Genomic DNA, 118,001 nt, shown 5'->3' on the forward strand with positions numbered 1-118,001 from the left:
AATCTCAAGCAGACTCCACGCTGAGCATGGAGCCCAATACGGAACTTGATCTCACAACCCTGATATCATGACCTGAGCTGAAACCAAGAGTTAGACACTTAACCAACTGAGCCTCCCACGAGTCCCTCTCTCTGCATTTTTAAAGATGTCATGCATTGGCTTTTCATAGTTTCTACTGAAATGTCATTTCTCCATCTTTTTGTTCTTCTTCTGAAGGTAATATGTCTTTTTTTCCTCCAAGTACTTTGAAGATTTTACCTTCATCACTGGTTTTCCACAGTTTGGCTAGGATAAACCTAAGGTTTTTATGTGCGTTTATCTTGTTTGGAGTTTGCGGAGTGTTACCAGTCTGCGAAATGAGGCCTTTCATCATATCTGGAATGAAAGAAATAATATTCATACATTATTTTAAACTGAAGTCTGTATTTTATTCAGATTCCTCAGTTTTAAAGAAATCTAGTGTCCTTTTTTAATTTCAGGGTCTCATCCAGGAAGTTATGATACATTTAGCCATCATGTTTCCTTAGGCTCCTAAAGACTGGTATTTTGTAGAACGTCCCTTGATTGAGGTTTCTACTGGTGTCCTTATTTTACCATTCTGGGTGAAGTGTAGAATTCTCACCTCTTTTTATGTCTTATTTCCCTCCCCTTTCTATAATATATTTGTCTTTTTAAAAAGAATGAGAGACACACACAGAGAGGCAGAGACATAGGCAGAGGGAGAAGCAGGACTTGTTCCCAGGACCCCGGGATCACGCCCTGAGCCAAAGGCAGACACTCAACCTCTGAGCCACCCAGGCATCCCTAATTTTTTTATTTTTTTAAAGCTTTATTTATTTGAGACAGAGAGAGCATGAATGGGGAGAGGGGCAGAGGGAGAGAGAGAGAATCTCAAGCAGACTCCCCACTGAGCATGGAGCCTGACATGAGGCTCATCTGAGGTTCAATCTCAGGACCCTGAGATCATGACCTGAGTCAAAATCAAAAGTCTGATTTAACCAACTGAGTCACCCAGGTGCCCCAACAAGATTTTTTAGATGGATAGCTGTATCACATTGATGGATATATTAAGAATTATCAACATTTCAATTCTCTTGAATTTGGTCTAGATTCAGTCCAACCCTGTTCAAAACTCCATTAATAATTTTTGTGGTACTTGATGAGTTACTTCTGGCATGTGCTTTGGGACATATGCAAGTCTATGAAGGAAAGACTAATGATAGCTAAGACATATTTGAAAAAAAGGAATAAGATGTAAAACATGGTCTATTATATGCCAGTACTTACTTTAAAAAATTGCACAGTGCAAAGAAATAAAACACTAGAACAGATTAGAGAAGCCAGAGATAAAAAATGTATGTATCTTTACTATATGGCAGAGATATTTGTATTATAGGTGTCTGGGTGAAGGAGAAACTATTCAACAAATTATGTTATAATAATTGGTTTTCCATATGAAAACAAGAAATTGGATCCTTACATCATTCACAAAAATCAGTTTCAAATGGACTAATGACTCAAATGTGAATGCCAACATTTAAAAATATTTAGAAGAAAATATAGGGGAATAAATTTCTCGACTAAAGATAGGGAAAGATTTTTAAATAAGAAACAACCTGCTGATCATTTTCAAAAATGATAAACTTGGTTACTATAAGTAAGAACATCAGTATATTTTGTTACATCAATTTAATTCTTTTATTTATCAAATTATATCATAAAATGAATGAAGAAACAAGTCACTACCTGGGAACGGATATATGCTACATAGATTAATCAAAATGATTATTATTATTAATATATTTATAATATGTAAAACTCAAGAACATAAAAAAGAAAGAACAACACAATGGAAAACAAGGAAAGATATTAGCAAGCATTTTTAAAAAGATTTTATACATTTATTCATGAGAGACCCAGAGAGAGAGAGGCAGAGGCATAGGCAGAAGGAGAAGCAGGCTGCCTGAGGAGAGCCTGAAGTGGGACTTGATCCCAGGACTCCGAGATCACAACCTGAGCTGAAGGCAGGTGCTCAACCACTGAGCCACCTAGGCACCCAGCCTGCATTTTTATAAAGAAACAAAATGAAGGCAGCCCAGTGGCTCAGCAGTTTAGCACCGCCTTCAGCCCAGGGCCTGATCCTGGAGACCCAGGATCGAGTCCCACGTCGGGCTCCCTGCATGGAGCCTGCTTCTCCCTCTGCCTGTGTCTCTGCTTCTCTCTCTCTCTCTCTGTCTCTCATGAATAAATAAATAAAATCTTTAAAAAATAATAATAATAAATACAAATTAAGACCATTACACCCACTAGACTGGTAAAAATTTAAAGAAATTGTAGTAAATACCCACTGCTGGCAGTATTTTAAGCAACGTGTACTACTTTATAAAGCTACTTCAGAGCCAATCTATTCATTTGCATGTACATACTTTGGAGAAATTCTTACACTTGTGCATCTGAAGATATGTACAATAATGCTTCTAACACCCCTGTTCACAGAAGCAAACAATGAAAACCTAGACTAACCTTGATATCTATTAACAATAGACTAGACAAATAAATTGTAGCATATTAATAATTAAGTGCTGTACAGCAGGAAAAAATAAATGAAGAACTACTATACACAAACACCTAGATGGAACTTTGAAATATAATAATGAAAAAAAAGAAGACAAAGCACAATACTATTTCTAAAGCTGAAATACATGCAAAACTAGATATTTGGCAACATGAATGCAAAGTGAGCAAGATAATATTAATTAAAGATCCAGGATCATGGTTATTTCTTATGGAAGAAGCAGAGGATTAAGGTAGAGGAGGAATCGTAGGTGGACATAATGTTGATAATATTCTAGTTCTTGAGTTGAGGACTCTGGGTTCTCATTTTATTGTGCTTTACAACTTACATATGTTTATATATTTTGTATGAAGTGCTATATCAAAATAATAATTTAAAAATCAAGGCCTTGAAAAAAAACAACCTGTAGATACTTATACATTAGAATATGGGCTTTGTTAATAGCTAAGAAAAAGATCTTTGTTGGAATGAAGCATAGGACATAATATAGAGAAAGCTAATTAGCTGATAAAGGGGTTCATAATAGGCCTTCCCAAGATACAACTCTTTGATATGGGGACTAGTTTGAGCTGAAGGCAATCAAGACCCTGTGTGCTTAAGAGAAATCTTATCCTTTCTTTAGCTACCTAGAAGAATGCAAAGTGGAGTCTTTCCCCAAATAAAGGTTATTACTGGAGGTAAATTTTATCTCACTGACCCAACTGTGTGGTATGGCAAATATTTAAGTACCAAACATTTTGCTGTTTAGTGCCCTTTATTCTCCTGTTAATCTGTCTCATTTCGATGTAATGCTTAAGCCAGCCAGAAGAACTTTTGAAAGATACAGGTGAATCTTTCCTCCCCAACACTAGATAGATCGGTAGATAGAGATATAGATGATAGATGGGAGAGAAAGAAGAAGAAGAAAAAATAATAATAGACAAATAAAAAGCATTGAATAAAGAATTTTAAAAGTACCAAAGCCAACTTGCCTCCCATTCCTACCTCCATTCAGAGTATTATAATTAATTTTAATTACAATTAATAATTCCACAATTATTAATGGCAAATGAGAATCAGTGAGGTACCAGTGAAGTAGATGCATTGTTCAAGAATAATTAGAAAGAGCCTAATTTAAGAAGATAGAGGAAGACAGTAATGTATAGATGCCTTGAATTTTCAATCTGTTGAAATTTCTGAAAATGTGCTAAAGCTCCAAATGACTTTAATTAGTGAAATGCCAAACTCGATTAGCCTGAAATGAATAGAGTTAAACAGCAGAGTGTCTTCTAAACTAGACAGAAATCTGTTTTACAAAACTCATTTCTTAATCAGAAGTTCTTAAAAATCAATCCTGCTGAGTTTTCAGAGCTTCTCAAGATTTTGAAATTCTGTCTTCAAATGTATTTGGGCTTATTTTAGGACAGGCAGCACACCCACATACAGATTGCTTTGCGCTATCACACAGCTCTGCTATAGGGCGATAGAACAAGAATGTTCCAGTGACAATCAAAATCCATCTCTCTCTCTTTCTCTCTCTCAATCTCTGTGTGTATGTGTGCATGCACACATGAGTGCACACACACGCACATATGTACACTTCCCTCTGCTGATGTACCATAGGGTTTTTAAAATTTGACTATAATTAGTAAGGGAGCTGTGGGGAGAATTGAATCTACCTGAACAATCAATGCTGGTTTAGCCTCCCATCATTCACAATGCCCTGTTAATAGTAGCATGTATTAATCCAAGACAAGATAACGGGTCTATCTATATTTCTATATTACCTGAAGACTTAAGAGTGTGAAGGGAAAACTGCTTAGTTAAATATTCAAAGTACAAAGGGCACCTATTGGTTAACTACTGTCCTTTGAACAATCCAAAAATCACTGGTTTCTCCAGCAGTATTTGTCACAATCAGCACTTGTTCAACCTTGAAATAGAGCAGAATTTGCCAGCCCAAAATATGACTCTTCGGCATAAGGATTATTTTAGGCTGATTACTTTTAAGAAATCGTAGACAAAGTAAAAACTCCAAAATATGAGTAGAAGTTACCCTTTTGTAGGAGACATTTACACTTATAAGGGAGATCTTCATTTGTAAGTTTGTCTGTCATTCTGGTTGTACCAGGAAGAGGAGGATGACTCTAAATCTCTAGAAACTCTTATCAGTGGAGAAGGTAATTGACTTAAGTCTGCATAACAACCCTACCCATACTTACTGGGCTTTTCCTGGTAACCTCTCATAATTGGCCCCCACGCACAATGTCTTTTGCCTTACCTGGAGATGGTGTAGAAAGAGATGACTTGCACCGTTTGGGAGAATTACTCAGTTTTCCTAAGTATGTCCTATATATACGGGAGGTATACATGTTATTGAACTTCTGTTTGTTTTTCTCCTGTTAATCTGTCTTTTTATTATAGAGGGCTCTCAGCCAAGAACATGGAAGGGTGGAGGGAAAATTATTTTTCCTCCCTTACACAACACAGGCAGATTTCTGGGATCTGGTTCTTGTCAAGTCACTAATGTGAAAAGGTGGTGTTGTCACTATGCAGAAAGAGGCCAGACTGCATCATTTTGGGCTACACTGTGTTTTCCTCTTTCCTTTTGCAGGATCTGTTTCCAGCTCTGGATTCAGTTTTCTGCTGTGGGGAGTCTCAGCTCACTCCCATAGAACTTCAAGGCAAATCAATAAAATGTCATATACACAGAAAAAAAAAGCCTTACTATGCAAACAGATTATAAATGACTTATACTTTCTGGAGAAATGGTATGAGAAAAATTGCTATTCTCAATGCATAACAATATTTTGCCTTTATTGCCTTTAATCATATACAGCTTGAACATACAGCATCTGCAAGGGCTTTTTCCTTCTCTTTCAACATTGGAAAATTAGTAAACCCAGTCTGACTCATTCTTTTCTCCTTTTCATTTATTTTGAGGCTATCAATTTTATATCTATTACAAAGTAACAGCCGTTAAATCTCTGTGTGCATTTGCTACAAAGAAACTAAGTCATGCGTATGTACTGTAAATATTACACATGGGAAGATTAATTGGATAATTTGGCTCTTTTCTCCATTTGAGGTCAGAAGCTACCAACGCTATATAGAAAGGAAACCAACTGCACTTATGCATCCCTAGTGCTCTGCTGTAATTAGAGATAAGCCATTAGAAGTGTGTTCCCTGTCTCCATCCAATTTTTTTTCAGTTTCTGGTTCTCCACTGGTTCCTTACACTTTCAAACACAGCTAAGATTCCCCATTCTGTAATTTGTGTAGTTGACCCTGATCTTCTATCGAGGAATTGTTCCAGTCTTTTACCATATCCTAGTCTCAGAATGATTAAACTTGCAATATATGGCTCTTTCCCCATTTCCTCAGGATCTACTCCTTTTGTAAAAATTGAGATGTAGGGCTCCTGGGTGGCTCAGTGGTTTGAGTCCCACATCAGTCTCCCTGCAGGGAGCCTGCTTCTCCCTTGGCCTATGTCTCTGTGTCTGTGTCACTCATGAATAAATGAATAAAATCTTTTAAAAATTGAGATGTAACTTATTATAATATTTGCCTTTTTAAAGTGTACCATTCAATGATTTTGGTATATTCATAACCATCACCACTATCCAGTCTTGGGATGTTACCCCAGAAAGGAACCCCACACCCATGAACAGTTACTACCCAATCTCCCCTTTGACCCAAGCCCAGCAACCACTAATTGTCCATTCTGGACATTTTGAATAAATATAATCATACAATATGTGGCCTTCTGCATTTGGCTTCTTTCACTTAGCATAATGTTTTCAACGTTCATCCATGTTATAATACAAGTCAATACTTCATTCCTTTTACAGTTGAATAATATTCCATTTTATGCATATACAATATTTTGTTTATATGTTCATCAATTGATGAAATTGATATTGTTTCTACATTTTGGCTATTGTGAATAATGCTACTATGAGTATTTGTGTGCATGTTTTTGTGTGGACATATTTTTGGTTCTCTTGGGTATATACTCAAGAGTGGAATTGCTGTGTCATATGGTAACCATGTTTAAAATTTGAGGAACTGCCAAACTGTTTTCCAAAGTATTTGCACATTACGACATCCCCATCAGCTATATATATGAGACTTCCAACTTCTCCACATCCTTGCCAGTGTTTGTTATTTGTCATTTTGACAGACACACCTGGTAGGTGTGAAATGTATCCCATTGTGGTTTTGAATTGCGTTTTTCTGATGATTAATGATATTGAGCATCTTCTCATGTGCTTATTGGATATTTGCATAATCTGCTTTGGAGAAATGTCTACTTAGATCCTATGTTCCTTTTAAAATTAGGTTTTTTATTTGTCTTTTCATTATTGAGTTGTAAGAGTTCTTTATATACTCTGGATACTAGATTCTTATTGAGTATATGATTTGCAAATATTTTCTACCATTCTATGGGTTGCCTTTTTGCTTTTTTAATAGTGTCTTTTGAAGCACAAAAGTTTTAATTTTGATAAATTCCAATTTCTCTATTTTTTCTTTTGTTATTTGTGTGTTTGGTATCATATCTAAGAATATATTGCCAAAAAAATATATTGCCAAATTCAAGTTCATGAAAATTTACACTTAATTCTTTCTGTGAACAGCTTTACATTTTTAACTCTTACATTTTGATCTTTGATGAAATTTGAGTTAATTTTTGTATAATATATGGTAAGGTTCTCAATTCATCCTGTTGTATGTGGATATCCAGTTGTCCAAGCATTATTTGTTGAAAACATTCTTCTTTCCCCATTGTAATGTCTTGGTATCTTTATTGAAAATCAAATGTATGTAAATGTATAGGTTTATTTCTATATTTTCAATTCTATTCATTTATCACCATGTTTATGCCACTACGAAATAATCTTGTAATATTAGAGGAGCTTAAGCTTTAATGTTGGGAAGTGTTAATCCTCCAACCTGGTTCTTTTTCAAAATAGTTTTAGCTATTCCAGGTCCCTTATGATTCATTATGAACTTTAGGATCAGCTTGTCCATTTCAACAACAACAAAAAATACAGCTGAGATTTCAATAGGATTTGCTGTAAATCTGTGAGTAAATTTTGAGAGTATTGCAATTTTAACAATATTATTCTTTTAGTACATGAACACAAGCTGTCTTTACATTTACATATGTCTTTAACTTATTTCAACCATGTCTTTACTGTGTAAGTTTTGCACCTTCTTAGTTTATTCCCAACTATTTCATGCTTTTTGATATTTTTTAATGGAACTGTTTCCTTAATTTGCTTTTCCGATTATTCATTATATAGGAATTTCATTGGAATACAATATCAAAGTATACAATGTATGTAGTTGTATAATTTATTTGTGTATATTGATCTCATACCCTGAAACTTTGCTGAGTTTGTTTATTAGTTCTAATAGTTTTTGTGTGGATTTCTTATGTTGGCTTTCTTTCTTTCTTTCTTTCTTTCTTTCTTTCTTTCTTTCTTTCTTTCTCTTTCTTTTTTGTATACAGGGTCATGTAATCTGTGAATAGAGATAGTTTTACTTCTATCTTTGAAATTTGGATGCTCTTTCTTTCTTTTTATTCCCTAATGCTCTGGCTAGAAGCTCCAGCACAATGTTGAATAGAATTGGGAAGAATGGGCATCCTTGTCTTTTTTCTGATCTTAAGGGGAAAGCTTTTGGTCTTTCAGCATTAACTGTGTTGATATCTCTGGGTTTTCCTAGATGCCCCTTATCAGGTTGAAGAAGTTTCTTTTTATTCCTAGTTTGTTGAATGCTTTTATGATGAAAGGTGATGAAAGATGTTAAATGCTTTTTCTATGTCTAGTGAGAATACTGTTCTCCATGCTACTTGTATGGTATATTGCATTGATTGATTTATATGTGTTGAGTCAACCTTGCATCACTGGGGTAAATTCTACCTGGCTGTGGTACATACTCCTTTTTTGCACGTTGCATAATTTATTTTGGTTTTCTAGAATTTTGTTTAGGATTTGTCATGTCTTTATTCATAAAGGATATTGGTCTGTAGTTTACTTTTTTTCTCTTGTGATGTCTTTGGATTGGGTACATTCAATCCCTTTTAACCTTCCACTGATAGGTATCAAAGTTCACCCTTGCATCGAAACTGCTCTAGCAAAGATGATCAAATCCAGTGTCCACATCCTTTATCACTGTCTCTGAAGCATCTGTCATTATTAACCATTATTCGTTTTTACCTCCTCAGGACCTACTCTTTCATCAGCATTTACCTTCTGGAGAGCTTAGTGCAGGGATACTTCTTGTTTCTTGTCACAAGAATGGAGGGTGGGGGGAGTTGGTATTTATAGTTAGAAAGGCTTTTTGCAGATCTGTGGACCAAGTAAAAAAAATCTCTGCAACTCTTCTGACCATCATAACAAAACAAAAGAAACAAAACAAAAGACGTTTTTATTAAACAACAAATTCTGCTTCTTTAACACCATGTTCTGGAATTAAACTGCCTGGAGTCACCCTGCTTCTGTACTATCTGTGCCCTTTATCAAGTTATTTAACCTTTGAGTTTTCATTTCTTATTTGTAGAATGGGAATCATAACAGTGCATGTGCTACAGTGCTGTGAATGTCATATAAGACAACACACACAAAGTTTCTGACCCACACCAAAGACTTCATAAATGATGACCATCATTGTTGTAAACACAATCTAAGAGAGATGTGCGTGCATGTGCTATGCAAATGATGTGATTCTAATGTGAAGCCTCTGCTTCTGTTGCTTCTCCAGCCTTGATTCTCTTCCAATCTTCTGGTTCAGGCTTCGTGACATAGGTGCCTGAAAAATGTGGGATCACTGTCATCTGCCAGCATGGAGAGAAAGACTTAATGCCACAACATGCTCAGGGTAACATTCATTCACTCATTCACTCAGCTAATATTTACTGAGCATCAATTTTGTGCCAGACATCGTGTCAGGGGAAGGGAATACAGTAATAGGGGAGATATATATAGTCCAGGCTGCCATGCAACTTACTTTCCGGAAGGGTGGGGTAGGGGTATTATCACATAGTGTGGGAGTCAGGAAAAGAAAATATTTTCAGTTTTGCAGGCCAGATGATGATGATCTCTGTCACAACTACTAAAAACCATGCAGTTGTGATGCAAAAGCAACCATAGAGAATACATAAATGAGTGGCCTGGCTGTGTTTCAATTAAACTTTATCTACATAAACAGGTGGTGGGCTGGATTTTGCCTGGGCTGTAGTTTGCCAATCTTGGCCTAAATACATAATCATAAGTAAAGGGAATGGAATGGAAACAAAATGGGACTTTTTTTTTTCCTCCATATGAAAGCAGGTTCGTGTTTACCCCAGCCTTCACTCTCTATTTCAAAACCAGAATAGGCCTGCAAAGCCTAGTTTCCTTCGGGGCCCTGAATTCTGCACAGTGGTCATGAATATAAAACCACACACTCAAAGGAATTAGGGAATTATTTGTGAAGGAGGTATGGAAGGTTGGTCACAGAAGACACTTACTTTTATATTGCTATTACCAAGCAAATTGATCTCAAACTTTTTATATTCTGGGTCACAATATTAGTGGCTTTTCATGTTGACCTCTATGTAGCACAGCATTATAATGTCTACTTCCGACCCTAAAACCTGGCTTCTGATGTTTTGTTCTTGTGTGGGCTCAAGTAGAAAAAAAAACAACCACATGTTACATCCAGGGTTAGCTTCAAGAGTAGATAAAGTTCAGACTTGCTTTTATTTTTTTCATTGGTTATAAAACACATTATTTGAGGGAGGTCAGGAACAAATGAGCTGCTTGACATTCCTGAGACAGTGCTGAAACACTAGAAGTTGCTCTTCACCCAGAACTGTTGCAGGAGGTGTGGAACCTCTGAAAAGGGATCATTTTAAGTAGGGGACTGCAATAACCATTTTAAGATAATTTCTTCTTAAGAACTCTGTTTCAGATGTTGTTCTTTTGAAGCAACATGCTTTGTTCCCTGGTAGCTCCTTTTGGCACACAGGTCCTATTAGCATGCAGAAGTTTCGAAGCATTTTAGTTCATTCTTTGAGAAAGCGTGAAAGTCTTTAAGACATGCTCATCTTTGTTGATGTGTTCTGATTCTCATTGAAGTTTCAGTATGCAGCTCTATGAGATTTCTTTTTTCTCTCATTTTCTCTTTCTGTTGTCATCTTTGAGATGTGCATAAAGTACCCAAATTTTCTTGTTTAGTATATTCTGTGATGTAGGGCGGTTTTCTGTAGTGGTTTGACCTTTTCAGTGTTAAATGTTCTGTTGGCAAGGTGGGAGTGCCTACCTTTTAGGGTCTTGAGAAATTAGTTTGTGGAAAGGGTGCCACCTGCAGGTAATGGTAGGGAACAGAAAGTAAGCCTTCATATAATAGCACACCAGAGGAGCTTTGGATCTGCAGCCAAGTTCCATTTGAATTAAGTTTTTGTCTTAAATAATTTTTGTGACCCTAGATTCCCCATCCTCCAGGCTGGGATTGAAACTTTTTTATTACTAAGGAAATAATAATCTTCCAGTTAATAAGTATTTGTGTCTGTGCTTTACACTAAATGCAAATTGAGAAGAGCATAGACAGTTACACCCACGTCCACACCTACATACGTATGAATAATGAACCACTGAATTTTCTACTATATCTTCTTCACTAACTACATATTAAGAGAGGAAGAATTCAGAAAGTGATTTCAAATACTCCCCTCCACCTTTAATATTTACCCTCAAAAAGATCCTATTTTAAATTTCTTATTTGAGACCAGGAATCAGTAGAGAGATTTCTAGGAAGGCATACATGATCAAGTTGATTAATGAGAAAAAAGGTCATGTTGCATAAAAAGGACGACAGAAAAAAAAAGGACGACAGATAAAATATTAGACAGATGCTTGGAAAAATAATGGTGGGAACAGTGACTCTCATCTCTAAGCAAACATTTCTATTACTGACTAATTGCTAAGTAGCCACAGATAGTGGATGAACTGAGAAGGCAGATGAATGGGTCTGGGAGGGACCAGAAATGGAAGATGGATAGAGTGTGGGCCGTGGAGCCCACCCCGCAGCCTTTGGAGCACAGTGAAAAGTCCTGTGTGTATAAAGAAAAGCAGGAAGAATTTCGCTTCCACTATAGGTTTCACTCTAAACAGTTGCCAATCCAAACGGAATTTCCTTCTAAACAACCTGTCCATATATTCTCTTGCTAAATCAGAAGGAAAGAAGAAGTAGAGAAATAATCCTCTTCTGGGTCAAACTGGTCCAAATATGAAATGTGTTCCTTCTCAAATTGCTTAAACTTCCTGTTGCTATTGAGTCCAGCTGTAGGTCAATCAGAAGCCACTTGGGGGTAGTAAGAACACATGGCCCAATCAGGCTCACCTCTAGTCTCAGCTAGAAAGTAAGGGAGAAGCAACAAAGAGGCTACAATAAGAAAGTGGTAGAAAGAACATATTTTCTTAATAGAAATAGGCACTGAATAGATTTAAGACATGAATTATGTTGGTCAGTCCCAAATACTTTCCTTATCTCCTTTAAGATAAGGGATCCTTAAAAACAAAGGGAAAAAAAGTATCCTGCCACATATAGATTCAGTCTCCTCCTCTGTTAAAAATGAATTTGATTTACAAAACAAAACCGTTTTTAACATAAATTCACAATAATATCTAATGCATTTTACAGTTCAAAATTCTAAAAGTAAAGAAATTGATCCTGCTTTTTATTTAGATAACATAAATGAAGAGATCTTACCATCAACAGACCAATATAATTAGGAATGTAGGACGAAAAATAGGATGTTTTCTGATGATCTCACATGGTATCTCTGATAAGGTTTGGTCTCTACACAAGGAATTTCAAAATGCAATAAAAACAGAAAGATATGATGCATTTCCTTCTAAACAACCTGCATTTTTTTATATATTTTTTTTAATTTTTATTTATTTATGATAGTTACAGAGAGAGAGAGAGGCAGAGACACAGGCAGAGGGAGAAGCAGGCTCCATGCACCGGGAGCCCGATGTGGGATTCGATCCCGGGTCTCCAGGATCGCGCCCTGGGCCAAAGGCAGGCGCCAAACCGCTGCGCCACCCAGGGATCCCAACAACCTGCATTTTTATTTTATTTTATTTTATTTTATTTTATTTTATTTTATTTTATTTATTTTATTTTATTTTTCGAGTATTTTCCAGATAGCTTTTCACTCATGGTTGCTGACAATAAATATCATACATTGTAAAAATTTTGTTCTGTTTACACGAAAAGACATTTCTCCAGAACAGATATGCAAATGGCCAAGAAACACATGAAAAGATGCTCAACATCACTAGTCATCAGGGAAATGCCAATCGAAGCTATAATGACATACAACTTCACATACACTAGGATGGCTAGAATTTTTATTTTTTATTTTTTTTTAATTTTTTTTTATTTATTTATGGTAGTCACAGAGAGAGAGAGAGAGAGAGAGGCAGAGGGAGAAGCAGGCTCCATGCACCGGGAGCCCGACGTGGGATTCGATCCCGGGTCTCCAGGATCACGCCCTGGGCCAAAGGCAGGCGCCAAACCGCTGCGCCACCCAGGGATCCCTAGAATTTTTTAAAAAAAGAAAGAAAGAAAAACAAAATAACAAATGTTGGTGAGAAAAAAACAAATGTTGGTGAGGATGTGGAGAAATTGGTACCCTCTGACATTGCTGGGGGGTTGTAAATTAGTGAATCCACTGTGAAAAATAGTTTGGCAGTTCCCCAAAGTTAAACATAAAGTTACTGTATGATCCAGCAATTCCATTCCTAGGTATGTACACAAAAAAAATATGTCTAAAATATATGAATTTTCATAGCGGCATTATCCATAATAGTTCAAAAGTGGAAATGACCCAAATGTTCACAAACTGATGCATATTTTATATCCATACGATGGAACATTATTTGGTAGTAAAAAGAAATGATTTACTGATTCATGCTACTATAGGAATGAATCTTGAAAATATTAGGCTAAATGAAAGAATCCAGACACAAAAAAACATGTATTGTGTGATTCAATTTATATGAAATGTCCAGAACAGGCAAATCCACAGGGATGGAAAGTAGGTTAATGGTTGCCAGGAGCTTGGGTTGGGGGTTAGGAGTAAACAGGAAGTGATTGTTAATGGGTACAGGGTTTCTTTCTTGGGGTGATGAAATGTTCTGGAATTGGATAATGGTGATGGTTGCACAACTCTCTAAACAGCTAAAAATTAATTGTAGAATTTAAATGGGTGGATTTCATGTAATGTAAATTATATCTTCATGAAGCTATATAAAAATTATACTCTATTTTCTCCCCAAAAGATATTTAAAATGCCTAATGATTATTTAATTATTCTACCCACTTCCATAAGATGAAAAGATTTCTTTCACAGTCAGGGAAAAAAGATCGACAATTGATCATAATTTTAAGATTATAATGGCTTTTGGCCAGCAAATTCCGAATCAGCTGCTCTCAATCTCCCACCAAAATACCTATAAGGATGCCCCAAAAGATATAAGCTAAAATAAAACCTTGAACTGTCAGTATTACCAGAAACTTAGCTTTAAAAAAATCAAGGGATGAGTTACAAGCAACAATTAGCTGAAGTATGCCAACCTGTAAAGAGGTGGGAAGTGCTTTATGTCTTCATGGTTATATGTGCCCTAGATGTGAGACTCAAGGATCAGACCAGTCAAAGAACAGGATAGGCTTCTCTCTGTTTCAAGGGAGCTGCTTTTTGGGACAAGGCAAGGGCTATTCACTATCTCAACCTCTCCACTCTTCTTGATTCCATACAGGAATTGCAATTGCCAGAATACAGCATGTCAAGAAGCCTACAGTAGATACTATATCCTGAGAGGTAGAACTCTAGAAGTAAAGTCTGTGGGTGGGAACAGAAATGAGAAGAGCCCTGATGTATCTGAAAAGGCGATTGGGTCATCATTCTTCTGGACAAAGCAGGGACAAGTATAATGTAGATACTTTATTTAATGGCTATCACCAAGTCTGGATAGATCTTGCTTTGTTTGTTTATATTTATAAATGTTATTTATATAACATATAAATATATATTGTTGCTGTGTTCAATATATCTGTGTGTGTGTATACATATATGTACACACACTGATCCTGTATATTTTATATATATAAACATACTGTGTACTAACCCATATATATATACATATACATGTATAAATAAATATATTCATATATATAAATATAAATATGTATAGGAGCACCTGGATGGCTCAGTGGTTGAGCATCTATCTGCCTTCTGCTTAGGTTGTAAATCTGGGGTCCTGAGATTGAGTCCTGTATCAGACTCCTTTTGGGGGGCCTGCTTCTTTCTCTGCCTATGTCTCTGCCTCTCTCTCTGTCTTTCATGAATAAATAAATAAAATCTTAAAATATATATATATATGTAGTGATTAAAATGAATGAAATACATATATATACTTGCTTTGTTTATATATGTATAAATTCATAATTCTTATGAAAAATATTGGACAGAAAAATGAAGCATTATCCTTTAAATTCCATTGAATTTATGCCCATTGGAACTTCTGAGTCAAAGTTTTCATAGTTAAATATTTTAAAGGCTTTTTGCATATATTATTTAACTTCCTTACCTAAAGTTTCTGGTAAATTACAATCTCACCAGCAAAGTATGAAAATTTTCAATTTCTTGCCAATACTGGATACCTAATCATAAAGAAACGTGTGTCATTTTGATAGAGAAGCTAGAGAAGCAACGTTATCAGAGTTCTTTTAGCTTAAATTTGACTACTAAGAATATGGAATTGATTTTTTGTAGGTTTACCATTTGTATTCCTTCTTTTGTGAATTCCATGTCTTGTCCTACAAACATTTTTTTCTGTTAGGATAGTCTCAGCTGTGCTCATTTATTTGTTAGAACTCAACATGGTAAGGTACTTACCCTTATCCTCTCAAGTGTTGCAAATGTTTCAATATCCTTTGGGTTTTTTAGTATAATTATTTGTGAGCTTTTTACATACAGAATTTTTTTAATGGTCAATTCTTAGGGTTTAAAATTGTTTTTATTTGAATTCATTTTAGTTAACATATAGTGTATTATTAGTTCCAGGGGTAGAATTTAGTGATTATCAGTTGCATACAATGCCTAGTGCTCATTTGATCAGGTGCCCTCCTTAGTGCCTGTCACCTAGTTACCCCATCCCCCCACCCTTCTCCCCTCCAGCAACCCTCAGTTTGTTTCCTAGAGTTAAGATTCTCTTATGGTTGGGACACCTAGGTGGCTCAGCAGTTGAGCATCTGCCTTTGGCTCAGGTCGTGCGTGATCTCAGGGTCCTGGGATCAAGTCCCACATCGGGCTCCCTGTGGGAAGTCTACTTCTCCCTCTGCCTATGTCTCTGTGTGTCTCATGAATAAATAAATAAAAATCTTTTATTTTTTTTTTATTTATTTTTATTTATTTTTTTTTATTTTTTTTTATTTTTTTTTATTTTTTTTTTAAATCTTTTAAAAAATGGGAGGTTTCTTAGGGTTTGCCTTCCTCTCTATTTGCCTCTAGTTTTATTTGTCCTTCCCTTTCCCTATGTTCATCTGCTTTGTTTCTTAAATTCTACATATGAGTTCAATTCTTAGTTTTATTTTGTAAAGTTTTTTCAACTTTTCCTGCTATGATTAGGATTAACAAGTGTTAACAAATTGCTCATCATTATTTTCTAATGTGGAATAAACCACCTTTATAATAAAGTTCATAGACATTGATAAAGACACAGATTATATAGATAAGAATTTTTGTTCTCTTGTATCAATTACACCTTGACTTATTTTAGCTTTGCAATACATAAATATTTGCAATCTGGTAGTGCAAGATCCCTTCATTATTAAGTTCAAAATTATCTTAGTGACACCACTAAATTAGCACTAGAGATGATAGTTATTATCTGTTCATCAAATTCTCCTCCTGTCAAATTATGTAGTACATATTTTATTTACTAGTAATTTTCTCTCTTATTTGCCAAAATAAAATTCTATGATTTCCGGAGATCCTACACATTTCCGAAAGTTATTCTGAGGTATTTTATAATTTTTCGCTATAGTAGAAGTTTTTTTTTTAAATCTCCTTTTCTGTTGATATTTAGTATTTGAACAGATAATGTGTTTTCTGGTACTATACTGTATATTTTAGAACAAGATGATTAAATGAATTATCTAAATGCACAAAAATATTATGCATTTTTGGTTACCTTGATGATTTCAATTCTGAGGAAAAAAATCCACCCCCTGAGGTAGATTTTTCTGCTGTTTCTTCTTGCACATTCACCAGTATTCCCTTTATGATCTGAAGTATATTTTCCATCAAGAATGTCTGTTTATGAACATGAAATATTGCTTTTTGTCCAGTTTACTCTTCAACCTTTTTGGATGTGAACATCACATTCATTGTATTGTCACTTAATTTGTACTTTATTTTTAAACGTTTTCATCTATCATGATTTAAGTATTTCTCCTTTATTAAATAAGAGAGAGATTCTCTGTGTCAGTAGAGGGAAGGATATCAATAAAAATGACTTTTGATTTTTAGGCCAACAACTAACATTGATACCATTTACCAGACTAAGGGACACTTAGAGGAAAATAGGTTTTGGAGGGCTGAAAAAACACTGTCCAAAAGAATTTCCTGCAGTGATGGAAATATTCTAGATCTGTGCTGTCTGACCCATGTACAACCAGCCACAAGTGGCTATTGTTCTCTTGAAATTGGCTACCATGACTGAAAAACTGAGTTGCTTTTAACGGCCAAATGTGGATAGTGGCTACTATATTATACGATGCACTTTGAGTCATGGAGAAAGATGAAGACAACAAAGTGGCCATTTGGTTCATCAGTTTCATTGGGATGATGGAAAGTTGGAGCAGGCTGAAGTGTGACTAAGACGGAAAAAGCAAATTCAATATCACGTGAAGGAAAAAAAAAAACAAGATGCAAAAAGTATGTGTGGAGAAAGCTGTTTTTCAAGAGTGTAGAAAAAGTACAGAAAACCTGAAAAAGATATATACTAAAAATAACAATGGGTTATCTCTAAGTAGTGAGGTACTACTTGATTTTTATTTTCTTCTTCACACAATTTTTATATTTTCTGAGTTTTTACAATAGTTATATTTGTGCAATTCTAAAAATGCAATAAATAGTATTTGAAATGCAAGTCTCAGGCATTGAACAATTTGAATGGATTATTCCACCTTTGATGAAATTCAAGTATTTGAATATGATTATCTCAATGATATTAAATGTATTAGACCAATACATCATGCTTTTAAAAAATAGGACTAGAATTTGAGAAATTCAAAGAAATGATAAGATCTTTCACCTGCTATTAAATCATTAGCTGAACATAATATGAATCTTTCTGAAACTAAAAGGCTGTTAATGGACATTTTTAGTACATTGGTTCAGTGTCATTGAATTGTACAGTTCTCCCAACAATTTATACTCTAGATCTAAGTTGGTTTTTTTTATAGGCATGGTGGTTTAGGGATTGGTCCCATATTTAAATTATTTAAATAAATTATGCCTTTAAATTTCTGAGAATTCTTGGACATTCTCAAATATTAAATAAGATTCATATTTCCATACATTATGGAAGCTCCTTTTATTTTTATTTTATTTATTTATTTTTAAGTATTTTATTTATTTATTCATGAGAGACACAGAGAAAGAGAGAGAGAGAGAGAGAGAGAGACAGGCAGAGGGAGAAGCAGGCTCCATGCAGGGAGCCCAATGCAGGACTCAATCCTGGGTCTCCAGGATCAGGCCCTGGGCTGAAGGCGGCGCTAAACCGCTGAGCCACCCAGGATGCCCCTGGAAGCTCTTTTTTAAACAAAACTGCAGCTGATTAGTAGCTATCACCAGATACCAAAAATGTCTAAATACCATAACATTAGTATTCTATACACATATATCATTGTTGATTAAACTCTAGTCTTTTCCTACTGGGTATTTTCAGTTTCGTATTTATCTCCATTTCCCTGAGCACTGGTATACTTTTATATGAAGTGTACTATTGCTTTATTGCCTATTATATGAAAAGAAAACAATTAATATTTGATTAATTTTGTGTTCCTTTATTCTATGAATCTGCCATATGAGTTTATTCTGAGATTGTGGGCAAAGGGAAGAAGATGTTTGGCTTCTGAATATTCCAGATGATTTTGCTTACAAAGCCATTGAATTTACTTTCTGTTTATAATAATTTTAAGCAGAAATGAGTGAATGGTATCAATTTGGACCCAATAAAGGAAAAATTTAGACCACTTCATTGGGCTTTGCACAGCATTGCAAACATGTTAACTTTGTTTCCCCCCATTCTTCAAACTCCAGAATTCCCACTACTATTCTGGCAAAAAGCATAGACCCAAGACCCAGCTTGATCCCAAAATGCACAGGAAAGAGAATTGCTATCCAGGTCTTCTCAAGATATTCTCCTAACCTATTGTTAGATGTGGCATAGAAGTAAGAGCATTAGACTACGGGTAAGAATACCTGGATTGTCTTCATCTTCCTGAGCTTCTGCTTACTTCCAGTGTATGTGCCATTGAGTACATTATTAAACCTCTTTGCACTTTGGTTTCCTTATAGAAATACATGTAGTTATGAAATGGAGGCCATAATGGTTCTTTCTCCCTGAAGTATGGTGATGATTAGGTTTTGTTTTTAAAAAAAGATTTATTTATTTATTTGAAAGAGAGAGAGATTGTGAGAGAGAGCATGAGTAGGAAGGGCAGGGGGAGAAGGAGAGAGAGAATCTCAAGCAAAATCTCTGCTGAGCACAGAGCCTGACATGGGGCTCCATCTCCCAACCCTGAGATCACCATAAGAGCCAAAAGCAAGAGTTGAACACTTAACTGACAGTGCCACCCAGGTGCCTATGGTAATGATAAGTGTTGAGAATTTTATAACGCACCTAACACTTAAATAAGTGTTAAATAAACATGATCTCCCTCCTTCAAGAAAGACCAATAGAGTTCATCAAGTCAGGTTCCACTCCCACTCTGCCTGTTTCAGGTCAGGTGATTAGGAGCAAGCTATTTAACTTCTCTAGCCTCAAGTCTTCTGTTAAAAGAAGATAATACTATTACTTATCCATTGAGACTCTCATGAGGATTTTAGCATAGTGTGGTATAGCATATATGAAGTTTCTCACAAGATAAGTACAAAATTATTATAAAAATTATAAAAATTATAAAATTATTATTATATACATAATATAAAATTATTATAAAAATTATAAAAATTATTATAAAATATTATAAATAAGTACATTATTATTAATGATTTATCTAGAGTGTCCTTTAAAGATGTCCCAACACTAATATATGCAGGATGTGAGGAACACAATTCTTCCCATTCTCACCTTCTTTTTCTTAGCAAACACTGTGAAGATATCCCAAACCCTCATGAAAAGGCACAGAAGAGCTCTCACAATATATCAATTTGGGCTGGATTGGGATGATACCTTATAAATTATTGTCATGATCAAAGGAAAGAAAGATACAGAAAATAGGTTTGTGGTAGAAAACTCAATGTTTTCCAAAACCCTTTCCTTTGAAAGAAGAAATACATTCCAATTTTTATCTAATACACTGTGATAAACTTGTCAGCTGCCCAGTTCATTTTTTTAAGATTTTATTAATTTATTCATGAGAGACACAGAGGGAGACACAGGCAGAGGGAGAAGCAGGCTCCATGCAGGAAGCCTGATGTGGGACTGGATTCCGGGTCTCCAGGATCAGGCCCTGGGCTGAAGGTGGCGCTAAACCGCTGAGCCACCCAGGCTCCCTTGCCCAGTTCATTCATATTATATGACAAAGTGTTTCTCGTGAAAGGCCATATGCCCAAATCCACTTTCTTTTTTAATTTTGAAGATTTTATTTATTTATTTATTTGAGAGAGATAGTGAGAGAGAGAGCATGAGCCGGGAGGGGGCAGAGGGAGAGGGAGAAGCAGATTCCCCAATGAGCAGGAAGCCCAACCCTGAGATCACGACCTGAGCTGAAGACAGATGCTCAACCAACTAAGCCACCCAGTTGCCCCCCAAATCCACTTTATAATGATATTTGTGAACACCTTCATATAAACAGTCAAGTGAAGCTCTGAAGTATTTATGTGGAGAATTCTGGCCCAATCTCTTACATCGTTAAAAATAATCATAATAAAACTACTAATTTAAAGAGAAAATCTTCAACTTGAGCTTTATAAAAACTTGCCTCAATTTTTCCTTTTAATTTGCACATCCAGATACATCATAATGAAAAAATATATTTAAAGTACTGATGATATAAATGATATAAATAATAATAATAATAATTATGATACTACTGAATGATATAAATTTTAAAGGGATTAGTTTGGGGACCAAATGAAAAAGAAATTAAATAATTTTTCTCCAGCCTTATTGTAGGTATAATTTACAAGAATATTATGTATTGAGGTGTACAATGTGATGGTTTGATACATGTATACATTGTGAAATGGTTGCCATAATCATGATAATTGACACATCCATCACCTCACATAGTTACCTTTTGAGGTGTGTGTGTGTGTGTGTGTGTGTGTGTGTGTGTGTGAGATGAGAACACTTAAGTACTCTCTTAGCAAATTTCAAGTATGCAGTAGAGTATTATTGACTATAATCACCGTCCTATAGATTAGATCCCTAGAACTTATTCATTTTATTAACTATAAATCTGTACCCTTTGACCAACATCTCCCTATTCCCCTGCCCCCAATCCCTGCTAATCACTGTTTCACTCTCTGATTCTGCATGTCTGATTTTTGCAGATTCCACCTATAAGTGAGATCATACAGTATTTGCCTTTCTTTATCTGACTTATTTTATTGAACTCCATGTCCTCCATGTTCATCCATATGGTCACAAATAACAGGGTTTTCTTCTTTTTTATGGATAAAATATTCATAGGTAGATAGATATCACATTTTCTTCATTCAGACATTTAGGTTGATTCTATATCTTGGCAATTTTGAATAATGTTGCAGTGAACAGAGAAAGGCAGATATCACTCTGTGATACTGATTTTGTTTCCCCTAAATAAATACTCAGAAGTAAGATGGCTGAATCATATGGTAGTTCTATTTTTAATTATTTGAGGAACCTCCATATTGTTTTCCACAGTGGCTGCACCAATTTACATTGCCACCCATGGTGCACAAGGCTTCCTTCTTATTCTCATCCTTGCCAACATTTGTTATAACTTGTCTTTTTGATAATAGCCATCCTAACCATCTCATTGCAGTTTTTATTTGCATTTACCTGATAGTTGGCCATGTTGAGTATCTTTCCATGTACCTGTTGGTCATTTAGCTCTCCTCTTCAGAAAGATATCTATCCCAGTCCTTTGACCATGTTTTTAATCAGTTATTTGTCTTTTTGCTACTGAGTTGTAGGAGTTCCTTATATATTTTAGATATTAAAGTTTTATCAAATGGATGGTCTGCAAATATTTTCTTTTTCCATTTGATAAGTTGCATTTTCATTTTGTTGATAGGTTCCTTTGCTGTGCGGAAGCTTTTGAGTTTGATGTATATTCATTTGTTTATTTTTACTATTGTTACCTGCACCTTTGGTGTTATACCCCAAAAATTATTGCCAAAGCCAATTGTCAATGAGTTTTTTTTCTCTATGCATTCTTCCAGGAGTTTTAAAGTTTCAAGTTTTACAGTTAAGTCTTTAATCAAGTTTGAGTTGATTTTTGTGTATAAGGGTTGAGATTTCATTCTTCTGCATGTGGATATCAGTTTTCCCAGCACCATTCATGAAGAGATTATCCTTTCCTCATTGCATATTTTTTGTGGTTTCATCACAGATCAATTGGCTGTATTTGCATGAGTTTATTTCTGGGTTCTCCATTCTGTTCCATTGGTCTATGTGTCTGTTTTTATGCCAGTACCATACTGGTTTGATTACAGTAGCTTTGTAATACAGTTTGAAATGTGTGATGCCTTTAGCTTTGTTCTTTCTCAATATTGCTTTATCCATTGGAAAAAAATAATAATTTCAAACAATTTTGCTTTATTTTACAATTTATACACACCTGGTGAAAAAAATAATAGAAACTACAGAGTATAAGGGAAAAGATCACTGGCAATTTGGTGATATCTATAATTAACATAAAATATACTTAAAAATAGAGGCACCAGTGTGGCTCAGTTGAACTCTTGATCTCAGCTCAGGTCTCGATCTCAGGGTTGTGAGTTCAAGCCCCGTGTTGGGGTCCACACTGGGCGTGAAGCCTACTTTTTAAAAAAGTATATATATACACGTGTATATTTAAAAATAGAAAAGAATTAATTTACATTTGTTGACAAGGTAACTGTATAATTGTTCTACGGATGATTTGACAAATAGTTACACAGAACTGATTCAAATAAGCAGTAGTTTTGTCATTTCGTAGCAGAGGTTTTTTTTTTTAATAACAAATAAATTCCTCCTGGAGTTAAAAAAAAGAACTTTACTATGCTATTTCTCAGTCAAAATAAATCCTGATTGCCATATTAATAGTTTGTATGTTTTAAAAAATTAATTAGCAAATGAAAGCACGTGGCCACATAAAGACTTATATACAAATGTTCAGAGTAGCTTTGTTTGCAACAGCCCCAAACTGAAAACAACTCAAATGTCCATCAACAGGTCAAATGATTAAAAAAAAGAAATTGTGGTATAGGCAATAAAAATAATGAATTATTGATACACATAACAACACATATGAATTTCAAAATGATGTAAGTAAAAGAAGCCAGAAAATAAAGAGTAGATTCCGTAAGATTCCATTAATATAAAACTCTAGAAGGTACAAAGTAACCTACGGTGACCAAATGCAGACTTGCAGGTGCTCTGTGGAGGAAGGAGGGACAGTTGTGAAGATAAGGTGATATGCTTAGGGAGGGACAAGAAGACAGGATTACAAAGGAACAGTAGGAAATTTCTGGGTGATGTGGAATTCGTTCATTGGTTACTGTCTTGGTTATGGTGATGGCTTTACAGACATAAACATATGGCAAAACTTACCAAATTGAGCACTTTAGATACAAACACTGCACTTTATTACACATCAATTATACCTCAATAAAGCTATTAAGAAAAGAACATGTCCTGTGTCCTGTTTATCTTTGTTTAAAAAAGTATGAAAGGAAACTATAGGCCGCTGATCTTTATGAAACTTCCTGATGTCTTGGGCCTTTGCCCTGTGATGTTCAATGATTAACCCCTTTGGAACATTACAGGTTCCTCCAGAGAAGTAGAAATGAGTATTTCAGGTCCTCTGTCTTTATTATATGGCACTCTCCTAAGTCATCATTTTAAATCACCATTTTTTAAGTCTTATGGCTTCAACCTTCACTCTTTTGCCTTTGTGATTGTGAGCATGCACACACATAGGCACCTCTCTTCCTCTTCCGGGGTGCTGAAAGACCCTCACACTTCTAAGAATGTTTTTTTTTTTCTTTCTCTCTTGTGTTCTGCTTTCCTCTGTGAAACTTCATAAAGCCAACTAATTGAGTCAGTACCGAAATTCCCATTTTGCAACAAATGGCCACAAATATAAAAAGTTGCCTCTAAATGAATGCAGAAGTATCCAGTAACTGTTATCACAAGTTATGCGGTTACTAGACTCAAACCCGTGACATAAATGGACCTTGGAATGCAAGAAGTTAAATGAACAAGTTTGGTTTTTCCATGGCTTGCCAACAAAACATTTCTCGTTTCTGCTCAGATAAGCTTCTTGTTTGTACTTAAGTTTCTGTAAGTGCTGGATTTTTTCCTCCTTGGTAATATGATAATGTATTGTATGATAATATATATATATATATATATATATATATATATATATATATATATATATTCCTTTGGAACAGATGCGTGAAAAGAAAAACTTACAAATGGGTTTGGATGAAAAATGTTTATGAAAAATTTGAGGACCTATTCTGAATGCATTGTATTTCCTGGCAAGGTTTACAGACAGCCATCAATATTTTTTAATAATATCTTTATTGAGACATAATTCATGTCACATAAAATTAAACCTTTTAAAGTGTATAATTCAGTGTTCTTTAGTATAGTCATAGCGTGTGCAAAAATCACTACCTTATGTAATTCTGTAATATTTAGACACCCCAAAAAGAAACTCCCTACACAGAAGCAGGCTTCATTTCCCCCTTCCCTCTAGCCCCTGTCAAGCACTAATCTACGTCCGTTTTTATGCATTTGCTTCTTCTGGACATTTCATATAAATGGAATTATACAATCAATGATCTTTGGTAACTGTCTTCTTTCACTTACTCTTCACTTACAATGTTTTTAAAGTCCATCCATGTTGGGCTATGTATCAATATGGAATTCTTTTCACTTTCAATGCATATGTCAGTATCTCATTCCTTTTCATTGCTGGATAATACATCTCAGTTTTTATCCTTCAATTAATGGACATTGCTGAAGACTAGTCCATTGAATGGATATACCACATCCTGTCTGTCCATAAGTTGATAGACATTTAGGTCATTTTCATTTTATTAACTATTATGAATAATGCTATTATGAACATTTCTGTAAAAGTCTTTGTAGAAACATGTTTTTCAATTCTTTTGGGAATGAAATTGCTGGGTTATATGATAACTTTATATTTAACTTTTTAAGCAATTGCCAAACTGTTTTCAAAAGCAGCTGCACAGTTTACATGTCCTCCAGCAATGTTTGAGGGTTCCAACTTCACATCCTCACCAAAGCATGATGTCTGTCTTTTTGATTCTAACCATTCTAGAGAGTGTAACATGGTATTTTATTGTGGTTTAGATTTGCATTTACCTAATCACTATTGATGTTTTGCATCCTTTATGTATTTATCGACCTTTTTTTTTTTGCAAGATTTTATTTATTTATTTGAAAGAGAGAAAACACGATGAGCAGGAGGGGCAGAGAGACAAGCAGACTGCTGTGAGTCTGAGCAGAGAGTCTGACCTCCATCCTAGAACCCTGAGATAAGGACCTCAGCCTAAGACAGATGCTTAACTGACTGAGCCACCCAGGCACCACTTTATTGATCATTTTTACATCATTTTTGAAAAACATCTCTATTTAAGTCTTTTGCTCCTGTTTTGATCAGCTTATCCGTGTTTTTATTGCTGAGATGCAATGGTGTCTTTAAATATTCTGTATTCCACACTCTTCTCAGATATATGATTTGCAAATGTTTTCTCCTGTTACATGCATTAAACCCACTTTATTGAGTGTCATTTGAAATACTCTTTTTTAAAATGTTTATAAAGTTCCACTTAACATTTTTTTCCTTTGGTTGATTTTTATTTTGGTGATATAACTAAGAAGCCATCGCTTAATGTACATTCATTAAGATCTACACCTATGTTTTCTTCTAGGGGTTTAATAGTTTGAACCCTTATATTAAGGTCTTCAATTCATTTTGAGTTGATTCTTGTGTATGGTGTAAAGTAAGGGTCCCTCTTCATTCTTTTGCTTGTAGATATCTAGTTGTCTCAGTACCATTTGGTGAAAAGACTTTTTTCCTTGTTGAAATGTTTGGTATCCTGTCAAAAATCAATTGGCAATAAATATAAGAGTTTATTTCTGGACTCTCAATTTTCTTCCATTGATTTATATATTCATCTTTATGCTAATACTACACTGTCTTTATTAATGCTGTTTTGTAGTGAAAACAAGCAAATGTATGGTTTATTTTTAAAATCAAAAGAACTGTAATTACCAAAGATGTGTTTCTACAGTCATATGAAAAAATCAAGATTTTCGTTAGCATACCTACCATACAAAAGTTCAATGTTTTAAAAATCCCCTCCTCCATTCCTTCCTCATAGGAGATTTTAAATATGATCAATTATATTTTTACTTATTATTCTCTGTTTCATTCCAGAAAAGATTTAAGGCAGCCCAGATAAATTCTTATTCTTATGCCACACATATTTGCTTATTTTTTCTATTTGGGAAAAAATAAGAGATTGGCTATTCCTCATTTAAATACCAAACCAAACTACTATCTTGCTCCTTCCTCACCCACATCCTTGCCATGAACATGAAAATACGCCTTGGACTTAGCTTCCCAAAGACTCAATAGGCAAGGAGAAAACCCTATAGACCTGTGAGCTTTCTTGGATTTATATGAATATAGGACCTTAGTGCCTGTCTTCTTTTCTGTTTATCTTAACCTCCTTAGCTCCCCACAGTCCTGCCTACTAACTGATCATAACTATAGGACTATCTCATCTTAGTTTCTGGGCCAGTACTGACACAGGTCATATAGCAATAGTGCTCCTACCACAGCCTGTTCCTCAATTCTCAGTCTGTATTTTGTGGAGCTTAGAATGTTGCTGCAATTTAAAATTATATTCTCATGGTTCTGCTTCAGCTGTTCAAGTCACATGTTACCTCTTCACTGAACCTCCATGTTCTACTGGTATCTAGATTCAGAACATGATGTGTCAGGATGATTCCTGGCTTCTGGGTTACCGAAGATTTTTTTAAGGACAATAAATAAGACAATGGTGCTTCTCTCCAAGACCTGATAATTTAGTTTCTTCTTGAAAGTAATAGCCTTGAATTCCAGTCCACTTGACTAAAGCCTGATATCTCAACTGGCCCTTGTGGGCTACTTATCTGGAATATAAAGTGGTTTTGGTCCTTTGCAGCAAGTGGCTAATCTGAGGCCAAATAGTAATTTAGGACAAAATCCTGGTGGGAGGGCAGCCCAGGTGGCTCAGCGGTTTAGCGCCGCTTTCAGCCCAGGGTATGACCCCGGAGACCTGGGATGGAGTCCCACGTCTGGCTCCCTGCATGGGGCCTGCTTTTCCCCCTGCCTGTGTCTCTGCCTCTCTCTGTGTGTCTCTCATGAATAAATAAATTTTAAAAATCTTTAAAAAAAAATCCTGGTGGGAGAGGTGGATGGGAGTTAGCCCAGTTACTGATGTTGGGCCTAGAGAGACAGTTTTGATACTAGTCTTGACTTTTGAGCCTGTCTGTAAATGAATATCTAAATATATTAGTGAACCATAGCAACTTGAACTCCAGGCAGTATGGTTCACACCTGTGAGACAGGATCTCCGTGATGTCCCTTACAGCAAGGCACCAGAATTCTACTTTCAGGGAAGCATTATTTCAGACTACAATGACACCTCCTTTTTCTAACACAGTCTAAGACAAGAAATATCTGAAGAGCATAGGAATAGTTTATAGAATGGAACCTTCAACTAATCGTACATTTAATTATTATTGACCACAATCTATGTGTAAGAAATTCATACATATTTGGGGAAGTGATAGGAGTAGGAATTAGTAGGAGCAAGTGTATCTATTTGTTAAGAACAAGATATCACACACTTTACTATTCCAACAAATATTCATTCAGCACCTACTATATGTCAGCCTGTTCAAAGCACTGGGGATCCAACATTGCAAGAAACAGGCTAAAGAGTCTTTTGTGCATCATATTCTTTCCTTACAAGAATAGCAGAGGCAAACCAGATTTTTGGTCCTTTTGGCACCAGGCACTCTTCTGTTATCTTTATTCTGAATTGGCAACATTTTCTCCTCTTGTTTCACTAAATTCATTGTAATTGTGTTTTTAGAACTCCAAATTCAGTTCCCCTCTCAGGTACTCTCTGGCAGGAAATATGTTAAATTTCCAAAGATACAAACACAAGTAGCTGATTCCTCCCCTAATATTTCTCAGAGTCTAGTGGGAGAAACAGGCCAAAAAAAAATCCCTCATCTCAATCCTATGCAATATGGCATCTGTGGTGACACACAGAATCACATAGTTCTGTGACAGAACATAGGAAGGACATCTAAAGAAGACTGCAAAGAAGGAGGTTCAGTGATGGCTTCCTGAAGCAGAAGATATAAAGAACAACCAGTCATCTTCTACAAAACATGGAGACTTTTTTCAAGATTTTATTTATTTATTCATGAGAGACACACACAGAGAGAGAGGGAGGCAGAGACACAGGCAGAGGGAGAAGCAGGCTCCATGCAGGGAGCCGGATGTGGGACTCGATCCCGGGACTCCAGGATCTCACCCTGGGCCGAAGGCAGGCGCTAAACCACTGAGCCACCCAGGGATCCAAAACATGGAGATTCTTGAAGCTAGAATTCCTTTCGTAATAAGCCAAAGGGGGATCACTTAGGTGTCTGGGACAACACCCCGACATTGGCTTATTATCATATCATGCCATTTGTGTAGCAGCTCCTCCAACATACCTAATCAAGAAAAGGTCTTAATAGATTCATTCGAGAGAACAGGCATTTCCACTGTAGCCGCCAAATCAATGATTTATGCTTCTACTTTTAGGGAAGCACCATGATACAGTTTGGTAGCTCTCATTCTTGGATGCATGGTAGAAGAGTCTGGCTAAGGGCCTTAAAAATACAAATGACTTGCTGTCACCCTAGATGAATTAAATCCAAATCTTTGCGGATAAGGCCCAGACATCTGTATTTTTAAGAGTTCTTTAAGTAATTCAAACGTGCAGTCAATGTTAAAAATAAGGGATATAGAAGGATAAACAGCTTTCACAGGACATGTGTTCTCTTCATGTTCAATAATGAACTTACCCTGTGACTTGAGTGAATCATTTCATTTTTCTTGTCCTTAATTTCCTTGTCTGCAAGATGAGATGATCTGCAAGGTCTAACATCCTCATACCATGGCTCTCTTTATTTCTGGACTGTATTCTCCAGCTCGTTTACCAGAGTACAGACTTTGGTATTTTGATTGCAGCTCTATTTACTTTATTCAAACACATGGTGATTCTCAAACTGATTTGTACTGTGGATGAAAGTTAACATTCTTAAGGAAAAGATTCGGCCAAAGAAAATTTTTCAAAGAATTATGTAATGAAATCAAATATAATAACACTTGAGACAACAGTTTTTCATGTAATGAGATAATCCAGACTGTGATACATTGGAAGGGGTTACTCTCCAAGGAGCAGTACAATGATAGATGGGGGAGAGTCAGAACAGCCAGGCTCACCACCTATTTAGAACTTAGCCTAAAGAAAAAATGAGCTTCCCAGGTGCTAAATATGCTTTCTGTTTATATTTCTGGAAAGGTGAAACTACAGACCCTGAGAGGACTTGTTGGTTGGGACCAATTTCAGGTTTACTTCTCATAAAAATATACCTGAAATATATACAATGTATCACACCCAGACCATTGTGGCTATAATTCTGTAAAATAAATAAGAAGTGTTTTAAAACTAGAATTTTGGTGGCCTATAAACTACTGTCAGTGTTAAGAATATCATCACCTGTACTAAAAGTTTTGAAAAGAAAATCTAAGGCCCTAGAAGGGCCAGATCACCATTCATGTATTCCCAAAGAAAGATAGGGTTGATGTATCAAAATGCCTGTCAGTTGTTGCAGTCTTTGAGGTCAATAACCAGTGCTGTTCATAGCACTTTATCCAATGGTGGCAGGAGTAAATCACTGATGGGGAATACAGCATGATTGGAAAGAAAGCATAAACGTCCCCTCATTCAAGGTTATCCAGAATAGAAATAGTACAAGAAATATAATAATAAACAAACTGAAATCCATGGTAATTGAGGAGATAGGAAGTAACTTGGCTTCTTGAAGGGAACTCAAGTTTCCAGGCCCAGATAAATTGATTCTCAGCCTGAGACTAGCTTATCGAGTATAAAAGACAGGTTTAGATGCTGGAGGTCATGCAGGAGTTTAGAGGGTCGAGAAATAGTGAATACATTTTCTCATTCCCTCCTGCCACAGTAAAAATATCCAAAGTTTATGCTTAGGACAAGGTTGCCCAGTAGAATAAGAAGGGACTTTCAATGACACAAACACAGCTTTCAATCAGCTGCACCACAATGGCCCGGAGGAGATCACTTTACTTTCTGAGTCTCAGTTTTCTCAATTGTAAAATAAAAATAAAATACCAATGTCATAGTTTTGTAGAGAGAGAATAGAATGTATGAACGGCCCAGCAGAATGCTTGGTACATGGTAGACATTCAACAAGTAATAGCCCCTCTATTATTAAAATAAATTGTGCCTTAGGCTTGATTATTTTTGTACTCATTCTTGAGTTTCTGGGAGCCTTGAAGATAACTTATTGTGAAGATACATTGTAGGATCACCAATGTTGATACATCCTGTGATCGAGTTGAATAACTGCTTTCTGAAATATCTTGGTGATAAGGAGTCAGACTAGATTTTCACCTTCTAAGGACAGACGTTTCAAAAGAGGTTTTTTTTTTTTTAAGTAGTGCTAAGCTATTTAATGTTTTGGATTCTTTCTGTAGTGAGAAAAAACCCATCCCCCCAGGCTGTTTGTTTAAAAGAAAACAAGAGTTAGTGTTTGTTTCATCTTATTTTGTTTTCCAGATGACCTCGCAACTTCTTTGTCATCTTTTTTTTTTGGTCACCTGTGTGTTCTCTGTCCCACGGGATGGTGCTCAACAGTGATGATATATGTGTGTGTTTTGGAAAGGGAATTGGGAAGAAATGTAAAATAAAGATGTAAAATATTGCTCACAACAAGCTTATTTTGAAGCTATAAGGCACAAAGGTCCTAATGACACGGTACAAGAAGAGTGTTCACAGCATAAAAATAGATGTGATTGGAAACATACTGTGCTTTTTTTCTCTAAAGTTTAGCTCTATAATTTGGCCCCAGTGCTGGAAAATTCCTGCCTTCTGAAGGGCATGTAACTCTTTATTGAACAAAACAGGCACTCAAAATAAATGTGCATTTAACACACACACGAATGAAGAATATAGTTTATAATCTGGTGCAAAAATATGCAGTGAGTACAATTGTGTGGTGGATCTCTGCTGCCTCAACTTCAAGCACTGTTTAGTGGCCAAAATTCTCAATATACCTAGACATCAGGATACTGTAGATAAGTTGCCCCTAAATTAAGGTGAGCAAAACAAACTCTTCACACTATTTCTTATGATACATTTGAATTCAAAACAGGAGGACCTGGTGTTTGTATGTCGAAAAAGACCAGCTTTGTAGTCCTAGCCTTGCCAACCCCTGGTTTTGTGGTGATTCACTCAATATCTCTGAGTCCCAAGAGTTCCTATCTAGAAAATTAGGGACTTTCACTAAATCATCCTTAAATTCCCATCTAGCATTCTTTGCTATTTTATAATTTTACAGAAATTATCTATGCTTAAAATGTATATGAGTTTATACATAAAACACTCCAAAGCAATAAAGACATCAGCCAACTTTTCTCTGAAAGATGTATACAGGTAGATATAGATATGTTATAATTCTGTAATACCAGAAGGTAAGTGTTTCCATGTTATCAAAATGAGAGCTAAAGTTTCCAATGATTCTGGTCTGTCTGCTGAATTCAAGTGAGCACAACATGCTCACTTATGGTGATGTGGCTGCCATTGGCCCCAGGAGTCTAAAACTGAATAAAATCAAGAAGTCTGCTTTTTTTTGCTTCTCCCAAATAAGGTTCAATTAGACTTTTCACTTTATAAATCTGATGTGAGGAAGTAAGAAGCACAAGTATAGCCTGCTGTCTGCCCATGACTCTTCAACCCAAGGCAAGAGGCCAAAGTGAAGGGTTCCTAACTACCTACCCTTTATAAATTTGGACAGGACACAAGTGGGCACTCTTCTGATAAATGGGTCCACCAGTAAAGATGAAATTGCCCTAATAAATAAAGTGCAACAGAGAACATTTTTTATATAGTCCTGTGACAATATATAGAAGTCTAATGAAAGCAGCTACAAACAATGCTACTTTTGCAAAAACATTCTCTTTGCTGAATCAATATAAAAGTTGGAAAACAGTTTAGGGTCCCTTTTGTTGAGTGTTGGCTCTTACAACAGTACTGGGATCATAATAAAAGTGATATCCTAATAAAACACTGCTCATATTCATTGGTTATAGAAGTTTTGTCTTTTTTAAAGAAAAATATTAAGGTTAAAGAATCATATACTTTGAAAATTCAAAAGTAGATTAAGGAAATATTTTTCAAATCTTCCATTTTAGAAAGGAGGAGACTGAGATTTAGAACACTTTAATGTGATCCATGAGACCATATGGGAAAATAGTTTTCATCTACGGAAACTCTGAAAGAAAAGATTATGCATGTAATGAGCATAGCTTTCATTCAAGGAAACAGTATGTCATAAGTCATCACTTGGGGATCATAAATATCCTGGATGTCTGTACATTTTGACTTAACATGCAAAGGCATTAACTAGACTCACATTCCAAAATCTTTTATTTTGATGTTCTCATTTGTTTAATGTATATACAATTATTCCACTGTATGTGATTTGATAATTGTTACAAAAATTCAAGCTCACAGATTACTAAAGTCATATTTCTCCCTATGATGAGATCAGTATGGTAGTCTATGAGGTAAGAATTTTAAATTATTAACTATCTAAAATATGCAATCAGAAACATAATGGTTTAATGAGTTTACTAGTTGCTTGGAAAATTGTATAGTTTCATGTATAAAATAATAGTGAAGATATCATTTCTATATTCATTTTTATTTATACATTTATCTTTTGCTGTCCACAATTTCATATTTTTCCACATCAACAAGCCAACAATAAAAACTGATATTTTGAAGATGTGTCTATCATATTTATATTACTTATTTCTAATGAAAGTGTCTCTTTTTATTGACACATGCATTAATCTTACATGCTAACCAATAACAGAACTACACACATTGAGATAGTTCATGAAGAGACAGGCTTTTCCCCTGAAATATACCTATGAAATATTCAGCCCTCTTTTATTTTTCTTTTAGAATCATATAAAAAATAATCTTTTGGGAGACGCAAATTAGCTCAGGTACTGAGAGTGAGCACCTCATTAAAATGTTCCTGGGTAATAAGCATGCTGAAATGCCTCAAGTGTAAGTAGATGGTGCAGATGGGTAATTTGAATATGCATATATTCTTGCCTTTATGTTGCTCTGCCCTACTTAAACTACCATTCATTTGAGTTAATGCCACAGCATCTCTCTATCCTTTCCTACACTGCATCCAGAGTTCAGGCTGAAATTATTCCTCTGTGCTGTATTATGGATGAAAGATTTGAGTAGGATTTTTTTTTCAGTGCCAGTCTTAATAACATGAAACTGAAGCATCCACACTCACCATTACACCTAGGGAGTGTGGGTGTTTCTCACTTAGATAATCGCACTCAACATTGCCTGGTATCTCTTTTTAGCCCATAAAACATCTGGCCTGACTGTTGATTACCATGGTTCCAAACTCACAAATAAACCTGATGAATTCTCTGCATGCTAGATCATGTCAGATTTCAGTAAATTATCATCTTGTGACACGTAGTCATTTCGGGTACCCAACAGCAATTAAATCCCAAACAAAGTAGGGCACAAAAGGAAATTAACGGAACTCTCACAACATGCTGAATTCCTTAAAGTAAGTACAATTCTTTCTAAAACAAATAGACACAAGGTGATGACATGAGTGTATAATAATGAAACTTCATATGAGTTTAAGTCACTTTGCTTATTTAGCTCATTCCATGTCTTTCTTAATAAGAAATAGAAGACATTGTGGAAGCATATATCCCTAGATAAGAAATTACGGAGTACCTTTTATTTTTCCTTCTCATAAAGCAAAGAGAAAAGAACATTGCCCTAGCCCTTTTTAACATTTGTTCTTCTTTGCAATCTCTGGAATTCCTACTGTGAACCAGAATGATGAAATGATTAGCATGCAAGCTTTTGCTGGGCATGGTCTCACATTTTATTAAATTAGTAAGTGTCATTATTGGATTGCAGTTTTTGTCTCTCTGGAAAAATGTCTTTCTTTTCCTCCTATTCTCCTCCTTCATTTGTACTTTTCCTAAGGCTAATACACATTTCTACCTCAGGTTTTAATCCAGGGCTGAACAGACACTGGCTATGATTTGTGTTTTTTAAATTCTTGCAAAGAGCAGCAAGGCAGGAAGTAGAGGGGAAGAATTAGAAAGAATGGAATAACGGAAGTGAAGAAGATTCAATTGCTGACAATTGCCTATTGACCTCCAAGTCTCTCATCAGTGTGACACTGAGCCATAAATGTAATTGTTGCTGTTAGTGTGATGTGTGTTAGAGAAACGCAATGGAAATGGGGCTAACCACAAAAGCAGTATCTGTGGTTAGGGAAGAAAGAAGCCACTTAAGCCTGGGAATGGAGAAAAATAATTTTTCCAAGCTTTGCATTCAAGACAACTTGACCAAGTTCATCAAATGCATTAATACAAAAAGCTTTATATACTCTTGGAAGTTAGATAAAAGTCCAAGAGTTTGTTTTTCCAAAATATAAGCAAATGGATTGCAAGTCTAAAGATCACCTAGACCTCATAAAGTGCCCGAAACTTGAAATTCGTTTTTCAATAAAAATGAAGTTATACATTAGTTAAGTTCTTATTCCAAGTGTTGAAGGTGGGGTTCACTTGGAGACATAGATGTGCTGTTGGAAGTTAGGAATAGAATACACATTTGTGAGGGGAAGAGTGAGGGCAGCGGGACTGGGCAGAGGGAGAAGTTGAATTGTGATAGTCACAGCAAAGGCCTCAGCTGATCTCCTGGGGAGCTCTGGAGCTGGAATCGCTTTTCAGAATTATCTCAAATTGAGATAAGGGGCGGGGTTTTGTACCTTCACATTGACCCAGTCACTGGATGCAAGCTGACCTTGGGGAGAGGGCGTGTTTGGGATGAAATGATCTTTGCCCAGGGCCAAATCCCAAAAAGGGACTTCATTGGAAGCCATCAGCTGATCAACACTGCCAAATCTGGGGAAATGAGTGCTTCAGAATTAAAATGGAGCTGGAGGTGATCTGAGCTGTTGACCACAACATCCACTATACTAACCCAAAAAAGTCTATTTAATCCTTAATATACTTGCACTATCATAGTAATGATACTATCCTTGATACACTTGGGACATGTAATAAAAGCAGGCACTAGCATTAAGCAAAGTTTCAAACTAGACAACAGGTGTCATTGTCATCCTTCCACTTCCCTCCATGTACTCCTTCATTACCACCTAGTAACTCATTTCTTAGGCAGTAGGTTCTTAATGTCCCAGACTACTTTCCTGCACCCCCAAATGCCCTTACACACAGTAGCATTCCACTCCTACTGACTCTATCTCATACTATGCTCCAGCTCTAGAATTGCCAACTTCCCTTTCACACTCAAACTTGTCAATTCTCTCATATAGCATGACTGAGTTCATCATGAAAGCAATTGTATCAATGTTAGCCACTAGAATGTACGAAAACCTGATCATCTTTCTTCCTCTCACAAACCTTTTCATTTCAAAAAGAAGCCGTGGAACACCCAACTGAATCCCTAACTGGTAGAATTTTAGGTAGTATAATGAAGTGAAATGAAGAAAAGAGATTTAGGAACAGGAATTTACCCTCGAGTTAGCCCTCCTAAACTAATTCAGTTTAGAACTTTAGAGCTCTTCTAAAAAGACTTTACTCAAATCTCCTCAGAATATGGTGGACTTTTCTCTCAAATTCTTATGAGAATTCTTTAGTTTGTAGACTTATAGTTATGAGTCACAATAGCTATTTTTTACGTTTTTATTTAAATTCCAGTTAACATAGAATGTAATATGATTTTCAGGTGTATAATATGGTGATTCAACACTTCCATGCATCACTCGGTCCTCATTCCGACAAGTGCCCTCCATCCCCATCACCTATTTCCCCCCCATACCCCTCACCTCCCCTCTGGGGATCATCAGTTTGTTCTTTATAGTTATGAGTCTGTTTCTTTGTTTGCCTCTCTCTTTTTTTTTCCCTTTGCTTGTTCCTTTTGTTTCTGAAAGGATACCAATGTAACATTGTGTGTCAACACCGCAGTTTCTTGAGTTTCAGTGTCGTTGACACACAATGTTAGTTTCAGGTGTACAATATAGTGATTCAATAAGTTTATTCCTTATGTTATGCTCACTGCAAGTTTAGCTATCATCTGTCCCATATAACACCATTGTAATACTATTGACTGCAGTGTATTACAATGTAACACCGATATTCCTTATGTTGTACCTTTACCCCCATGACTTAATTCATTCCATAACTGGAAGCCTGTACCTCTTCACCCATCTTGCCCATCCCCTACTCAGTTTGTTCTCTGTATTTATAAGTTCTGTGTCTGCTTTTTTGTTTATTTATTCATTTGTTTTGTGATATTGATAGTATTTTATCCTTCATATAATCATCATGGTTTTTACAAAAAGCTCTGTGGTTTTAGTGACAAAAATATATTCTAGCAAGTTCGGTATTAAAGACTGAACTCAACTACAGAGTAGTAATTCATTTACAATGAGAAGTCAGATGACGATTCTGTTGTAGACCTAATTAAAAAATGTTGTTGGGGAAATTGATTTTTAAAAGCCTAACCTTTCCCCTTGCCTTTTCAATTTTTAAACACATAAAAATATGAGAAGAGATTAATCTCTAGTGTTCCACATATGCCATTTTGTTAATAAATTTCAGTAAGAATACGATTCAATTTTATATAAAAGAAATTTATAAAATCAACCGAAATAACATGCCAGTGATTTTAATTAATATTCACCCACAGGGTCCTTGGCTCTTGCACCTTTTTTTTTTTTCCATCATGTATCTTTTTGGTTTAAAAGTAATTGCAGGGATCCCTGGGTGGTGCAGCGGTTTAGCGCCTGCCTTTGGCCCAGGGCGCGATCCTGGAGACCTGGGATCGAATCCCACGTCGGGCTCCCGGTGCATGGAGCCTGCTTCTCCCTCTCCCTGTGTCTCTGCCTCTCTTTCTCTCTCTCTCTCTCTCTGACTATCATAAATAAATTAAAAAAAAGTTAAAAAAAATAAAAGTAATTGCACAACTTTACATCTTTTGAGGATATTGCAAGAATAGCAAAATCTCACAGCAAAATACATTCATTGTTTAACGTAACACACATTTATTAAGTGCTTATGTATTCTTTGTGGGGGCGCCAATATTAGAACAACCCTATACTAGACGTAATTACAGCATCAAGTTGGGTTTCTGGGCTCACAGTAAAGATCACACTCAGCATTTTAGAAAAAAAAAACCCAAATATCTAAGCAAAACTGAGGCCATTCTTCAGGTTAACTGTATACAGGCTTTTATATATAAGAATAACTTATTCCAAAGGTCTTCCATGAGTGGTCAATAGAAATCACTTTCTCTCTAGTGTACAGTCAAAATCATAAACCTGTTTCTCTGTCACCTGCCCTTCTTCCGACTTAACAACATTTACTGAGTAGTTCATATACAGGATAATTTTATTCACCAGTCACTATAGATGAGGTCTCCAGGCCCTACCAATTTTTCAAGAACCCCCCAGATTTATTTGTAACATTAAAGATAAAAACTCTTGGCACCCGATGAAGAAGGAAAAACTTCCAATCTGGATTATTAAATGCTTAATTAAATGTTCACAAAATATAGCATTAAGTCAACTTTATTAATTGTTAAGTTTAGTATTCATAAAAATTTAATTGCATTTGAAAAAACTTATAGGTTAGATCTCATTTAGAAAAAATTTCCAAGTATGGATAATGATTGCAGAGAAATCAGTCAACAAATAAATGAATAATTTGCAGATAAATAATTTCCATGCAAAATTACTTAAAAAGTCTTTTAAAATGTATAGTGAAAAAAATAAAATAAAATGTAAAGTGTCAGGGCCCCACAAAAGTATTAAAATTATCCTGTATGCATGTGCAAACCACTGTTCTAGACAGCTTACACAGATTATCTAAATTGGTCATACCACTTCAATTTAATTCAGTTTAAGGAACCATTGTTGAACACGTATTAGAATTGCAGAACAAGCTCTCAAGGTGTATACATTATCTAAATTGAACTTCATAAATTCTTTTCATTTCAATTTAACAGCAATTTATTATCTACTTTGTGTCTGGCACTGTGCTAGTTATTCTGGGTACAGAAATAAAATCATTATATACCCCACTGTCAAGGAACTCAAAGGACAACAAGAAATGCAGAGAAGTAAAAAATGTGTATGAGAATGTCATAAGTGCTATTTTATAGGTAAGCACGGTGGTCTGTGACATCATCAAATTCAAACCAGTGGGATAAATTGAAGGTAGTTTAGGAAAGGGGGAGAAGAAAGTCCTGAAATTTCCAGGAAGAAGGAGGAAGAGCATGTGCCAGGCACTGGCAAGAGAGAAAATGGTGCATGGAGATAACTGAATGATCAATCAGTAATAAGGTGTGCTTCTCTATCCTCTAAATAGATACAAGGTGTGCTGACCATGTATGTGACCAAAGGCAAACAGAAATACCTGACAACCCATCAAAAGATTTTTGCATCTAAAACTGCCTTTGATTCAACAGAACCAAGCCTGTTAAAAGAAAAGCTATCAAGGGGTGCCTGGGTGGCTCAGTTGGTTAAGCATCCGACTCTTGGTTTTGGTTCAGGTGAAGATCTCACGGGTTGTGCGATCAAGCCTGAGTCCAGCTCCATGCTGAGCTTGGGATTCTCTGCTTCTCCCTCTCCCTCTGCCCCTCACCCTGTTCATGTTCTCTCTCTCTCTCTCTCTCTCTCAAATAAATAAATAAAATCTTTTTTTAAAAAAAGCTGTCAAAATTTGCATTAGGCAAATGCATTTCTATATCAAGAAACTAACATCTCCACCCATATATCGAACTTTACACCTTCTCAAAATGTCGGCTGGTATGTATACATGACCTTTGAAAGAAGCGATTTGGCTAAGGGTTTCAAAATCATTCAGTGAAACCATGATACAGCTGCATCATCGGAATGAAAGTGAATGGCCCATGCAGAGCCACTAATATAAGCCATTAGCCATATTGTGCCTTCAGGAGAATTATATGACCTTCCAAAGTCAATCCAAGTGTTTAAATGTTCTAGGGACCCATCATGTAAAATGTAACTGGCAAACAGCTTGTCTAAGGCAACAGGGGTCCACATACATAAAAAAATACTTAGGTGGTGTTATCTGATAAGAACCAAGTTGTTTGTATTACAATTTCAGCTTATAAAATAGCAACTTGAAATGAATATGATTAATAAATGACTGCTGGAAAGCAATTCTTCATGAGTCCATTGCATTTCTGTATGTTGTGAGAACAGGGGGACTGATTACCTTTGATCTAAACTCATCTTTCAGATACATTTGTTTAGCAAATATATTTAGAAGATATAGTGTCTCCCTCCAGAGCAAAGGACAGGTTTGTTTACTCTCCAGTATCAAAAAGATAATGTCTTCTTCTAAAGCAAACTGGGGCAGGTTTGTTTGCAGCCAATTATAAATGATTAGGGCTTCCTAAGCTTGAAGTTCCTCTGGTGTGATGTAAACTCACCATGTGGGCCACCTTGTGTTACTCCTGTGGTGCTTAAGGGGAGGGCGATGGGAACGGAGGTGAACATGATGCTCATGCTGCCTCCTGTAACTTGACTTAAAAAGTCCTTTGTCTCCAACCAGGAATCTCATGTCTTCCATCAGCATCAGCGAGACTGTAGCAGACTAACTTGTTAATTTGCAAGCAAGGTAAAGTCTCCTACCCATCACCATTTTCAATAATAACCCTTTCATTTGCCATGGGCTTGATAACTAATCCATACTGATAGCATTTATGTAGATTTTAATTTATTTAAAACTTTTGCTCAATTTAAATAAGTTAAACCTTTGCCTGAGCTGAACTTGATGACATCACAATTTGCAAAAGATCCTTATCTAATAAGATTAGATATTCATTATAATTAGACAAATTCATTTCTGCCTGGAGATAATTCATAATTCATAGCAATATTGTGAAGTAGTGGTTTACCAAGACCAAGTTGTAATATGAGAAGCAATTCTTGCCTTCTCCTGCCACAGAAGGGTTCTTGGTGTTAGATATCCAAATGATTCATAAAATACTTCTTAAAATTTAATTTCTATCCTTAAATGAGGTTATGCCATGACTACAATCAAGTTCTGAAATTTTATGGGATTTTTTTTCCTGTGGTAAATCATGGGATTCTGAAAAGCAAAAACAAATTAACCCCGGCTCTGAAATTTTTTTCCAAATTTCCAGTCACTACAGTCAGGAAATTTATTTTCCAAATTGACTTTAATACCTTAAATCTATGCATAAAGCTGCGACTGACCTGAGGTATTCTGTTGCATTCTGAAGCATATATGCATACTGTAGTAGGTCCTAACAATGGTATCAGACTCTAGTTTATGTTACAGACTGGCTGCACACTGTACAATGGCTGCATTGTCATTACCATTATATCAAGCAGGATGACCAGCCGGGGAAGAGCAGCCAATATCCCATGGTAGAATAAAATCTTAATAAAGGATTCAAAATGTGTCTTTAAGGCTGCTGACCCTGCAGCTAATAAGTACCCTCACAAGTTTCAGAGACTTGAGTTTAAACCTAATTATGAAAATGACACAAAGTGGACTAAGCACATATAAATGTTAAAAATACCTAAAACCAATAGGGTGTTCATTATTTCATATCTAAAAAGCTGCTAATAAAAAGAACTTCAATTCAATCACTTTATGACAAAAGCTGAAATGTTTAACTTTCAATATTTTACTCATTAAATATGCCTACCTTTCTTTCTCATATAGCAAATAGCTTTGTTTTAATTAGTTACCTTGAAAAAGTCTATATAGACCAAAGCTGAAATTGTTTTTTAAATAACTTTTCAATTGAGAACACAATTAGAGTACTTTGAATTGAAGCAAAATTTGTCATCTCATTACCTTTATTTAAAAAAAATATTGTAGGATCTCTTGGAAAATAATTACTAACTTTTTTGACACAAGTAGCTTGAATTTAAAACTGGTCCAATAGTGTGACAAACTTTGAGGTTAAGTAAACTTACCAGATTTCTTCTCTAAACAAATGGTCCAGCATTCAAACAAACATACAAAATGTACAATCTCTAGGTCAATAAGCATATTCTACGCTTTTACAAAGACGTATACTGTGATAATATGAGTTAAAAATTTAATGAAATACAACTCCAGGGGTGCTTGGGTGGTTCAGTCGGTTAAGCATCTGACTTTGGCTCAAGTTGTGATTCCAGGGTCCTGAGATCGAGCCCCACAACGGGTTCCCTGCTCAGAGGGGAGACTACTTGTCCCTCTTCTTCTGCCCCCTCCACTTGTGCTTTCTCTCTCTTTCAAATAAGTAAACAAATAAACAGATAGATAAATAGATAGATAGATAGATGATAGATAGATAGATAAATAAATAAATAAATAAATAAATAAATAAATAAATAAAATCTTTTAAAAAAGTATGACCCAAGAAGCTGAATTCCATGAAGTAATACATTTTATTTGCAATACATAATAATATATTTTTAATTCGTTCAACAGTTCTTTACTGAGCATCTGCTATATTCTGGAAACTATACAGAACTTTGAAGGTATAGATGTGAGTAAGACACTGAAAGCAACCTGTTGTCTTTAAGGGGCTGGTAGAGATTAGGACAATGTTAGAAGTGTGACAAAAATATGCTATGGGGTCACCTGGGTGGCTCAGTGGTTGAGTATCTGCCTTTGGCTCAGGTCATGATCCCAGGGCCCTGAGATTGAGTCCCGCATCAGGCCCTCTTCATGGAGCCTGCTTCTCCCTCTGCCTATGTCTCTGCCTTTCTCTGTGTATCTCTCACGAATAAATAAAATCTTTAAAAGAAAAAAAAAACATGCTATGAAAGCATGGAATAGGAGCACCGAACTCAGTCTGAGGTCCTCAAATGGTTTCCATGGCTGAGTCTTTAAGGATGAGTTGTCCAGGAGACAAGAATGGACAAGGATGCATAACAGAGTATCTGTGCAAGAAAAGAAGTTGAATCTGCTTTCACTTGGTAGTCTGGCTTATCTAAGTAGAGCAGGGGTAATGTTACTCATAAGGAGTAGGAGGGAGTGTGTTGTCTCGTGGGGCCTCTGAAGATTGGCATTAGCTAGGGACATTAAAGAGCTATTATTCCCTTACCAAAAGAGACTGTGTCTCTTAGTCTGAAGACAACAATTATTTTTACAGACTATATTTTCCAATACTTGTTAGACTTCTCTTATCTGGTTCTGTTTTAAAATGTAGTCCATTTAAAATAAAGCAGGCCTCGCTCATAGAGTTGTAAGGAATAACTCTGCAAAAAGAAGGGCTATGACAATATGAAGTAATTATAATGCCCATAATGTGTCCAGGTTTGCTTCCATCTAAATTGATGTGTGACCTTGCACAGATCATTTAACCTCTCTGCTGCAGATGTCATTGGTAATTTGGGAGTAATATCACAAATGTTACAAAAATGTGAGGCTTCATAAAGCACTCTGAGAGACTCCTGTGAAGGGATTATATATGCATAAAGTGCATTATGATGACAAGAACTAATAACAAATTGTTGCTTGGCACTTTGCACACTAATTAGAAGTGCAACCTGTTCCGGAGTATTAGAGGAGTTGAAACTAAGTTGAGAATTCTGTTTCTCATCCCATTGTGGCTTATAAATAGGGTGATCACATAATTTTTGCCCAAACTGGGACATCGTTGATAGTGAAAGAGTGCACTAACCAGATGGGACACTCAGACGACAGGCATAAATTATGACTGTCCTAGGCAAATCAGGATGTAGAGTTGCCCTACTTATATATCTATGCCTTCATTGTTTGGATAAGTGTAGCATCTTTTATAAAGCTAAAGGTCCTCACTGGGAAATTCTGAGTATGATGGCTGCCATTTGTGGAACAGTCCATGACAGTATCAAAGCAAGTGCAAGGCAACTATAGACATTTTAACAGAGGCACAAGTAAGGGAGGAATATTATTGCACTCGCCACCCTCAACCCAAACTTTGAAATGGAGCTCTCATAGCTACACAGCCTCTAATCATGCATTCATCTCACCCTCATTCTCAGAAAAGTCCCTGACCTAACAGATGCATTCACTACATTAACATAATGCATTTGTTCTGCCCTCTGTACATAAAACTGTGGCATATTTGAGCTCTGCCTTATGCAAGTCACTTCACATTTCTGAGCTTCAGTTACCCCATGCAAGAGTCCAAATGTTATCTAAGCTTCCTTATGGCTCTGATAATGCTGGATTTTATGTTTTCTTTGTATGTAAGAATAAGAAAGAATATAAATGAGGAAAAATATGTATGTGTATATATATATATATATATATATATATATATATATATATATATATAGTTTTACCTTGCAAATTCCCATAGATTGAAGACATTGTTTTTCTCACTGCTTTTCCTCTCCCCGCAACACACACACACACACACACACACACACACCATTCATCATTATGTAGAAGCAGCAGCAAGGAGAAAAGGCAAGGCGGCAGAACGTGGTGTTGGAGAGGTGAAAGGGCTCTATAAAAATGGAGGAAAGGAGGGAAAGAAGATTGGGAAGAGAGGAGAGGGAGGCAGAGCCAAGCACAGTGCAGTGGGCAGCCTACATTGTCACGTATATTCATGATTGCTAATCGTGGTCATGGGCTGTGGAGGCAAGAAAAAAAAAGCCTTTAAAAGTCATTTCCATTTTACATTTTCAATCTGTAAAAAAGGTTTAATAATATGCAATCAGTCAATAATTTGCAAGATCATTAAACTCCTACAATAGAAGGAAAGAAGTCTTTAAGTCTTCCAGACTTTCCTGGTGGCAATTCTCAAAAGAAAAAGTAATGGAAGTTGGTTACTAGGTACAGCAATCTCTGAACTCAAGTTCAAAACACAGCTCTCACTAGTATTATCCCAGGATAACAATTGAACTGGGGCAATTTGAGTCATGGGCTCGTTCAAATTAGAATGATCTTATTTCCGATCCAAAAACACAGCTTTCATGTAATGCAAAAGTATGTGACATAGAAAATAATATATAATAATATGATTTGATCAAAGAGATTAGCATGTTTCATTTACTTGTTTCCGGCCTAGCCATTAACTATTGCTTGAATAGAGCTGATAAATGCAGACTAATGAGCCTTGAACCAAAGATTCAAAAGTAGAGGACTGTTTTGGTGTTGAAGCATGCTAATGAAGAAGCTGCAGACACATAAAATCTTAAGTCAGCCCCATATCACTAGCAGGATAATATAGCAAGCAGTACTTTGAACTAAGTATCAGGATACCTATACACTATACTTGGTTCCTTAAGTTAGTCAAAAAGCATTTATTGAAGACCTAATATGTGCCAGACACTATGTCTTGTGTTAGAGAAATAAAAACTAATGGGGTTTGACTAAAGCACAGAATGAATGGAATGGAGTGGGGAAGAGAATAAAAAGCCAGCAAGGGTACAAGTAGACGGTGTACACCTTTGTAAAGCCATTTAAGAAGTCGAGGGTTTATTCTGAGAGAAGCAGAGTGTTACCAAATGATGTTTAAGCAGCTAAGTGACAATTACTTTTGAATATTTGAAGATATTTCTCTACCTAGAGTATAGAGGAGGTGTGGGGATGGGGTCTAATATTGTATGTTGGGAGGCCAATCAGTAAGTGATTGCAGTGGTACAGACCAGGGATGATAATGGCCTGGACTAGTTCTCACAGATCTTGCCGAACAATTGGGTGTTTAGGGAGTGTGGGGGCAGTAAGGGAGAAGATGAGGTCAAGAATGATTCCCAGGTTTCCAGTTTGGTCAATAGGGTTCCATATGTGAAGCCACATACTGAAATAGAATACAGAGAAAGAAGAGAAGTTTCCTGGTGGACTGACAAGTTCCATATTGGACATACTGACACACAGGTGTCTCTGGGACACCAAAATCGAGATGTTGAGTAGATATTCGGATATAAGGAAAAAGTTCACAACTTAAAATGTAGATTTGGAAGCCATCCACAGAAGGATAATTTAAGCCATGAGAGTAGTTCATATTACGGAAGAACCATGTGTTGACTGATAAAACCGGCTTGGTCACAATCTGGAGAACACCAGCATTTAAAAGATGCACAGAGGAAAATAAGTCTACCAAAGAAACTGAAAAGGAGCTAGAGGAGAAGCAGGTGAGTGTGGTGTTATGGAAATCCAGAGAAAAGAGTGTCTCAAAAATAAATGAATCCAATACTTCTGGGCACTTGGACAGGTCAGTTTTCCTTTGTCGACCTTGCTATCATCTCTGTACAATAAGATGATTGGACTGGATGTACATTAAAAGTCATCCCAGATCTGATCTCCTATTACTTCATAGGAGATTGGAAATGTCTCCCTTTATTTTGGCTAATGGGAAGAACATTCTTTCCAAGACTGATCCTTCAAGGAAAAGTCCTGGAGCCTTGCTGTCAACCTAATCAAAGCTTTTACATCAAGTAACAATGACAATATTAAAGAAGACTAGTAAGTTAACAGCAAATAAAAACAAGATATAAACCATAGCTATATGTTCTCAAGCACCTAGTAAATAACAGGCATTACCCTGACTTCTTTTTTGTACTTTAAGTCACTCACTGCTCATAAGAAATAACTATCCAGGGATGCCTGAGTGGCTCAGTCAGTTAAGTGGCTAACTTTTGGTTTCAGCTCAGGTCATGATATCCAGGTCATGAGATCATGGACCCAATGTCAGGCTCCACATTCAGTGTGGAGTTTGCTTGAGGTCATCTTTTTCCCAATCTCTCTGCCCCTCCCACCCTTCTCTCAAATAAATAAATATATCTTTCTTAAAAAGAAATAATTATCCATATTTTTCAAAGGTTAAAACCATACTCGAGATAAAAGTTCACCAAAAATTCACAGTGTTAGTTTTTGGTAGAGGTGAGATTTGAAACTAGGTCTATCAAATTCTGGCTATTTTCATAGTGTGAAATGTCCCAGAGATGGTACTTCTTAACTTCCTGCATCTTTCTCTGTTATGGAGAACATAAATTCATTTTCCCTTTAACCGACTGTCTGGTCACAGCCAGTCAGAATTTCTTTTTTTTTTTTTAATTTTTATTTATTTATGATAGTCACACACACAGAGAGAGAGAGAGAGAGAGAGAGGCAGAGACACAGGCAGAAGGAGAAGCAGGCTCCATGCACCGGGAGCCCGACGTGGGATTCGATCCCGGGTCTCCAGGATCGCGCCCTGGGCCAAAGGCAGGCGCCAAACCGCTGCGCCACCCAGGGATCCCCAGTCAGAATTTCTAATAAAAAAAAATCCAAGCCAGTCAAAAAATTAATTCTGTCTTAATATAAAGCTCTTCTATAAATCTGCAGGCAAATTGTTGTTTTATAAGATCCACAGGAGTTGGTATCCTGACAAAAGTGAGTACAAGCAATGGGAGAGGTATTGTCTTCTAAATCTTTCCATGGTCAGGTGTTATTTGCCTTCTTCAGGGCATACTTTACACTCATTTGAAACTCTTGCCTTTTCCCTAATCCTTCCATAACATTGATTTCTTCCTAAATGCCTATGTAGTTGAGTTCATTTTGAACATGTATTAAAGCCCTGAGAACTGATATGAATAATAAAGGAGGAGAAGGACAAAACCAGTAAACATGCTGTATAGAAGCCAGTCTTACATAGGAAACAGTATAAAAGATTAAGCGTAAAACTACTACCCAATATTCTGTGTAATGCACACCCAATATTCTGTGTTGCCATAGCAGATATATTGAAGTGATAAAAGTGACTTTCATTTATTATTTTATGCATTTCCAAAAATGGTATAATTTTATGGGATTTTACATTTTCTTTTGTGTTGTTTATTTAAACTAAAAATCTCTTTAAACAGTAATGACACTACCAAAAAGGCCACCGTTAGCCACTTCCACATTCTATTCCTCCAAAACCATTTTCATTGTGTCGTCAGTCTGCTGAATGTCCCCAAAAAACCTCTTATCTTGATTTTTTTTGTAGAAGGCATGTCTAGGGATGTTAACCTCTACTCTGAGGCCCATCCTTCCACATGGAGTAGGGAGAATCTTTGCAATTTCCACTATATGACTGTCCTCCCCCAGTCCTGACATAGAAATTGATCAAGGATGGACACATGATTCAGGGCATAGAAATTAATGCCTCTCTCCTGATTATTTGAAATTGGTAGTCAAAGATATTCATCTCTACTAATTGCTTGAACTGAGGGAGCAACAGCCTATAAGCAATCGATGGGCTATCTTACACAGGAAAATGGAGAAAACATAAGTCTTCCAAAAGGACATGAAATAGGCAAAAAGAATTTAAAAAGAGCCCATGAGATATGAGGAGACGTCTTAAAGAAAGACAGTGGCCTGAGAGTGAACCCAAGGAAGACTACTCTGGTTCCTAATAGCATACTCATTCTTGGTTCTCATCTTTCTTAAGGATGAAATGTATCCTTGACTTTGGTTCCTTGTAATAGCGTTCTTTATATTTGCTTACACTCGTTTGATTTAGCTTCTGGCACTTTCTATTCAAAGCTCCCTGCCTAAGATAATGAGTCGTAATTTTTCTGCCTGGCCTACACTGGATCAGCAATAATATGAATCAAAATGAAGGCTAACCTACAAGGGGTATCTCAGAAGTACAACTGAAGGAATTGATTGCAGATTTGTAATCTCCTCAGCAGCCTGTGGTCCTTTCACAATATATGTGTTTATTTTGTTGTGTGTTTAACAGTGGTCTTTGGCCATCTTCCCTTTTGGCTCATTGAGGGGAAGGAGTAAGTCTCTGGACTCTCTTCTACATACCAATCTTTATCCTTCAAGGAGGTATTCAGTGAATGCCTAAACGTGTCTATTTGGTATTTGTGTTTGCACAAAGCTGGGGATTCAATGTTGTGGTTATATCAGAGCATCCAAGAGGATGCAGAAAATAGAAAGTCCTCCCTTCATGGCCAAGAGAACTCATGAAATCACAATCAAAAGAAAGAAAGAAAGTGGGGAGAGAAAGAAAAAGAAAGAAAGAAGAGAGGGAGGGAAGGATGGAGAAAGAAAGAAAGAAAAGAAGGAAAGAAGAAAGGAGAGAAAAAGGAAAGGAAAGGAAAGGAAAGGAAAGGAAAGGAAAGGAAAGGAAAGGAAAGGAAAGGAAAAGAAAAGAAAAGAAAAGAAAAGAAAAGAAAAGAAAAGAAAAGAAAAGAGAAAAGAAAAGAAAAAAGAAAAGAAAGAAAAGAAAAGAAAAGAAAAGAAAAGAAAAGAAAAGAAAAGAAAAGAAAAGAAAAGAAAAGAAAAAGAAACAGCAGCTTCATGCAGATTGATTGCCTAGGTCAATGATTAATTTCATTTATGTACATCATCAATAAAAGTGAATTCTGACCCAGTGGCCATGATAGCTATGAGCCAAGTGCTGCTCAAAATGAGGTGTCTGCCTATGTGTGAATCATCACCTGTTTAGCTTTTTGGAAACAGAAAGCTAACTTTCTCAAATATAAATACTGATAGAAGTGTTTCCTCCAACTGTTTTTCATTCATTTGAGATGCTGTTTTGTGATCACTAGGCTTTCAGCTAAGGCTATTTAACTACTGTCCATGATGTTGGTTTTATGTGTATCTTTCTGTCTTCCAGGTATGACAACAACAAAATTAAAGAAAGAAAAATGAAAATAATCCCTGGAATAAAAAAAAAAACATGGAGTGACAAAGTAATAAAGTTTACTGTGTTCCAGAGCCAAGTTCACTTTGGACGTCTGCCCTTCAAATCTTCTTCATCCCCATGGGCCTTCACTCAATAGAGAAGCCATTAATCAGACCTTAGCTCCTGGGTACCAGGGACAATGTAGTTTTGGCCCCCAGCCAGAGACAGAATCCAATCTGACCTATATTGGGCGATCTGTCTATTTGCCACTCTCCATGCTGCAAATAACGGGGTCAGATTAACTGGTGACGCATGGGGGGATCCACTGGAACCTGCAATGAGGGAAAGGGAGCTACTCCTTCCTCCTTTGCCTTCCCGGGAAACCTTCCAGTGGAGGCCCAAAGTTTATAACTGGAAGAACTGGAAGAACTCACTGGTAGTGAGAGGAAAGCGATCAGACCAGACAATGTCTGCATCAGGGTGCCTCATTCAGGTCGGAGTCAGCCAGCTGTGTTAGAAGCAAGTGTATGAAATAATAATTCGCTTCCTCTACCTCCCCTCTCAGTGGGAGCTCGTCCTACGTGCCACATCCATTGCTGCAACCAAGTCCTTCAGTCAGGCTGGCACCCATTCCTCCCCTCCCCACCCCATCCCCACTCACCCACTCCCTCTCACACCTCTATTGTTCTAGTGCCCTTCTATTGGGTCTCCTTGTCTACCATGATCCCTCGGCCCTAGTCAATCTTGTTCGCTATTGCTCTATTTCAAATTCCCCAGTGTCCTTTTCTCTACATTTATCTCCTCCCAAATTGCCTACAACAGATTCTTCTCAGCCATTGAGTCAGATTAAAATTCTTCCCCCTGCTTCTTTTCCCTAGGCCGCTGTCCTGTCCCACCCCCCACACAACTCATATCTGCTTTCCTCATCCCACCTTTTACGTCACCACCAGCCTTCCCCTTACTTACAGAAATAATGCAGGTGTGGACAATAGGATCTCTGTGAAGCATTTCCATTATTTGTTAAATCACCATCTTTAAAATAGAAGCTGACGGGAAGGGACACAGAAGGAGGCAAAGCACGGAGACAAATCCCTGCCTGCCTTAAGCCAGCTTCCAGACTTTCCCTCACTACCAGGCGATTGTCTCCCAACCTCTGCAGGGTTGCTATGGCCACTGGGCAAAGACAGCATTTGTCAAATGCCAACTATAACCCCTACTTCAAGTGTGCCACTCGATGTCTAATGGCTTCTGAGGCTGGGACGGAAGCCCTATATGTTACAGAGGAGGAAAGTAAGACTCAGAAAGGAGATAAAAAGCAGGTGTCTCCGAACCTGGTGCCTCCCCTTTACTGTGCAGTCTCTCCTTAAACGACATAACATGAAAGTGATCTATACTGATTAGATCCCCTCCTCCACCCACCTTCCTTTTCAGGGGAACTGTGTGAAGAAGGGAAGGTCATAAATGCGATTGTCTCCCTTTCCACCGCGCAGATAGAGACCCCAAATTGGGAAACAAACGAACTCACACATTGTTATCCATGGCAACTTGGTCCCCCACAAATACACCTATGAGTAAAATCAAAATACAATGCTTACTTTTAAAATGTAAAACGTAAATTAATTTCCATTAAATGCCATTATTTAAATTTTGAAATAAAAAATGCAATGCATGTATAGAAAAAGAGATTTAAAAGGGCTATTGGAGGTTATTTGATCTTTAATGGCCTGTAGAATGTTCTTGCCATTTCTTGCATAGTAAGTGAGCATGGCTGCTCTCTTCCATAGCAATTCCAGCCTCCCCACGGTGTTATTCAAGTGTGGCATCGAGAGCAGATTGAAGACATCATTTGCTCACTCTAGATTTTCTTCTCTTGATGTAGCTGAAGGAAGTATTGCCTTCTCCAGCAGCCACATCAAACTACTAATGCATATTGAATTTAAAAATCAGGCAAAAGCACTGAAGAGATTTTTGTGTAGTGCTGCTAAGTCATACTTCCTGCAATACATACTGACACAGCTGGGTTGCTTTCTTGGGTGGGGTCTTGGGTGATCCTAGTGCAGTATCTCATGGTTATCTCTGGGAAAGATGTGTCTTGTTTCATTCAGCCTGTGAAGATACTAGTTAAGGATGATACCCAGTTTTCTGGCTTTGGTAACTAGGCAAAAAAGTTCACAGAGACAAGGATACTCAGGCAGGAGAGCAGCTGGAGGGTACAAGAATTCCATTTATTTTGAATGGGTTGAGCTCGAGGTCCCTGTGCAAATCTAAGTGCAGAGGTTTGGGACTCAGATACAGCTTTAGGAATCATGAGCTAATTGGTAGGAATTTATGCAACAGACATTAGTGAAGTCATACAGAAGATCAAATGCTCAGGAACACTACTACATTTAGGACATAGTTTATATTGGCATGGGGAAATGAAACGAAAGATTGCAAGGAGCAGTCAGAGATAGAAAACATTCTATAGAATTATGGAGAAAGAGTATTTCAAAAAAAATAATGGGAAAGAAATCAATTGTGTCATGTGCCACAGAAGGATAATTGGGAAAAAGAATTAAATACTGTGATCTGGGTAGTCTATGCCTAGACAATTTCCCCAATCTCCCTTAACAAGGAAAAAAATGGTCTGACAGAACTTTTCTTGGTGACCTCATGGTGGATTCAAAGGACCACTGCTTTCTCTAATAAAAGCTTACAAACTACCCCTTTCTAAGCCCCTTCTAAATTCATACACAACTCTGAACACATATCCACTGACTGTAAAGGATCCATTTTCTTCTCCTTATTAACAATTGGAATGGTAGTTCCCTGTTCAAATCTTTTAGTATATTTTCCCACTCTTGATAATCAACAGTATTATCTATAAAATCTCTCAGAACCCTGGTGTCTGGTATCTCTGGACCATGAGCTGTACATTTATTTAGAAGAAAGAAGTGTCCTTCAAAAATTTTCCCCACATTTCTTGGATTTCTCTTCCCCCTTCCCAATATCCCTTCTACCATTTCTACAAAAAAATTATTCCCTTCCACTGAAGGACATAAGCATAATAGTTTGACTTTTTTAAAAAAATCAAATGACTTCAAGGAAATTTAGTTAATTTTTCAGTAGAATAATGCCAGTGGGTTTCAAAATTCTAAAAGTAGAGATATATTCAAGTTCATTCCTAATAGCCTGCAGAGAACTATTGATACTCATGTTCTATTAGCTCTAACAGGGACACACGCCTAATTCCATTCAAATTACATTGAAACTTTACTGCATCATATCTTCAGACAGCAGATTTTTATCATCATGCTTTATGCAATTAAATCTTTAAGCATTCTCATAAATTATAAAATGGATGGCATTGCCTCTGCTGGTTTAGCCAGAACCAGAGCGATGAGACATTTAAATTATAGATATGAAGAGCACTGAAGTTAGAAATGCCTTAGTCTTAGAATAAAAACTACAAGACCAGATTTCACCTTTACCTAGAAAGCCTAAAGAAACAGCAATCCTATTTTAAGGCAAATTTGCAGATTAATACAGAACTCACAGATGTGAATAAGAAGAGAAGCCAGTATCTTTCTTGCCAGTTCCTTCTGGCTCTTACCGGGATACTGTAGTTGCCACTTCTGAGAACTCATTCCTTACTTCATACCCCTCTGTGTGTACCAGAAAAAAACTGTCTCTCTTCATGCCAGAATTTTCTTCCATTTCAGGGGTCTAAAGTCATATTTCTAGTTTCCACTGTTGTTAACTTTGGCTTGCTAAAATCCCCAAAATCCTTCCCGCCCTGCTCGACCAATATCTACTCATCCCTTCCTCCCTCCCTCTCTCCTCCTCCCTTACATACAGTTGTTGGAAAATCACCACAAAGAGATCCAGCTGGATGAATCATCTTTAGACACACAACTCTTCTCAGACGCACAGATCTTTTGAAAGCTGATGGGGACATCTGTCTCCACAGCAATTCAGGAGTTAATCCTCAACCAAACAACCCTGTTAAGTAATTCAGAAGTACAGGGTTTGGTTGTTTTTTTTTCTTTTTTTTCTTCCAAAACCTGTAGGGGAAATGTGGAACACAGCATAGACATATCGCTATATTGAAAACTCCAGAGGTCCCTCTGTTCTCCAAGCAGATGGAGATCCCACTCTATAAAAGGTTTTGTCTGTTGGCTCTTTTAATGAGGCTGGTGCTCCTGACTCTTAAGAGTGAAAAAGAGAAAGGTAAGATTTTTGCTGATTCACAGCTTTCTTATATTTCTGCTGCTTTTTTTTTCTGGGCCTTTTTTCAGGGGCTCATATGTTGTTTAGTTTTATTTAGTTAGTCTCAAATGTAATCAAATTTGTATTCTCTGAAGTTTCATGTTCCACTCTCAGATGACTAACTCAAAGTCATTTTCAGGATCTTGAATGATAAAATGCCTAACTCTCATGATGGCACCAAGTCCCAGAAAAATCTAAAGGAGTTGAAAAGAGTTCTACTTCGTTACAGATTCTATGGAAGACGAATAAAAAAGGCTTTAAGTTATGCTCTGTAGAGAATTTAAATACTGTCTTAAAATTAATCACAGAAGATTGTTTAAAGTCTTTAAACTTCTAAAAGTCAAATAAGAACTAAACATTGTACAAGTAATAAAGGATTCATGATTTTAATTCTAACTTTTAATATTTTCAGGAAAGAAGGTCCCAGAACCAGCATTATATAAAAACATTCACTATGACTAATATTTCTGGTCATTAAAGATCAAAACTATTTTATATAAAAATGTTTGAAAAATACTTCTGGTTTTGTTTTTTTTTTAAAGGTTCATGTTTTTTTTTAAGATTTATTTATTTATTCATGATAGACAGAGAGACAGAGAGAAGCAGAGACACAGGCAGAGGGAGAAGCAGGCTCCATGCTAGGAGCCGGACATGGGACTCGATCCCGGGACTCCAGGATCGCGCCCTGGGCCAAAGGCAGGCACTAAACCGCTGAGCCACCCAGGAATCCCTATTTCTGGTTTTGACCCTGGATCATTTTGTATAATAATAAAACCAACTTGCATCTGTACAGCATTTGTAAAGCGTTTTCTTTTTTCTCATTTTACATTTACGTGGATGCTTGTGAATGAGTACAAATACGGAATGAAAGCAGAGAGGTTATGTGACTTTGCTTCAGATCATGCAACAATTTCATAATATGGAAAGTTAAAAATTCATCCTATTTTATTATACACAGCTCTTTCTCTCCTGATACCTCTTCAAAAGAGGACTATGCCTCTTGGCTCTTTCCTTCTCTGCACCCTAAAAGGAGGGTCCAGCCTTGCCACATAGGCCTTTAGGCTTTAGCAATGGAGGATCACAAGTAAAGGAAGATACAAACCATGAAAGACTCTTAACTCTAGGAAACAAACTGAGGGTTGCTGAAGGGGACCCGGGTAGGGGGATGGGATAATTGGGTGATGGGTATTAAGGAGGGCAAGTGACGTGATGAGCCCTGGGTATGATATGCAACTGATGAATTACTGAACTCTACATCTGAAACTAATGATGTACTATATGTTGGCAAATTGAATTTAAATTTAAAAAAGGAAAGAGAAAAAGTAAAGGAAGATAAAAGGAAAACTATAACTGGTATTTCGAGCTGAAGGATGAAACTAATTTGCACAGAGTGGGAGAGTTGAGAGGAAATATATATAAGAAGCGCCAAGATATCAGACAAATTTATAAGACAGGAAGAAACAAAGATAATTTTAAGATCCATTTCCAGAGACCATGTGTCCCCTTAATAAGACTCAGGGGATACAAGTAAAGATATGAATTATTGTGAAGTTGCTCTTGGTTGAATGGGCTATGTTCCATGCTCCCTTAACATTGCTCCAAACCTATATCATATGGTTGCATGTCTTCAAACACTTTTTTATGTCTTTGACCTTTGCAATGTTTTTTTTTTCCATTTTATCATAATAAGTCTATATCATGGAAGAAATCCCCAAAGAATTTCCGTATAAATGCAGGAAATCCTTATTTTTCTTTGCTCCCACATGATAACGACACTTTATATCAGAGGTGACTGATTTCACCTCTGAAGTGAAAGAAGTCCAATGTGAGGGGATGAGAACTAGACTGAGAAAAGGGAAAGAGTTAAACTCATACTAGATGTTTTAGCACATCTGAATAACCCAGAAACCACTGTCAGATACAAGTAGAAAATTGATTTATGAAGCACTATCATTCATTACTGGCATGAATCAATTAAGTAATACATTCATTTATTTATGCATTCTACTAAATTTTTAAGTAATAAATCAGATAAGCTACATGTGATACTTGCATTTAGGAATTCCAAGTTGAAAGAGAAGAAGGTGAAGAGAGAGACACAGAGATAATTAAAATAATGCAATCTAATACACTTTAGAGTAGAAGAACGTATACATATGCTATAGGAATTCAAAGCATAGAGAACTGAGTGAATAAAATAAACGAAGGCCTCACCAAAGACATATGATCTGGGTCTTCAAAACCAAGTAGCTAAGAAAATGATGGATACAGTATACTGTATAGAATAATGGCTTTGCACAGTTATGGTGGCATGGTGTGTTCTTAAAAAACTGTGTTTGACTGGACAGTGTATGTGTTGTGGAGAAGGGTGCTCAAAGCAAGGATAGTGTTAATAGTTTGCAAGATATAAAGATAAAAAGGGGGGATCCCTGGGTGGCGCAGCGGTTTGGCGCCTGCCTTTGGCCCAGGGCGCGATCCTGGAGACCCGGGATCGAATCCCACATTGGGCTCCCGGTGCATGGAGCCTGCTTCTCCCTCTGCCTGTGTCTCTGCGCCTCTCTCTCTCTGTGTGACTATCATAAATAAATAAAAATTAAAAAAAATTTTTTTAAATAAAAAAAAGATAAAAAGGTGGATTAAAAACAGATAGGGAAGAGCTGCAAAACTTTTTAAAGTATATGCATATGTACATTTTCTTTAAAAAGGATCCATAGCTTTCATAGACTCTCAAAGACCTTGTGACCACCAAAAAGTTTGCAAGTCACAGCTAAAGGAAAAGGAGAACATATATATTGGTTTTTAACATACATATTTGTAAGTTCCTTGTATCAGTGAATACATCATAAATGTCTTTTTAAATCATTCCATATTCTTCCACAATATAACTTTAATCCTGCCTAGAATGTACATGTATACATAAGTGAATCTGAGTCAGAGTTTGTTCAATCTCTTAATGTTGAACATTATTATTCCTGTTTTTCTGTAAATATGATAAACATCATATTTATAGCTAAAATCTTTGCAAGCATTTTCAATAATTTATTTAGAATAAATTTCTGGAAACTTAATTGTTTGATCACGTACTATATGTCTTTTTGAGTTGTGGTAAATACTGCCTAACTTCTCTCCAAAAAGATGGTGCTGATTTAAACTATTACTTCCAGTGTATATGGTGTCTCTGTATACACTGGTCTATAGTAAAAAAAAAAATTACACTTTTTTTCACATTTTGATATCTACTTGTGTTGTCATCAGTTGTGTCCTTTGCCCTTTTTAGATTGGGGTGTTTGTCTATTAAGGAATTGTAGGAGTTTACTTATGCCTCTACTAACAATGTGAATTATTTGTAATTCATATTTGTGAATATTCATTCTAGTTTATTTGCCTTTCAGTTTGTCTTTGCAGCGTTTCACTTACATAAGTTGTAAGATTTCATTTAGACAGATCTATCAGTTATCCTTTATGAATTACAACCTTAATTCTTAGAAAGTCCAGACCCATTCCATAATAATTTAAATATCTACCTATATTTTCTTCTATAATTTATTTTTAAATAAATCTTTATTTTTTAAAATATTTTATTTATTCATTCATGAGAGACACAGAGAGAGACAGAGACACAGGCAGAAGAAGAAGCAGGCTCCACACAGGCAGCCCGACACGGGACTTGATCCCAGGTCTCCAGGATTACACCGAGGGCCAAAGACGGCACTAAACCGCTGAGCCACCCAGGCTGCCCTTTCTTCTATAATTTGAAAGAAACATTTATCCTGTGGAATCAGTGTGGTGTGATTTTCCAAGTGTCCTCACTGAGCTCCTTGAAATATCTGAACTGGACTCACCAGCTTCAAATGTCACTTTATCTCTCAGATTTATCTCTTACCATTTTTCCCTTGTTAACCACACCGGTATTCTCTCTAATCTTTGGACATGCCAAGCTCAATCTCACCTAAGGATCTTACTGTTTGTTATTATCTAGACAGTGAGCACTGCTCACTCTTTTATTTAGGTCAGATCTCCACTTGAGTGTTACCCACTCATAAAGTCTTTCCTTGAACATTCCATCTGAAATAAAATGCCATTCCATCCAGCACACTCTGTACATTTAGCCTGCTTTATTTTTCTTTATACAACTTAATTCTACCTGAAATGATATATTTAAATATATACTTGTTTACTGTTTTATTTAGCATCAGATGTTTCACATCAGCAGATATTTTTATCTTTTTAAAAATATTTATTTATTTATTTATTTTTTATTTATTTATTGTACACATGCATGTGGTAGGAGGGGCAGGGGGAGAGGGAAAGAGAGAATCTCAAGCAGACTTTACAGTGAGCGTGGAGCCCAATGCAGGGCTCAATTTCACGACCCTGAAATCATTACCTGACCCGAAATCAAGAATCGGCTGCTCAACTGGCCAAGCCACCTAGGTGCCCTGACATTTTGTCTTCTTAATCTCTATATCCCCAATACCTAGAGAGTGATGAGTGAACAGGAAGAAATCAGCAAATACTTCCTAAATAAAGAAATTAATATTAAATATTCATACCAGTTTGTATTTTTGTGAAATGTCTATTATGTTCCTCTGATTGATCCACCTATTTTGACACCAATTCCAAAATATGTAGCTTTATAATATATATTAAAATCTATACAATCTTTCCTATTAGTTCTTTCTAAATATATCCATCTCTACTGCATATATTCTCAAATGAGCTTCATTTTCCTATTTCCAAAAAAAAAGGTATTTTAATTGAACTTCCATTAAATCATGAATTTATATGAGGAAAATTGACAACTAATATTTCTAACCCCGAGTAATTTTACATCTCTCTGTTTAGTTGATTCTTCCTTTATGTCCCTCAGTAAAGTGTTATGGTGTTCTTTGTGTAAGTTTCATACAGTTCACTTTTATTTCTACAGGTTAGATAGTCTTGTTATCATAAAGAGAATCTTTCATTCTCTCTTTTCTTAAAGATTTTGTTTATGAGAGAGAGAGCTTGAGCAGGGTGAGGGACAGAGGGAAAAGCAGACTCCCCACTGAGCAAGGAGCCTGATGCAGGGTTTGATTCTGGGAAAGATCTGAGGTGAAGGCAGATTCTCAACTGACTGAGCCACTCAGGTGCCTCAGAATCTTTCATTCTCATTATTTCCTACTTGGTTATAAATTTGGTATAAAAATTTCAACATATATCTGTTATGTTATACTTATTGTATAATTCAAATTTTATAACCTTGGGCATATTTAATCTACTAAATCTTTCAGTGACTAGAACTTATGAAAAATACACCATACTAATGTAGTTCTGTCAGTTTATCCCTTAAATTCTAATAAATTTTTCTGTTTGTTTTTAGATGTTTTATTTTGTTAATCAGTTACAAAAGTTTAATCTCTGCTCTGACACCCCAGGAACTGGTAGGATGCTGATTTTCACCATGACTGTAGGCCATTTTTGTTTTTTCTTAAAGATTTTATTTATATAATTATTTATTTGAGAGAGAGAGTGTGTGTGTGCATGAATGAGAGAGCAAATCTCCAGCAGAGTCCATGCTGAGTGTGGAGCCCAAAACAGGGCTTGATCCCATGACCCTGAGATCAAGACCTAAACCCAAACCAAGAGTCCAGTGCTTTACAGACTGAGCCACTCAGGCACCCTGTGGGCCATTTTTCTTGATTCAGCCCCTCTCATGATTGTTGCCTTTGGTTAATTGCCAGAGTTCTGAAAAAGTTTATTTTGACAATTTTTGCCAGTGTTCTTGTTACTTTTATGAAGGAGTGGATATCTAGCAGTCTTTATTCCATATTTTCCATCGGTGTCACTCCTCTTAATTTCCATGTAAAGATAGCTGTGGCTGCATCTTAAAAATTTTGATATGTTGACATTTACTTCTCATTTTAATCAAAATATTTTTAACTTATAATTATTTTTAGCCTTTGTTTAGAATTGTATTTCTTAATTCTAAATGTATAAATATTTCCTAGTTATCTGTTTGATTTTTAATAGACCCGGCTCAATAGCACCATGATCAGAGAATATACTTTTCATAATTTCAAAATTCCATTATTTTTTTGAGAATTCAACTATCATCTATTGTTTCTCTGGAGGCAATGCCTTTATTTTCTTTTGAATGCATTTAATATTTGCTGTCTCTCTATTATTTTCATTGGCTTTACAGCACCTAGATGTAGTTTCATTAGTATTTCTCTTGCTTTGTGTTCATAGAGTTCCTTGAACATAAACTATTGGATGAACTTCAAAATATGGCTATGAAAAAGATTACAGACACAAAAGAGTATATAGTACATGATTCTATTTACATGAAACTTGAGGAAAAACATATCCCTTCTATGGAGATAGACTGAAGATCTCCAAGTGGTTATTTGATGTCAAAGATGGAGATTGACTGGAAAGGGGAACAAGGGTATCTTTGGGGTGATGGAAATGTTCTTAGTTTTAAATATGGTGGAGGTCCCATAAAATGTTATTGTTTTGAGCCACTAAACTTTGGGGTGATCTATTACTTTGTAATAGGTAACATTTATAATATTGGTTTGCAGAAGCATTGTGATGTTGTAACAAAGCACTAAAAGGTGCAATACTGTCTATGGGACCAGGAAGCAGGCAGAGGCTACGAAAACAATGGAGAGTCTGTTAGCAAAGTTTTGAGAAATGTCAGACAGCTAGTTAAAACTGGAAAAGCAACAGAGAAGTGTTATTTGAGTCTAGGAAAAAGAGAATCTACATTGTATAATAGCGAAACAATTAGCAAAATGTCACCTGAACAATCTTGGAGAATAGAAAATACACATAAATGAACTTACAACTTGGGCTAAAGACATGCCTCAGCAGAATGTTGAGCATGACAGTTGGCTTCTCCTAGCTATGTACAGTAAGGTACAGGAAACAAATGAATTTGTTAATTAGCTCCAACAGTTTTTTGGTGGAGTCTTTTAAGGTTTTATATATATAATATCATGTAATCTGCAAATAGAAACAATTTTCTTTCTTCCTTTTTGGTTTGAATGATCTCTCTCTCTCTTTCTCTCTCTCTCTCTCTCTCTCTCTCTCTCTCGACTAATTGCTCTGGGCTAGGACTTCTAGTACTATGTTGAATAAAAGGGCCAAGAATGGGCATCCTTGTTTTTTTCTCCTGATCTTAGAAGAAACATTTTCACCATTGAGTATGATATTTGCTATGGGCTTGTCATATATGGCCTTTCTTATGTTGAGGTACATTCCCTCTATACCAAATTTATTTCCTCTATACCCAGTTCGTTGAATTTTTTTTTATCATGAATGAATGTTAGATTTTTTTCAAATGTTTGTTTCTGCATCTATTGAGATGGTCATATGATTTTTATCCTTTATCTTCTTAATATGATGTATCGTATTGATTGATTAGCATATGTTGACCGCTTTTGCATCGCTGGAATAAATCCCACTTATTCATGGTGTATGATCCTTTTAATGTACTGTTCAATTGGATTTGCTAACATTTTGTTGAGGATTTTTGCATCTGTGTTTATCAGGGATATTGACTGCAATTTTCTTTTCTTTAGTGTCCTTTTCTGGCTTTAGTATCAGGTTACTGTTGGGCTTGTAAACTGAGTTTGGGAGTGTTCCTTCCTCTTTGATTTTTTGGAAGGATTGAAGAAGAATTGGCATTAATTCTTCTTTAAGTGTTTGGTAGAATTCACCAGTGAAGCTATCTAGTCCTAGGATTTTCTTTGCCAGGAATTTTGAATTATTGATTCAATCCTTTTACTAGTAATCGATCTGTTCTAATTTTCTATTTCTTCATGATTCAATCTTAGTCAAATATATGTTTCTAGAAATTTATCCATTTCTTCTAGAGTACCCAGTTTGTTGATGTATAATGGTTCATACTTGTTTCATGATCTTTTTGTATTTGCATAATCTTAGATGTAATCTCTCCTCTTTCATTTATAATTTTATTTATTTGAGTCTTCTCTCTTTTTTTCTTGGTAAGAATAACTAAAGATTTGTCTATCTTGTTTACCTTTGGACCTCCTTTTTTAAAAATGGAAGTGCTTATTGTAGGTATCCTGGCATTATCTTACCTTTGGATATATCTGAGGAAGGCAAATAACATGACTTTTTATCTGACAGGTCTTAGGGTCAAGAACTGCACTTCTAGAAATATATTGGATGAACTACATGTATGAGCCTAATTTACATTTGGATCAGACTTAGATAATGAGACTAAGAATTTGAGCCTGAGCCAAATGTCTTAATGAGATTCAAATTTGAGAGGAAAAGATAAGCTATGTTATACAAGGTGAGAATGTAAGTAATTGTGCCTAGAAGAGAACTGGGGTAGATTGAAAACTATTGCCACATTACATTACTGCTCCTGCTGTCAAGACGTGGTGTGTTTTTCCCCAGTGTTTTGAATTTGATCTTCCCTTGAGTTATTTTGACCAATGGAATATAATAAATATGACATTGTATGAATTATAGAGCCTGAAGCTGAAGAAAGGTCCTTGAAAATGTTGCCTCTGACCACTTAAAATGCTTCCCTGAAACTGACATGCCCTTGAAAAAGACCAGGGTTAAAGACTGAAGAGAAAGGTCCAGTCATCCCAGATGTTCCAAATGAGTTAAGCTCCCTGACAACTCGTCTGCTGAATGCAGCCACTTGAGTGAACCTCATTCAGCAAGATCAGCAGAACAGCCTAGTCACTCCACAGAATAATAAAGGTCTTAAATAAGGCCTTGTTTTTTTAAGCTGCTAAGTTTTGGGGTAGTGTTATACAGTAATTTGGTTTTTTCTACCGCTATTTAAAAATTACCCTAAAAATTAGCAACTTAAAACAGCCAACAATTGTATTACACACATCCTAAGAGGCTGGAATCTTGGAGCAGCTTAGCTAAATTTCTGCCTCAAGGTCTCTCGTGAGGTTGAAGTCAAGCTGTTGGCCAGGGCTGCAGTCAATTCAGATCTTGGCTGGGACTGGAAAATCCACTTCCAAACTAACTCACATGGTTGTTGGCAGGTTCCTGCTCCCTTCCGGTAGTTAGCCAGAGGCTTTAGTCCTTTACTATGCAGGCCTCTACACAAGGCTAGATCACAGCATGGCAGCTTGTTTTCCCCAGTATACGTGACCCAAGACAGACAGAGCAGGTATGTGAGAGAATACATAAAATAGAAGCCAGCCTTTTTTTAACCTCATATTGGAAGTTATATATCATCAGTTCTGCTGTATGCTATTAGTCGCACAGACTAACTTTGGTGCAACATAAGAGGATACCATACAAGAGTTTGAAGACCAGAGGGTGGGGATCATCTGGGGTCATCTTGGAGGCTGACTATCACACATAGGCGGTAGGGAACTGGAACAGATTTCACAGAATTGTTTTTAGTTTTGTTAGTTACAAGAATGACATTGTGGTTTTCTCACAAAAAGTTCATACTTTCAGAAAAGCAAGCTGAAGATGGAGTATGTAATGACATGGGCCATCCGATTTCTTTGAAAGACTTCAGCAAAAAAAGTGATAACAAAAAAGGGATAGATAAAGCAAGTGTGGCAATATCTTAAAGTTTGTTGAATATGGGTGATGGGCAGAGGGAGTGCACGATCATATTTGTGTAGGCTGGGAATTGGTCCTGTGAAGTTTTCAAGTCAGTGTTTACAATGTGCAGGACATGGAACCCTTTACAACTTTTCAAACATGGGGAGATTTTACATATCAACTAAAAAATGTGCGAAGGAATAGCTCCCTTTTCAAATTTCTTTTAAGTTATGCAAGCGGAAGAAAAATAAACAAAGACCCCTGATAGGAAAGGATACTGAGGATGACTTTGCTTTTGCCTTGGAATTGGTACCTGCAGCCCAAAGCCAAGAACAAAGAATGTTTAAACTTTACATTTTAGAGAGGCCTCCAAGGCCTAATTAATAATTGGAGCCAGACATCTCCCTTTTGGTTATTATAAAGAAGCTGCTGAACTGACTCTGTTAGCCTCAAGTATCTCTGCAGGCCACTCCCAAAGTCTATAAAAGCAGAAGGCTAATGTGAAGGCAGGCAAGCCAGCATGTAGTAGGCACTCTAATGGCAAGTTATAGCGGCTCCTCTCCGTCTTTCCTCTGTAGGATTAGGAGATAAATATCTCACTGTTGGCATGATGCCTGTTAAGACCTGCCTGTGGCACTCTGGGAGTATAGTAGTGGGGAGTGAGGGAGCTTTGGGGAAAGCTTGACGTGTGCCTCCCAGAGCTCGTGGGGTATCTGTAGACATAGCTACCATTGCTTCCTTCTCTGCTGTAAAGGCAGAGTTTCCTGGTACAGCCAGTGGAAGCAGATCAAAGAAGAAATGTAGTGTGGTGTTCTTGGTAAAAGGGAGGAAAGCCCTCACACAAGACACTCCCCAGTACTCCACAGCACTAGACTGTGCAGAAAAGAACCTGGCAATATCCTTAAGTCCACATGAAGGAGTATACAGTACAAGAGAGACAGATGCAGTAGGGCTATATAGGCAGACAAAAATCGACAAAACATTTTACCCAGAGAAGGGGTTAGGGTATGATTCTAACATACTGTCAGCCAATATCAGGAAGCTCAGTGAAGATTACACTGTATGGTGCCCCTTACCCCCCAAAACCAAACAAGACATCAGTGGTAGGCATTACCATCATTCTTCATTACCCAAATTCTTTCTACCTCTGAACACATGGAACAGTTTCCCATTGAAGCAATGTGATGTGGACATATAGTATGATCTGACCAATGAAATGTGGCAGAAGTAGCACGTATCACCTCTATATGGAAGTGTTTCATTTCCAATGCTTGGTGCTCCAGCTTATTTTTCCCTCACTGCAGTGGTTGTAAAAATATTCATGGAGAGGCCACATTGATATAAACACCCTGGAATGCTAAGCCAACACATGGGAAAATATGAACTGAAGAGTCACCTAGATCCCAGAAGACTTTTAAGATTAATTTTTGAAAGTTCTTTTTGTAAGCCACTGAGATTTTGGAGTTGTTTATTACTGTAACAGAGCTTACTGAATCCTGACTTTTACGCTGTCAATGAGGACCCATTAGCCAAAGTCACCAGCAATAGACAGAAGACTAACCATGTAAGAGGATTCCTTCTTTCTCTCTCTCTCTCCCTCTCTCTCCTTAATTCAGAGATTCACTTTATTTTTTTATTTTTTGTTGACTTATTTTATTTAAATTCAATTAGTTAATATTGAGTGTATCATTAGTTTCAGATGTAGAGTTCAGTAATTCATCAGTTGCATATAACACCCAGTGTTCATTATATTATATCATTTGCCCTCCTTAATACCCATCACCCAGTTACCCCATCCTCCCGCCCACCTCCATTCCAGCAACCTTCAGTTTGTTTCCTAGAGTTAAGAGTCTCTTATGGTTTGTCCCCCTCTCTGATTTCTTCTTATTTTACCTTTCCCTCCCTTCCTCTATGACCCTCTATTTTGTTTCTTAAATTGCATGTGAGTGAAACCATATAAATGCATTTCTCTGATTGACTTATTTTGCTCAACATAATACCCTCCAGTTCCATCCACATCAATGTAAGTGGTAAGATTTCATCCTTTTTGATGGCTGAGTAATATTCCATGGTGTGTGTGTGTGTGAGTGTGTGTGTGTGTATACCACATCTTCATCCATTCATCTGTTGGACATCTGAGCTCTTTCCATAGTTTGGCTATTTGTGGACATTGCTGCTATAAATATTGGGGTGCAGATGTCCCCTCAGATCACAATATTTGTATCCTTTGGGTAAATACCTAGTAGTGGGATTGCTGGGTCTTAAGGTAGCTCTATTTTTAACTTCTTTAAGGAACCTCTATACTGTTTTCCAAAGTGGCTGCACTAGTCAAGAATTACGCAGAAGACATGAACAGACATTTCTCCAAAGAAGATATACAAATGGCCAACAGACACATGAAAAAATGCTCAACATCCCTTGGCATCAGAGAAATACAAATCGAAACCACAGTGAGATACCACCTTACACCAGTCAAAATGGCTAAAATTAACAAGTCAGGAAACAATAGGTGTCGGCAAGGATGCAGGGAAAGGGGAACTCTCTTACGCTGTTGGTAGGAATGCAAGCTAGTACAGCCTACTATCTCTCTTATTCTTCCTTCTATGCCTCAATCCAAAGGAGTTTTTCTCTAAAAAGGTAGAAGAAAAGGTCAGGTTTTCCATCAATGGTGGAGAGGTGTCTCCTGGTATCACTCTGAGGAAAGCTTTGAAGCCAATGAGATTGAATGTTGGAGTTTTTAAATTATACGACTTTTTTAGAATGAAATCTTGCCATTTGCAGTGATGTGGTTGGAATTATAGAGTATTATGCTAACCAAAATAAGTCAGTCAGAGAAAGACAAATAACAAACGATCACAGTGGAAAAAGAGAGAGAGAGAGAGAGTGAGAGAGTTGCAAACCAAGAAAGAGACTCTTAACTCTAGAGAACACATTGATGATTACCAGAGGGGAAGTGGGCAGGAAGATGGGAGAAATAGATGATGGGGACTAAGGAGGGCACTTGTGATGAGAATTGGGTGTTGTATGGAAGTGATGAATCACTATATTGTACACCAGAAACTAACATAATACCATACATTAACTAACTGGAATTTAAAGAAAACCTTAAAAAATTAAAAACACTTAGGTCTTAATGAATAAATATATAAACCACATGACTTTTTTTAATAACCGAAAGTGACCGGGGACCAGAAAACTATGGCATATGGTCAAGATAGCTTTAAGATATTTGTTACCTAATATGGAAGGGATATCAGAAGTAGTAGAGTTGAATGATGAGAGGGAACAAAACTTCCATAATTGTTAACCCACTAAGATCATTCCGATTGAGGTCAGTAACCCTTTTATAACTCCTAAAATTTCAAGAATACATGATATATAGACTGTGATTGATAGTAGCTACCTCTGTGTTGCTACCCTCTTAAGATTAGGTGCTCTTTTGTTTTGTTTTATTTGTTTTGGGTTTTTCAACCCTTTCTCTCCCAAAGACCAAATCCTTAGGATTTGTAGCTTTCTCTTTGCTACTTTCTCAAGTATTATAACAATATAGCCCCCAGTGAAGAACTTTTCTGTTGAAACTCCACAGTACCCAGAAGAATGTTTCTTATATCATTCCCATTTTAAAAATATTTGCTTATGGCATATTTTACCAAAGGACCAGGGAGTCTCCAGATGCAAGTCATCTACAGCTATCTATGAAATGAGACAAATTACCGGCACAGCATCTCACTTATTACTTATGCTTGACTAGCTTAACGTAAATCCTCATTCAGTGTTTTCTAATACTTGGTTCTTGTTCCAGATTTCCCTTTCAGCCTAATGTGTGGGTTTATATTGTCCTCTCTTGATCATGTAATCTTATTTCTATTTACCAAGCTATTTTTCTCTTCTCCTAGTATATTTGAGGAAGTATTGTCCTTCCTGAGTGTTTGCCACTCACCACCACCACCCCCCACCATTCTGGAAAAACTCCTCTTGATTCAGTGGCCTCCACGGCCTCAGTATGGAGTATCCCTGCACTTGCTTTTTCCCCTTGAGACCTAGCTCAGGTCCTCTGAACTGTCTCTTCTCTATACCTCTATGAATCTCATCCCTCTCTGTCTTTCCAGCTAGTAATTCTACTGCCTCCTCAGATGCACACATACACGCGTGTTCTGTTTCTGTCCCAGCTGAGATTGCTCACAAAATGACATGTGGTATTAGGGCAATAGTTTATGGATCCCAGCAGATAATAAAAATCTCTCATTATAGCTAATCAAAAATTGTATGGAACTTTTCAATGTACTTAGTTATTTCAGAGTCCAGCAGTTCTATTTATTCATAGAGATTAAAACATATTCTTGAATCTAGCCTACTCTTTGAAAAGACTCCAGCTGTAATATAAAATAAATCTAAAGCATTCACTGCCAAATACCTTGTAATTGTCATTTAACTCTGAATACCCCTATATTTCTACTTTATAAAACAATTTTAAACAATTTGTAAATATTGTCTCCCAATGCAGTTTTGGTCAGCTTACTTTCACAGTCACTCATATAGCTTTAATAAGAATCACGGACTCTTAAAAATGGCAAATATAAACAATATTATATCTTACTTTTTCATTTGTTTACCTTCCTTTTTGAAATTCTCTCCTTCCTCTGTTTTGGTGACCTGGGCATCTCTTCTCTACATGTGTGGTCACTTTTCAATTTCAGTGGGAGTTTTTTCTCTATTCATCTCGTAAATGTTGATTTCTTTCAATGCTTCATATTGGGACCTCTTATCACAGTATAAGAGTTCATGGGTGATCTATCCACTCTTGTGACTATGTTTAGTATCCATATACAATAAATCTGATGCTGTAAATAGATATGTAAACAAAATAGACTTGCATTCAGTTTGTATTCCAGTTAGCGAAGGTACAAATAAATGTATTGATTGGTAATAAGTGCTATAAAAGGATAAAGCAAGTTAAGGGATCAAGGTACTATTTTACATAAGGGTGTCACTAAAGCCTTCAACAGGATCATAACTTTGGGCTGGGACTTGAATGAAATGACAAAGTGAGCCATGTAGATATCTGGAGGATACAGGATATATATTCCTGGCAGAGAGAACAGATAGTGCAAAGGTCCTGAGGCAAGCACATGCCTGGCACGTTTGCAGAACAAGACAAGTATGGTGGGAGAAGAGTGAATGAGAGGATATGATAGTATTAGGTAAGACAGTGGAGTGGGGAGTTTATCTAGAATCTTGTGGGCCATCATTAGGACATGGTCTTTGGCTCTGATTGAAATGAGGAACCATTTTATAATTTTCATCAGGGGCATGGCAGGATATGGCTTATAATCTTTTACACATTTTTAAGATTTATTATTTATTAATTTGAGAGAGAGCATGAGCATTTGAGTGGGGGGAGGGGCAGAAGGACAAGAGGGAGAGAGTATCTAGAGCAGAGTCCCTGCATAGAACCTAATGCAGTGCTTGATCCCATGACCCTGAGATCATGACCTGAGCCGAAATCAAGAGTTAGACGGTTAACTGACTAAGCACCCAGGTGCCCCATTACACATTTCAAACAAATATATAAATTGTATATATTTAAGGTATAAAACATGATTTGACAAGTATGTACAGAGTGAAATGATCACTACAATCAAGCTAATAAACATATCACTTACTCACATAGTTACCATTTTTTGTGTGTGGAGAAAGCACCTGAAACCTACTCCCAGTAAATTGCTAGTATTTGATACAGTATTACCAACTATAGCTATCATGCTGTACATCAGATCTCTAGACTTATTTATTTTATGTAACTACAACATTCTACTCTTTGACCAGCATCTCCTCACCTATCCCTCACCTCTCCACCTTTGGCAAACCATTCTACTCTCTGCTTCTATGCATTCAACTTTTAAGATTTCACATGTAAGTGAGATCATGTAGTTTTGCTCTTTATTCCTGTATATGGCTTATTTCACAATGCATAATAGCCTCCAGTTTCATCAATATGGCTTATGCTTTAAGAGTCATAATGACTAATTCATAATAGGCCATGATGGGAATTTACGTCTAGAAGTAGAAAGGCCAGTTAGGAAACTGTTGCTCTAATCCAGGCAAGAAACAGTGATGATTTTCACTAGGTTATTAGCAAGGAAGTAGGGAAAAATGAGGAGACTGAGACTAGATTTCAAACTTTGAGCTCACAGGATTGTTTGTTTGTTTGTTTGTTTGGATGGAGGGTAGGTGCTCAAAGATGATTCTTCATTTTTTTGACCTGGCCAACTAGTTAAGTCTGTATCTGTATCCAGACCTCTGGATCCACATAAACATATATCCACTGCCCACTGAATAACTTCACCTAGTTGTTCCAGGGCATCTCAGATTCCAAAGTAAATTCATCTTCCCATAAGTTACTCCTTCTTCTAATAAATTACATATCCATCCACCCAAATGTCCATCCACCTTCTTCCTCGCCCTCTTCCAAATCTAATTATTCCCCAAGTCTTGCTGAGGAGATAGAATATCTTCTATCTGTCCATTTCTCTCCATTCTTATTCCTTTTGCTGCCTTATTTCAAGTCCCCAACTGTGCCCAGAATATTACAATATTTCCATAGCTGATATTGACACTACCAGTACCAACCATTTCTAATTGACTCATAGCACCCAGTCTAGTGCCTAAGAAAGAGTAAACAATTAATATTAATTTTGTTGAAGTGAATTTATATATGAACTCCTGGATGATGATTAATTATATATGCCAACTTGGGTGGGCCATGGTACCTACATATTTGGCCAAACAAGTCTAGATGTTGCTGTGGAGGTATTTTTAGATGAGATTAATATTTAAATAAATGGACTTTGGGTAAAGCAGATTATGTTCCATAGTGTGAGTGGGTAAGTGAGCCTCATCAAATCGATCAGTTGAAGGTCTTAAGAGCAAAAGGACTGCCATCCTCTGAGAAAGAGAGAATTTTGCCCCAGACTGCCTTTGGACTTAAGCTGCACCATCAACTCTTTCTTGAGTCTATAGCTTGCCAGCCTATCCTGCAGATTTGGACTTGCCAACCTCCATGGTTGTATGAAGCCAGTGCATGTGTGCGTGTGTGTATAGGAACCAATAGGAGATTATGATTATATATATATTACATACATATATAATCTCATAATATATATATATAATCTCCATATATTATATATGTAATGTATGTGTGTTGCTTAAAGGAACCAGTAGATTATATACATATAATTATATATACATATGTATAACCTCCTACTATAATCTCCTACATATGTATATATACATGTATATATACATATATGTATGCATGTACATGTATATGCATGTATACATATATATCCCCTACATATATATGTACATATATATATATGTGTGTGTATATGTATATGTATATATGTTCTGTTTCTCTAAAAAAAAAAAACCTGACTAATACAGCCTGTGCATCAGTGCGCACAATTACAGTGACAGATCTGTATTTCATCATACAGACTGACGTTATTTAAAAGTAGTTACAATAACCTCTTACCCTGGGACATAGCCAGTTGAAATTCAATCTGGAGATAGAAATTAAGGAAACCACAAAATGTGCCAGTACTTCATAGCACCAATTAGCACGACACTTGCTCAGATTAGCAAATCCCTACCATGGTTTCCTGAGCTTACTTCCCATGGGCCCCACAGTAGGGTCAATTTACCCCAACCCACTCGCTGACTCTGAAGCAAAAGGAACATATGACCTTAGATATATATCTTGGCAGCAAAGCATCAAACCAGCTTGAGCACTACCAATATTTTAAAAGTGTACCCTGCTTCTAGTAAATTCAGTTTTTGCCTTACTATATGACATCAAGATCTCCCTTTATGGTCCAGTTCTTGAATTTGGGTCACGGTTTCAATTTTCAAGAGTCCTTGCATCATAAATTTCTATATCTTTTTTAGTGTTTTTGCCCCCCAGATACTAGAGTTCTAACCTTGAATCATTATTGCCTTCGACCAGTCTGTTCTGAGACTGAGTTCTTACCCGGCAATATATCTGCCTGATGTTTATCTCTGGAATTCCTTGATGCCAGTTCTCTCTGGGCCTGCACTTCTTTCCCTCATATGCCCTAGCCTAGTGGATTTATCTACTCTCAGTGTTCTTGATACCCATCTGTGCATTTTTCCCATGTTACCACTTGCTGATTGTACCTCAGTTCTGACAAGTAGTGTCGTCGCCACAGTTCAAGGGGCTGCCCCCAGGCATATGACAGCACCAACTCTATTAGGTGAAATTTGTTCGAGAGTTTAGGCAATTTTGTCATGGGAGAGAGAGAGAAATTAATATACATGACCCAGATTATAATGTTTCCAAATATATTTTATATATTAACATGAAAGCATTAATGTATAAATTATATCTAATTTACTTCACAGTCACTCAAGAAAACTAGCTGAATAGAAGTGCTTCAGAGAGTTGGAAATCCAGAGAATCAACCTCCAAAAAAATAAATGAGCGAGGACAATAAGGTAAAATACCTGATTTTGCAAACATGCTATATAGTAGACAAGTTCACCTGTATGTAACATAATGTACCAGAAGGCACAGAGTCAAGAAAATTGGAAAATGAAACTACAGATCCAAGTAGTTCTGACACATAAAGCTGTATTAAAACTGTTGAAGATTATGTAGAATAAGGACAATGAAACAAACTGAAGAAGACACTAAAAGTTGGAAAGCTTTAAGTAAGCCATTGAGAACTTATGTTCCTGAAACCACATTTTTATTCTCTTACTATTTAAATGTCCTTTCACTGAACAGCTTTAAGCCTCATCTTTCCTAGAGGAACAACATAGTACTAGTGATTTAGAAGACTGATCTCTAAACATTTTCTCTTTTTTTTTAAAGATTTTATTTATTTATTCATGAGAGACACAGAGAGACAGAAGCAGAGACACAGGCAGAGGGAGAAGCAGGCTCCACGCAGGGAGCTTGATGTGGAACTCAATCTCAGGACTCCGGGATCACGTCCTGAGCCAAAGGCAGACGCTCAACCGCTGAGCCACCCAGGTGTCCCTAAACATTTTCGACTACACTCCTAGATCAGTTTATGACTTTAAGTCATCTCTACCCCTGAGGTGGGGCTTGAACTCATGACCCTGCTTTCACGAATCACTTGCTCTACCGACTGAGCCAGACAAGCATCCCTACAATCCTAACACGGTTCTTAAACAGTGCTCTTAATATACGTATTGATATTTACAATTTGTAGGCATAAGCAAGTATAGTAAGAAACTTCAAAAGAGGTTTATAAATAGTTATGACTGACTTTAGAAAACTGTTACCAAATACCGCATAGAGACTTAATGATTTTAAATGTTGCTGAAGTATTTGTAGGGATTTATGCTCATGTTCAAAGTGGTTAGCTTTTAATGCTTCGCTAATCAATATAGCTTCATACTATCAATAGCTCATAGCTGAAGACACAATATACATCTAGAGTGAGATTCATTCATCGCTAATAATAGTGGATGTACATCTGCATTTCACATAGATTCCAGAAAAATTTTAAAATACATCTTGGCCACCTTCCAATCAGATCTGTTTGTACTATCATCTTTACTCTGTTTACAATTAGTTAACAAGAAAAACATCAGAGACTAGAACGGTCAGCCCCATCTTTTCGTGTTGGTTTGTGTTTACGTTTTAGTATCACCTATAAACAAAGTATGCTTAAACAAACAAACAACTGGCCCATTGGAAACTGCATAATGTAACCCACAAAATAAACACACAGAAATTGGAACTTGTGGCAATATGCCAAAAGTGACAGGGCACTACCACTTCTCCGCGTAGTGAAATGCCCATGCTACCCTGAAACAAGTCATGTACTCCATGGTATTTGACCATCTGATATGTAAGTCTAGTGAGGGTGCCTGTGTCAATCTATAAACACTAAATATCGGTACCCATTAGCTTTTTTGCTTTTACTTAAATATATAATTTATTATTAACTTCCAAAAAAAAAAAACAAAAAAATATATATATAATTTATTATTAACTTCCAGAACCCAAGTGATCTTCTTGAACTTTTGCTAGTGTGCATATATCCACCTTTTTTTAAAGTTTATTTTTTTAGTAATCTCTGCACGCAATGTGGGGCTCAAACTCATGACCCTGAGATCAAGAGTCACATGCTCCTCCAACTGAGCCAGCCAGGCACCCCATGCATGAATCCACTTTTAAGATCATGACTTTTAGAGCATGGATTTTCTCTGACTGATCAGGGTTTCTATCGCAGTTCCACCAGCTATGCGACTTCAGGCAGACACAATCTCACAAGTCTCATTTTTCTCATCTATAAAATGAAAATATTACAATGTTTATTTCACAGAGTTGTGAGAATTAAATGAGATAATGGGTGTAGAACAATTGCAATCAAACTCAGCATATAATTAATACATGGTATATTTTGTCCATTATTACCAGGATTATTTTTCTAGGCTCAGAATCTCCAGAAATGCATCATTGAGAAGGGAAAGGATATGCCTAGTAGGTAATAGAATTATCTCAGAGGACAGCTATTTAGGATGAGACTCTCTCCAAAACTGGCCATGCTTAAGCAATCAGTGAGCTCACAGTGAATAAATCCATTGGTTCCTGGAGAGAATATTTTCACTACTGTTAACTTTCTGGGATATCATACATTTCTCTGGCCTGTTTATTGTCTGATTGGTGCTTCTCAGAGAGGTAAATTTATACCTGCTTGTTTAATCTTACTCTTCATCTATGCTTTCTATTTGAAACCACAGTTTTAAAGACTTGGCAAGGGTTAGGACACTAAGTAAATGAATTTCAGTCGTTTTTTTTCTATATCTCAATTTTAATCGATTTCACATTTTTTTCTTGATAGACTTTCTAGTTGTTTGCTCAGTAACACACAACACCAATGAAATTTGTGTTGCCCTTGCAATCTGATTTTTAAGTGCTAATATTTTTGTTGCCTATTCATGACTTTCCCCAGTGCATTTCAGCAAAAGTAACCCCAATGGAGGAAACACAACGCTTGATTTATACAAAATGCACATTAAATTATTCTGCCATCCTATAGTTTGTTATTGTCAAATGCTGTGTATACTGTTTCTGCACTGCTGACGATTCATTGGGATTTAATCAGACAGAAGAGTGAACATCTTGCTCTCACGAATCGTTAAATTCATTTTGAAAACTAGTGAATTTGATCATGAGAGGGTAACCAGTTAATTTTTCCACTCTAAAACACCCACCTTACAAATCAGGGCTGCTATTTCTGTTCCTGCCTGGTCTCTAGGAGAGTCCTCAATGCTGATGTTTATCACCAATCCTGCCTCGGGTACCACTAGGTCACCATACAAACTTGTGGGGGGCTGGGAGTGGTGATAAAAAGTAACAAAAAAGAAACAATCAGAAACATTTTAGGGACAACATCTCTTGAGAGAGCTAACCATTCAGGAATCACTAACCTGTTCAGAGCCCTCCTGTTCAGAAAAAAAAATTGCCTACACTGGTTGAATATTCTCACCTCATGTTATTAACACAAAGTCTGTCGATTATCGATATCTGGATTGGCAAGAAGTCTCTTTAAATAATTTAAACATCGGTGCCAACAAAGAGGGATTATGAGCCATCCATGCATTAAGAAGGATTTAAAGCAGGTTGTTTCCTTCTTGACACTGGAGTATAATATGAATTATCTGAAAGAAAAGCATGACAATTTTATAACAGGCAAATAAAATAGATAATTTTGGATCCGGCAGCATTTTAAGAGGCAGATCAGGCCTGCTTGGAATCCCACGGTAGTGGGCAGGGGGCGCAATTAAAGCAGCCTGGGGGCATTGAGCTTTATGTGGCTTCTAGGACACTGGTATGCGTCCCAAATCAAAGACCAGCCTTCCTTGTCTTAAACATTTACCTTAAACTGACCATTTGCCCTGGAAAGGGGGTGAAAAATAAGAGACTCATGACCCTTTATTTCACGATCTAAGACTGAGTTTAATATTACATTCTGGGTTTGGAGGTTGACCTGGCTACTCATTCTGTAAATTGTCTCTAAAAGAAAATGTATTACAAATGCTAAGCCACCAGCTTAAAAAGGAGCGTTGGAGTCCATGCATTTTCCTAGGTTGAAGACTACCTCAATTCCTATAACATGATCCTTTCTGGGAAGATATAAATAAACTCCTTGCTGGTATTCTAAAAGTGAATAATCAAAATTATTTTACCTACTAAAAAACTGTATCGAAGCCATTAAAGCCAAAATTGTTCTCTATCCTGCCTACTGAGATTTTCCAAGAGGTGTGTGAAGAGTGCTTGAATGTTCTTTGTAAATGTTTGGCCCACTGTCTCACATTGTTAGTCACCTTGTTCTCCCGTTAATGAGTTGTAACCTGAGAGGCTGGGAGATTGAATCTGTCCCCATTCTGGGGACATGCTAAGAAAGCCCGCTGAGAGCCTCTGGTACTGTGTATCATTTTGATGTTTGAGGTAAAATATCAAAGTAAATTGGTTCCCCAAAGAAAGATATCAAATGCATACTAAAAAACTCTTGCCGTCTGCCATTCCCATCAAACTCCAAGCAACGCTGCAATAAAAGTGGCTGATTTGTATTCCCTTGTATCATCTTGCGAATTCTCCCTCTCCACTCAGACCATCTGGTGGGTTTCTGCAGACAATACCCTGCATGGTTACTGTGAATGGAGCATGGCCTGTTGGGGAAGAAAATCAATTATCAGTTGCTTTTTCTCTTTCTATTGGAGGCAGGGTTGCTCTGCTCCATTGAGGAAACCTTCCAGTAGATTCCGTTGTCGCTTTCATTGCATTAAACTTTTTAGAAGACTTAACCTATCATGCCTCTGCTTTCCTTATGCAATTCTCTCCTCATTCCCACTGCTCTGTTTTGTCCCTCTTGTATCCTCCTGGGCAATATTTCTTCAATATTTTAGGTACTTTCTTGATTTCTTTTTGTCTAGAAACACTAAACCATGTGTTAACATTTTATCACAAACTTCTTTTTCCTCCTTTTAAGTAACAACTACAAGCGACTCTTCCCCATCCCACTCGCACACATCAAGTTTTGTTGGTTTTTATATGTGTGGGTAGTAAAGTCCTAATGACCAAAGTATGTTATCCCAATGGAGTCTTATATCGTATTTTCGATGGTAATTCCCTTAGTTCACGACAAGAATGGATGTTTAACCAATTTGGTTTATGAAACTCCAGCTCTCTGTCAGTCTGTGCCTATGGTCTTTGATTGGGCGCTGGTACATTTCAGCAGAAGGGAGAAATTGAATGACTGGGAAACTTGGAGATGCTCTTGATTATTTTTTAGCAGGAAGCTTTCTGTTTCACAGCTAAATGTTTTTATCCCAGCCTGTACAGTTGCTTTCTCCCTTGACTTTAAAAAGAAAGGAATCCGTGCTTAATAGATATGATTCTTCCTTTGAAGATGATGAAGTTCTAAAACTACACAGTAGAAATGCTTGCACAACACTGCAGATATACTAAATACCATTGAACTGTATACTTTGAAACGATGAATTTCATGTTATGTATATTTTGCTACAATGAAAAAGGGAAGAATCCGGGGGAACAGAACAGGACAAAAATTACAAAGACCAAGTCTCTCTTGGTGGCCTCCAACTGCCAACCTCTAGTCCTCCTTTCCCTAAGTGTATGATAATGCTTACTATGCTCTGTCAATCCAGAGATGCTTTTTCCTGCTTCTTTCAGGTCTGCTTTTCTGAGTCAGGGCTATATGTTGCTCAAATCAGATCTACCTTGTCTCCTCAACCTTGCCAATAATCACGTAAATTCTCATTCTGTTTATAGTGTAAGAACATACCTTCCCTTTGGATGACAATGTTTCTACTGAAATTGCTCTATCTTGCCCAGAAAGTGATCAGTCTGGAACATGGTAGCAGAAACCAGGAAGATTGGCACACTGCATGATGCTGTTAAAGAAGCATGGGATTTGAAATCAAAGAATTCAACCCTACAACTTAGTATATGCCATGGAAAAAGTGAATTATCATGAGCCCCAATTTTTTGTCTGCAGAAAATGGGATGACATCTGTTATCCCAGAGGGGACTTGTGACATTTAAAAATGAATATGTTTAAAATGGTATTACATACAAGACACACATTCGATACATATAAAGTCCATCTCCCGTATTGTCTAGCTCTGTCACTAATTAAATGTAGAATCATCACCAAGTCCTTCAAGCTTTTTAGCTTCCATTTCCTATAAGTAAAACAAGACAGAAGAACAGTAGTTTAACAATAGACAGAAGATGTGTAGATCTTGAACAACAAATAGCTGCAGCTCTCTAAAAGTCCTCTCGGTTCTTTTCATTTTAAGTCATGCAGGACGCAGAAGTGTGCAGGCCACCACCCTTAACATTTCATGAAGAGTGGGTTCATTTATGTAATTTTGTTCTATTTCATAGACATACAACTGACAATTTCCAAAATTCACACAAAATCATCTGCTATGATCTTGAATTATAAAAGGTAATCTTTTAAGCACATGCTTGTCCTACGAAGAGCAAACACTAAGAAACATGGAGCTTCTTTTTGTTTGTTTATAGATTTTTTTTTAATTTATATATTTATTTGAGGGAGAGATTGTGAGCCTGAGTGAATGGGGGAGGGGCAGAGGGAGAGAATATTGAGCAGACTCCTCACTGAGCACACAGCCCAATCCCAAGACCCACGAGATCATGATCTGAGACAAAACCAAGAGTTCAACGCTTAATCAACTGAGCCACCCAGGTGCCCCCACAAAGATGGAGCTTCTAAAAAGGTTCTGAATTTTTCTTGTTCAAGTTAGCCTACATAACCTCATCATAAGGAGTCTTTCATCAAATTAGTTTACTCAATATTTTTGTCCCACTAGGTTGATAGCAAATGCACAATTTCATCATTTTGAAGTTCTTGGAATAAACAGATATGCAAGTTAACACCGACTGTCTTTGATGTAAATATTTTTGTGCCACTAATATGTACTGGTTGCTTCTAATAAGTTATTTAAAAATTCACTCTTTTGTCTACTCAACCATTCACATGGAAAACTGAACCAACAAAAAATGTATTGAGCACTTATGATTTGCCAGACATTGTGCTTCTCTGCCCTCGTGGACTTTGTGGTCTCATAGGGCACATAGATAGTAGAATGCCATACAGATTAATATAAATTACATTCTAAGATATGCCACAATTAAAGGTTCATTGTGCTACGAAACTGTATATTAAGGGGATAACTAACCTAAAGCCATGGGTGTCAGGAAAGGGTTATTATTAAGTTTTCTTTTCATAGTGATGCACAGAAGTCTTCACTGAATTTTTATATTCTAAGTTGGATAATGGTACTGCTATCCATTTAGTCTCCTAAACTTGAATTTCAGAATCAGCATTGATTTTGCCTTCTTCCTAGACTTTGGCTACCTTCAACAAATCACTCTATCCTATCCTTCTTCTGAGCAGGATCTCATACATCTTAGCTTTTCTTTCCATTTCCATTGTTGCTTCTCATAATTATTAGCTGTTGCCCTTTTGTTGGACTATTAGCACAGTGGTCTGTTTTAGTGGGCCTGCTCAAACCCTTTCACTCTCCAATCCTTTCTAGACACTAAGGCCAGAGTAAACTTTATTATATCACCTCAGGGTTGACCTTTGCAATCTGTCTCTAACTCGATGATTTATTTTGACATGTGGAGCGGTTGAAATCCACTGTCTCAACACAGTTTTTTAATTTCCCTCTGCTTCCCTACACATACACAGGACTCCAGCAGTTTCTTAAATATCATGTGCCTTTTCTGTTGCTTTGCATAGACTGTGTCGTTCTCTGCTTAAAATTCCCTTTCCTCCTCACTTGTCTGCTGATTACAATCCTTGTTTTTAAAGGTTTCCTTCCAGGCCACTTCCTCCATTGTGCTTTGAGATTTCTCCCAAGTTGATTTCATACTCTTCTCGAGCACTCCAGGAACATTTTGTTTATAGCACTTATGTGTTCTACTAGAATATCTTGTCTCCCTTACTAGACCATAATAACATAAAGGGTTTTTCTTAGATAATTTATACCCACTGCAATGCTTAATTTACTTCTTTGGGCAAAGCAGGTGGTACAGGATATATTTGCTGAGAAAACGAAACAAGTTTCACCATTCTGCAAAGAGTAAAATTGCCTGTGAATGTACTGCTATCAGGGCATCTCCCCCTTAACTACAAATGTTATTGAAGTATCCATTGGCAATTTATGTTTTCCATAAATATAAACTTAGCTATAGATATTATATATATAGAAATATGAACTCATATGGCTTCAATATATACTCTTTTCATGAATAGAAAATATATAGTATATTTTGTCATTCACTTACTTTTATTTCAGTTTGACTTTTTTTAAGATTTTATTTGTTCATGAGAGACAGAGAGAGAGAGAGAGGCAGAGACAGAGGCAGAGGCAGAGAGAGAAACAGGCTCCATGCAGGAAGACCTATGTGGGACTCAATCCCGGGACTCCTGGATCATGCCTTGAGCCAAAGGCAGACGCTCAACCGCTGAGCCACCCAGGTGTCCCTCACAATCTAACTTTTAATCCACCCATTTTCAGAGGCAATGCTGATTTATGATGCCATGCTGTGAATCACTGAGAAAACAAGCATTGGAGCAGGAACTTCATGGCACTTCTTCAAGTAGCCTTTCCAAAGCTCACTTCGAAAGTTTTATTATCTTTAACTTGTTCTCATCCAGTGAATTCATTGACATTTGTGGACTAAAATTCAGAAAGAAAGAAGAAAAAAAAAGAAAGAAAGAGAAAGAAGAAAGAAGAAAAAGAAAGAAAGAAAGAAAGAAAGAAAGAAAGAGAAAGAAAGAAAGAAAGAAAGAAAGAAGAGAGAAAGAAAGAAAGAGAGAAAGAAAAAGAAAGAAAGAAAGAAAGAAGAAAGAAAGAAAGAAAGAGAAAGAAAGAAAGAGAAAGAAAGAAAGAAAGAAAGAAAGAAAGAAAGAAAGAAAGAAAGAAAGAAAGAAAGAAAGAAAGAAAGAAAGAAACTGGTCCTGGTCCTGCTTTACAATTAGTGGAATGATTCTTAAAACTTCAAAAATATTTTGATTTATACAAACACGTATATCTCATTGACTGGATGAAATCAAGTACCTTTTAACAAACAGGTCCCAAAGCCAATTAGTTTCCAGGCATAAGACTTTTAAGGTAAAAAGTGTTCCAGATTATTATATAGAGATCATAGATTATATCTATGATTTATTATGTCCTAGAAGTGATCAGAGGTTTCATGTTTTGTAGGATGAACATGAGCTAACATGTAAATGTGTTTATTATTCCAGAGTCTGTAAGAAGTATTACTAGCCTAGAAGTTCTGCTTTTGAATTGATACAGATTTAAATAAAAATGCAATATAGTTCTTATAACATTGAAGCTCTCTGTATTGTAGTTCTCTGTTTTTTTTTCCTTTAGATTACCAATAGTCTTTGTCATGAAGGATATATCTCTTTAGGGATTGTGAAATATGTAACATGTCTCCTCTGGAACCCTCTTTCTGTCTCCCCTCCTTGATGTCTGTCATCCTGCTCTCATCCGATATACAAGGTCTTCTACTACAATAAACTTTTCCTTTCCTGCCCAGACTTAAACCACTCTCCCACATCAAAAATTATCCCATTTCTTCAGGAGTCATGCAGATAAATGCTTCTCAACCTGTAATGTACCTGTGACTCACTGGTACCTTATTAAAATGCATATTCTCATTCAGTAGGACTGGGTTGGAGCTTGCCTTTCTACATTTCTAACAAGCTCCTTAGTGATACTCACACATGCTACTTTGGGGACGGCACTTAGAACATCAGAGTTTTAGGCAACAAAAAAATTTCAATCAACTTCACTTTTATGATCTAATAAGGACTTCAAAAGCTTTCCTCTGTTCAGAAAAAAATGTACTTTTAAAAATAAACCTTCAGGAATCTACATGTAAATATGATATGGGATTTTTAAATACCATGGTAATATCCACAGGAAAAATATTTAGGGGATGATCATCACTGCATCTCTCAAATCATGCAAGAGTGGATGGAATCTTTGCTTATAAAAACAACAAGGCCTACTAATTACAAGACTTGGGAAGCAGATATTAATTTCCCCAATTTATAGGTGAGGAAACTGAGTTCTAATGATATTAACTAACTGGTCTTAGGTCATGAAGACTGTCATCAAAACAAAGAGGCTTTGAACACTGATTTTCTGCCTGGAAAAAAAAAATCTATGCTCTTTCTACAATGTAACTGTGCCTACCTGATAATTAAAGAAATATATCAGAGTCATAGGCTGAAAAATCCCTCAGGAGATTTAAGATTTTAAAAATTTTATCAGGTAGATGCAACTGGATTCTGGGGGAGAGAAAACAACATTTGTTCATTCATTTTGTAATAATACATACACATGTACATAATATTAATAAAAGTAAAACTTTATATTCAAATAAATCTCTAAAATTTATATGCAGTAAAGTTGATTCCAAAAAGCTAGCAATGAACATTCCAAACGCATAGCTGAATTTAAGTAAATAACCTGCTAAAAGATTGTTTTGTTACTGTTTTTGGAATTCTATGGATTTTTGTCCAACATTTAATTTCACCAGATTTTCTTATGAATCTGTAGAATTTCATTATTTATTTATTTAAAGCTGGACTACTCTTCTCTGAGTGTAATTTTAATATGCTCTCTAATGAATTCTTACAATATAATTTGGAATAAAATTCAAGGAACAATGATAACAGTAGGATTCCAAGTCCAATGTACTATAAGCTGATTTTAAAATAGAGTCCAGAATAATGGTCCCCATTATAAGCTTTAGGACTGAAAGAGACTAAGAAATAAATAAGATGTAATGGGAAGGAAAAAAGTCTAGTTCATTTTATGGCGCCTTTCCTATTTCTCTGTATTCAGTCAGCCACGGTCATTTCTTAAGGAGGAATAAATAAAGGAAAACATAAGAACTGGCATCTTAAAAAAAAAAGAACTGGCATCTTAAAACACATATAAAATTCAGTAATAATCATAAGTATGAATATTCTTTCAACTGAAATGACTGCAATTTTGTCAAAATAGTTTTTCTCTGAAGTCAAAAATACTCCTATTTTAAACCACTTTTCACATTCAGCCTGTTCTCCAAGATTTATAGGGGAGACGTTAACAGGGAGTCTAGGGAACAACAGTTCCTCTCGACTTTATTATGTGACTTGAGTCAGGGTTTCCGCCACATCTTCCCCACGTTCAGCTCATCTTCTCTTAGCCAGAGCAGGCTCTCATGCAAAAATATTGAACTCTGTCAATCGTGTAGAACTTAACGGGTCTAAGGCATGATCCCGTATTTTGCAGAGACTCTGCTTTCCAAATAATGGAAACGGTGGGCTCACCCTCATCCTGGCACTGAAGTGAAGATTGTGTGGGGCAGCTTCAGTTCCACCTCAGGCATAATTCACAATCTTGTGATGAGCTCATCTGCCATAATGGGTCTCTCTCCTCTTCTGGCCACGACTCGCCCTGGTCGTCCTGTCTGGTTTCTCATTGCATTTGCTCACTTCTTTGATTTCTCTAACTTGCAAGTGTGCTTGGTATGCTACACCACTGATTTTGGATCTCCAGGCCATGGGATGGAGATGAACAACCTCAAAAATTACCAGGCAGAATTTTAACTAAATTAGGTCTGCAAGGGGAAAATAAATGATCTAAACTTGAGAAATAACACAGAGCAAATCCTAGGTTATTTCAAACAAAGTTACACATGCCATGTAACAATTTTTCATTACACCAAAGTGATACAAGGAGTGTAACCAAATATGCTCCTTGCTAGTCTGAATACAAGATCCCTAAAAGCCATAACATTTATTTACAGTATTAGTAGTTAAGCATACATTTTATTTTCTTATGCTTGGGATTGAGTCAGAAAGGGTTCTTTTTTTTCTGTGAGAATGGTAAAATGAACACAACTCCTCATAAATGATCATGAAAGCAAGTAGAAAAGCCTACCAAACATACTCTCATGCTGTTGCATGGAATGTGTTACCTGAAACACATTAGCCTGTAACCGTGGCTTCTTAAACTATAAAAAGTAATGTATATGTCATTTCATCAACATGGCAAATTGACCTAACACCAAACTCTGCTCTTGGGACATATGGATACTGAATAAAATATAGCTATTTTAATAATCATAATGAATCTTGAAAGACAAATTCCCAGCTGACAGGAATCTAAAAATAACTCAAGCTCTTGGATCCTCTCTGTTCAACAGACAGCCACATCTTCTAGTGCAGTGCCAGCCACATCCCCAGGACACCATGGTGAAGGTCAGAGTAAACGGATTTGGCATTGGGCTTTTACCTGTGGCAAAGTGGATCTTGTTACCATCAGTGACCCTTTCATTAACCTCAATCAACTACATGGTCTGCATGTTCCAGTATGATTCCACACAGCAAATTCAATGGCACAGTCAAGGCTAAGAATAGGAAACTTGTCATCAATAAAAAGCCCATCACCATCTTCCAGAAGCAAGATCCCACCAATATCAAATGGAGTGATGCTGGTGCTCAGTATGCTGTGGAGTCCATTGGGGTCCTCACCACCATGGATAAGACTGGGGTTCACTTGAAGGGTAGGGCCAAGATGGTCATCATCTCTGCCCCTTCTGCTGAAGCCCCATGTTTGTGAGGGACGTAAACCATGAGAAGTATGACAACTCCTTCAGGATGGTAAACAATGCCTTCTACACCACCGACTGCTTGGCCCCTCTGGCTAAGGTCATACATGACAACTTTAGCATCATGGGCCATAGTCCATGCCATCGCTGCCACACAAAAGAGCATGGACAGCCCCTCTGGGAAGCTGTGGCATGATATCCAGGGGTGCTGCCCAGGACATCATCCCTGTTTCTACTGGTGCCACCAAAGCTGCAGGCAAGGTCACCCTGAACTGAATAGGAAGCTCATTGGCATGGCCTTCCATGTCCCCACCCCCAACGTATCAGTGGTGGATCTGACTTGCTACCTGGAGAAAGCTATAAAATATGATAACATCAAGAAGTTGGTGAAGTAGGCATCAAAGGACCCCCTCAAGGGCATCCTGGGATACACTGAGGACCAGGGTGTCTCCTGCAACTTTAACAGTGACAGACTTGGATGCTGGGGCCAGCATTGCCTTCAATAACCACTTTGTCAAGCTCATTTCCTGGCATGACAATGAAATGACATGACAATTTGGCTACAGAAACCATGTGGTGGACGTTATGGTCTACATGGCCTCCAAGGAGTAAGAGCGTCCTGGACCACCAGCTGCAGCAAAAACAAGAGGAAAAGAGAGGCCCTCAGTTGCTAGAGAGTCCTTGCCCCAACTCATTCCCCAACACACTGAGAATCTCTCGACCTTTACACAGTTTGCATCCCAGAACCCCTGGAGAGGGGGAGGGATTGGAGAGCCCTACCTTGTCATGTACCATCAACAAAGCATACAGTGTTCAGCCCCTCCCCCCCAAAAAAGAACTCAAAACCAGAATGATAAGCAAATTAGCTAGTATTATGTGACCAGGGGCTATCTGAATGACATATCTAACAAGCAGTCCAAAAGAAGAAGATAGGAAGTGATGAGAAACAGTAGTGAAAAGAGGGGAGAATTTAAGGAAGACACCAATACTCAGATCGAAAGAGCAAAGCTCCAAAGGAGATAAGTCAAATTACAGTGACATGCAGAAACAAGGTGGGAAAACTGTAGAATAACAAATGCAAAGGTAAAGATTACAAATAATCCGAGGAAAGATATATTCCCCCAATAAAATGGCAATCATACAGACAGTAGATCTCATATCAACAACACAGGCCAGAAGACAGTGGACATCATCCACAGCTGAAGGAAAATAACTGCCCACCTGGGGCCATTGAATATTCAAGAGTGAATGTGAAAAAAGACATTGTCAGACAAACAGTGAAAGAGTTTAGCCCTTAAAAATGCTTACTGAAGGCATGACTAAAGACTATACTAAAATGAGGGGCACCTGGGTGACTCAGTGGTTGAGCATCTGCCTTCGGCTCAGGTCATGATCCCAGGGTCCTGGGATTGAGTCCCACATCGGGCTCCCTGCAGGGAGCCTGCTTCTCCCTCTGCCTATGTCTCTGCCTCTCTCTGTGTGTCTCTCATGAATAAATATTTAAAATCTAAAAAAAAATAAAGATTGTTATAAAATGAGAAAGAGGCTGAGCCTTGAAGGAAGTAATGGAAATGCAAAAGGGCAATGGTGAATAGGGAAGTGGGTACATGTGAGTAATGCTCTGAGGCCTTGCTTGTAAAACGTATTCTACAGGGAACGCCTTTGGCAAATCTAGAAACAGGTCAGGACTTCCACTTCCAGGAAAATGGAAATGTATTTTCCCTATTCCTCCTGCTAAGTACAACTGAAAATGCTGGACATCGTATATAAAGCAAATATATAAAGACTCTGGATGGTGAAAAAGAAAGCAAATCAATGATGGACTTAGGGTACTGAGGAATGATACACTGGTGAGTTCCCAGACAGAAAGATAGATACATACAGAGAGACATAGAAATAGATACATCTCCATCTCATGAATCTCCACAGGAGCAGACAAAAAAAGCTTCAACAAGCCTGATTGTCTCTAGCCAAAGAATCAGGAAGAGGGGAGCCTAATAAACAAAAGCCTTTTCGATAAAAACCAGTCTACTGCACTCAGACACCATGGAAGAAACTGTAACCTGACTCCCATTCATGAAGGCAAAAGCTTAAGGGGAAACCTAGACACCCACTCTCACAAAGCTATAACAAGGTTCTCCAACACCACTGGTTAGAGGATTCCAAGACAGCCAAATTAAAAGCAAGGACTTTTATCCCCACTGCCTGGTAACAAATCCCATCCCCATGGTATCAGAAGATATTTAAGACAACTATATTATAGGGATGCCTGGGTGGCTCAGTGGTTGAGTGTCTGCCTTTGGCTCAGGGCGTGATCCCGGGGTCCTGGGATCAAGTCCTGCTTCTCCCTCTGCCTATGTCTCTGCCTCTCTGTGTGTGTCTCTCATTCTTTTTAAAAAGACAAATATATTATAGAAAGGGGAGGGAAATGAGACATAAAAAGAGGTGAGAATTCTACACTTCACCCAGAATGGTAAAATAAGGACACCAGTAGAAACCTCAATCAAGGGACGTTCTACAAAATACCAGTCTTTAGGAGCCTAAGGAAACATGATGGCTAAATGTATCATAACTTCCTGGATGAGACCCTGAAATTAAAAAAGACACTAGATTTCTTTAAAACTGAGGAATCTGAATAAAATACAGACTTCAGTTTAAAATAATGTATGAATATTATTTCTTTCGTTGTGGTAGATTTACTATACTAGCATTTATAATAGAAGGATAAATATATGGTAACTCTACTATCTTTGCAATTTCTCTGTAAATTTACAACTATTCTAAAAATAAGAGTTTCCCTTAAAAAATGATACACTGTAAAAAATTATGCTTTAAGGACTAATTTCATTCAGACCATAGTCTCTGAATACAGTGAGGTAATAGAACAATAGGAAAGAGCCTATAAATAACTAAAATGATTATAGAGATTAGGGGCACCTGGGTGGTTCAGTCAATCAAGCATCCAACTCTTGATTTCAGCTCAGGTCACCTTCTTGAAGTCCTAGGATCATGCCTCGCATTGCACTCTGCACTCAGCAGGTAGTCTCCTTAAGGACTCTCTCCCTCTCCTGTGCCCCTCCCCTCACTTGCATACACATTCTCTCTAAAATAAATAAGTCTTTAAAAAACTAAAATAAGGGGGCAGGGCAAGATGGTGAAAGAGCAGGGGCCCCACCTCACCCGGTTCCACCAATTTACCTGGATAACTTTCAGACCATCTTGAACACCTACAAATTCGACCTGAGATGTAAAGAGAGAACAGCTGGAACACTACAGAGAGAAGGGTTTGCACTTCTAGCAAGGTAGGAAGGCGGAAAATAAAAATAAGAAAGAATCCAGTGGGGGAGGGGCCCCTGCGAGAAGCCGGGCCTAAGGCAGGGCAGCGAGAGCCTCCAGGACAGGAAAGCCCAGTCCCGGAGAGGTGGGAACTTTAAAAATCCGAACTGGATTCTTCCTGGAGGGAAGCATAAAGGATTCAAGATACTTCATGACTGCAGAATATAGACCTAATTAGACAGAAAGTAATGATCAATTAAATGAGATGCAAGCCAAACTGGAGGTCCTAATGATGAGGGTTAATGAGGTGGAAGAAAGACTGAGTGACATATAAGACAAGTTGATGACAAAGAAGGAGGCTGAGGGAAAAAAGAGAAAAACAATTAAAAGACCATGAGGAAAAGTTAAGAGAAATAAATGATAGCCTCAGAAGGAAAAATCTATGTATAATTGGGGATCCAGAAAGCGCCGACAGGAACAAAGGGACAGAAAGCATATTTGAACAAATTGTAGCTGAGAACTTCACTAATCTGGGGAGGAAAACAGGCATTTAGATCCAGGAGATAGAGAGATCCCCACCCGAAATCAATAAAAACCATCAAACACCTCAATATTTAATAGTGAAACTCACAAATTCCAAAGATAAAGAGAAAATCCTTAAAACATCGAGAGACAAGAGATTCTTAACTTATATGGGGAAAAATATTAGGTTAAGAGCAGACCTCTCCACAGAGACCTGGCAGGCCAGAAAGGGCTGGTAGGATATATTCAGGGTCTTAAATGACAAGAACATACAGCCAAGAATACTCTATCCAGCAAGGCTCTCATTCAGAATAGGAGACATAAAGAGCTTCCAAGATAGGCAGAAAATGAAAGAATATGTGACCACCAAACCAGATCTGGAAGAAATATTAAGAGGGACCCTGTAAAAAAAGGGGGGAAGCCTGCAGAAATAATCCACAAAAACAGGGACTGAATAAGTATCATGATGACACTAAATTCATCTCTTCCAATAGTTACTCTGAATGTGAATGGGCTTAATGATCCCATCAAAAGGTGCAGTGTTTCAGACTGGATAAAAAAGCAATACCCATCTATTTGCTGTCTACAAGAGACTCATTTTAGACCTAAGGACACCTCCAGCCTGAAAATGAAAGGGTGGAGAACCATTTACCATTCAAATGGTCCTCAAAAGGAGGTTAGGGAGCAATCCTCATATCAGATAAATTACAGTTTATACCAAAGGCTGTAGTAAGAGATGAGGAGGGACACTATATCATACTTAAAGTGTCTATCCAACAAGAAGACCTAACAATCATGAATATTTATGCCTCTAATGTGGGAGCTGCCAAGTATATCAATCAGCTAATAACCAAAGTTAAGACATCCTGAGATCATAATACACTTATACTGGGAAACTACAACATGGAGCTTTCTGCAAGTGACAGATCTTCTAAGCACAACATAACCAAAGAAACAAGAGCTTTAAATGATACACTGGGCCAGATGGATTTCACAGATACTTACAGAACTTTACTTCTAAACACAACTTAATACGTATTCTTCTCAAGTGCACATGGCACTTTCTCCAGAATAGACCACATACTGGGTCACAAATCAGGTCTCAACCGATAACAAAAGATTTGGGATTGTCCTCTGCTTATTTTCAGACCATAATGATTTGAAACTAGAACTCAATCATAAGAAGATATTTGGAAGAAATTCAAACACGTGGAGGTTAAAGACCATCCTCCTAAAAGATGAAAGTGTCAAACCAGGAAATTAGAGAAGAATTAAAAAGATTCATGGAAACTAATGATAATAAAGATACAACCATTCAAAATCATTGGGATACAGCAAAAGCAGTCCTAAGAGGAAAATACATTACAATAGAAACCTCCGTCAAGAAATTGGGAAAAAACTCAAATGCACAAGCTAACCTTGCACCTAAAGGAATTTCAGAAAGAACAGCAAGTAAAACCTACACCAGGCAGAAGAGAGATAATAAGGATTCGAGCAGAACTCCATGAAATAGAGACCAGAACAACTGTAGAACAGATCAACAAAACCAGGAGTTGATTCTTTGAAAGAATTAATAAGATAGATAAATCCCTAGCCAGCCTCATTAAAAAGAAAAAAGACTCAAATTAACAAAATCATGAATGAAAGAGGAGCGATCACAACCAATACCAAAGAAATACAAATGACTTTAAAGAGGTACTATAAACAGCTATACGCCAACAATTAGGCAATCTGGAAGAAATGGATGCATTTCTGTAAAGCCACAAATTACCAAAACTGGAACAGGAAGAAATAGAAAAGCTGAACAGGCAAATAACCATGGAGGAAATTGAAGCAGTCATCAAAAACCTCCCAAGACACAAAAGTCCAGGCGCAGATGGCTTCCCAGGGGAATTCTATCAAACATTTCAAGAAGAAATAACACCTATTCTACTAAAGCTGTTTCAAAGGATACAAAGGGACAGAATACCTCCAAACTCATTTTATGAGGCCAGCATCACCTTAATTTCAAAACCAGACAAAGACCCCACTGAAAAGGAGAATTATAGATCAATATCCCCGATGAACACAGATGCAAAAATTCTCACCAAGATACTAGCCAATAGCATCCAACAGTACATTAAGATTATTCACCATGACCAAGTGGGATTTATTCCCAGGATGCCAGGGTGGTTCAACACTCATAAACCAATCAACGTGATAGATCACATCCACATGAGAAAAAACAAGAACCATATGATCCTCTCAATAAATGCAGAGAAAGAATTTGACAAAATATAGCATCCATTCCTGATCAAAATTGTTCAGAGTGTAGGGATAGAGGGAACATTCCTCGGCATCTTAAAAGCCATCTAGGAAAAGCCCACAGCAAATATCATTCTCAATGGGGAAACACTGGGAGCCTTTCCCCTAAGATCAGGAACAAGACAGGGATGTCCACTCTCACCACTGCTCTTCAACATAGTACTAGAAGCCTAGCCTCAGCAATCAGGCAACAAAAAGAAATAAAAGGCATTCAAATTGGCAAAGAAGAAGTCAAGTTATTCCTCTTCACAGATGACATGGTGCCATATATAGAAAACCGAAAAGACTCCACTGCAAGATTGCTAGAACTCATACAACAATTTGTAATATGGCAGGATACAAAATCAATGCCCAGAAATCAGTGGCATTTCTATATACTAACAAAAAGACTGAAGAAAGAGAAATTAAGGGGTCAATCCCATTTACAATTGCAACCAAAACCATAAGATACCTAGGAATAAACCTAACCAAAGAAGTAAAGGACCTATACCCTAAAAACTACAGAACACTTCTAAAAGAAATTGAGGAAGACACAAACAGATGGAAAAATATTCCATGCTCATGGATTGGAAGAATTAATATTGTGAAAATGTCTATGCTATTCAGGGCAATTTATACGTTCAATGCAATCTCTATCAAAATATCATGGAATTTCTTCAGAGAGTTAGAACAAATAATCTTAAGATTTGTGAAGAATCAGAAAAGATCCCAAATAGCCAGGGGGGATATTGAAAAAGAAAACCAGAGCTGGGGCGTCACAATGCCGGATTTCAGGCTGTACTACAAAGCTGTGGTCATCAAGACAGTGTGGTACTGGCACAAAAAAACAGACCCTCAACTTTATGGTCAACAGAAAAGACTGTCCACTGGAAAAGACAGTCTCTTCAATAAATGGTGCTGGGAAAATTAGACAGCCACATGCAGAAGAATGAAACTAGACCATTCTCTTACACCATACACAAAGATAAACTCAAAATGGATGAAAGATTTAAATGTGAGACAAGATTGCATCAAAATCCTAGAGGAGAACACAGGCAACACCCTTCTTGAATTTGGTCACAGTAACTTCTTGCAAGATACATCCATGAAGGCAAAAGAAACAAAAGCAAAAATGAACTATTGGGACTTCATCAAGATAAGAAGATTTTGCACAGCAAAGAATACAGTCAACAAAACTAAAAGACAACCTACAGAATGGGAGAAGATATTTGTAAATGACCTATCAGATAAAGGGCTAGTTTCCAAGGTCTATAAAGAACTTACTAAAATCAACACCCAAGAAGCAAACAATCCAATCATGAAATGGGCAAAAGGCATGAAGAGAAATCTCACAGAGGAAGACATAGACATGGCCAACAGGCACATGAGAAAATGCTCCGCATCACTTGCCATCAGAGAAATAGAAATCAAAATCACAATGAGATACCACCTCACACCAGTGAGAATGGGGAAAACTAACAGGGCAGGAAACAACAAATGTTGGAGAGAGTGTGGAGAAAGGGGAACCCTCTTGCACTGTTGGTGGGAATGTGAACTGGTGCAGCCACTCTGGAAAACTGTGTGGAGGTTCCTCAAAGAGTTAAATACAGATCTGCCCTACAACCCAGCAATTGCACTGCTGGCGATTTACCCCAAAGATACAGATGCAGTGAAATGCCAGGACACCTGCACCCCGATGTTTCTAGCAGCAATGTCCACAATAGCCAAACTGTGAAAGGAGCTTTGGTGTCCATCAAAATATGAATGGATAAAGAAGATGTGATCTATGTATACAATGGAATATTACTCAGCTATTAGAAACCACAAATACCCACCATTTGCTTCGACTTGGATGGAACTAGAGGGTATTATGCTGAGTGAAATAAGTCAATCGGAGAAGGACAAACATTATATGGTCTCATTCATTTGGGGAATGTAAAATATAATGAAAGGTAATAAAGGGGAAAGGAGAAAAAAATGAGTGGGAAATATCAGAAAGGGAGACAGAACATGAGAGTCTCCTAACTCTGGGAAACGAACTAGTGGGGGTGGAAGGGGAGGTGGGCGGGGGGTAGGGGTGACTGGGTGACGGGCACTGAAGCGGGCACTTGATGGGATGAGTGCTGGGTGTTATGCTGTATGTTGGCGAATTGAACTCCAATAATATATATATATATAAAGATTGCCAGTGCTTTTATGATTTTTAAAATTTATAAGCATTTTACTATTACATATGAATTCTTTTCTATCTTGTTTTACCATTTGTTTTGTATTGAAATATATACATTTTGGCCTTGTTTATTTTACTGTTGAGTAGAATTCCATTATGTAAATAAAATTCTTTCCAAAACTGTTTTAACAACTGCACTCTAACTGCACAGCACTTGAGAGGACCTGTTTTCCTATATCCTTGCATAAAATTATGCTCTCAAATTTGAAGTTTCATCAATTTGTTGGGTGTGAAAGATATTTATTTAAATTTATATTTCTTTGATTATTATTGAGATTGAACATCCTTTTATATGTTTACTGACTTTTCATATTTCTTTTCTGCATCGATATTCTTTGACCACCTTTTAACTGCTTTAAAATAAACCACAAATATCTAGGAGTTCTTTATGGATTCTTGATACCCAATATGTTTTTGATTTATATCTATTGGAAATGTCTTCTCCCAGTCATGTCTTCTAATTTAACCTTCCCTTTATCATACAGAAAAATTTAAATTATTACACGCTCAAACTTTGATCTGTTACTTTTTAGTTTTAGCTTTGGATTCCTGAGTTAGAAAGCCGTTGCCATTTCCAAATCATAAAGATAGTCTCCTATGTTTTGTCTTAAAGTTTTTTCTTTTTAAATTTAGGTCCTTAAATTCATTTGAAATTGATTTTTATTTTTATGTGATGCAGGGATTCAAATTTTTTTCATACACACACACACACACACACACAATTTATCCAATACCACTTATTGAAAAGCTTGTACTCTCCTAATTTTAATGTAATCTCTGTTATATGCTAAATTTTCATATATGGAATGTATGCATATACATTTGGCCTCATTCTGTTTTACTAGCATAATGGCTTCATTTTGCCAATATCACGCTGTTTTAATTACTATAATTGTATAGTAAATTCCTATATATAGGTAGGAATGTAAATCAGTGCATCCACTGGAAAAACAGTGATTACTGTTTCAGTAATCAGTAACAGAGATTACTCAAAATATTAAAACTAGAAATAACATATGATCCAGTAATTCCACTATTAGGCATTTACCAAAGAGAACAAAAATGTTAATTTGAAAAGATATGTGTGAGACGGGCACTTGACGGGATGAGCCCTGGGTGTTATTCTGTATGTTGGCAAATTGAACACCAATAAAAAATAAATTTATTATAAAAAAATAAAAATAAAAAGGGGAATTTTGAAAAAAAAAATTCCTCCCTGGTTATTTGCCTGTTCAAGTTTTCTATTTCTTCCTGTTCCAGTTTTGGTAATTTGTGGTTTTCCAGAAATGCATCCATTTCTTCTAGATTGCCTAATTTATTGGCTCATAAATAAAATTTGAAACTTCAAATTTGAGAGCATAAGGATTATATAGCTGCTCATAATATGGTTTTAAAATCGTTTGTATTTCCTCGGTGGTGGTGATCTCTCTCACTCATGATTTTATTAATTTGAGTCTTTTCTCTCTTCTTTTTAATAAGGCTGGCAAATGGTTTGCCTATCCTATTAATTTCTTCAAAGAAAAAAAATTTCTTCAAAGAACCAACTTCTGTTTTTGTTAATCTCTTCCACAGTTCTTCTGGTCTCTATTTCATTGAGTTCTGCTCAAATCTTTATTAAGTCTCTTCTTCTGCTGGGTGTAGAATCATTTTGAGGTTTTTTCTACAGCTCCTTTAGGTGCAAGGTTAGCTTTTGTATTTGAGTTCTTTCCAGTTTTTGGATGGATGCTTGTATTGCGATGTATTTCCCCCTCAGGACTGCTTTTGCTGTATCCCAAAGATTTTGAATGGTTGTATCTTCATTGTCATTAGTTTCCAGGAATCTTTTTAATTCTTCTCTAATTTCCTGGTTGACCCTTTCATCTTTTAGCAGGATGGTCTGTAACCTCCACGTGTTTGAAATCCTTCCAAACTTCTTGTTGTGATTGAGTTCTAATTTCAAAGCATTATGGTCTGAAAATACGCAGGGGACAATCCCAATCTTTGGTATCGGTTCAGACCTGATTTGTGACCCAGTATGTGGTCTATTCTGGAGAAAGTTCCATGTGCACTTGAGAAGAATGTGTATTCAGTTGAGTTTGGATGTAAAGTTCTGTAAATATCTGTGAAATCCATCTGGTCCAGTGTATCATTTAAAGCTCTTGTTTCTTTGGAGATGTTGTGCTTAGAAAACCTGTCAATTATAGAAAGTGCTAGATTGAAGTCACCAAGTGTAAGTGTATTATTATCTAAGTATGTCTTAATTTTGGTTATTAATTGATTGATATACTTGGCAGCTCCCACATTCGGGGCATAAATATTGATTACTGTTAGGTCCTTTGTTGGATAGATCCTTTAAGTATGATATAGTGTCCCGCATCAACTCTTAGTACAGTCTTCGGGATAAACTTTAATTTATCTGATATAAGGATGGCTACCCCTGCTTTCTTTTGAGGACCATTTGTTTTTTGTTTTTTTTTAAACATTTTTTAAAATCTTTATTTATTTATGATAGTCACACAGAGAGAGAGAGAGAGACAGAGACATAGGCAGAAGGAGAAGCAGGCTCCATGCACCGGGAGCCCGATGTGGGATTCGATCCCGGGTCTCCAGGATCGCGCCCTGGGCCAAAGGCAGGCGCCAAACCGCTGCGCCACCCAGGGATCCCTCTTTTGAGGACCATTTGAATGGTACATGGTTCTCCACCCTTTTATTTTCAGGCTGTAGGTGTCCTTAGGTTTAAAATGAGTCTCTTGTAGACAGCAAATAGATGGGTCTTGCCTTTTTATCCAGTCTGAAACCCTGCGCCTTTTGATGGGGTCATTAAGCCCATTCTCGCTCAGAGTTACTATTGAAAGATATGAATTTAGTGTCATCATGATACCTATTCAGTCCCTGTTTTTGTGGATTGTTCCCTTGGACTTCCTCTATTACAGAATCCCCTTTAGTATTTCTTGCAGAGCTGGCTTCGTGGTTACATATTCTTTCAGTTTCTGCCTAACTTGGAAGCCCTTTATCTCTCCTTCTATTCTGAATGAGAGCCTTGCTGGATAAAGTATTCTTGGCTGGAGGTTCTTCTTATTTAGGACCCAGCCCTTTCTGGCCTGCCAGGTCTCTGTAGAGAGGTCTGCTGTTAATCTAATATTTTTCCCCATAAAAGTTGGAGATTTCTTTTCTCTTGCTGCTTTAAGGATCTTCTTTCTATCTTTGGAATTTGCAAGTTTCACTATTAAATGTCGAGGTGTTGAGCGGTTTTTATTGATTTTAGGGGGGGATCTCTCTATTTCCTGGATCTGAATGCCTGTTTCCCTCCCCAAATTAGGGAAGTTCTCAGCTATCATTTGTTCAAATACCTCTGTCCCTTTTGGTGCCCTCCGGAACCCCAATTAAATGTAAATTTTTCCTTCTGAGGCTGCCATTTATTTCCCTTAACCTATCCTCATGACCTTTTGTTTTTCTCTTTTTTCCTCAGTTTCCCTCCTTGCCATCAACTTGTCTTCTATGTCACTCACTTGTTCTTCTACCTCGTTAACCCTCGTCATTTGGACCTCTAGTTTGGATTACATCTCATTTAATTGATTTTTAATTTCTTCCTGATTAGATCTAACTTCTGCAGTCATGAAGTCTCTTGACTCCTTTATGCTTTTTTCTAGAGAAGCAATGACAATCTTAAAAATAAAATAGCCATGTATTGAACCAGCATAAATGAGTTTATTTGGCAATAACACAGGAATTGCTGTAGTGGACATGCAAATTAATGCAAAGCATAGTCAAGTTCAAAGAACTAAGGAGCAGAGCATGCTTTTATAGAGGAAAGAAGGAAGTTAGGAAGGGTTATTTTTAATAAATCTCACTGGAAGAGATGGAAGGTTCAGGGTTGGGGCTGTTTCTCATTGGCTGAGTTGTTGCTAAGCAAGGATTAAATCATTCTTCCTGCTGGATATGTAAAGAAATCTGTGAGAAGTGGTACATGAGTGAGAAACCTTCCTTCATGGCTTCCCAGCTCCATTTTGAATTAGATTTCCTATATTAATTTTCACAACAGCAGTATACTGTAAACCGTTTATGGAAACATTTTGCTATAGTAAAATAAAATGAGACATGGAGGAAACTAACTTAAAAAGAGTGATTATTCCAGGAAGGGAAGGCATATTGGGATAGATTCAGAGTAAAAAGTGGACTTCAACTACATTTATAAGCTTTATTCTTTAAAAAAAGACTCACACAGATATGACAAAATCTTAATATTGGTGAATACGGATTCTGAGCATCCAAATTATTGAAAAGAACATAAAATCTCACCTAATCCCACCATCTGGGATTTACTGTTGTTAAACTTGAAACACATTTCTTAGAATCTCTGTGCATCTCCCTTGTGTTCTTATTCTCTACAGTGTGTGTGTGCATGTGTGTGTGTAGTAAATTGTGATCATGAAGTTTTACATGCTAATTTCTTCGTCTAACATCCTATAGTAAGATTTGAGCATTTGATATATAGCCATTCCAATACCTCCCAGTTTTTCACTACTTATATAGACAAGAAATGGCCGTTTCTGATGTGCATCTTTGGCCCCATCTCTGGATTGTTTCTTAGAATAGATTTCTGATATGGAATTACTAGGATATTAATATTTTAAGGCTTTTGATACCTATTTTGCTATAAAGCCTTTGAGAATATTTAGTTTAATTTGCATTCCTATCAGTAAAATGAGTATCCACGCTCACCACAGAGGATTAGAATCTTCAAAATATCAGTCAAATATATAGACCTCATTTGAATTTTCATTTCTTTTAATTAGATTGGGCATTATTATTACTGTAATTTTTGGTCAATTATTCCTCTTCTTTTTAATGTCTTTATCAATTTTCTAATAGAATATTCATCTTTGAAGTTTTTGAGTCTCTTTCCATTTTCTACATATTCCTGTTCTAATACCACATTGCTTTTAAAGTGTTTCTTTGATACATTTTTATATAAGCAAGTATCCTGTCTTTATTTTTGTTGTCCAAAAATTTCTTGGCTGTCTCATGTTTTAAAACTTCCAGATGAGTGTTAAAATAATTTTCTCAAGTTTCAAAAATCCCACTGGGATTTTGATCTGAATTACAATAAACTTACATCTGAATTTTGGAAAACTTGGCATGTTCATATTGTTTAGTCTCCCCATCCAGGAACATGTTATTCTTCTATGTTTATGTAAATCTTGTATCTCTCCCAGTAAAGTTTTGTCGTTTTCTTCAGCCAATTTTTAATTGTTTGTTTCTGGGTATTATGTTGCCATTTTAAGCGGTCTTGTTTCCCTGCTATATTTTCTAACAAGTTATTGTCAATATGTAAGAAAGCTCTTTACTCTGTTTCCTATGTATTCAGGCATTTGACTAAATTCTCTCATTAGTTCTAAGATTTTTTTAATGCAGAACCTTTTAGATATTCTATGCAGATATTTCTTATTGCATTCACTGGAATTTCCATGTGATTATTAAATAATTTTAACGATGAAGCATGCTTGCGTTGTTCTTAATTTTGATTATAATGTCTCCAGTGTGTCACTGTTACAGATGATGTTAGTTATTGTTTTTGTCTCAATATTGTAAGACTAAGAACCTATTCTTTCATGCCTAGGCTTTTAAAAAATTAATGCTTAGTTTCATTAATCCAGAAATGGGTGTTGAAATTTAGCAAATGCCCCTTTTGGCCATATATGGAGATAGTCTAGTAACTCTAGTAACTTTTGACTTCTGGGTATGATATAGTAAGTGATTTCCTAGTTTTATCAGGCTAACATTCTGAAATAAATTGTCCTTGGTGATATTATTTTCTTTTGTATACTGTCCATATTTTATTGGCTTAGTGCTTTATGTTAGTTTTTTTAATTTTAAAAGAATCCATCTTTAATATCTATGAGCTATATTTGGTAAGATTTTGTATCAGAGTCAAGTTAACTTCAAAAAATATATTCAGGAGCCTTCCTTTTTTTACCATGAAGTGATTTTTTAAAAATATTACTGGCTAATTACATATTCCATGAAAATCTGAAAAAAAGAACATAAATAATCAGTCTGAGAATTTGAATAGAGCTTCACAATAGTATATAACCTGCAAGGACAGTTTTTGTCTCTTTGTTCACTACTGTATTTCTAGAGTCTAGAACAGTTCTTGTCATAGAGTGGATATTCAGTAAATATTTGTTGAGTTAATGTAATGAATAGTATCCTCAGACCTTCTGTAGTATTGTTTGGAAGGTTTCTTTCTGATTTATTTTGCATTTTGCTCAATAAAGCTCTTTTAGTGTATCACTTGACACAAACATGCACATACACACAAACACACCCTTCAAAAAAACTGGTTTACTTTAGACAACCAAAGTATAGATGTTACTAGAAAGATCATGTATTGTACTTAAATTCCCCACTGATATTAAGAACAATTATCAACATTTTCTAAGGTTTTCCAATATTATGTTTTAACAAGGCCATAAATTCAATTTTAAGAAAATTTTCAGGCTGGCATTTCAAAGCTTCAGTGATAGACATAATGAATTGTTAGTCTCAATTTGAGATGGACATGTAGCTCATTCTCTTAGTAAAAAAGCTAAAAGCAATTTCTCTTCCAAGTCCCTTAATACTTTCCATAACACATTAAAGTAAAACTTAAAGTAAAACTATGTCAGTGAAGATAAAATACCAAATTTAAGCATCATTGCTCAGATTATATAATCTTTTTCTTTTGCCTATATTATAATATCAAGGGTGATATGGCGGTAGAGGAGGAAAAATGTCTCAGGTTGGGGTTGATCATAATATAAACAGTTTTTAATCCCTTCTTTTGAAAAAAGAGAAGAAATATGATCTGATATTGTTAACTCAGATGTGATTAATTTTAAAGAGCATGACCTCAGCAAAATACTATGGTAATTTTTATGTCGTGACTTCTTATTATGGTGTCATAGATCAATGATCTGTGGTATATTTCACAAATATAACATATCACTTATTTATTTGACCCTGGATAATATGGTGCAATTCTAAATGAAAGGAAGCTGTGATTAAACAGTATAGAGCAACCCAAAAATGAAATAAACCTACAATGCCCTCTGTTGATGAAATGTGTGACTACAGAATGCATGATCAGAGAAGAAAAATTCAACATATGTTTCTTAGTTCATTTTTCTATCAGTTTAAGGTAGTTTTTCTAAAATATGTGTTAATTTAATTTCATAAAATGAATGTTTTGTTTTCATAGCAGTGAGCACAAAATTATATAAATCAATAGGAAAAAATCAAAATAAAAACGATTAATGCAATAATTCCAGGCACATGGCCTTGAACAGGTATGATCTAGTCTGGCCTTGTTCTAGGAGAAAAACAGTATGGAGGGAAGAACCATTTTTAGAGAATTTCAATTAAGGCAGAGTAGAAGAGGTAGATGAGTATTATTGCTCAGATTGCTATTCTCCCCCTCATTTCCCCTAGTCTTCAAATATCAGCTAAGTCCTTACAACTGATGGAGTTCACTTGTGGCTTATGGGTGCAAGGATGGATTGGTACCCTAAAACAAAACCTAAATCCCCTCTTCTAGAACGTGTTAAAGAGATTGATAGACATCCTTTGATAACTCTTCTCCCTCTCCTTAGTAACATAATCATAAATTTTGGTTGAGCATATTGGTACCCTGCATAAGCACTATATTTCTTAGCCTCCATTGCAGCTGGATTTGGCCATGTATCTACATTCAGGCCAATAAAATGAAAGTTATAGTAACATATGTAACTTCTGGGAAATTTCTTCAAAAGATAGAATGCACGTCCTTCTTCGCCTTTGCCACTAGCCTGGTAAGAAAGGACAGTTCGGCAACCATCCTGGACCATAACATAGAGCATATATGTTGAAGATGACAAATCAACAGAATATAACAAACTTCTGTTCCCAATGCATCTATGGATCTGCCCTACACATGCTGGACTGCCTCTCAATCAACTATTATTTTGTAAAGTTATTGTTTTGCATCTTAGCTACACCTGAATCTAAACCTAAATGAAAGTAAAGGAATATTAGGTGAAGAATTTCAGAGGCTATGACACCATCAAGCATTATGACAAGTTACTTTATACTGATTATTTGCAGAACCTTTACCACATTATTCAAATACATTTGCATTAAATTCTCATTGAATGTGTTAAAGATACATTGTATAAACCTAGAGTAAATTTTATTGTTATAAGATGAAAAGTATCGTAATATTTTCTGGATATCAATTACCTTACATCTGTGGTTATGTTGAGTCATTTGTTAAGGAGGGTCTCCTTGATAATTCAGGTTGAAGATAGAGTGTCCTTTTATGTGTAAAAGATTATTCTGAGGAAACTTAAGGTTTCATTCTATACTCATACTACTCTTCCTTCAAAGTCAATAGAAATGAGCTTACATCTTCCCGGCATCAGGAGCTATTATACTTTGAGCTTAGGAAGTATAACATTGTTACAGAGGTGGTTACATAGTAGCATACCCAAGAGAAGATCCTGAGCAATGGCAGAAGCTCCGTAGCACAACTAAAAAGGGGCAAACAACTTAAATTACATCAACACTATCTTAATATCATTTGATATCCCCTCTGTCAATTTCACAACTAGAGAGATAATAAGTTACTTGTTAATGGACCTGATGGTGAACATTGAAAGATTTACTATGTATAGTAAACTGCTGCCAAGATATCTCAATTTATTCACCTTCTCAACATAGGAACAGAAAATTAATACCATAAACTATTTAACTTGTGATTCTTCTCTATTTGGGGATAAACATATGGAGACAGTATGATGAGAGGACCCCAAGTTAAGAGACCTGGTTCCTGGTTCCCAGTTAACTGGGACTTTTTTTTTTAACTGGGACTTGTTAAAAAATTATTTTTATGTGAGAGAGAGTGAGCAAGAGAGAGCACAAGCAGGGGAAGGGGCAGAAGGAGAGAGAAGCAGACTCCTCTGCTGAACAGGGGGCTTAATGGGGGGGGGTGAATGGGGGGTTTGATCCAAGGACCCTGGGATCATGACCTGAGCCAAAGGCAGACGCTTAACCAACTGAACTACCCAGGCGACCCTGATTCTGAGACCTTAAGCAAAGCAATTAAATTACATCAGCTTCCTCTGCTGTAAAATGGGAATTACACTTGTCACAGCTACCACACAGGATTGTTGGGAGGGATTAAATGAAATCATGTAAATAAAGATGCTTTGGAAATTGTAGAAACGGTAACCAAATGTAAGAGCAGTACCGTTTTATTCAGGTTATTAGAGATAGCAAACTGTTTTCATGAATAAATTGATCATGTAACAAAATACACTTATCCAACTTCCATCACCATAGAAAGCACTGTCAGTGCTCCTTCTAGAATGTAAAAATCACACCTATTCAAACACCAGCCTTGGAAACACTCATCAAGTTGCCCACAAGTATTTCATAATAATATACAAATGGCTAAGGAATCTGGTATGTTCAAGTTTAATATTGTATGACGTATATGTCAGGACTTGGGGAAAATTTTAAGAGAATTTATACATGATGTCCTCAATATCCTTTTTTCCCCTTGATTCTATCCTATTCCCTACCCTCACACAACTCCGTTAAACTTATTTTCTCATTATACCAACTTCCACGAGCAGAAACCCATCAAATAACTAAGGTAATCCAAATATTTAAAAAATTGATGTCATGTACATCTTGGCATAAAATAAATTCTTTGGGGGCACCTGGGTGGCTCAGTCAATTAAGCATCTGCCTTCAACTCAGGTTGTGAACCCAAGGGTCCTGGGATCGAGTCCCACATCTGGCTCTCGGCTCAGCAAGGAGCCCGCTTCTCCCTCTCCCCACTGCTTGTGCTCTCTCTCAATCTCTTCCTCTCTCTTCCTCTCTCTCTCTCACTCTCTCAAATAAATAAATAAAATCTTTAAAAAATAAAAATAAAGTCTCAAGAGGGAGAAATATTTTAAGCCTTATCTCTAAAATGGGGAGTAAACAAAAGCTTTTACAACTTCCTCCCCTAAGAATTTCAGCTTATTAGTATGGAGATTAATCTTTTCCTGTGTAAAAATGAAGTGGCAAAGGACCAGCCCACGGACTTTAAAACTACATTCTGTAAGCATATGAGATACTGAGGACTGTTCCCTCTATCCCTACATTTTGAAGAGTTTTGATCAGGAATGGATGCTGTATTTTGTCAAATGCTTTCTCTGCAGCTATTGAGAGGACCATATGGCTCTTGTTTTTTCTCTTGTTGATGTGATCTATCACATTGATTGACGAATGTTGAACCACCCTGGTATCCCGAGGATAAATCCTATTTAGTCATGGTGAATAATCCTTTTAATGTACTATTGGATCCTATTGGCTAGTATCTTGGTGAGAATTTTTACATCCAGGTTCATCAGGGATATTGGTCTACAATTCTCCTTTTCGGTGGAGTCTTTGTCTGGTTTTGGAATCAAGGTAATGCTGGCCTCATAGAATGGATTGGAAGTATTCCATCCCTTTCTATCCTTTGAAACAGCTTTAGTAGAATGGGTATTATTTCTTCTTTAAATGTTTGATAGAATTCCCCTGGGAAACCATCTGGCCCTGGGCTTCTGTGTCTTGGGAGGTTTTTGATGACTGCTTCAATTTCCTCCCTGGTTATATTTCTTCCTGTTTCAGTTTTGGTAATTTGTAGATTTCCAGAAATGCATCCATTTCCTCCAGATTGCCTAATTTGTTGGCATATAGTTGCTCACAATACATTTTTAAATCGTTTGTATTATCCTGGTATTGGTAGTGATCTCTCCTCTTTCATTCATGATACTATTAATTTGAGTCTTTTTTCTTTTTAATAAGACTGGCTAGGGGTTTACCTATCCTCTTAATTCATTCAAAGAACCAACTCCTGGTTTTGTTGATCTGTTCCACAGCTCTGGTCTCTATTTCATTGAGTTCTGCTCGATCTTTATTATCTCTCTTATTCTGCCTGGTGTAGATTTTTTTTTTTTTTTTTTTTGCCTGGTGTAAGTTTTAATTGCTGTTTCTCCTCCAATTCCTTTAAGTGCGAGGTTAGCTTGTATATTTCAGTTTTTTCCAATTTCATGAGGGAGGTTTCTATTGTGATGTATTTCCCTCCGAGACCGCTTTTGCTGTACCCCAAAGATTTTGAACAGCTGTATCTTTATTTTATTTTTTTAATAATAAATTTATTTTTTATTGGTGTTCAATTTGCCAACATACAGAATAACACCCAGTGGTCATCCCATCAAGTGACCCCTCAGTGCCCGTCACCCATTCACCCCCACCCGCCGCCCTCCTCCCCTTCCACAACCCCTAGTTCGTTTCCCAGATAGGAGTCTTTATGTTCTGTCTCCCTTTCTGATATTTCCTACCCATTTCTTCTCCCTTCCCTTCTATTCCCTTTCACTATTATTTATATTCCCCAAATAAATGAGAACATATAATGTTTGTCCTTCTCCGATTGACTTATTTCACTCAGCATAATACCCTCCAGTTCCATCCACGTTGAAGCAAATGGTGGGTATTTGTCATTTCTAATGGCTGAGGAATATTCCATTGTATACATAAACTACATCTTCTTTATCCATTCATCTTTCGATACACACCGAGGCTCCTTCCACAGTTTGGCTAATGTGGACATTGCTGCTAGAAACATCGGGGTGCAGGTGTCCTGGAGTTTCATTGCATCTGTATCTTTGGGGTAAATCCCCAGTGCAATTACTGGGTCGTAGGGCAGGTCTCTTTTTAACTCTTTGAGGAACCTCCACACAGTTTTCCAGAGTGGCTGCACCAGTTCACATTCCCACCAACAGTGTAAGAGGGTTCCCTTTTCTCCGCATCCTCTCCAACATTTGTTGTTTCCTGCCTTGTTAATTTTCCCCATTCTCACTGGTGTGAGGTGGTATCTCATTGTGGTTTTGATTTGTATTTCCCTGATGGCAAGTGATGCAGAGCATTTTCTCATGTGCCTGTTGGCCATGTCTATGTCTTCCTTTGTGAGATTTCTCTTCATGTCTTTTGCCCATTTCATGATTGGATTGTTCGTTTCTTTGGTGTTGAGTTTAACAAGTTCTTTATAGATCTTGGAAACTAGCCCTTTATCTGATATGTCATTTGCAAATATCTTCTCCCATTCTGTAGGTTGTCTTTTAGTTTTGTTGACTGTATTCTATGCTGTGCAAAAGCTTCTTATCTTGATGAAGTCCCAATAGTTCATTTTTGCTTTTGTTTCTTTTGCCTTCGTGGATGTATCTTGCAAGAAGTTACTGTGGCCGAGTTCAAAAAGGGTGTTGCCTGTGTTCTTCTCTAGGATTTTGATGGAATCTTGTCTCACATTTAGATCTTTCATCCATTTTGAGTTTATCTTTGTGTATGGTGAAAGAGAGTGGTCTAGTTTCATTCTTCTGCATGTGGATGTCCAATTTTCCCAGCACCATTTATTGAAGAGACTGTCTTTCTTCCAATGGATAGTCTTTCCTCCTTTATCGAATATTAGTTGACCATAAAGTTCAGGGTCCACTTCTGGATTCTCTATTCTGTTCCATTGATCTATGTGTCTGTTTTTGTGCCAGTACCACACTGTCTTGATGACCACAGCTTTGTAGCACAACCTGAAATCTGGCATTGTCATGCCCCCAGCTATGCTTTTCTTTTTTAAAATTCCCCTGGCTATTCGAGGTCTTTTTTGATTCCACACAAATCTTAAAATAATTTGTTCTAACTCTCTGAAGAAAGTCCATGGTATTTTGATAGGGATTGCATTAAATGTGTAATTTGCCCTGAGTAGCATTGACATTTTCACAATACTAATTCTGCCAATCCATGAGCATGGAATATTTTTCCATCTCTTTGTGTCTTCCTCAATTTCTCTCAGAAGTGTTCTATAGTTTTTAGGGTACAGATCCTTTACGTCTTTAGTTAGGTTTATTCCTAGGGATCTTATGCTTTTGGGTGCAATTGTAAATGGGATTGAGTCCTTAATTTCTCTTTCTTCAGTCTCATTGTTAGTGTATAGAAATGCCACTGACTTCTGGGCATTGATTTTGTATCCTGCCACGCTGCCAAATTGCTGTATGAGTTCTAGCAATCTTGGGGCTTTTGGGTTTTCTATGTAGAGTATCATGTCATCAGTGAAGAGGGAGAGTTTGACTTCTTCTTGGCCAATTTGAATGCCTTTAATGTCTTTTTGTTGTCTGACTGCTGAGGATAGGACTTCCAGTACTATGTTGAATAGCAGTGGTGAAAGTGGACATCCCTGTCTTGTTCCTGATCTTAGGGGAAAGATCCCAGTGCTTCCCCATTGAGAATGATATTTGCTGTGGGCTTTTCGTAGATGGCTTTTAAGATGTTGAGGAATGTTCCCTCTATCCCTACACTCTGAAGAGTTTTGATCAGGAATGGATGCTGTATTTTGTCAAATGCTTTCTCTGCATCTATTGAGAAGATCATAAGGTTCTTGGCTTTTCTCTTGCTGATATGATGAATCACATTGATTGTTTTACAAGTGTTGAACCAGCCTTGTGTCCCGGGAATAAATCCTACTTACTCATGGTGAATAATTTTCTTAATGTACTGTTGGATCCTATTGGCTAGTATCTTGTTGAGAATTTTTGTATCCATGTTCATCAGGGATATTGGTCTATAATTCTCCTTTTTGGTGGGGTCCTTGTCTGGTTTTGGAATTAAGGTGATGCTGGCCTCATAGAATGAATTTGGAAGTACTCCATCTCTTTCTATCTTTTCAAACAGCTTTAGTAGAATAGATATGGTTTCTTCTATAAACGTTTGATAGAATTCTCTTGGGAAGCCATCTGGCCCTGGACTTTTGTGTCTTGAGAGGTTTTTGATGACTGCCTCAATTTCCTTCCTGGTTATTGGCCTGTTCAGGTTTTCTATTTCTTCCTGCTCCAGTTTTGGTAGTTTGTGGCTTTTCAGGAATGCGTCCATTTCTTCTAGATTGCCTAATTTATTGGCGTATAGCTGTTCATAATAAGTTTTTAAAATCGTTTGTATTTCCTTAGTGTTCGTAGTGATCTCTCCTTTCTCATACATGATTTTATTAATTTGAGTCTTCTCTCTCTTCTTTTTAATAAGGCTGGCTAATGGTTTATCTATCTTATTAATTCTTTCAAAAAACCAACTCCTGGTTCTGTTGATCTGTTCCACAGTTCTTCTAGTCTCGATTTCGTTGAGTTCTGCTCGAATCTTTATTAAGTCTCTTCTTCTGCTGGGTGTAGGATCTATTTCCTGTTTTTTCTCTAGCTCCTTTAGGTGTAAGGTTAGCTTTTGTATTTGAGTTCTTCCCAGTTTTTGGATGGATACTTGTATTGTGATGTATTTCCCCCTCAGGACTGCTTTTGCTGCATCCCAAAGATTTTGAATGGTTGTATCTTCATTCTCATTAGTTTCCATGAATCTTTTTAATTCTTCCTTAATTTCCTGGTTGACCCTTTCATCTTTGAGCAGGATGGTCCTTAACTTCCACGTGTTTGAAGTCCTTCCAAACTTCTTGTTGTGATTGAGTTCTAATTTCAAGGCACTATGGTCTGAGCATATGCAGGGGATGATCCCGATCTTTTGGTATCGGTTAAGACCTGATTTGTGACCCAGTATGTGGTCTATTCTGGAGAAAGTTCCATGTGCACTTGAGAAGAATGTGTATTCAGTTGAGTTTGGATGTAAAGTTCTGTAAATATCTGTGAAATCCATCTGGTCCAGTGTATCGTTTAAAGCTCTCGTTTCTTTGGAGATGTGTTTAGAAGACCTATCGAGTGTAGAAAGCGCTAGATTGAAGTCACCAAGTATAAGTGTATTATTATCTAAGTATGTCTTAATTTTGGTTATTAATTGATTGATATATTTGGCAGCTCCCACATTCGGGGCATATATATTGAGGATTGTTAAGTCCTCTTGTTGGATAGATCCTTTAAGTATGATATAGTGTCCCTCTTCATCTCTCACTACAGTCTTCGGGGTAGATTTTAGTTTATCTGATAAAAGGATGGCTACCCCTGCTTTCTTTTGAGGAACATTTTAATGGTAAATGGTTCTCCAACCTTTTATTTTCAGGCTGTAGGGGTCCTTCTGTCTAAAATGAGTCTCTTGTAGACAGCAAATAGATGGGTCCTGCTTTTTTATCCAGTCTGACACCCTGCACCTTTTGATGGGGTCACTAAACCCATTCACATTCAGAGTTACTATTGAAAGATAGGAGTTTAGTGTCATCATGATATCTATTCAGTCCCTGTTTTTGTGGATTGTTCCATTGGACTTCTTCTTAAAGGGGAATTTCGAGAGTTCCCTTTAAAATTTCTTGCAGAGCTGGTTTGGTGGTCACATATTCTTTCAGTTCCTGCCTGTCTTGGAAGCTCTTTATCTCTCCTTCCATTCTGAATGAGAGCCTTTCTGGATAAAGTATTCTTGGTTGCATATTTTTCTCATTTAGGACCCTGAATATATCCTACCAGCCCTTTCTGGCCTGCCAGGTCTCTGTGGAAAGGTCTGTTATTACCCTAATACTTCTCCCCATAAAAGTCAGAGATTTCTTATCTCTTGCTGCTTTAAGGATCTTCTCTTTATCTTTGGAATTTGCAAGCTTCACTATTAAATGTCGAGGTGTTGAACAGTTTTTATTGATTTTAGGGGGGAAATCTCTCTATATCCTGGATCTGAATGCCTGTTTCCCTTCACAGATTAGGAAAATTTTCAGCTATGATTTGTTCAAATACATATTCTGGCCCTCTGTCCCTTTTGGCGCCCTCGGGAACCCCAATTAAACGTAGGTTTTTCTTCCTCAGGCTGTCATTTATTTTCCTTAATCTATCTTCATGGTCTTTTAATTGTTTGTCTCAGTTTCCCTCTTTGCCATCAACTTGTTTTCTATGTCACTCACTCGTTCTTCCACCTCGTTAACCCTCGTCGTTAGGACTTCTAGTTTGGATTGCATCTCATTCAATTGATTTTTAATTTCTGCCTGATTGGATCTAAATTCTACAGTCATGAAGTCTCTTGAGTCCTTTATGCTTTTTTCTAGAGCCACCAGTAGCTGTATAATAGTGCTTCTGAATTGGCTTTCTGACATTGAATTGTAATCCAGATTTTGTAACTCTGTGGGAGAGAGGACTGTTTCTGATTCTTTCTTTTGAGGTGAGGTTTTCCTTCTAGTCATTTTGCTCAGTGCAGAACGGCCAAAAACAAGTTGTATTTGGAAAAGGAGAAAAAGAGAGGAGAGAAAGAAGGAAAGAAAAGAGAAAACGATAAAAGAAAAAAGGAAGAAAAAAAGAAAAAAGAGAAAGAAAAAGAAAGAAAGGAAAAAAGGGGTGGAGGAAGCAAACAGAAATCAAAAAGCAAAAAAAAAAATATGGGGGTGTATCCTCTGATTCTGTATACTGTAAGCCCCTTGACTTCTGGAACTTTCCAGTGCTGCTTGCTCAATATTTTTTCCCCTGTCCGTCTAGCTGGTCTTCTGGGGGAGGGCCCTGTTGTGCTGATTTTCAGGTTTTAGCACTTGGGGGAGCTGCTCTGCCCCCTGCCTGGTGCAGGGCTCAGTTGTTTACCCGTGAGGCCCCAGGAGGAACAACCACAGTGGCGGCGGCCAGCTCTGGAGCCCTGGATTCAGCTCCCGCAGTAACTACAGAGCTCTCAGTCTGCAGGGGCCTGGATGCCCTGGGGTCGGGACCGCTGATCTGCTCAGCTTCCGGCAGGAGCGTCCTTGCTGTCCTAGGCCCTCCAGGCCTCTGCCTGTCCCGGGGGGAGGTCAGATCCTGGGCTGTGTCCCCGGCGCCCTGTGCTCCAGGGCCTGCGCTGTTGGATTTGCGCTCCCAGCTGTGCAGCCCCCTCCACGCAGAGCCTCGGCCGGAGCCCCTCCGAGCTGCTCCCGGGTCCAGCTGTGCCCGCTGCAGCCCTTTAGGGAGCTCGGCTGGGGGGAGTGGCGCTCTCCCCGGGAGCAGGTGTCTGTTACTATCCCAGGGAGCCTGAGGGCATCCCCGCCCTCCTGGGGTCCTGCTCTAACTCCCTGGGAGCGCCTTTCTGCCCTGGAAGATTGGTGAGGCTCCTGCTTCTCTGGGATGGTGCTTTCCTGTTCTGGGGGCACTCGCCCCGACCTTAGCCCAGCTCCTCGCAGGGCCCCTCCCCCTTGGATGCCTTTTGTTTCTTTATTTCTTTTTTCCCTGTCTTCCTACCTTGATAGAAGCACGAACTCTTCTCACTGTAGCATTCCAGCTGTTCTCTCTTTAAATCTCAGGCCGAATTCGTAGATTTTCAGGATGATTTGAAGGTTATCTAGGTAATTTGGTGGGGGCAGGTGACTTGGGGAGCCTACTCTTCCGCCATCATGCCCCTGTATCTTTATTTTCATTAGTTTCTGTGAATCTTTTTCATTCTTCTCTAATTTCCTGGTTGACCCATTCATCCTACTAAGAGTAGGATGCTCTTTAACCTCCATGTGCTTGAGTGTCTTCCAAATTTCTTCTTGTGATTGAGTTCTAGTTTCAAAGCATTGTTGTCTGAAAATATGCAGGGGATAATCCCATCTTCTGATAGCGGTTGAGACCTGATTTGTGACCCGTATGTGGTCTAGTCTAGAGAAAGTTCCATGTGCACTTGAGAAGAATATATATTCAGTTGCAGTAGGATAGAATGTTCTGTATATATCTGTGAAATCCATTTGGTCCAGTGTATCATTCAAGGCACTTGTTTCTTTGGTGATGTTCTGCTTAGATCTGTCTTTTACTGAGAGAGCTATGTTGAAGTTTCCTACTATTAATGTATTATTATCTATGTATCTCTTTGGTTATTAATTGATGTACTTGGCTACTCCCACATTAGAGGCATAAATATTCAAAATTTTTAGGTCTTCTTGTGGGATAAACCCTTCAAGTATGATATAATGTCCCTCCTCATTTCTTACTACAGCCTTTGGTATAAACTTTAATTTATCTGATATGAGGATTTCTATCCCAGCTTTCTTTTGAGGACCATTTGAATGGCAAATTGTTCTCCACCCTATCATTTTCAGTCTTGGAGGTGTCCTTAGGTTTAAAATGAGTCTCATAGATAGCATATAGATGGGTCTTGCTTTTATATCCAGTCCAAACCCCTGCATCTTTTGATGCGATCATTTAGCCCATTCACGTTCAGGGTGACTATTGAAAGCCATTTATGAAAAGCCCACAGGGAACATCATTCTAAATGGGGAAAAACTGAGAGCCTTTCCCCTAAGATCAGGAGCATGACAGGGATGTCCACTCTCACCACTGATATTCAACATAGTACTAGAAATCCTAGGCTCAGAAATCAGACAACAAAAAGAAATAAAAGGCATTTAAATAGGCAAAGAAGAATTGAAACTCCCTCTTTGCAGATGACATGATATTGCATGTAGAAAACCCAAAAGCCTCCACCCCAAGATTGCTAGAACTCATACAGCAATTCGGCAGTGTGGCAGGATACAAAATCAATGCCCAGAAATCAATGGCATTTCTATACACTAACAATAAGACTGAAGAAAAAGAAATTAAGGAATCAATCCCATTTACAATTGTGCCCAAAACCATAAGATACCTTGGAATAAACCTGACAAAGAGGTAAAGGATCTATCCCCTAAAAACTACAGAATATTTATGAAAAAAATTGAGGAAGCCATAAAAAGATGGAAAAACATTCCATGCTCATGGATTGGAAGAATTAATATTGTGAAAATGTCTATGCTACCCAAGGCAGTTTCCACATTTAATGCAATCCCTACCAAAATACCATGGACTTTTTTTTAAAGATTGTATTTATTTATTCATGAGAGACACAGAGAGGCAGAGACACAGGCAGAGGGAGGAGAAGAGGGTCCATGCAGGAGCCTGATGTGGGACATGATCCCAGAACTCCAGGATCACATCCTGAGCCGAAGGCAGACACTCAACTTCTCAGCCACCCATGCGACCCTATCATGTACGTTCTTAACAGAGTTGGAACAAATAATCTTAAGATTTGTATGGAACCAGAAAAGATCCCGAATAGCCAAAGGAATGTTGAAAAAGAAAACCAATTCTGGGAGCATCATAATGCCTGACTTCAAGCTGTATTACAAAGCTGGGATCATCAAGACAATGTTGTACTGGCACAAAAACAGACACATAGATCAATGGAACAGAATAGAGAACCCAGAAATGGGCCTTCTACTCTATGGTCAACTAATATTCGACAAAACAGGAAAGAATATCCACTGGAAAAAGGACAGTCTATTCAGTAAATGGTGCTGGGAAAATTGGACAGCCACGTGCAGAAGAATGAAACTAGACCATTCTCTTAAACCATACACAAAGATAAACTCAAAATGGATGAAAGATCTAAATGTGAGACAAGAATCCATCAAAATGCTAGAGGCGAACACAGGCAGCACACTTTCTGAACTCAGCCACAGCAACTTCTTGCAAGATACATCTATGAAGGCAAGGGATACAAAAGCAAAAATGAACTATTGGGACTTCATCAAGATCAAAAGCTTCTCGCAATGAGATACCACCTCACACCAGTGAGAATGGGGAACATTAACAAGGCAGGAAACCACAAATGTTGGAGAGGATGCGGAGAAAAGGGAACCCTCTTGCACTGTTCTTGGGAATGTGAACTGGTGCAGCCACTCTGGAAAACTGTGTGGAGGTTCCTCAAAGGGTTAAAAATAGACCTGCCCTACAGCCCAGCCATTGCACTACTGGATATTTACCCCAAAGATAGAGATGTAGTGAAATGCCGGGACACCTGCACCCCAATGTTCACAGAAGCAATGTCCACAATAGCCAAACTGTGAAAGGAACCTCGATCGATGTCCTTCATCAGATGGATAGAGAGTGATATATATATATATATACACAATGGAATATTACTCAACCGCTAGAAACAATGAATACCCACTATTTCCTTCAACATGGATGAAACTGGAGGGTATTATCCTCAGTGAAATAAGTCAATTGGAGCAGGACAATCATCATATGGTTTCACTCATACGGAATATAAGAAATAGTGAAAGGAATTACAAGGGATAGGAGGGGAACTGAATGGGGAAAAATTAGAGTGGAAGACAAACCATGAGAGACTCCTAACTCTGGGAAACAAAGGGTTGCAGAAGGGAAGTTGGGTGAGTAGATGGGGTAACTGGGTGACGGGCACCAGGGTGGGCACTTGATGGAATGAACACTGGGTGTTATACTATATGTTGGCAAAGTGAATTTAAATGAAACAATTTTTTAAAAACTACATTCTGTAAGCATATGAGATTAAACCTCATTCTGATAGGAAATCAAGGTCAAAGCATACTTTTTCCATCATATCCCAACAAGACGATAGACCTCTGTAATTCCAATCTGAACCATGGAGCTTTTACAAAATAGAGCTTATAAGACTGCACCAGTTTAGCTTGTTAACAGCAATTAAATAAGCAGGTTATTGCTGCTGGTTTCCTATATTTCCTTTATTCTGGATAATTTGAGCTACCCCCCCCCCCCACCAACACACACTTGTAACCTCTCACCTCTCAACCATCCTTCTAACCCACACTAACTTGACTTATTTGCTCCTAAAGTGATTAATTTTTCCTGTTATCCAATTCTTTTGTTTTTTAAGATTTTATTTATTTACTTGAGTGAGCGAGAGAGGGAGGGGTCACAAACCGGGGGGAGGGACAGAGGGAGAAGCAGACTCCCTTCTTAGCAGAGAGCCTGACCAGGGTGGATTCCAGGACCCAGAGATCATCACCTGAGCCGAAGGCAGATGTTTAACTGATTGAGCCACCCAATTCTTGAAACTGTATATGCATACTGGATGTCTATCAATGCCACCTATCTGCTTATTTCTAATGCCTACTATCATACTTACTAATATCAAACATATCCTTTCTGAGATATTCTAAAAATTAATAGTATTACTAAAATATCAATAATCTTCCACATTTCATAAAATTGAGCACATCAGTAACATTTCACATTTTACAAAGTTTCTGATAGTCACAGTATTTAAACAACAACCAAAAGGATGAGATCTTCATTGACTACACTGATTTATAAAGAGGTACTTGAAAAAGCATGTGTTCTACATAGTATCTTCAAATTGAACTCATGTTGTTGGGGGCTCATAGAAGGAATAGTCATTAGCAGAGAGAAAGATCTGGAAGGCACCTTTCTCTTCTGTTTATAATACCTTTCCTGCATATATAAATAGGAAAAGATACTGACAGGAAAATGCGAATTTTTCTTTTTATCCACAGTTGTTTGCAAAGATAACAGATTTGTCAGAAACATCATTACATAGCACAAACCAAGATTTTGGGGGAGAAATAGAATTGATTTTTATTTATGCTATCATGAAAGATAAAAATCCTTATAAGGGGAGAGAAGTAGTAAAGAAATATAGATATATGACTACTAAATTAAATAAATTTGCAGCAAAGACCATTGAAACAGCATTTTATAATTGAACAAGCACATTCCTGCCAGTGACCAAGATGTACAAATTTTGTAACATTTGTAGATAATATTTTTTTTTCTTAAATTTATTTATGATAGTCACACACACACAGAGAGAGAGAGAGAGAGAGAGAGAGTCAGAGAGAGAAGCAGGCTCCATGCACCGGGAGCCCAACGTGGGATTCGATCCCAGGTCTCCAGGATCACGCCCTGGGCCAAAGGCAGGGGCTAAACCGCTGTGCCACCCAGGGATCCCTGTAGATAATATTTTGAAAACAAAGCAATAAGCAACAATAATTATTAGGAGCTTAACTTTTTCCCAAAATAAGAAAGTTTTAAAAAGATGATTTAAGGGCACCTGGATGGCTCAGTGGGTTAAGCATCTGCCTTCAGCTAGGGTCATGATGTCAGGATGGAGCCCCACATCAGGCTCCCTGCTCAGTGGGAAGCCTGCTTCTCCTTCTCCTTCTCCTTCTGCCTGCCACTCCCCCTGCTTGTCAAATAAATAAATAACATTTTTTCAAAAATAATAAAATAAATAAAAAGATAATTAAAAGCCAGAAGCACAGAGAGTTTACAAAATATTTCAATAATAAAAATCACCTGTTTGGGATGCCTGGGTGGCTCAGCTGTGGAACAATCTGCCTTTGGCTCAGGGCGTGATCCCGGGGTCCTGGGATCGAGTCCTGCATCTGGCTCCCTGCAGGGAGCCTGCTTCTCCCTCTGCCTATGTCTCTGCCTCTCTCTCTCTGTATCTCTCATGAATAAATAAATAAAATCTTTTTTAAAAAGGCAACCTGTTTCTGTGTACACAATAAGTTGGTCTTTGAACAGAAACTCAAAATCCAATTTTATTTTCTGTATATTTTAATGTAATACTTTACAGTAAAGTATTCATAAACCACCTTTCTTTCTAATCCTAACATAGCTGTATATGAATGTGTTTACACATGTATAAATGTATAGTTATATGATAATGTGTATCTTTCCATCTTATTTTAAAAGATAATTAACTTTATAGGTATATTAGATAAGATAATGTGCAGTATGTTGAATTTATTATCTTTATAAAGCTAATATTTTTTCTGATAAATTAAAATATTAATTATATACTTTATCTCATACATGTTCATTTCTCTATAACTATTGTATCTAGTCTAAACTCAACCATTTATTTCTGCCAGAACTAACCATTAAAACTTATTTCCTTAAGGAGAAAACTAGAAGCCAGGTAGTCAAGAACTGCCTGGCCATTTTTCTCACCACCATACATTTCATATTACTTATAAAACTTATAAATTACAATAAAATATATGTTAAAACTATCCAACGACTTCATTTATCCTATTAATGTATAGCCATTATAGAAATAAGGGACAAGAGTAAATAAAAAATTCTGTATAGTGACCAATGCTTTATACACTTTTCTTACTCAAAGATTGTCCAGATAACTAAAGAATATTTACTTATTAGCTCAATTCAATATGAATTTAAGGACATAAAGTTAACTAAGGACTGGAACTAGAATTTAAGCCAACACATTAAGACTTTATGATTTTAGCATCATAAAAATTCACAAGACTGATCTTTTTATTTTTTATTTTCTTTAAGATTTTATTTATTTATTCATGAGAGACTCAGAAAGAGAGGCAGAGACACAGACAGAGGGAGAAGCAGACTCCATGCAGGGAGCCCAATGCGGGACTCGGAATCACGTCCCGAGCCGAACAAGGCTCAACCACTGAGCCACCCAGGCATCCCAAGACTAATTTTTTTAATATACTCACTATTGTAAATTCATTTAGTTCACAAAATTTTACATTTTAGTAATTTTAAATTGCTTGTGGAAACAATAATGACAATTTATTTGACATTTAAAACAAAGTAGGAAATTTAAATAGTTTAAAACTTCATAAATTAAATTCTTAAGCTATCTAGACTATCATATCTTTATTATTTTTCCATGGCAGTGAAATCAGAGAGAAAACAAAAAAATTGTCACTAAACTATAATTAAGTCACTGTTATTTGTCCAGTGTCATCTACTTATCTGGAATATTACATGAACTATTTTCTGATAAAATTCATAAAACTCTTTACTCTTGAAATCATCCCCAAATCTGAGTGTCTCATTTTTCTCCTTATTTTACCTACCAGCCTATCCAATCAAGAAAATCTGGCATCTAATGAACAGGGAAAAACAGGATTAAAGGTTAATAATATGTGTCACATTCATTCCATTATTTGTTTTTGTTTTTCTGTTAGTTTCTCACAGGAGGAGAGACTCCACACTTTTTCTTTCAAGATTTATTAATTTATTTAGATGGGGGAAGAGCAGAGGGAGAGAATCTTTCAGTCAGACCCCTCCTTGAGCACAGAACCCAATGTGGGGCTTGATCTCATGATCCATGGGATCATGACCTGAGCAGAAACCAAGAGTTGGACGTCCAACTGACTGAGCCAGCCAGGTGCCCCAGGACTCTATACTTTCAATTATTTCTACCAGCTGTCATATTTTAAAAACCAATTGTTATGAGTGATATCAACAAGATGGTAAACTAGGAAACCTCAGACACCAGACCCTTTATCCTTCATGGAAATATCAAACAAGTACAGACTGACTAAAATAACTTTATAGGAACTGCATAAACCAGTGAAAAGTCTATAGCAACCAAGTGATTGCCAATTCCAGAAAAAAAAAAAACATGAAAAACAGTGATAAATTTTGCAGCTTTTTTGCTCACTTTTGCCTCACCCCTTCCTGATGGGGGCATGGTTGAAAAATAGCAACCTAACTCCTGGTTCCATTCATTAGGCAAAAGCAGAGTGCAAATTGTTTACAAGGATTTGGTCTGTCCTTGGGCTGTTTGAGTGATCGGTTTATGTCTTGCCTGACTCAAAGCTCACCTGAAGAACACAGCAGAAAATCTTGGATCTCAATCTGGAAGCCATGCATGACAATGAAGAGTATCTTGGTGTGAAAACACTACAGAGGGTGTTCACACCTGTGGATGCCTACGAGCAAGAGATTCTAAATTAGAGGAATACAATAGAACCTCTAAGGCCCCAAGAAGCTAGAGTGAAACTTTGGGGGAAATTGAGACATTTAAAAGCGGCTGGGAAATAAAAGGTAAAAATTAAGAAAGCACACACAGAGACTCATAAAAAACACATGCCTAGAGAAGACCCTGCACTGATCCCAAGGCTCAGAGTCCCTCTAAATAGTGAAGGCCTTTTATGTCAGTCTTTAAAGACTAGAAGAGGTGGGCATTTTTTCAAATTCCTGATTTTCAGCAAGGCATCAAAAAGCATACAAAGAAACAAGAAAACATGACCCATTGAAAGGAACAAAATAAATCTTCAGTGATAATTCTTAAAGAACATATGCTGCAGACTTACTACACAAATATTTTAAAAGAGTTATCTTAAATATGCTCAAAGAGCTAAGGGGAGGCATGGACAAAACCTACAGGAATTCAGAAAAAATATATATAAACAAAATGAGAATATCAACCAGAAAATAATAAAATATCAAATTCTGGAGCTGTAAAATACAATAACTGAAATGAAAAATTTACTAGAGGGGGTTTCAAAAGAAGACTCAAACAGGGAGAAAAAAAGAATTGGCGAAGGTAAGACATTAGAAAATTGTTGAATCTGAGGAGTAAAAAAAGAAAAAGTGATGAGAAGTAAACAAAGTCTAAAGGACTAATTGCACACAATGGAGTCCACCACTGCATACATTAGGGAAGTCCCAGGAGAAGAGAGAAAGAGGCGAAAACACATTATTTGAAGAAATAATGGCAGAAAATTTATCAAATTTAAGGTAATATGTGAATATACAAACCCAAGAATCTTAACAATTCCACTTAAGATTAACACAAAGAATCTTACACTGATACCATTATAATTAAACTGTTGAAAGCCAAAAAAGAAATAGTGAAAAGAGCAAGAAAAAAGTGACTCATCATGTACAAGGAATCCCCAATAAGATTATGGGTGGATTTCCCAGCAGAGACCTTGTAGGCCAGAAGGCATTGGGATGAAATATTTAAAGGGCTGAATGAAATAAACTGTCAACTGAGAATTCTACATCCAGTAAATATGGTTATCAATAATAAGCAATAAATTTTAAAAATTTCCAGACAAACAGTCTCAAAAGAGTTCATCACAAATAAAAATGCTAAAGGGAGCACCTGAGAGGCTCAGGTTAGGCGTCCAACTACTGACTCTTGATTTCCGCTCAGGTCATGCTCTCAGGGTCATGGGGTCGAGCCCATGTCAGGCTCTGAACTGGGTGTGGAACCTGCTTTGAGATTCTCTTCCCCTCTCTCTGTCCCTCCCCCTTCTCTAAAAAATAATAATAAATAATGCTAAAAAGAAATACTAAAAGGATTCATTAAAGTTGAACTAAAAGGACACTAGATAGTAACTCAAAGCCATATGAAAATATAAAGAGTTCTAGTAAAAGCAAATGCATGAGCAAATGAAAAAAAAAAACTGGTATTATAGCGATTTTGGTTTCTAACTCCACCTGCTATTTTCTCAGGATTTAGAAAGACAAAATCATAAAAAAATAATTATAAATCTATATAAGGGGGT

The 118,001-nt window shown here is 37.0% G+C and overlaps 2 long non-coding RNA genes across 3 annotated transcripts; one reads left to right on the forward strand and one right to left on the reverse strand.

The window, feature by feature from the left end:
* Positions 1-24,615: 24,615 nt before the first annotated feature.
* On the reverse strand, positions 24,616-52,882 carry LOC140628585 (uncharacterized). Its single transcript, XR_012026656.1, has 3 exons — positions 52,708-52,882; positions 29,209-29,422; positions 24,616-26,174 (listed from the first exon to the last, which is right to left on the reverse strand). It is a non-coding gene; the product is annotated as an uncharacterized lncRNA (long non-coding RNA).
* A 106-nt stretch (positions 52,883-52,988) lies between these two features.
* Positions 52,989-80,813, forward strand: LOC140628588 (uncharacterized). 2 transcript variants are annotated; one of them, XR_012026657.1, is made up of 3 exons: positions 52,989-53,324; positions 71,325-71,417; positions 79,539-80,813. It is a non-coding gene; the product is annotated as an uncharacterized lncRNA (long non-coding RNA). The 2 variants fall into 2 exon arrangements; XR_012026658.1 differs by lacking the exon at positions 79,539-80,813 and adding an exon at positions 76,756-77,164.
* Positions 80,814-118,001: the final 37,188 nt, after the last annotated feature.

The sequence above is a fragment of the Canis lupus genome, chromosome X (genome assembly GCF_048164855.1).
Source record: "Canis lupus baileyi chromosome X, mCanLup2.hap1, whole genome shotgun sequence".
In the NCBI taxonomy this organism is placed as follows: domain Eukaryota; kingdom Metazoa; phylum Chordata; class Mammalia; order Carnivora; family Canidae; genus Canis; species Canis lupus.